The 139502-nt window shown below is 46.7% G+C and overlaps 7 protein-coding genes, 2 long non-coding RNA genes and 1 pseudogene across 17 annotated transcripts in view; 5 read left to right on the top strand and 5 right to left on the bottom strand.

Moving 5' to 3' along the window:
• LOC113254732 (uncharacterized) overlaps positions 1–1402 on the bottom strand; it is a 5599-nt gene extending 4197 nt beyond the window's left edge. For all 3 annotated transcript variants that reach the window (XR_003315937.4, XR_007190313.2, XR_008958847.1), the window contains exon 1: positions 349–1402. This is a non-coding gene — a long non-coding RNA (uncharacterized LOC113254732). The remainder of the gene's footprint in view (positions 1–348) is intronic.
• The window catches only part of TSPAN1 (tetraspanin 1), a 6077-nt gene extending 1622 nt beyond the window's left edge, over positions 1–4455 (top strand). The window contains exons 3-8 of one of the 2 annotated variants that reach the window (XM_057310680.1): positions 1471–1677; positions 1889–1963; positions 2077–2175; positions 2260–2415; positions 2496–2579; positions 2767–4455. In XM_057310680.1, coding sequence (XP_057166663.1) covers positions 1471–1677; positions 1889–1963; positions 2077–2175; positions 2260–2415; positions 2496–2579; positions 2767–2814 — 669 coding nt within the window. In that variant the 3' untranslated portion in view covers positions 2815–4455. The remainder of the gene's footprint in view (positions 1–1470; positions 1678–1888; positions 1964–2076; positions 2176–2259; positions 2416–2495; positions 2580–2766) is intronic. The other variant, XM_026498193.4, reaches the window with a different exon arrangement.
• Positions 4456–5359: 904 nt separating this feature from the next.
• Positions 5360–15004, bottom strand: POMGNT1 (protein O-linked mannose N-acetylglucosaminyltransferase 1 (beta 1,2-)). The gene is made up of 22 exons (XM_026498189.4): positions 14903–15004; positions 14248–14417; positions 13502–13616; positions 13235–13353; positions 12321–12386; positions 12116–12229; positions 11229–11346; positions 10941–11039; positions 10425–10552; positions 9994–10064; positions 9697–9772; positions 9431–9514; positions 9306–9347; positions 9034–9092; positions 8621–8693; positions 8399–8527; positions 8189–8314; positions 7121–7185; positions 6870–6914; positions 6505–6640; positions 6127–6236; positions 5360–6032 (listed from the first exon to the last, which is right to left on the bottom strand). The coding sequence occupies exons 2-22, from the start codon at positions 14365–14367 to the stop codon at positions 5945–5947; spliced, it is 1983 nt and encodes a 660-aa protein (XP_026353974.1). The 5' UTR covers positions 14368–14417; positions 14903–15004; the 3' UTR covers positions 5360–5944.
• Positions 15005–18497: 3493 nt separating this feature from the next.
• On the top strand, positions 18498–36747 carry LURAP1 (leucine rich adaptor protein 1). Of its 3 annotated transcripts, XR_008958846.1 has the most exons (4): positions 18504–18891; positions 28696–29703; positions 33077–33177; positions 33667–36747. XR_008958846.1 is itself a non-coding variant. In XM_026498188.4 (2 exons), the coding sequence occupies exons 1-2, from the start codon at positions 18688–18690 to the stop codon at positions 29212–29214; spliced, it is 723 nt and encodes a 240-aa protein (XP_026353973.1). In that variant the 5' UTR covers positions 18498–18687; the 3' UTR covers positions 29215–36747. The 3 variants fall into 3 exon arrangements, 1 of the variants encoding a protein (XP_026353973.1); XR_008958845.1 differs by having other exon boundaries at positions 33077–36747; XM_026498188.4 differs by having other exon boundaries at positions 18498–18891; positions 28696–36747.
• A 13332-nt stretch (positions 36748–50079) lies between these two features.
• RAD54L (RAD54 like) lies at positions 50080–76346 on the top strand. The gene is made up of 18 exons (XM_026498182.4): positions 50080–50761; positions 50866–50952; positions 52379–52498; positions 59155–59215; positions 59930–60065; positions 60510–60579; positions 60688–60976; positions 61204–61328; positions 66107–66257; positions 69579–69705; positions 70751–70825; positions 70965–71095; positions 71637–71747; positions 71900–72023; positions 72384–72462; positions 72765–72944; positions 75713–75876; positions 75959–76346. The coding sequence occupies exons 1-18, from the start codon at positions 50759–50761 to the stop codon at positions 76167–76169; spliced, it is 2244 nt and encodes a 747-aa protein (XP_026353967.1). The 5' UTR covers positions 50080–50758; the 3' UTR covers positions 76170–76346.
• LOC130543472 (60S ribosomal protein L38-like) lies at positions 69195–71611 on the bottom strand (annotated as a pseudogene).
• LRRC41 (leucine rich repeat containing 41) lies at positions 76289–93516 on the bottom strand. Of its 2 annotated transcripts, none has more exons than XM_026498181.4 (10): positions 93218–93516; positions 89543–89629; positions 88813–88883; positions 81944–83087; positions 78992–79252; positions 78292–78456; positions 78102–78200; positions 77391–77513; positions 77095–77170; positions 76289–77001 (listed from the first exon to the last, which is right to left on the bottom strand). In XM_026498181.4, the coding sequence occupies exons 1-10, from the start codon at positions 93414–93416 to the stop codon at positions 76782–76784; spliced, it is 2445 nt and encodes an 814-aa protein (XP_026353966.1). In that variant the 5' UTR covers positions 93417–93516; the 3' UTR covers positions 76289–76781. The 2 variants fall into 2 exon arrangements, with proteins under 2 accessions (XP_026353966.1, XP_057166660.1); XM_057310677.1 differs by lacking the exon at positions 93218–93516 and adding an exon at positions 92028–92664.
• Positions 93517–93681: 165 nt separating this feature from the next.
• LOC113254727 (cytochrome b-c1 complex subunit 6, mitochondrial) lies at positions 93682–102029 on the top strand. Of its 3 annotated transcripts, XM_026498186.4 has the most exons (4): positions 93682–93913; positions 97716–97742; positions 98502–98663; positions 101812–102029. In XM_026498186.4, exons 1-4 carry the CDS (start codon positions 93860–93862, stop codon positions 101842–101844), a joined length of 276 nt encoding a protein of 91 aa, XP_026353971.1. In that variant the 5' UTR covers positions 93682–93859; the 3' UTR covers positions 101845–102029. The 3 variants fall into 3 exon arrangements, with proteins under 3 accessions (XP_026353971.1, XP_057166661.1, XP_057166662.1); XM_057310678.1 differs by having other exon boundaries at positions 93763–93913; positions 98502–102029; XM_057310679.1 differs by lacking the exons at positions 93682–93913; positions 97716–97742 and adding an exon at positions 98194–98391.
• On the bottom strand, positions 99360–112467 carry LOC130543473 (uncharacterized). The gene is made up of 3 exons (XR_008958844.1): positions 112253–112467; positions 100575–100651; positions 99360–99818 (listed from the first exon to the last, which is right to left on the bottom strand). It is a non-coding gene; the product is annotated as an uncharacterized LOC130543473 (long non-coding RNA).
• Positions 112468–112519: 52 nt separating this feature from the next.
• NSUN4 (NOP2/Sun RNA methyltransferase 4) lies at positions 112520–130177 on the top strand. The gene is made up of 6 exons (XM_026498184.4): positions 112520–112648; positions 116718–117061; positions 121753–121907; positions 124605–124765; positions 127088–127212; positions 127802–130177. The coding sequence occupies exons 1-6, from the start codon at positions 112556–112558 to the stop codon at positions 128076–128078; spliced, it is 1155 nt and encodes a 384-aa protein (XP_026353969.2). The 5' UTR covers positions 112520–112555; the 3' UTR covers positions 128079–130177.
• Positions 130178–139502: the final 9325 nt, after the last annotated feature.

The following is a 139502-nucleotide window of genomic DNA, read 5'->3' as shown; positions in this document are numbered from 1 at the left end:
AGCTGAATGTGGATATTTGGAAGTCACATGACCACAAACGATCAGCAAAACCATGGGAGTGGGTAAAAGCACTCAGGCCGAGTGAATGCCGCAAAACACAACTTACAAGGAATATGTGGAGAAATGGCCACCAGGAAGCTGATAGAGAAAGCAACAAGAGGAAAACAAGTAGACCACGATCTCAGTGAGGTCAGGAGGGTGTGGTGCATGAAGTGTCCACCTGACTTAGCGCAGATGACGCCACTGACCTTGGAGCCACATTAGAGTGGCTTAGAGTGAGTGGAAGGTGAGGAGGTGGAGATGTGAAGTGGAGAGGGATTTGGAGAAATTGGGCTGCGGGCATCTTACCTCTCTGACTTCGATGTGGTGCATGCAGTTAGGTTTCTTTTGGCTTCGGGAAAGTAGCTTTTATCCATCTATCTGGAGAAGGCAGCAGGATCCCAGCAATATGGAGAGCAGGTGCTCTGGCCCGAGGGGGTTAAAGGCAAATCCGGTTTGGTTTCTGGCTTCTGTTGCTCAGGCTTCGCCAGGCTGGGCAAGGCAGGGCAGGTCTCAGGCTCCTTGAAATTTGACCCCGTAGGCTGGGAGCCCAGCTCTCTGTCCTTGGGCAAACATGCCTGGGATCCAGCCACAGTCGGCCATCTCACTCCTGGTTCTAGCCTCAGTTTCTGCAGCTGGGGACTGGGCATCAGGGTGGTATTGGGCTGATTCCTCCGCCGAGGCTCTGGCTCAGCAAGGCTTTGCTCTAGAGCTGTGGGATCTGGACCGTGTACCTCCTCCCCCACCTGGGCCTCTGGATTCCCTGAGGTTTGGGGTTGAGCCAGAGAGCCTCTAAAAGAAGCCTTGGCTGTACACCCCCTCTCGTGCCTCAGTTTTCCTGTTAGGCAAGGAGAGGTCTAGGTTAGATGAAGGGCAGGCCTGGAGTTTGATCCTGGAGAGGAGCCAAATGGGGCCCCAAGTTAGGTGTCCCTTCTCACCGAGTCCCTCTCCAGGGTTGGAAGCCGCTGTAAACCTCAGCCCCACCTCTGTTGCTATGGTGACTGTTGAGCCTGTTCCCGGCTTCCACCCCACTGTTTCACCTGTCCCAGGACAGAGGCGGGTCAGCTCAGCAAGGAAATGGGGTGGGGGAGGCCCCTGCTGGCCTCACCTGCTTGTCTTCACTCCCAGCTAAGCGGCAGGACCCTGACAGCAGTGAGGAAAAGTCTTGCCTTGCCCTCCCCCATCCTGTGGATATTTCTAGAACCCCCGATCCCATTTATATCTGCATTGGTGTGCAGCCTGGTGCTGGCTATGGGGAGCCCAGCTCCCATCCTTCTGGCTCTACAGAATGTTTTTCCTCCCTACAGGATGAGTTTTTAGACTCCTTAGCCAACAAAGGGAGAAATTTCTCGTTTTCCATCTTCCTGACTCAGCTGCGTGGTTAGGGGCTGCTTGCCCGCACCGTGTTAAGGCCTGCCTCTCTGTCCCCAGCTGTGTGGTGTCGCCCTGTTGGCCGTGGGCATCTGGGTGTCAATCGATGGGCCGTCCTTCCTGAAGATCTTCGGGCCGCTGTCGTCTAGCGCGATGCAGTTTGTCAACGTGGGCTACTTCCTCATCGCTGCTGGCGCTGTGCTCTTTGCGCTCGGTTTCCTGGGCTGCTACGGTGCTCAGACTGAGAACAAGTGTGCCCTCATGATGGTGTGTCACACCCGGCTCCACGGGCCCGTAACCGAGACCCAGGGTCCCCTCACCCTTGAATCCAGGCCCTGGGGATCCCCAAACCCTGCCCTGGACTCCCGGACCCTGAGCAGAGGGGGCCGCGGCCTCGTTTTACGGGGGGGTGGGTTACCACTAGTAAGGCATAAGGGACCGTCTCTCTCTCGAACTCAGACCTCTGTTCCCCCTTCAGTTCTTCTTGATTCTCCTCCTCATCTTCATCGCGGAGGTGGCAGCTGCTGTGGTCGCGCTGGTGTATACCACCATGGTGAGGAGGGGGGCGGGGAGGGGGAAAGATCGGGAAGAGCCCTGCAAGTGGGCTGTGGCCTGTGTGTGGCCACCTTCCCTACCAGGCCCTGAGCCCCGGCCTGCCCCACCCAGGCTGAGCACTTCCTGACGTTGCTGGTGGTGCCCGCCATCAAGCAAGACTACGGTTCCCAGAAGGACTTCACCCAAGTGTGGAACACCACCATGGCAGGGGTAAGGAGGGCTGGGGGAGATTTTGGAGTGGGGGAGGGGGAAGAAGCAAGGCCCCACTGACCACCCCTCCCTCCTCCTCTTCAGCTCAAGTGCTGTGGCTTCAACAACTACACGGATTTTGAGGGCTCTCCCTACTTCATGCAGAACCATACCTTTCCCCCGTCCTGTTGCTTCGACAATGGCAACGGCACAGCCACAGAACCCTGCACCGAGGAGAAGGCTAAGGACAAGATTGTAGAGGTGTGGTATGGAAGGTTGGGGGCTGCTTTAATGGCCTCGAAGCGCTGAATGACGGTGGCTGCTCTCTCCCCTCCCCCAAGGGTTGTTTCAGTCAGCTTCTGTATGATATCCGAACCAACGCAGTCACTGTGGGTGCTGTGGCAGCCGGAATTGGGGGCTTGGAGGTAAGGGGGTGAGGAGGTTGGGGCAGGACAACCCCACTGGACCAGGGTGCTTGACCCATCTCAGAGGCCTTGCTGGAGGAGACAGACTTCTAACAGAGCTTCGTGTAGGGTGTCTGGGAGGCAGGGGACTAAAGCGTAAGGGCCCCCGGATCACATCCCTCACCTCTGCCTGTTCCTTCCCCACCAGCTGGCTGCCATGATTGTGTCCATGTATCTGTACTGCAATCTGAAATAAGTCGGCTTCCGCCTCCACCACCGCTGCTGCCACCTAAGAGTGACTGGGGCGGGGACGGGATCCCACGGTGTCCAAGTGGGCTGGCCTCGCTGCTCTGGACTTGGGGCCAATAGGGGATCGCCGCCCTCAGGCTGTGCCTGACTTTTGCTTCCATGGGTGGGGTTGCGACCAGAACTTCTGAGGCAGCCAGTTCTCCTGCCCATACTTCCGGTCTGCCCCTTAAATCCTTGACACCCCCTCAGGCCCAGGGGTGCTCTTGGTGATCCCAGCAGCCCCCTGGGGGATGAGAGAAAGACACCCTATAGCGCAGGCACATGTAAAATCAGCGGGCACCGGGCGGAGATGGAGAAGGCACTTCAGAACTCATTACCCAATTAAAATGTCTCCATTCGGAACTCTTTCCGTGTATCCTTGGAGAGGCAGGCCCGCCTTGCCTCACCTGGCCTCAGATTCCTGAGGGGCTGGTGACTCACGAGGCCCCTGTAAAGGTCACAGAAGGGAAGTAGGGTGGAGGTAGGTGCCTATTTCTCCTTCACTTGGATTCCAGGCCTGGGAGGGAGCCCAACAGGGATGACCTAGAGAGCACTCGGGGCAGGACCTGGGGGCTGGGCCAGTCTGCCTTCCTGTGATGTGGGAAGACTTTGGCCTGAAACTACCCCCTCCTGGATGGGGGCAATGGACTGGAAAGCTATGAAAATAACAAGCCTGTGCCCAAGTGGGGGCGGAGAGACCAGAAATACTGCCAAGGCAATGGAAGAGGGTCACTTCTTAGGCTCTGGAAGTCCTCCAGAAGCTACCATCAGAGGATTCAAGCTGCCTACCCTTCTGACTCGGGTAAAGCCCCACACCTGTCCCTGCCTTGGGGATTTTAGAACGAACTTTGTTTATTCTTGGTCTTGGCTTGCCTCTGGGACTCTACAGATCTGATCTCTTATTTAATCTTAACCACCCCATGCTCCAGAAACTGGGCCTAGAAAGGCCAAGTGACTTGTTCCACATCCACAACCCGCCCTGAAGGGCTGAGCCTTGATTTGGGCTGCCTGACTCCAGAGCCTGGTGGGGTCCCGGCTGGCATGCAGTCAGATTTACTTGAAGGCCAGAAGATCCCATAGATCTGATTGCTGCTGAACCAGGACTGACAGCACTAAAACGAGGGAGGCTATGGCCAAATAACCCAGCCTGGCAGACCGTCCTCCCTTGCTTCCCGTTGACCCCTGATCCTTCCTCCCTGGCTTTTCTAGGGCAGCCCAGAACTATTTACCACCCCTTGCTGAGCCCAAGCAGGAACAACAACCAGGCCAGAGCCACACAAGTGCCCGAGGGCTAGTCTGAGGCCTCGATCAGGAGCCTGCTGGGGGGCCGGGCAGGGAGAGCAAGTCCCCACTAGTCCCTCTCCCCTCCTGTCACCACCTGACCATCTCTCACGCATCAGGTGCCCACACAGAGGCTGTCGGGGATGTTTGCCCAGGGCGGGTCTCCACCTCGTCATGGGCTCACTTCCCCTCAACCTGGCCCTTGCGGCACCTCAAGCACTATCTCTCTCTCCAGCAAACACTGAAGGCGTCGGGCTGGCGAGAAACGGTCAAAGCAACACACCACCTGTGCCACCTGTGCCATCGGGGAGCTGGGCTCCAGGCACCAGTGGGGGAGGGAGGGGTGGAGCTGGTGAAAGGGTGTGAGTTCTAGTCAGTTCCTGCCTCCCTGGGCAAGGCTCTATATAAGGAGCTCACCAGGCTCACCTTGAAAGGACTCTGGAGGCTGTCCCCTTCTCAGGAGGTGTGTTCTACACTCACCTTCCTGATCCTGAGTCCTGTACAGATCCCTTAAACGTCCTGCCCCCTGCCTTAGGCTTTCCCCTCCACTCCCTCCCGACAATCCCATTCATTTCCCGGTGCTTCTTCCGCTATCTAAGTTAGATCTTCCTCATCTCTTTGGATCACTGGCTGGGTGAGAAGCTGATGAAAATGATGGCTTTTCTCCAGAAAAATGCCTAGATATGGAATCTGCATACAAAGTGCCCTGAGGGCCACAGATCCTTGCTCCTATAACTCTGTCTGCAGCCCAGTCCTAGCCTCCTGAATAATGCCCGCCCGGTTCTGTCTCACCCACTTCCTTTCTGTCTCCACTAGACTCACCCGCTCTCCCATTGCCACCCCCACCCCCAAGTATCTCTTTTTGCTCTCCTGCTCCATCTTTGGGGACAGGTACCTGCCGAGACAAGCTAGGCAGGTTAACAGCTCCGTGGGGAAGGGGTTTGGGGTGGCTGCTGTAAGCTCAGCCCCATGTAGGGCGGGGCTAAGGTCAGGCTCAGTTGTCCTAAGGTGGAGCTTAGGGAAAAATCTTGGAGTTTGAGACTTGGGCATCCCCTGGTGGCCAAATGGCACCAAATGGAAGCTAAACCCTGTGGAGGACAGTAAGGAAAACTCCCTATCCATCACGACCATTATGTCTCCTACTTATCTATTTCTCTCTCTCTCTCTCTCTCACTCACACACCCGCCCACCTGACCCCCCTCACACACACACAATCATAAAACACACCCCCAGAGGTTTTCTCCTTTTTTAATCAATGACCACCTTATCCAGCTTTGGAAACCTGGACAAAGGGGAGGCTGAGAAGAGGCCTGGTTCCGTGTCTGAGGGTCTCTGAGTGAGTCTGCATCAGCGGGCGGGCCCCAGCAGGCCTGTCCATGGGTTGGGCACAGCAGGTTCCTGAGTAAGAGCCGGCCCCACCCTCAGGGCAGCACCCCAGCCAAGAAAGGAATCAAGGCCCTCCAGGCTTCAGCCTGTTCCCAAGGCCCTCAGGACAGTCAATAAATAGGTTAGATTCTGAGCCAGGCCTGGGATGAGGGAGTGTGCAAAGGGCAGGATCAGCTGCCCAGGGACCCCAGTGATTCCCAGGTACCATCCTGCCCCTTCCCAACAGGGAAGTAAATAAATAGACCTCCAACTCAGGTACAGGGGCGTTGGAGCAGGGGAAGACTCCCCTCTGAGTTAGTAATTAAGTCTCATGTTAAAAACAAGCCAGCCCCAACCCCTACCAGCGTCTACAAAATCCTACAGGATGGGGTGAAGGGCTAGCCTGCCTGGGGGTACACAGTACCCAGCCCTGCAGGGTCCTGGAGGAGGTCTCATGTCTGTTCTGCGGCTCCTGGGGCTCCCTCTTCCTTTGGGGGTGGCTCCAGGAAAATTGGGGTGATTGATGGTGGCTTCTTCACCCTGGGAATTTGAAAATGTATAGGGAAGAGGTTATAAGCTATGTCCACTAATCCCACTAGTCTCCCATTTCCCAGGGCAGAAAAGAATCACTCACGAGTAGGGGGAGGCTGGGACGCCCACCACCAGGAAGTGATTCTTCTTTCGAAACAATCTCCACAGGCCCCGGTGGTTGCCACGCACATCCAGGTCCCAGATATGGAGGCACTGGTAGATGGGGTAGGGGGGAGAGGCAGGGGTCAGAGAACTGTGGGGAGGGGGCATTGAGGACCCTTGGCCCAGACCCCACCCCTCCTCAGCAGTCTCCTTAATTTGCAAGATGTAGCATCTTCTAGAATATGGAATTGGACAAAAGGGTTGGAAGAGGGCTTCCCAGAGTACGAAGAGAAGGTTCTAAGGTAGAAGATTCCAGAAAAAAGGCTCCCTGTATCTGGTGGGGAGGAGTAAGCCTGGGGTGGGTGTGTTAGTGGGGCACCTTGGCAAGCTGGGTCCAGGTGGTGAAGTCATCATCTTTCTCCATTCGGATGAAGGCCACATAGGTGTGGCCCTCTGTGTCTGGCAGGAAAGAGTCTTCACATGGGTTCTTGCTGTGGTCCAGAACCTCAGCCTCACTGTAGCAGGGGGTAGGGGAGAAAGGCCAAGACAAAGCCTGCGTCACAGGTGTGTTACCCAAGGCCCTGTGCTTAGTTTAATGCTCTGCTATTGCTATCTTGAAATTCTTAATTTTTGAACAAGGTGCCTGATTTTCATTTTGCAGTGGGCCCCAAATTTATGGGGCCAAGACCCCCAGTATTTGCCTCCTCACGCCTTGCCATATATCCCTACTGCCAGAGGCCATACCTGAGCAGTCTGTGAATTTCCACTTCATAAGCTTCCTTCTTCAGACTGAAGGAGAAGGAAAAATAGGTCAGGGGAACGTGTCACCCTTTGGGTTCCAGGGGCAAGGCAAGGGATCACATGGGAATTGGGTGGCAGCAGGGCTGGGGTAAAAAAAAAAACAAAAAACAGGTCCCAGGGTTGGAAGGGAATACTGGGGATTGGTCACCAAGGCTCCTAGACATCCTCCCCTTTGCCCTGTCCCCAGCCCCCACCTGTCCACGTTCCTGAGCTGGACACCTGGAACCGTGTTGAACTTGTGCTTCTTGAAGTAGGCCTCCTGGAGTGGGCGTGAGGGTGGGCATCAGGTCTTCCACTGTCAGGCCCACACGGGCCCAGTGACCCACCACATATCCATAGGGACCACAGATGAAGTCCTGGACCCACAGAGGTCCCTCTAATAAGCACCCCCCCCCCAAGTCTTCCCCATTCTCTTCTTCGTAGCATCCTTGGCAGGCTCTTACTAGCTTTTGTTTGGGTTCCACTATTGCTGGAGAGCTCATGCCCACACTGGCAGCTCATGCTACCGACCCCTGAGCTAGTCCCTGTTCCCAGTGGCTGTCCTTGGGTCTGCTGTTGTAGGGCCACAGAAGCCAGAACGGGCCCTATAGGGTGAAAGGGTGAAAGGACAGGCTGCACTGAGAGGGAGGAAAGTGCTGTGACTAAGGTACTGACAGTGACCTCAGGTAAACCCTGCCCCTCTCTAGGAGATGACTGGGGTCTTGTATAAGCCAGCCTCTCAGGATCCTTCTGGCTTCTAGGAGTTTCCAAGCCACCCGTCTGTTCCTTTGGGCTGGGCTATCTCAAGGCATACTCTTGCTGTAACTGGGGAGTGGCCCTTTAGACACGGCCAGGTAAGGCATGGGGGCCTGGGGATGTCCCTGTTCACTTCAGGCGGAGGCTTGGGCGCCCACATTTGCAAGGACAGGGGAGGGCAGAGCTTGCAGGGCTATGTAAGTGCCTGGTGGCAGAAATACCCTCCCCACACCGACAGTCTGGTGCTAAGAATAGTAATAATAAAAATAATACCAGCTAACCCTTATATAATGCTTGTAGTTCAAAGCATTTTCCATATAGTAACTCATTTAAACCTCATCAGCTCAAAACCTTATGAGGTAGATGGGATTTTTATCCTCCGTTACAAATAAAGAAACTGAGGCAAAAGAGGATATGGAATTTCCCCCCCAGGTTAGCCAGTGGCAGAGCTGGACTGCTCGGGGTCCGTGTTCTTGCTCCGTCTACCATACCGTGCCCGCCTCCGCAACACCTTGCTTCCCACTCACGTGGAAGTAGCCGTTCATGTTGAGGCCAACGATGCCGAAGTGGTAGGATCGGGAAACATCAGGGATGATGCACTCTCGGCCTCGGCGTTGTTCGGGCATCCGCATCCACATGTCCCAGTCCCAGAGCTGGGGGCATGGAAGATGATGAAGGTGAAGAGGTTTGGAGCTGGTGGGGGACTCCAGCCCACTCCCCTTTCCCTGCCAGGGCACCTTTTCAGGTGTGGGCCACTTGGGCTCCAGCTCCTCCTTGTACAAGGACTTCCTGAGCACCCAGCCCAGCCCAGGCATGGTCTCCACACGGTACAGCAGCGCTGGGTCCTCAGCTGTGTGTTCATATCCCTGGGGATGGAGGGGGGCAGGGCGGGGCGTGGTAGAGGTCTTAGCTTGGTGCCGGTACCAATCCCGCAGCTGACCCCTGGCCCCTGGGCTTACCTGGTCATTCCAGGCAGAGATACAGTACAGGCTGTCATCCTCCTCCAGCAGGTGGATGGACTGGCTCAGGAAACTGAGAGAGGCAGGGTCCAAGGGTTCAGGGAAGGGCAAGGACAAATGCAGTCACACAGTGATGCTGGAAGAGCTGGAGATGGGACTCAGGAGTCACGCCTGCTTGTCCCGTCCCCCAGATCCCCAACATCTCCACCCATCCTTTCTACTCTACTCCAACCCCAACACCTGCCATCCTACCTTTCCTCAGGCTTTTCCCCCACTTTTGAGCTGACTTCTCCCACAAAGCTCTCCCAGACACCCCCTTCCCTTCTTCCCTGGAGAGCCAGTTAAGGAAAGAGGCCCAAGGCAGCGGACAGAGGCTGCATGGAGAAGCACTTATGGAGGGGCATTCCCCTCACCTGAAAAAATCCACAGCAATGTCCAGGTCCTCTTCCAGAACCACAGCAAACTTGGCTTCCTGCAGGGGAAGGGGGGACAGCATGACCCCAAGGGGGCCTTTTCCATCCTATGCCTCCTCCATCCCCATCTCACTTCTCAGGCAGCACTACCCCCATTTTCCAGATCAGGAAGCTGAGGCCCAGAGAGGAGAAGAGCTTGCTGTCTCATTAAGACCAGACTCTATACCATGTTTCCCCTCCCTAGGTCCAGGGGCTTTGTCCTTACTACTCACCGGAAACAGGTTGAAAGTGGCAGTGAGGCTGGCTTTGTAGTGCTGGGTGGGGAGTGGAAATAGGGCTCATGAGCTGGCGGACGGCAGGGTCAGCTGTGCCCCTTCCGTCCTTGCCTAGGAAGTACCTGAGACACACGGGCGTTCTTGATGCTGATGGGGGTGTGCTGGATGCCCCTCAGACCGAACAGTGCCACCACATCCATTGGCTCCTGGGGGGCATGGCTACTGGTCACCATGTGAACCACCTGCCCCCCGTCCACCCTGTAGGCTCCATCATGCCAAGCCGTTCACATTCCACAGCCTTTGCCTGGGCTGTCTCTCTTCTGATCGCTCTACTCCCCGCCCACGGCCCTGGGCTCTACTCTCCCCACATCCCCCAAACCCCACTCACCTCATAGTAGCCATCGATGAAAACTGTTATCATCTGGGGAGACACCCCCTGGGCTGACAGCAGAGAGCGCAGCATCCTGGGGAGCCCAGGGAGGGGTTAGGCCTCTCCATCCCAACTCAGGGCCCCCCTGTGCTTATAGATGGGCTCACATCCCCCCTGTTCACCCACCTAGAATGGGCCTAGAATCTGTTGCCTTTCCTCCCACCTCAAGAGTTCCTCCTGCAGGCCGATGAGCCGAGGTCCCCCGTGCTAAGCACCCACCCGTTCAGGGCTGGAACAGCCCACTCCCAGACTCACCTATACAAGTAATTGGGCCGGTTCCCTGCAATGACAGCCACAGGCACATTGAGGACCTTGTTGTCTGGGAGCTGAGGGAAAAACAGCTTTTAGCTCTTGCCTCTCTCCCTCTTGAAACCAGGATCCCCGCCTAGGGAAGAGTTCTTTGGGGAGAAGGCGACTCCAGAGTAGAGACGGAAATGGCAGAGGGTCTCCCTGTCCGGGCCCTTCCACACACTCAACCCAGCTCCAACTCTGGGCCTTTGTTCCCATGGCCTACCCTTCCCCCTATCCGCCCCCCTCCCCCTTCCCATCTTTCAGAGGTCAGGATAAATCCCCAGGTCCTGGTTCCCTCTCGGGCTGGGGTCTACAAAGCCCATCCTGGTTCTTTCCTAGATCCCCCTGCCAAGCTGAGGAGGAGTCCAAGCCTCACTGTCTGAGGCCCCACTCACTGGGTCAGGGCTGAACTCGATGGGTGTGGGGTCCTTGCAGCTGCACACACTCCCATAGCCCTCCACTTTGCTGCAGAAGCGCCGCCGGCGACGGTTCAGCTCCGTGTCTGCCCAGTGGCACTCTGCCTCTGACAGAGGGATGGGGTCAATGGGATGAGGCGTGGGGGCCGTGAGGCTAGTGTGGTTTACAGAGCCCCAGGAACCCAGTCAAGAAAATAAAGCTTAGGGTCACCTGGGTGGCTCAATCATTAAGCATCTGCCTTCGGCACAGGGCGTGATCCCGGTGTTCTGGGATCGAGCCCCACATCAGGCTCCTTTGCTGGGAGCCTGCTTCTCCCTCTCCCACTCCCCCTGCTTGTGTTCCCTCTCTCACTGCCTGTCTCTCTGTCAAATAAATTTTAAAAATCTTAAAAAAAAAAAAAAAAAAAAAGAAGATGATAAAGCTTAACAAATAGGCCCCAAATGCCCTCCTCCAGCCCAGGCACTGCCCTGAAGCCCAGCCCCCACTAACCCCACCTTCAGCTGAGCTCAGCGGCACATCTGTCTTCAGCAGGACTGGGTCGCCCCAGGAGGACAGGGCAGGTGACTTAGAGTGTTTCTCCCCAAGGACAGGACCTAGCAGGGGATAGGAATGAGGCACAATGTGGGCCCAGGCTCCAGTTTTAAAGCGTCTTCCCATCTCTCTGCCCACTTTTATCCAGCCCACCACTTCTGGCTCTTCTTTGACCCCGACCCCACTCCATTTCTTGGGGTTCTGCTCCTCCTGGCCAATACTATAGGGTGAATGGCCTATGGTGCTGGTACCTCCTTTGCGTCCCACGAAGGCCCAAGTGTCCCTCCAGCCCAGGGCAGGGCCGGCCTGGCTGCCCAGGCTCCTCAGCAGAGCCTTGGCTGTGTCCTTAAGGTGGAAGGAGCCCTCGTCCTGGGAGACCAGAGCAGACAGTCAGCCTGACCAGCATGGTTCTGGCAGACCTGGCTTCAAGGAGCACTCGCTCTGTGTCAGGCACCATGTGAAACCTTTTATTGTAACTTAGCTCATTCAACGATCAGGACGACCCTCTGAGCCTACTCTCCGTTCACAGATAAGAAAACTGAAGGCTTGGAGAGATTCTGAGAATCATCCAAGGCCACCAGGCTAATAAATCCTTCCTAGGATCCCACACAATGTGCACCTCCCTGTCCTCTTTTCCCACCCCTCCCCTCCCCTCCCCGAATCTGCTCCAGCTCCACCGGCACCCCTGCAGTTCCTCAAGCACACCAGTACCTTCCCACTTCGGGGCCTGCCCCTCGCCATTCTTAGCTAGAACTCTCTTCCTCCAGATATTCGCCTGGCCCTCGCCTTACTTCCCCAGCTTTCTGCTCGAATGTCACTTCCTGACAGAGAGCTTCCCTTTCTAAAATGCATCACCCATTACTTGGCTCCCTTGCCTTATTGTCTTAAGTTACTGTCTCCTGACATTATACAAGTATTGGGCTTTTTTGTTGTTGATCTTGCCCTGCGGAATGTAAGCTCCATAGAGGTTGCTTCCTGTTGTATCTCCAGCACCCAGAGTGGTGCCTGGCACACAGCAGGTGCTCAATAACTACTTGCTGAATACAAATGACAAGGCTAAGAACCTGTATTACCTTCCCCAGAGGCTCCTCCCACTATGCTTTATTAGGGGTAGAGAACCGAGGGCCGAGTCACTGACCTTGACAGTGCAGATGAGAACTCGGCCAGGGGCCACCATGTTGAGGAACAGCACCATGGCTTCATCCTCATGAGGTGAGTATGTGTCAAACACACGCTTCGCCATCACATGGCCCTGGCAGGGGACATACCTTTCATGAGTTAGCGTCACCAGCAAGGAGGGCTCAGCTTCAGCCCTCCAGGCCCCCCACCCCCTAGAACCTCACCGTAGCCTGGTTGAGAACGATGACATGGATGCCACGGCCCTGCTCTCGAGCCTCGTCCTCCAGCACCTACCGGGCGGCAGAGACCAAGTACAGCTCTTCACTCGGGCATTCAAGGTCTCTCTGTCTTATGGGAACTCCAAAAACCAGCTGCATGAAATCTCCCCTCCTGCCTGTGCTTCTGTGAACAGCTCTTTTCCGACCCGGCTTGAATGCCGCCTCTTCCGGAAAACCTCCTTAACTTACCCATCAAAAGAGATCAGATCTTTCTACAACCCTCCTCTCCACGGCTTTCAGGATCTTAGAGCCCTTGAACGTCTCTTCCTCATGCTGATAGATATCATAATCGACCAGATTGAGCCCCTCAAATGGAGCCAGGTCTGATTACCCCCTACATCCCCGTGCCCGAGACAAGGCTGAGGCCAAAGAAGGGACCAGAAAATAGTTATGAAATAAATCAATGAATTATCTGCCTACTACTGCTAATGATCACTTTTTAAAAAAGATTTTATTTATTTATTTGACAGAGAGAGAAAGAGAGTGCACAGACAGGGGGAGGGGCAGAGGGAGAAGCAGACTCCCCGCCGAGCAGGGAGCCCGATGCGGGGCTTGATCCCAGGACCCTGGGATCATAACCTTAGCCGAAGGCAGACACTTAACGACTGAGCCACCCAGGCGCCCTTAATGATCACTTTTGATAAGATCCCACTACATGTAACACCTTTCACATCCTTCTCACTTACTCCTGACAAGTAGAAATCATTAGTCCCAGCCTACAGAGAAGGAACCGAGGCCTCCAGAGCCACATACTCAAAGTGGCAGAGATGAGGTACCCACTCAGGCAGTGGATCCCAGAGCCAGGGGGCCACGCCCTGAGTAGAATACAGTGACACTACACCAGACACTGGCCCACTCACCGTGGTGCCATCCACGGCCACATATACTTTGCTGCGGCTTGAGTACACCTCCACATCCAGAACCCGTCGGGGACCACTGCCTCTGCGCCGTGAGGGCTCTAAGCGGCCCAGGGCCTCATCTGTGGGGGTGCGACAGGTTATGGAGATAGTCTCTCCAGCAGAGTCTCATCCGTGGATCTGCCTACTTTCTCAGCTGTGAGATCCTAGGGGACCCCCCCACCCCATCCTTCACCTCACCAGCCAATCCCATCCTCAGCCTGGCCCTACCATAGTCTTGCTCTGGCTCCGCGTCTCCATTGGCCTCGCTGATTGCTCGCCGCGTGTCCAGAATCAACTTGATGTTGACAATGACGGTCACCAGTAGGAAAAGCACTGCCCCTGTCTGAGGGGAGGGGTAGGGATGACTCAGGAGGGGTACCCCTCCAGATCACTGAGGGTCTTCCTGAAAGGAAGGCCCTGGCTGCAGTGAGGACACAGGGAGAGCCTGCGGCTTGTCTTTCCTCCCTCTATCCGCCCTGTTCTACTCCCCCAACCAGGGTCCAGTTTCAAGACCACCTCCTCCAGGGAACCACCCCTGACTCTTCTCTCTTCATCAGGCCCTCCCTACCCAGAGCTCCTGTATTCTTCCATTTGAGGCCCTGATTTCCTTGGTCCCCTCCACAATTAGTTTCCAGAGATGGAGCCAGTCCCAGAGAACAAAGCCGGGGATCAGAAGACCTGGGTCTTAGCTCTGACTGCCTGACAGGTGTGTGGCTCTGAGCAAAGTCTTCCTGATCAGGCTTCAGGTTTCTGTCAGAAGCCCAGGGGGTTGTACTTGGGTTCTGATTCCAGAACTCTGGGCCCAAGCCACCACCTCGTAGGGGCATGACACAAAGAGGTTTCCTCTCTAGGCACCTACTGCCTCTTTCCAGGGTTGGGAGCAGCCAAGGTAGGTCCCAGTGCCCACAGTCTAGGCTAGGGTAAAGCTGGGAGGGAGCCCGGCAGGGGAGGGGGGTGTTGGGACATCTCTATACCTGACAGAATCTCCGCAGGGCCCGCTGGTTGGTCAGTTTATACTTCCAGGTAAGATACCAGCTCCGCTTCTTCCGAGCCCCAAAGGGCTTGATGAGGGAGCTGGGCTTCCAGTCGTCCATGCCGGATTGGGGAGTCACCACTGTCCTGGCCAACCCATGCCTTCAGGAATCTGAGAGGACCAGAGGGTCACAGGGAGTAAGGTGTTCCTCCCAAAGTCTGATGTCTTTTGGGGAGACCAGGGAGGACCTCCCAGCAACTCTTCCCTGCAGACGTCCAGGCTGTGCGACCTGGGAAAAGTGGCTCAACTGCTCTGGAAAGGAACCCTTCAGAGGGGTCAGATCACCTGGAAACTCCCCTGGGGCTGGGCTAACTGGCAGAGCTGCCCGGGGTCCCCAGAGCAGAGGCCAAGTAATCGGCTCCCAAGGTTCAGCAGCCCCTAAAAGGACCTAGCCCCAGGCCTTCCTGGTCCTGGGGTGGGCAAAGGGCACAGATACCACCCCCCAACCGTAGCCCCCAATCCTCCACCCCCTTGCGCCCTCGCCCTCTCCTATCTGGCCCCGCTCTTCTCCTTCCTGGGCTCGGAGCCGCCTGAGGACTCGGGAGACCCGCCCCGGCCGCGCCACCCCTCCGGGACTCCCGCCCAGAAGGACTCACGGCTCAGGAGGCCCGGGCCCCGCTCGGGCCCCTCTCGGGCCCGCACTGCTCTGCCCGGCGCGCCGCGGCCTCCGCCTCCTCCATGCCGCTCGCGGCCCCGCCCCGGCCCGGCCCGGCCCGCCTCCCCGCTTCCGCCGCCGCCGCCGCGGGGTGAGAGGGCGGCGGGCGGCGCTTAGGGCGGCGGCGGCGGGGGTCGGCAGCCGCGAGTATGCGAGTACTCAGTCCCCCGGCAGCTTCGCAACCGGCGGGCGGGGTGGCTGCTGGGGGAGAGCGGCGCCCCCCCCGCCTTAGCCGTGGCCCCCAGCGTCATGGATGGCAAACCCGAGTCGAGTCGGAGTCCTAGAGCCTTGGAGGAGACCACTCGGGATGCCAGGGTCAGAGGGCCTACAGGCCTCGGACACAGCTACCCGCTTCCCTTGCTTGGGCAGGGCTGCACCCAGACCTGGGGTGTGCCTTTGGAGGCTAAGAGGAATTAAAAATCTGCTTCTACCACTACCCTAGACCTTGGGCAAGTCACTTCACTTCAAATGTCAGCCTGGATTCCCTAATCTGTGAAATGGAGGTATGCTTTCATGATGCTTAGTCGGTGCCAGTCACTCTTCCAAGCACTTTATTACACCAACTCATTTGATTCCACAACAACCCCATGAGATAGGTACTATTAGTAATGAGACCCAATGTCCCAAAGCTGGGAGAGCTAGAATTCAAACCGAGGTATCCCAGCTCCATTCCACTCTTAACCCCCCCACCCTATGCTGACGAGTGATACAGAGTTATCGTCAAAGTTCAATGAGATAATACATACAAAGCACTTAGCTTAACACAGCGGTTTGTTTTTTTTTTTTAAGATTTTATTTATTTATTTATTTATTTGACAGATGGAGACAGCCAGCGAGAGAGGGAGCACAAGCAGGGGGAGTGGGAGAGGAAGAAGCAGGCTCATAGCGGAGGAGCCTGATGTGGGGCTCGATCCCATAACGCCAGGATCACGCCCTGAGCCCAAGGCAGACGCTTAACGACTGCGCCACCTAGGCGCCCCAACGCAGTGGTTCTTAAACTTCAGTTTGCATCAGGGTCACTCGGAGGGTGTCTTAAATTACTGGGCCCCATTCTTAGAGCTTTTGATACAATAGTCTGGGGGAGAGCAGAATACTGCATTTTTAACAAGTTTCGAGATGATGGCTCTGCTTATTTGAAGTGAGTAGGTAGACAGGGAAGTTTTAAGCAGAGGAGTGATATAGTCCTATTAAAGAGAAACTTTACTGTTTCGTGGAGAATGTTTTAAAAGGAAATGGAGGAAGCCAGAAGACCAGTTAGATTTTCTTGAGCTCTCCATATTCCACCTGCTTCCTAAATGGTGGGATGGTATCACCCAAAATGTTAACATGGGTGATTTTTCCCTTTTTGGGGGGGGTGATTTTTCCTGATAGGTATGTATTACGAACAGTAGAAAACCCAACATATTTAATTAGCATTTGAAAAAGATGTCCCTCAGGGCTCCTCCCTGATCTTTTCTCTCAGTCTCTCTCTTTATGGAAGATCTTACCCACTCTCCTGACCTCTGTCACAGTCTAGATTTTTACACTCATATTTGCAGTCCTAACATTTCTCCAGAGCTCTAGGCTGACCTGTGTCCGACTGCCTGCTGGACATCTTCACAGGCCCCTCCAACTCAAAGCAACCCCTGCTGTGATCATCTCTTTCCACTCCTAGACCTGTCTTTGGGTTCCCTTCCTTTTTGAGTGGCATCAGACCAAACAGGTGAGAGTCACCCTTGAATCCTCTTCTCCAGCAACCAGTCCAGGTCTGTTTGCTCATCACTGTGTTCTCTATACCACACACACTGGCTAGCAAACAGTAGACTTTCCATAATATTTATTGGAATCGTTTGTTTTCTTGAATAAACATGAATGTTTCATGAATGACACTATAAGTAAATGAATGTAACCAGTCACCAAGTCTTATCAATCTTACCTCCGTAAGAGTTCTCCATTCTGTTCTAACTCTTTTCCCACCTCACAACCAGTCCCTGCTCCAGGCCATTTCAGTTTCTTGCCTTCCAATCAGTTTTCTTGACTCCAGATTTGTACCCCTCCAATACTTTCCCCTTGCAAAATCCAGAGTAATTTTTCAAAAAGGCGAATCTGGTTTTTTTTAGCCTCTGATAACCCTTCTGTGGACCACGAGATGCTAAGGAAAAATATTTTACTTAAGGTTACAGAGGTAACCATTAAATGAACTAAAAAGAGTGACAGAAATATATAGGGTCAATGGAAGAGGGGAAGTACGGAGTGTGAGATAAATCATATTTATCATAACAGGAAGTCAGTAGGCAATATTTAAAATTAATAAATAGTAGTGCTATATAAGTGTATGTGGGGTTATACGTATAAACACCAGAAAAAAATAGTTGAGTGCCGTTGCCTCTGGGGAGTGGGGCCATAGGTGGGAAAGAATAGAGCAGGTTAACCATCTTTACATTGTAAATCCTTCTGTGACCATGTGCTGGAATTACTTGGATTAAACAACCAAATCAAGCCAAATAAAAAAAACTTTTCATGGCTCCCCATTGCCTATAAATATAATCCAAGCACCATAGAACCAGCTTCTGTAACCTTTTTACTCAAAGTGTGGTCCCTGGCCCAGCAGCACGGCCATCACCTGGGAGCTTATTAGAAAAGAACCTCAGGGGCGCCTGGGTGGCACAGCGGTTAAGCGTCTGCCTTCGGCTCAGGGCGTGATCCCGGCGTTGTGGGATCGAGCCCCACATTAGGCTCCTCTGCTATGAGCCTGCTTCTGCCTCTCCCACTCCCCCTGCTTGTGTTCCCTCTCTCGCTGGCTGTCTCTATCTCTGTCAAATAGATAAACAAAATCTTAAAAAAAAAAAAAAAAAAAGAAAAGAATCTCAGACTCCAAACCAGATCCATGGAATCAAAATCTGCATTTTAACAAAATTTGCAGAAAATTCATATCCACAGTCAAGCTTAAGAAGCATCAGTCTACAGGATCAAGCAGGATCTGGCCCATGTGGACCTTTTCTTCTTCAATACTGGTTGCTTCTCATTGGCCGGAAGAACGTTACTTTCCACTTCTTTAATGTAAACTCAGGGGCAGGGCAGCCGGCCGGCTCAGTCAGAAGAGCATGTAACTCTTGATCTCTGGGTCTGAGTTCGAACTCCATGTTGGGTGTAGAGATTACTTTAAAATAAATGAGTAAATAAACTTAAAAAAATAAATTCAGTGGCTATGCTGAAAGTGTATGTGTGTGTGTGTGTCAGTAGCTAGCTAAATTCTAACCACTGTTGTAGACCCAGCCCCTCTACTCCAGGAAGCCTTATAAAACCCTCTGCAGCTTCTGTCACCACTGTTCCTTAAACTCTCATATCCCTAACTGAGGATGCTTAGCTTTTTCAGCACTTATTGGGCGCCTGCTGTGTGACTGGCTGGATTCAGTCAGAGTGGGGAGAACGCACCGAAAGAGCACTCCTAGTGCTCTTTCAAGTACAAATCCAAGTACAAATCGCCCAGCCCCACCCATTCCAGGGCCAGACATTGTGTGCGCAGCACTCGAATACAGACACAACACACACAGGCACACACACGAACGCTAGCACAGCTCTGGCTCTGCGCGGCTTTTCTGAGTGTTACGGCGCCCTCCGCCCGCCCCCGCGCGGCGCGGGCGGGGACCCACCGGTTCCGCTCCGCACCAGCAGCCGGGAAAGGAGGACCCCCGGGAACGAGACCCCGCCGTCCGGTCGCCCAGTCCTCTTCAGCTGTAGGCCCGCATGGAGGGGACTGCGGAGTCCCAGACGCCTGACCTGCGAGATGTGGAGGGCAAGGTGGGCAGGAAGACCCCTGAAGGGCTGCTCCGCGGGCTGCGAGGCGAATGGGAGCCGGGAACCTCCGGCGCCCTGCTGCTCCCGGGGGCACCCAGCCCGGGCCACGGCCACGGCCTGGGGGACAAGATCATGGCGCTGCGGATGGAGCTGGTGAGTGTGGGCTCCATGGGCCAGGAGGACGGAGTCCCCAGCTAGGGTTGGAAGGGACAGCCTTATGCCCCCAGAGTTGGGTTGGAGAGGAGCGAATTAAAACTCCCTACCTAACTCCTCAGGATCCCTCCCAGATCAATCCTTAAACCCTGAGGTCCATTAATTGCCCCTCCAAGGGTGAGTGGGGCGTTGGTGGGTCCTGAAGACTTGAGGTGGGAGGCACTGGCTCTTGGAAGTTTTTCCTGCCAAATAATTGGGAGAGGAGAGGTGAGGCTGGGAAGCACTAAGAACCTAGCACAGCACAAATCTCCCCCCATCCCACCCCTCCACCATGGGCCATCTATCCCCTGGCCACCATTATAGTGCAACCAGTTTCTTCTCCTGCTGTAAACTGGGCCCAGGGTTTGCTCCGTATTCATGACAGGATTCAGCACAGAAGAGATCTGGGTGAAAACCGCCTGGACTAGGGCCACTAAAAACATCCTCCCTTTCCCCAACCCCCACTTAAAGTACTTGGAAGTTCCTAGAACCTGGGCAGTCAGTGCTGCCCATCAGTGCTGGCTCCATCACCTCTGAGCCCCCCAGGTACACTGGGTTTTTGCATCTCATCTGTACCTTCTTGGGGAGAAGAGAAGGAAGTAGGCACCCTCCCCCTTCCCCATTGCTGCTGGTGTAGATTCAGAGCCAGAAGGGCATTTGGGGCTGCCTAGGCTCCTCAAGGCCCTGATTCCAGTGAGGCGGGTAATTTACACCTGCCACCACTTTGCAGCCGGTTCTGGGGAACTGAAGAATTCTCTCTGGCTCAGAACCAGGAGGTCACAGTGAGTGTGTCAGCTAATCAGTCTTTCTGGAGCCCACCATCTGCCTAGCTGGGCTGTGAGAGAGCAGAGGAGAGCATGGGGGCTCTTAGGCTGGGAGGAGAGCCTTCTGGGCAGGGCAATCAGGGAAGGCTCCATGGGGGAAGGATTTACATGCCATGTGTACTTGGCTCTGAAGGTTGAAGGTGAATGCCAAATTCTTGAGAGCGGGGCTGTGACTGCCCACTTAAGGGAGGGGCTTGACTTTGCTTCCTGGTACAAAGCGGTGCCAGGCATCATGCTGAGCACTCTACAAAATATTCGCTTAATCCTCACAGCAACCCTATTAGGCAAATGATATTTTGTAGATAAAGAAACTGAGGCACAAAGAGGTTAAGTAACTGCCCAAGGTCGTACAGAAAGTAAAAAGCAGAGCCAGGCTTTGAACTCAGATGATCTGCCTGCCCTTTACATTTTTACCATTGAGATCTGTTTTGTGCCAGACACTTTAAAGACATTTTATGTCATCGAAGTGAGAAAAGCAGTCATCTTTCCCCCGTCCCATAGATGAGGCATGCTGGCAGGGTTAAGGGGCTCACCTGGGCTCACAGAGGGAGCCAGTGGAGAAGCCATGCCTCTTCTCTGGCTTTAACTCTTTTGCCTTTGATGGAGTTTAGCTGTTTGGAAACTTTAAGGGGGTACGTTTAACTTCTGATTAGGTCTCTGCCTGACCTGGGACCCTAGGCTACCCATGAAAGGGACAAAGGAGGGAGCCTGCTGGGGGCCAGAACAGGGAAGGGCTTCCTACCCCATTCCTTTCTCTCTCCTTGGCCAAGACGTCATTGATGTCTTTGTGTACTCAGCCCTCCCCACGGTGGGGGGGGGGTGCTGGGCAGAGGGTTACCCTTGGAGCCAATGGTGGCAGAATTGGTCCAAGCTCTCTAAGCACAGTCCTTCAACTGTCCCTCTCCCAGCAATCCTGCAGGGAGGGGGCAGGGCTGTTCTTAAGGCCAAGGTTATTCCCGCCTCTAGGCTCCTTTCCTCTTGCTTCCCTCCCCCTCTCGCAGGTTGAGTGAACCAGCCAGACTCTGGGATTTGTGGGAAGGGGAAACAATGGCAACCTCTCCTACTTATCCTCCTACCCAGAGAACTGTTGCTGCGACAACCCACCCCCACAGAGCAGCTTGAAAAAAAAGCTTTAGGCAAGGAAGGGGAAGTCATGGGTTCAAGTCCTGGCTCAGCTCCTGAATCATTTCGAGATCTTGAGCAGAGCCCTGACTTTCTGTTGGCCTCGGTTTTTCTGCTTCTTGGAGGACGAGGGGCCAGGGCTTGTGGGATCAGATAGTCCTAGTAACAGTAGTCTAGAGAATCTCAATCCATGGCCAGGGAGCTGGGACTGGGATCTCCGGGCTTTACCCCAGGGTGATTTGAATTGAGCAACGAGGAAGCTGTACTTGTGAACCCGGGGCTGGGCAGAGAATCTGATGTGTATGTGTTGAGAGGGGTAGTGGGGGACCTGAATCCCCCTGGGAAGAGAACTGGGTTGGAGTGGCTTTTGAGGCTGCATCTCTCCTGAGGATTTATCCCCTTTCTGTTTCCAAAAAGATGGTATGGAATGAGTGTTTCTTTTTCTGGCAAGAAAGCCTTGCTTTTTTCTATTCTGGGGAGCGATGCTGTCACAGTCAGGGAATCCCACTGTCACAGGACTACAGACTCTGGTTCTCAGATTCATTTCCCATCGACATGGTAAAACTCAACCCCCTGAGTCCTGGGGACCACCAGAGGGGCCAAGGATAGTAAAGGCAAGAGAATCACAAAGCTGAATCTGACCTATCCAGTCTGATGCTAAGCACCATCAATGAACTGTGCAGGCCCTGCTCTAAGGGAGCTCTCAGGCTGAGCTCACAGGAGGGAGGGAGACAGATTAATAACTCTGGTACAGGAGGGTAAGTGTTATTAGGACCCAGGATGGGCTCCCTGGAAGAGTCTTTTTTTTTTTTTTTTTAAGATTTTATTTACTTATTTGACAGAGAGAGAGAGAGAGACAGCCAGCGAGAGAGGGAACACAAGCAGGGGGAGTGGGAGAGGAAGAAGCAGGCTCCCGGCAGAGCCAGGAGCCCGATGCGGGGCTCGATGCGGGGCTCGATCCCAGGACCCTGGGATCATGACCTGAGCCGAAGGCAGATGCTTAACGACTGAGCCACCCAGGCGCCACTGGAAGAGTCTTCATTAAGGAGTGACATGATCAGATTTGTACTCTGGAAAAACTACTACTTCTTTTTCTTCTTTTTTTTTTTTAAGATTTTATTTTTGGGGCTCTTGGGTGGCTCAGTCAGTTAAGTGTCTGCTTTCAGCTCAAGTCATGATCTCAGGGTCCTGGGATTGAGCCCCACTTTGGGCTCCCTGCTCATTGGGAGTCTGCTTCTCCCTCTGCCTCTGCCTGCCACTCTGCCTGCTTGTGCTCTCTCTCTCCCAAATAAATAAAATCTTAAAAAAAAAAAACCCAAAGATTTTATTTTTAAGTAGTCTCTACACCCAACGTGGGGCTCAGACCTACAATCCCTAGATCAAGAATCACACGCTCTACTGGTTGAGCAAGCCAGGTGCCCATGGTAAGGCCACTTTGAATCGGAGGGGATACACACTGTGTCCTCTGGCTGGAATGCCTCTCTCCACCGCTTACTCTGGCTAAGTCTTACTTAACCTTTATGTCTCAGCTCATGTGCCTTATTGTAGGAAGCATTTTCCTATCTGGCTTGGTTGGGTTATGGCCTTCTAGATAGCCATGGCCCTCTGGATAGCAGTTGTTTCCCCTAGCATTTGCCACACTGAATCTTAAGTGCCTGCGTCATTGTCCTATCTTACCCATAAGCTGTGAACTCTCTGAGGTTAAGAAATGGTATGTTTTCTTCCTTTGACGCAATGCAATGCCTATAAGAAACACTCAATAAATACTGTTTTATAACTGAATGGATTAATTCTATCTTAAGGAAGAGCAGGGAAGACTTCCTAGAGGAGGACTGGTATTTGAGGCTGGGGCTTGAAGGATGAATAAAGTCGGAGGGAATTCGAGGTCAAGATGGCAGATTGAACACATGCATTTACTCCATTTCTTTCTGAAACGTCACTAAAAAGCTAGTAGAAGGATTATTTTAAAAGCCATGAAACCATTATGACAACAAAAACAGGAGAGAAGATGATAGGAACAAAATTTTGGAAGCTGAAAAGCAGAAGGAAGAATGGTAACTTAGAAGACCTAAAGAAAGCTGAATTCCGAGCCAGCAGCAAGGAAAGCTGAAACGCAACACATTTTGCACTGCAGAAACCCTCAAGGTCTCAGGAGCTGGAAGCACCAGATCTTTCTGGAACTGGGGGCACAAGTGAAGCTGAAAACAAAAGGGTTTGTGAATGTTTAAGAATCGTACTCTAAGAACCCCTCCCTAACGGAGCAACCAGGTGTCCGGCCCCTTTTTATCCTAACAGAAGATTGGAGATGTAAGTTTTGGAAGAGAATAGTACAGAGGGAAGGGAGGAGGGGAAGGAGAAGAAAGGAAGGAAGGAGACTATTAATATAGCAGGAGAAGCACTTTTAGAATGAGAAGTTTTATTTAATACATTTAGTTTGGTTATGGACTAGGACTGTTGGTTTCACTGTTAATTTATTTGTCCCCACTATGAAATAATTTAAGGTAATCTCTTTTATTGTACGTCATTAAAAATCTGTATAGTCTGTGGTATTTCAGTCATTTATGTCCATATCTCCTTATTGAAACTGCAAGTTTCTATCAAGCAGGGACAGTTTCTCCATGATCTTTGTAATTATTAGACAACCCTGGTGCCAAATAATCATTTGTTTAATTGAATTAGAGTTGTGCTATTATTCCAAAATCGCAAATACTTTCAGGTACAGAATTTTGTTCTGCGCTTACGCCGTGGTGCATAAGTTGACCATAGTAATATGGAAAGCCCAATAGCTACCATGTGAACTGGTACTTGTCAGGCAGTATCTCACACATGTTAATATGTTCCTTTCGTTTTAAAAAACAAACCTTTAAATGAGATAGTACCCTCATTTTCCAATGAAGAAATGAAGGTTTAAAGGGGAAAAATTCCAATTTCCTATGATTTGTTAATGGCGTAACTGGAATTTGAATCCAGGTCTGTTTAATTCCAATGCCGGTATTACTCTCAGTGTACAAATACTTGGTTGTGTTCTGGTTTATCATTCTAGATGTAAGACAGTTCTGTCCTGAGTAATTTAATAAACATTTATCAATTGATATCTATTTTTAAAAAACTAGAACCGAAGGTCTCCAGATTGAGAGACAACAAGTAAAGTTGAGGGCAAGAGAGATTAAGTAGGGGCACCTAGGTGGCTCAATCAGTTAAGCATCCAACTCTTTTTTTTTTTTTAAGATTTTATTTATTTATTTGACAGAGAGACACCCAGGGAGAGAGGGAACACAAGCAGGGGGAGTGGGAGAGGAAGAAGCAGGCTCCCAGCGGAGGAGCCCCATGCGGGGCTCGATCCCAGGACCCCAAGATCACGCCCTGAGCCGAAGGCAGATGCTTAACAACTGAGCCACCCAGGTGCCCCAAGCATCCAACGCTTGATTTCAGCTCAGGTCATGCTCTCAGGGTGGTGAGATCGAGCCCCACGTGGGGCTCCATGCTCAGTGGGGAGTCTGCTTGAGATTCTCTCCCTCTCCCTCTTCCCCACCCCCACCTTTGCCCTCCCACCCTGCTCCCTTGCACACACACTCCATCTCTCTCTCTCTCAAATAAATAAATAAATAAATAAATAAATCTTTTAAAATAAGAGGGATTAAGTAAAAATGTACTAAACTTTATTAAATACCCTTATTTGGCGGCTTTGCTTGCATTATATTCTTGAGATGGGTGGAATATGGTGAAGATGGTGAACCCAAGAGAAAAGTACAAGAGATACTGACTTGAGGGCTAACCCAAAAAACCCAGCTGGATAATTCCCAGTGAGGCTCAGTTGGCAAGCCTCACATACGTACATAAGGTTTGCAGTCAGCTTTTTAGAGACACTCTGAATATGAGCAGCGGCTAGAGGCTGTAAGACATCTGCTGAGACCCTCTGACTCTATAGGCAGAAAGAAACAGAAAAACACCTTGGGTGAGACGGAGAGAATACCAGGAGATGAGAACTTATCAAAACCGTGGATTATATCCTTAAGAAGATAAGGGGTAACATTGCAGCCACAGCAGGAAGGTATAAAAAGGAAAACATTCAGGGGAGCCTGGGCGGCTCAGTCCATTAAACCTCTGACTCTTGAGTTTGGCTCAGATCATGATCTCAGGGTTGTGGGATTAAGCCCCATGCGGAGTCTGCTGGGAATTCGCTCTCTCCCTCTGTCCCCCCAACCTCCCCCCCCCCCGCTCGCTCCTGCACGCACTCCCTCTCTCTAGTAAATAAATAAATCTTTAAAAAATGTTTTTTAAAAAGGAAAACATTGGGGCGCCTGGGTGGCTCAGATGGTTGAGTGTCTGCCTTTGGCTCAGGTCCTGATCTCTGGGTCCTGGGATCAAGCCCACATCGGGGCTCCCGGCTCAGCGGGGAGTCTGCTTCTCCCTCTGCCTCTCCCCCTGCTCATGCTCTCTCTCTCTCTGTATGTCTCTGTCTCAAATGAATAAATAAAAAGTCTTAAAAAAAAAAAGAGGAAAACATTCAGAGAACTGGAACAACTCTTAGAAATAAAAACATGATAGGAAAAGATGGAAAACTCAATAGAAGCATTGATAATGTTGAAATATTGCAGAAACTAGAACAAATATAGAAAAAGATGGAGGGGGGGGGAAGGATCCATCCAGGACACCCTCTATTCAAATAACAGGATTTCCAGAAAAAAACAGAATAATAGTGGAAGAGAAATAATCATCAAAGAAATAAAGAAAATCTCCCAGAACTGAAGGACATGAGTCTCTAGTTTAAAAGGGCCCAACATGGGGCACCTGGGTGGCTCAGTTAGTGGCTGCCTTCACCTCAGGTCATAATCTCAGGGTCCTGAGATCGAGCCCTGCATCGGGGAGTCTGCTTCTGCCTCTGCTGCTCCCCCTGCTTGTGCTCTCTCTCTCTCAAATAAATAAATAAAATCTGTTTTTTTAATAAAATAAATAAAAGGGCCCAAAAAGGGGTGCCTGGGTGGCTTAGTTGGTTGAGCCTCCAGCTCAGGTCATGTTCTCCCCCCCACCCCACCCCAGTCCTGTGTCAGGGTCTTCGCTCAGCAGGGAGTCTCATCTTCCCCTCTCCCTCTGCCCCTTCCCGTCCCTCCAAAATAAATGACTAAATCTTTAAAAAATAAAAGGACCAACAAGTGGCCAATTCAATGGATGAAAATAGACATACCATGGCAAATTATTAGGATAATTTAGAACACTGGGACCAAAGAGAAGATCTTAGAAACTTCCAGAAAGAAAAGGAAGATGGTCCCATACAAACGACCAGGAATCATAATGGCATCAGACTTTTCAAGTGTAACACTGAAAATTAAAAGACAATGGAACAATGTCTTAAATCCTGAGGAAAAATTATTTTTAACCTAGAATTCTATACCCAACAAACTGTCAACAGTGTGAGGGGAGAAGAACAGCATTTTAAAACATGGGGAAGCTTCAACAAATGTACCTCAGACTTTCTCAGGAAGCTACTGGAGCAACTGGAGGAAAAGCACCACACACACAACGAGGGAGTAAGTCAAGGAAGAAGACACGGACCCAGGACACAAGGGATCCAACTCAGGAAAAGAGGCTGAGGGATCCCCAGGATGCTAGTGCAGGGGGATCCCCGGACGACAGTTGTGCAACGTGCTCAGATTGGGGCAGATCAGAAGGCTCCTGAAGAAGTGCCTCTAAGAACATGAAATAGATAGAATGTGATATTCTTTTTTTTTTAAGATTTTTATTTATTTATTTGACAGAGATAGAGACAGCCAGCGAGAGAGGGAACACAAGCAGGGGGAGTGGGAGAGGAAGAAGCAGGCTCCCAGCGGAGGACCCCGATGTGGGGCTCGATCCCGTAACGCCGGGATCACGCCCTGAGCCGAAGGCAGACGCTTAACCGCTGTGCCACCCAGGCGCCCCAGAATGTGATATTCTTAAATGCCTTGAGAGGAAAGTTCAGACAATTGGGAGAGGGTTTGGGGATGACTTACTGATCACTATGTAGAAAACAAAGCAAAAGACGAGGAGGAGTCATGTAGTAGCAATAATATAACAATAATGGAATAATTATATAAGGTATGATATGTATCATTTACTATTATTCTAAGGTGTAATTCTAAGGAATAATAATTACTATTTTGGGGGGCGCCTGGGTGGCTCAGTTGATTAAGCGTCTGCCTTTGGCTCAGGTTATGATCCCAGGGTCCTAGGATCAACTCCCACATCAGGCTCCTTGCTCAGTGAGGAGTCTGCTTCTCCCTCCGCCTCTGCTGCTCCCCCTGCTTGTGCTCTCTCTCGCTTTCTCTCTCTCTCTCTGACAAATAAATAAAATCTTAAAAAATAATTAAAAATTATTATAATCATTCTAAGGAAAACATGAAGTAAGAAATGAAAAGTAGTGAACTGTACAACTTAGCTGTGAGTAGCATTTCCAAATCCTTATAAGGTGGTCACCAAGTAACTCATTCTATTGCATATGTTGGGAATACAGGGAGATGGGAAGGGTGTCTGTATGGCAGAGGAGCGGGTAGTAGCATGAGTTAAATCCTTAACCTCCATCATCTGGGAAGTCAATAGAAAACACCTATAACTTAAAAGTCAGTAAATCGCATGTTATTTGGAGATTCGAAGGTAAGTACCAAAATAAACAGCTAAAAAAAAATGAATAATAGTTGTTTCTGGGGAGTGAGATTTAGGATTAGGATGGGGACCTATTACTTTTATGATAAATCTTACAGAACCGTTTTCCTCTTTAACTCATGAGCAGCCATTACTTTGATTACAAGGAAACCAAATACAACGAAATCAGAAAGTCATGTGTGACAAGACCAGGGGCTCCCGGGGCAGTAAACTAGAGGTGAAGCTGGAGAGACGTGCAAGGGTCGTATCATGAAGCTTTGGAATGCCGGCTGCTGAAGGGTTCAGATTTTCTTCTCTAAGAGCAGTGCAAACCCAGAAAGGCTCTTGAGCAGGGGAGGGACAGATTCAGACTTGTGTTTGGGGAAGATAACTTAGGCATATGAGCTGGGAGGGACCCTGGAGATTTCCTGGTCAATCAGACTTACTCCCAGTACAGAAGGGAGACAGGTGTGTGGTGAAGAGAAGCCCTGAATCCCCAGCCAAGCAGGATTCTGACCCTTTGAACGACAGCTGCTGACATCCTGAAGGGACTGGGGGGCCAGGTTAGCTACCTCTTTCTTCTCCAGCCCTTGCCTCCCTTTGGCCCTACTTCCTAATTAACACCAGGCTCCCTATCAGGCTTTTCTTTGAATATGGACTGTTTCGATAGTTAATACCGTACCTATGGAAGTTCAAAGCTCAGTACGATCAGATTTCAATACTCAGCACTTACTGAGACCTTGCTCTGTGTCAAGCACTGTGCTGAATACTTAATAAACAGCATTTCAGAATTCTCACGGCCATCCTGTGAGAAGAGTGATTAGCCCTGTTTTACAAACAAGGAAACCAAGGCTCGAAGAATAAGGAAGTTGTCCACAGTCGTCTAGCTAAACAGTGGTACAACTGAGTTGTTGTTTTTTTTTAAGTAATCTCTGCAGCCAACATGGGGCTCGAACTTACAAACCTGAGGTCGAGAGTTGCATGCTTCACTGACTGAGTCAGCCAGGCGTGCCCCAGAGCTGAGATTTTAAACAGCAATCTATCTGCTTCTAAAGCCCACACTCTAAGCCAGCCGTGCTTCCATTCCCAGGCTTCTTGAAGTCGAAGCACGGTTGGTTGGACTACAAAGTGGGGCCTCTGGAAACATTCGGGAAAGCCATGGCTCAGAACCTTGGACTGATTCCTTCTCCCACTCCCCCAGGCTTACCTGCGAGCCATCGATGTGAAGATCCTGCAGCAGCTGCTGACCTTGAATGAGGGCATCGAGGCTGTGCGCTGGCTGTTGGAGGAGAGGGGGACATTGACCAGCCGCTGCAGCAGCCTCACCAGCAGCCAGTATAGCCTGACAGGCGGGAGCCCGGGCCGCTCAAGGCGAGGCAGCTGGGACAGCCTGCCAGACACCAGCGCCGCTGACCGGCTGGACAGTCTCTCCATTGGCAGCTTCCTAGACACGGTGGCCCCCAGCGAGCTGGATGAACAGGGCCCTCCTGGGGCTCCCCGTCCTGAGATGGACTGGGCCAAGGTTATCCCCGGTGGGGACAGGGCCAGGACTGAGGTGGACCTGACAGCCAGCAGGCTAGAAAGCTTGAGGGCTGTGTGGAAGCCCCCCGGGGAGGGGCTCCAAGGAGGACCTCCTGGGCCACTAGAGGATGAAAGTGCCAAACTGGGCTTTGAGACCCACTGGTACTGGCAGTGCCAGGATGATGTGACCTTCTTATAACAACTTTCCCACCCTTTTGTATTCCTGTGGCTCTTTCTTCACTAGGCCCTGGTCTCCCTAAAATTTATTCTCCCTCATTCTGGGTCTAGGAAGAGGCTGCACTGAAATCAGTTACCATGGAAACCTGGCTGTATCATCCTTCTGGTCCCTGAGGAGGCTCTGCCTTTATCCCTTAATTATTGGGACCCTAGAGCTATTTCCACAGATACATTGACCCTAGAGGCTTGACCTGTGGCTTCCGGTACAATAGTATCTTCCCCCCTCCCCTCTGCAACTAGGTAAGGATTTGAGGGATTTAGGACACCTAAGAGATCGCTGATGAAGAGATGGTGGTGTAATTACCTCACCCAACATCTAGGAGTCTTGGCCCCCCCTCTTGGCCAAGATGGAGAACTGTGGAGGGACATGGACGGACATTCGGGGCCAACCCTCCATGGATTGGCCCTCCCAGAAGCCTTTGGGATTGGTAGAACCATCCCTTCCTGTCTGGTGAGTGAGGTCATTTCCTGCCAGGATGGATTAGCCTTTCCTCTGTACCAGTCTCTCAGGGGTGGTAGGTCAGTGTAGGGGTTGCTGAGCCCCTGCTGCTAGGTGAGGCCATACCGTTTTTTCTCCATACCCTTCCCCTTTCCTGGTAGGAAAGCTGCTCACTGTCAGAGGTTTGTGCTGCTTTTCAGAAAGATTCTTACTTTTTAAACGGGGTGCTCTCATTTTATTCTAGAGGGTCTCACTTCCTCTGTGGCCACATCCTGGTCTGATGCCAGCACTCGTATATCTGTGCTTTTAGGGAGGGAAATGCAGGGGCCTCTCTCTCAAAAGTTTGTCTGGCCTGCCCTGTTTGGTCCCCTGTCTTTCGCTGGCCCTGGGTTGCCCCCATTCTTGTGTTTTGGCTCCATATCTGTCTGCCAGGAGGTTCAGCCTTTGTGTCTCCACACCTTCTGGGTTTCCACTTCCACAGGCCTTTTATATGCAGATGAGTCCCCCATCCACCCCCCCTCTCTCCCCATTGCTGATGGAAATCAGAGGGAGGAGAAGCTTGAAGTCTGGGGGTGTATCATAATTTCCAAAGGGGGGAGGTGTCTTCTCTGATCCTGTGATTTCCCTTCCCCCATCCTGCCCCGGACCTTCCACCATTTGGTCACAAGGATGCCTGCCAGAGGCTGAGACACAAGAAATCCCTTTGTCTGGGTTACAATGGGTGGTGGTGGGGGGGTGGCAGCGAAAGACAGAGGCTCTTTGGTCCTAGGGCCCACATCCTGGGAGGGGGGGAGATTCGGGGAAGGCTTCTTTCCTTCCTGCCTTAGAGCAAGCCCTAGACTCCTGGGACCTGAGGAGAGAGCAGGAGACCGGCTCTGCACCTGGGTGCTAGGGCCCTAGTGAATTACAGCAAAGAAAGTATTCACAGAAGCTGCCAACCTAGGGCCCAAGGAGGGGACAGGTGGCGTGCACCCCCCCCCCAACTGATGTCAGAGAATGAAGTCTTGGAGATTAACCCTTTGAACCCCAGCTAACTGCCCATGTTTTGGTCCTTGTCTTTCCTGGGGCCTGAAACTAATTATTGGAAGGCAGAAAGGAGAGAAAAGGATGTCAGATGATCCTTGCCTAGTTGCTGTGCCATCTTGCGTGAAGGAGTCTTCCCCAAATCCTAGAATAACTGCTGCAATTTCCTTACTTTTCATTCTATGCTGGAGAAGGGAAGGAAGCCAAGTTCATCTCCACTTCCCCTAAATTCCTCAGGTTTTGTTCATTCCAGTCCTTCTGGGGCAATACATTCAGCCTGTGGCTCTCCCCTAAAGACTGTCTCTCCTCCCATCCCCTCAAAGTGATCAAAATCTCTGAAGTATATTCTTAGCCTCTCCTCCTTTGCTACCTACCAGACCTCTCCGTACCACCTCTCCAGGTCTTGGGGCTCCTGATTTCCCCTCAGGCTGGGAATTCAAATACCGTTTACCAGTCCCTACTCTGTTGCCATTTTGTAGTGTGCTCTTGGGTAAACTACCTCTTCACTTAGAAGCCTTGTACTCCTTTTTGAAGCTTGCTTGTTTGATTAGGCTACAAACTTCTGAGCTGAAGGGGGGTTTGCACGCCCTCTGGTGGCCATTATGTGCCATTGCCAGGAATAGCTGCATAGACCCGCCAAGCTCAAGTATAGCCTTACAGACCAGCCCCTCAGTGCACAGACAGGCTAGAGAGACAGGCCTAGAGAGGGCAGAGATTTGCCCAGTGTCACCCATTGTAGATCCACGGCAATGCCTGGGTTAGAGAACCCAGATCCATAGGGCCATCACTTGGCCAGCCTGCTTGTTCCCCCCCGCCCCACCCAGTCAACACCACTCAAACCCAAAGGACAGAAAGCAATTTTTCGGGTTTAATATTTGGGTTAGCCCTACCCTAGAGAGGCAGCTCAGTGTTTGGAGAAAGAACTATAGGCTCTGAGGAAAGAACCTTGGACTTGGATTGGGTAGAGGGTTCATGAATACGAACCGCAAATTTAAGAAAATTATCCTAGACCAACTATTTTTCCAGGAAGGGCCAGTAGGCCCAGATATGATGGAGGCAGAGAGCTCAGCATTTCAGACCTGGAGGTTAGAAGTGGGGTGGGGGATGGGGAGCTTTAAGATGGGGAAATCCAGACGGGTCCTGTGGACTTGGGGAGCTCCACAGTTCAAGGGAGTGCAGACGGTTGGATAGGCACAATTGGGTAAAGGCACAATTGGCTCGTGGCAGCCGCAGAAACAACGCCTAGGAGGGTAAAGGGTGGTGCTGACTGCATGATGGACCATCGAGGAGATGTGAGACCACGTGAGTGGGCAAGCGTAAGGGCCCGCATTTAGGATGGGATGGTAAGGTTGAGCACTGGGCGGACTGGAAGCTCAGCGGTGGCTTGGGTGAGAAATGCTCGGGGCTTGTAGCAGACAGGCTCACTGTGTGCATGGCGCCAGGCACTACTGGGTGCTCAGTAACACCTGTTGAATGAATGGAAGAACAAATGTGTGTAAACCCACAAGGAGATGTGACTTGTTTTGTTTTTTTTTTAAGTAGGTAATTAGGTAGTAGTAGGTAATTTAAAACAGTATTCTATTTAATTCTTAGCAATCCTATAAATAATGCATTATTAACAATGTATTGTTGCTTAGACATTTGCTCAAGGTCAGATAGGTAATAAAACAACTATAATATGAACCTGGGTCAGTCTGGCTGCTTGGGCTTCCAGAAAGTCTTCTCTGATCCGCCACTCCTCAGTGTCACAGACATTACTCTTCTAGAACAGGCTCGCTGCCAGGCTCTCTAGGAGAACAGTACCGCAGCAGGGCCGAGGTACTAACTTCCTACTGTTGCTGTAATGAATTACCACAATCTTCACGGCTAAAAACAGCACAGCTTTAGTACCTGACAGCTCTGGAGGTCACAAGTCCCAAATCAGTTTCACTGGGCTAAATTAAAGTCAGGGTTTGACCTGTCTGTATTCCTCCTGGAGACTCCAGGGGAGAATTCATTTCTTTGCCTTTTCCAGCTTCTAGAGGCTGCCTGCATTCCTTGATTCATGGCCCCTTCCTCCATCTTCAAGGCAGCAGATGGCATCTTCTCTCCTCTCTGATCTCTGCTCCCATCCTTTCATCTTTTTCTTTTTTTTTTTTTTAAAGATTTTATTTATTTGTTCGACAGAGATAGAGACAGCCAGCGAGAGAGGGAACACAAGCAGGGAGAGCAGGAGAGAAGGAAGCAGGCTCATAGCGGAAGAGCCTGATGTGGGGCTCGATCCCGTAACGCCAGAATCACGCCCTGAGCCGAAGGCAGACGCTTAACCGCTGTGCCACCCAGGCTCCCCCTTTCATCTTTTTCTAATTCTCCTTTCTCTTAGGCTTGTGATTCTATTGGGCCCCCTGGGATGATCTAGGATCCTCTCTCCGTGCCAGGACCCTTCATGTGACCTTCTCCTCTAAGTCCCTTTTGTCGTCAAAGGTAAAATATTCATGGGCTTTGAGGATTAGAACATGAACATCTTTGGAGGAAGGGCCATTATTCAGCCTACTAAAGGCAGAGATGGAGGGTGGGCAGATGAAGGCACGCTGGCCCAGAACGAGCCCCTGTGTTTGTCCAGCCTCCCTCAGCCCGGAGCGAAGGGTGGTGGGAAGGTGGTGGCCCAGGGGAAGGTGGCCAGGTCCAGGCCCTATGTCTGGAGAATGCATCATCACTACCAGGGACAGATGGGACTGAAGGGAGAAATTCTCAGCTTAGGGAATCTTCAGGCTTGACACCTTCCTGGTGAACATGGTGGAGGGTTCCAGCAGGTTCTGTCTTCGACACTACCTCCTCTCTAGAACCATGCTGTGTCCTCAAGGTGGAAGATAATTACCAGCAAACTAGCCTGGGCTCTCTCTGGAAAGGGTAGATTCGTTGTCACCTTTTTGTTTTTATTTTTTTTAAGATTTTATTTTATTTATTTGACAGAAAGAGCACAAGCAGGGGGAGCAGCAGGCAGAGGGAGAGGGAGAAGCAGGCTCCCGCCGAGCAGAAAGCCCGATGCAGGGCTCCATCCCAGGACCCTGGGTTTCGTGACCTGAGCTGAAGGCAGACGCTTAACTGACTGAGCCACCCAGGTGCCCCTCCTTCTCAGCTTTTTAAATTATTATTTTTTATTCCTTAGCAAGTTAAACCACGCTCCTCAGAGCATGGTGAACTCTCATCCTCAGTTGATACTAGGCCCCTTTATTGCTTTATTTTCTTCTTTGGATCCTTGAGCCCTATTCTCATTCCTCTCCCTGACCTAGGCATACCCTCTAATGTTTTAGTATGTGTTTGGATATGTTTGTATCTTTATTGATATATAATTGCATACTTATATGTTTTAATATATATAAATGGTATTCTTTTATAATAAGCTAACTTGCATAACAAATTGCCCCATATTTCAGTGTTTTAACACAATAAAGATTTATTTTTCACTTACAGGGACACACAGGTGTTCCTGCTTGGACTCCTCTCTTCCACTGTCCATGTCAGGTCCCAGGCTCCTTCTGTTTTTCAGGCGGTGATAGCCTGATTCTGCATCATAAAGTTCCTGTCAATTCTTTTGCCAAATTGTTTTGACATCCATTAATATCCATTTTATTAATTGGTTATTTCACTAGAGATTACAAAATGAGGACTTTTCTCATGCTATTATGCCCTCTTTTATTAGTTCTAACCTATACAGAAACACTTCACATCCTCTAGGAGTATTTCATTACCCTGAAATAATGTTTATACCAGAATAGCAAGATGAATGCTTAAATCTTTTCCCTTATTTATCCCTTTTGAAGTAGTAAATCGATGCCCTAGCAACTTGGTGTTTGATGATTTTGTTTTGTTTTGCTCTCTCTTTAAATTATTATTGTGAATTTGTAGTTTTTAATATATTTAATATCTTTTAATCACTTGCAGTTGTTTTGTTTTATATAAAATTTCAAGCATAGACAAAAGTAGACAAAATAGTACAGTTGACCCTTGAACGATGCCATAGGTTAGGGGCACTGACCCCCTGCCCAGTTGAAAATCCGCATGTAACTTTTGACTCTGCAAAAACTTAACCGTTAGTAGCCTAATGTTGACTGAAAGCCTCACTGATGACAGTCAATTAAACATATTTTGTGTGTTCTATGTATTATATATTTTTCTTACAATAAAGTAAGCTAGAGAAAATATCATTAAGAAAATCATAAGGAAGAGAAAATACATTTACAATACTATACTGTATAAAAACAAAATCCATGTATAAGTGGGCCTGTACAGTTCACACCCATTTTTCAAGGGTCGACTGTATAGTATACAAACCCCCCCCACACACACACGGTAAAATACCTCATGAGTATATATTAATACTTTCAATTCAAATTCAAGATTAAAGGGCTTTTACTCAATCTCTTGTCTAGCTCCTTTTTTCTGTACAAGAATCCTGGTTTTCAAGGACACAGGTGATAATAGAATTAGGATACTCCATAATTACTCATTTCTTTTATCTGATCCACAAAGCACTCTCAGAATAACAATATTAATACTACCACCAATATGATTAGTGAGAACATTAAGAAAGTATTTTGCAAATGCATTTCCCACTCTTTACCTCATTAAAAAACTTAGTAATAGATCATTGTCAGGGAATATAATCATTATATAATAGATCTCCCCTTCTTAGCCCTTCTGTAAGTTTCAGTTCTACAAGTAATCTCATAATTAACATTAATCTCTAGTCTTTACGTCATTCTACTCACTTTGGTTGTCGGAAGCTGATTTTCTGGTAGATTCCCCAGGAAGGGCACTTGCCAATACTATTCTCTGAGATCTTGCATGTTGATAAGTTTGTGCCCTTTATACGGACAAAGTCTGTTTTGCTAGGTTCACACTTTCCTTTCTTGGGTCTCTTAAATGTTACTTCATTTTCTTCTGGCATAAAGTGGTACTGTTAAAGCCTAACGAGGATTTAATTTTTCCTCTGTGCGCGCCTGTGGGGTGTGTGTGTGTTTAGATGCCCAAAAGATTTTTTCATTTTCTTTGAAGTTCAGTCATTTTAGGGGCACCTGGCTGGCTCAGTCATTGGAGCGTACGACTCTTGATCTCAGGGTTGTGAGTTCAAGCCCTTCGTTGGGTGTAGAGATTACTTAAAAATAAAATCTTTAAAATAAAATAAACTTCATCGTTTTATTAGAATTTCTTAGTGCTGGTCATTTTGGGACCACATTCTCAGCTTTGCAGTATGCTCTCTGAATACATAGTTTCAAGTTTTTCTTTATTTCAGGAAACTTTCTTGAATAGTTTTTAGTATTCTGTTCCTTTGCTCTGGTTTTCTTCTTCTGGGACTCATCTATCTAATTTTTTATCTTTTTGCCTATTTTCATTATTCGTCAACGTCTAACTCTTTATCTCTTCATATATTTTTTTAAACATTTCCTCTTTTGCTCAGATGTCACAGAGAGAAGCATCATCTCTTGTGTTCACTGTTCTTGCGTACTTTCTAGTTTAGTCTTCACTTCTGAAATGATTTTTTTCTTTCTTTTCTCATTCCATCCTGAGTACTGTTGCATCATGTCTGAATTTTTCTAATTCTGATTTATGTTGTCCCTTCATGTATCATATCCTGTTCTTAGTGTCTCTTGGCTTGTTTTGAAGTAGAAGTTACCAGTTTGGGTCTGTTTCGCGGCGTGCCTTTCTGGTGTGTTTCATTATCCGTAGTAATGTGACTTTTATGGTTCTTTTACAACTTTATATGGGATTTGACCTTGATACTTTTCTATTGCTCATCTTCTGTGAAATTAGTTTTCCGGAACTTAAAAAATGAGGTAGGGATCAGAAAAGCTTGTATCACATCACAGAGCTCTCTTTTCTGTTACTTTATCTGGCTTGCTTTCTGGGATATCCCGGCTCTGTTCCCCTCCTCTAGGCTGGTGGCCACGCGCCCCTACTTTGTGCTTCTTTATTTTATTCTTGATCAATCTTCCTAGGAGTTTACCCATTTTATTAATATTTTTAAAGAACCAGCTTTTGGCTTTGTTAATTTTCTCTATTGTTCATTTTGTAGTCATAGAATTTTAATCTTTATTTCCTTTATTCTATTTTGGGTTTAATTTGCTCATCTTTCTCTAGTTTCTTAAGTGGAAACTTATATAATTGTTTGTTATCTCTTTATCTCTGTTATCTCTATTCTATCTCTATAATATAAGCTATAAATTTCTCTTTAAGCACTGATTTACCCACATTTCATACTTTTGTTTTTTGTTTTTTTTTTTTTTTTGAGACAGAGAGAGCAAGCAGAAAGGGCAGAGGGAGAGAGAGAATCTTAAGCAGGCTCCATGCCCACCACGGAGCCCTACTCGGGGCTCAATCCCACAACCCTAAGATCATGACCTGAATAGAAATCAAGAGTCGGATGCTTAACTGACTGAGCCACCCAGGTGCACCCATCTCATACATTTTTTATATATTTTATTATTATTATTATCATACACCTAAAAATGTTTTATGATTTCCTTTGCCATTTCTTCTTTGGCCCATGAGTTAATTAGAAGCATATTGCTTACCAGGTTTTTGGGGCTTTTCAGAAAGCTTGTTATTGATTTCTAATTTAAATCCAGAAAATATATTCTGTATGATGTCTATTTTTAAAAATTTATTGAGTTTTTTTATGGTCCAGAATATGACCTTTCTGGGTGAATGTTTCATATCCCCTTGAAAAGAATGTGCACTTTGCAGTTGTTGTGTCTGATGTCACACAAATGTCAGCTAGGTCAAAGTACTTGATGGTGTTGGTTCAGTGTATCCTTGCTGAATTTTTGTCTGCTCCATGCTCAGTGGGGAGTCTGCTTGAGGATTCTTTCTCTCCCTCTCCCTTTGTCCCTCCCCTCCACTCCTGTGCACACTCTCTCTCTCTCTCTCAAATAAATAAATAAATCTTAAATAAATAAATAAATGTAAGTGGACTAAGCGTTGCAATAAAAAAAAGACTGTCAGTCTGAATAAAAAAGCAAGATCAAATTATATGCTGTCTACAAAAGATGCATTTTTAATTTATTTATTAAATATTTTTGACTTACTTACTTGAGAGAGAGAGAGCTCTCACATGCATGCAGGGAGAGGGGCAGAGGGAGACGGAGAGGGAGAGAAGCAGATTCCCCGCTAAACACAGAGCCAGACTTGGGGCTCGATCCCAAGACCCTGAGATCATGACCTGAGCCTAAATTAAGAGTCAGTTGCTTAACTGACTGAGCCACTCAGGTGCCCCAAGAAATGCATTTTATTTTAATTGTTAAAGGTTTTATTTATTCATTTGAGAGAGAGAGACAGAGACAGAGAGGATGAGCAGGGGAGGGGCAGCAGACTCCCCTCTGACGGGGGAGCCCGATGTGAGGGCTTGATCTCAGGACCCTGAAATCATGACCTGAGCCGAAGTCAGATGCTTAACTGACTGAGCCACCCAGGCCCCCAAGAGATGCATTTTATTTTTATTTTTTTAATTTATTTTTTAAAGATTTTATTTATCTATTTGACAGAGAGAGAGACAGCCAGTGAGAGAGGGAACACAAGCAGGGGGAGTGGGAGAGATAGAAGCAGGCTCCCAGCAGAGCAGGGAGCCCAATGTGGGGCTTGATCCCAGGACACTGGGATCCTGCCCTGAGCTGAAGGCAGACGCTTAATGATTGAGCGACCCAGGCCCCCAAGAGATGCATTTTAAATACAAAGATACGAATAAATTGAAAGTAAAACTTTGGGGAAAAATATACCATGCAAACACGCTGATTCAAGGAATATTGGAAATTAGTATCAGGCAAAATAAACTTTAAGACAAGAGGAATTACCAGAGAAAAAGAAAGACATCTTATAATGATAAAAGGATCAATACATACACGTAAACTATGCATGCACCTAATAAAAGAGCCTTCAAATTACATGAAGAAAAAGGTTGGTAGAACTAAAAGGAGAAAAACCAAATTCACAATCCTTTTTGGAGATTTTTTTTAAAGTTTATTTATTTATTTTTAAGTAATTCTACCCCCAACATGGGGCTCAAACTCATGACCCTGAGATCAAGAGTCACATAGCTCTTATGACTGAGCCAGCCAGGTGCCCCTATTTGAGATTTTAACACCCCTCCCTTACCAATTGACAGAGTAAGCATTGTACTACTTTACGTAAGATATAGAAATCTTGCAGCAGTGTAGTTCCACTTTCCCACTTCGGCCCAGTCTTTGAGGCTACAGATGTGTTATTAACTCCAGAATATGGCTTATAGTGTTTATTTTAACACATAACACACCTGTTAAGGAGATGGAGAGAAGAAAAAAAAGTTAAGCCAGACTTTTATTTTATTTTTTATTTTTTTTAAAGATTTTTTTAAATTTATTTATTTAACAGAGATAGAGACAGCCAGCGAGAGAGGGAACACAAGCAGGGGGAGTGGGAGAGGAAGAAGCAGGCTCATAGCAGAGGAGCCTGATGTGGGGCTCGAACCCAGAACGCTGGGATCACGCCCTGAGCCGAAGGCAGACGCTTAACCGCTGTGCCACCCAGGCACCCCTAAGCCAGACTTTTAAACTAAACCACGGTATCAGTTTCCTGTGGCTGCTGTGACAAATTACCACAGATGTAGTGGTGGGAACCAATGCAGGCAAAATACCTTACAGTTTTGGAGGCCAGAGGTGTGAATTGGGTGTGAATTGGGTCTCAGGCTAAAATCAAGGTGCCAGCAGGGCTGCATTCCTTCTGGAACCCCTAGGGGAGAAACTGTTTCCTTTCCTTTTCCAGCTTCCAGAGGCCATCTGCTCTCGGACACTGATTCCTCTGCCTCCCTCTTCCATTTGTAAGGTCACTTCTGATTTCTTTGGACCAGATAATCCAGGATGATCTCTCCATCTCCAGGTCACCTGATTAGCAACCATAATTCTCCTTTGCCAAGTAACCTATCATATTCACAGATTCTGGAGATTAAGCCAGGGACATCTTTGATGGGCCATGATTCTGCCTACCACACCCGCATATTTTTCATTTCTGGTGATCGTCATTCCTTCCTGTAGATTATTTGGTGTCATTTTCCTGTAGTCTGAAGAACTTTCCTTAACATTTTTTGTAGTATGAGTCTGACAGTGATGATTCTCTGTATTTGTTGATCTGAACCTGTATTTATTTTGCTTTCATTTTCTTTAAAAAAAATTAAATAAACTTTATTGAGGTGTAATTTACATATAGTAAAATGAACCTACTTTAAGTATACAGTTTGATGAGTTTTGACAATATATACACTCATGTAATCATTATCACAATCCATACTTAAACATTTTGTCATTTCAAAAATGTATCACATGCCCCTTTGCAGTCAGGCTGTCTGCTGCCCTGGCTCTAAGCAACCACAGATCTGCTTTGTATCAATCAAAATTAGTTTCTTCTTGATTTTAAAATTTCATATAAGTGGAATAATACAGTATGTACTTTTTTTAAAAAAAGATTTTATTTATTCATGAGAGATAGAGAGAAAGGCAGAGGGAGAAGAGGGTGCCTGACTCCACTTGGGACTTGATCCCAGGGCTCTGGGATCACGACCTGAGCCCAAGGCGGATGCTTAAACAGACTGAGCCACCCAGGCGTCCACAATATGTACTTTTTTAATATCTGGCTTTTTTTGTTCAGCGTCATGTTTTTGAGATTCATACATGTTATATGTATCAAGAGTTTGTGACTTGTATTCAATTGTATGAGTATAACACTGTTTGTTAACCCATTGACCTATTGATGGATATTTTAGTTGTGTCTAGTTTTTTGCTCTGAATTAAGATTCTGTGAGCATTCATGTACAAGCCTTTTTGTCAACTTTTTAAAAACATTTGTTTATTGAATAAATACCTGTCTTGGATAAATACCTAGGAATGGAATGGATGAGTTCTGTGGCAAGTATAATTTTAAAAGACACTGCCAACACTTTCCCAAATTGCTGGTACCATTTTTACATTCCAACAATGTGTATAAGTTCCAGTTGCTCTACATCCTCACCAACTCTTAGTATTGTCAGTCTTTTTAATTTTAGCTATTTTAATAGGTATGTAGAGATATCTAATTTGCATACATTTTCCTTTTTGTCTTTGAAACTATAAATAACAGCTGCATTAAAATTCTTGTCTGCTTATTTTAACACCTGTGTCATTTTGGGGGCGGTTTTATTTTATTTATTTTATTTATTTTAAAAGATTTTATTTATTTATTTGACAGAGAGAGAGACAGCCAGCGAGAGAGGGAACACAAGCAGGGGGAGTGGGAGAGGAAGAAGCAGGCTCCCAGCGGAGGAGCCTGACATGGGGCTCGATCTCGTAACGCCGGGATCACACACTGAGCCAAAGGCAGACGCTTAACCGCTGTGCCACCCAGGCGCCCCGATGGGGGGGGGGGGGGCGGTTTTAATTGATGACTTATGCATCACATTTCCTGTTTCATCACTTGTCTACTATTCTTTGTTGGATGCTGGACATTATGAATGATATGTTTTGGGATTCTAGATTCTGTTATGTTCTTTTGAAGAATGGTTTTTGTTTTAGCAGGAAGCTAACTTGGCTAGACTTTGACTCCAAATTCTCTCTCCAGCAGTGGGCAAAAACTGAAATCTTCACCCAGTTTTAAATGTTGGGAGAATTTAAAAAATGTGACATAGACATAAAGTGAGCAAATACTGTTGAAAAAAATGGCACTGGTAGACTTGCTTGACACAGGATTGCAAGAAACCTTCAATTTGTAAAAACAACAACAACAACACCACCCCAGTATCTGCCAAGGGCAATAAAGTGAAGCTGAATAAAATGAAGTATGCCTGTGTAGTTGGAGATTTCAACACCCTTTTCTAGGCATTTCATAGAAGGATGAGACAGAAAATGGGCACAAATATTAGAAATAATAGCACTGTCAACCAACAGGATCTAATCGACATTGTACAATACTCCACCAAGCAACAGCATGATATGCATTATTTTAGAGTGCCCACTGTTTTCTTGATACCAAGATAGACCACATCCTGGACCAGAAAACAAATTTCAATAGCAAGAAAAAAAAAAAGAATTGAAATCATATAGAGTATATCCTCCAGCCACAATGGAATCATTAGGAGTCAATAACAGAGAGATGACAAAAGTTATTAGCACTTGGAACTAAACACGTTTCTAAATAATCCATTGGCCAAAGAGGAGGTTTCAAGGGAAAAAACATATTGACCTGAATAGAAATGAAAATACAAAATATCAAAGTCTGTGGGACACGGCTACAGCAGTGTGGCGAGGGAAATTTATAGAATATGTTAGAAAAGAGGAAAAATCTCAAATCAGTAACTTAAACTTCTACCTGAAGCATCTGGAAAAAGAAGAGCAAAATAAACCCAATGAAGGCGGAACTAAGAAATAATACAGACAAGAGCAGAGACCAGCGAAGTTGAAACTAACGGGTCTTAATTTATAAAGGTGACTGATATTACAGAGAAATCAATGCCACTAAAAGAGAAGTTTAGTGTTACTGCTCATAATTCCCCTAGAAACAAGCAGCACAGCTCACCATGCAGGATCGTGGGGGAAGCGCCAGTGTCAATCAGGAGGCAGAAAGCAGCAAAGCGAAGCCATAGGCCACAATCTTTATTGGGGTTCCATGGGAAAGACAGGGCAGGGTGGGTAAACAGTTCAGGATTGGTTAATTTGGATAATTCTGGTGACCTTTGGGGCATAAGGGCGGCCTCTGGTTGTCTGGAACCTGGCCTTGGTTGATGTAGGGTAGGGCGAATATTGGCTTGATGTTTGATTAAAAAAAGGAAGTGGCTGGGAGCATAGACTTGGGATTAGCTGAAGGATTTATAACATGCTTTTCAATGCCTGTGAAAGCTGGATTTCAGGAGAGATGTAAACAACTTTGGTCATTAGTTTGGCCCTGTGCCAAATAGACAAATGCAGAAGCTAAGAAAACGCAGAAGAAAAACAGAAATAGAGAAAATCAATGAAACAAAGAGTTGGTTTTTTGAAAAGATCAATAAATTGACAAATCTCCAGCAAGACTGTTGAAGGACAAAAAGAAGACACAAATTAATAATATTGGTGGTGAAACAGGGAATATCACTACAGACCCTGTACACATCAAAAATAGGGTGTGCTACGAACAACTCTACACACACAAATTCAACAACTTAAACAAAATGGACCAATTCCTTAAAAAATACAAAGCACCACAACTTATCCAATATGAAATAGGTAATTTAATCGTCCCACAGCTATAAAGGAAATTTAATTCATAATTTAAAAATTCCCATAAAAGAAATCTCCAGTGAAACAGATGGTTTCACTTAAGAATTCCACCAAACATTTAAAGACTTAACAATTCTACACAATCTCTTCTAGAAAATAGAAAAAGAGAGAACACTTCCCAATTCATTTTATAAAGTTAGTGTCACCCTGATACCAAAACCAGACAAAAACCGTACAAAAAAGAAACTACAGACTATTAACCTTCGTGAATATAAATGCAAAAGTCGTTAAGAAAATATTAGCAAATAGAATTCAATAACATATAAAAAGAGGGGCGCCTGGGTGGCTCAGCCATTAAGCGTCTGCCTTCGGCTCAGGTCATGATCCCAGGGTCCTGGGATCGAGCCCCACATCGGGCTCCCCGCTCTGCAGGAAGCCTGCTTCTGCCTTTCACACTCCCCTTGCTTGTGTACCCTCCCTCGCTGGCTGTCTCTGTCAAACAAATAAATAAATAAAGTCTTTAAAAAAAAAGAATTCAATAACATATAAAAAGAGGGGCTCCTGGGTGGCTCAGTCGTTAAGTATCTGCCTTTGGCTCAGGGTGTGATCCCAGGATCCTGGGATCGAGCCCCATATCAGGCTCCTCCACTGGGAGCCTGCTTCTTTCCCTCCCACTCCCCCTGCTTGTGTTCCCCCTCTTGCTGGCTGTCTCTCTCTCTGTCAAATAAAGAAATAAAATCTTTAAAAAATATATATAAAAAAATTTTACACTATGATCAATAGGGTTTATTTCAGGGATGCAATGCCAGTTCAATATTTGAAAATCAATCAATGTAATCCACCATATTAACAATCTAAAGAAGAAAAGTCACATGATTGTATTAATTGATGCAGAAAAAGCATTTGACAAAATTCAACAGCCATTCAAGACAAAACCTAAAATAGGAATAGAGGGGAATTCTTCAACTTATTAAAAACCATTGACAAAAACCCTACAGTTAGGGGCACCTGGGTGGCTCAGTCATCTGCCATTAGGCTCAGGTCATGATCCCAGGGTCCTGGGATCCAGTCCTACATCAGGCTTCCTTGCTCAGCAAGGAGTCTGCTTCTCCCTCTCCCCTGCTCCTGCTCCTGCTCTCTCTCCCTCTCTCTCATGCTCTCAAATAAATAAAATCTTAAAAACAACAACAACAACCCTACAGTTAACGTTACACACGGTGGAAGACTGAATGTTTTTCCCTTAAGTTGGGAACGAGCTAAGGATGTCTTCTTTTACCACTCGAACTCAACATGGTGCTGGAAGTTCTAAACCAGTACGATAAGGCAAGAAAAGAAAATAAAAGGCATACACATTAGAAAGAGAAATAAAACTGTCCCTATGTGTAGAGGACAAGATTGTGTACATGGAATCCCAAAGAATCTACAAAAAACTTCCTAGAACAAGTGACTTCATCAACGTCACAGAATACAAAATAAATATACCAAAACCAGTTGCATTTTAGGGTGCCTAACTGGCTCAATTGGTAAAGCATGCAACTCTTGATCTTGGGGTTATGAGCTTGAGCCCCGCATTGGGTGTAGAGATTGCTTAAAAAAAAAAAAAAAAGCAATTACCACATGGCTACTGAAAATAAAAATGCAATACTGTTTACAAAAAAAAAAGAAAGAAAGAAATACTTCGGTATAAATGTGAAAAAAACATGTACAGGGTGTGTATACTGAAAACTACACAATGTTGATGAATGAAATAGAAGAAAATCTATATAAATGGAGAGATAAGGCCATGAGAGATGGCTCCGTCTTCAGGTAATGATCCTGGAGTCATGGGATTGAGTCCCACATCAGCAAGGAGCCTACTTCCCCCTGTGCCTGCTGCTCCCCCTGATTGTGCTCTCTCTCTCTGACAAACAAACAAACAACTAACTAACTAAATAAATAAATAATCTTCTTAAAAAAATCCATGGGTAACTTAAAAAAAATGGAGAGATATACTTTGTTCATGGATTGGTAGATTCAATCCAGTAAAGATGTCGGTTCTCTCCAAACTGGTATATAGATTTCATGAAATTCCTATCAAAATCACAGCAAGATTTTTTTTGTAAACATTGACAAGACTTTTTCAAATTTATATAGAAAGGCAAAGGAACTAGAATAGCTAGCACAACTTTGAAAAATATAATGGGAGGACTCAGTCTACTCAATTTCAAGACTTACATACCTACAGTAATCGAAACTGGAGGAGGGTTAGACATATAGGTCAATGGAATGGAATAAAGATCCAGAAATATACACACATGAATATGCACAGTTGATTTTTGGCAAAGGTGCTATAGCAATTCAATGGAGGTAAGACAGGCTTTTTTTTTTTTTTTTTTTAAAGATTTTATTTATTTATGTGACAGAGAGACAGCCAGCGAGAGAGGGAACACAGCAGGGGAGTGGGAGAGGAAGAAGCAGGCTCCCAGCGGAGGAGCCTGATGTGGGGCTCGATCCCAGAACGCTGGGATCACGCCTGAGCCAAAGGCAGACGCTTAACGACTGCGCTACCCAGGCGCCCCAAGACAGGCTTTTCAACAAATGTTCGTTGAAGTAAATTTCTAGGCCCAAGTTGGAGCCAATTCTATGCCATGTCAGCAAACAGAAACGTAGATAACGTTCATGTCCCTGTAAGTGTTTTGCTTGACCAGAAACACAGTATAACCACTCAGCCAGTCTCCAAACACCACGCCTACTCTGGGCTATCTACTCATTTCCCTGTTCCTTCTCACCCCAAACAAGGTTCACTGTGTGGCCCCAGCCAATCAGATATTTTCTATTTTTCTCTTCCTTGTTCTCTATCCTTGATCCTATAAAGCTTCCTACCTCCTGCCCCAGTTTGCAGTTTTCCAAATGGAGATTGTCCACTTCATGAAGTATTAAATAAAGTTTGTTTGTATTACCTAAATTGTCCTTTTTTTTCTCCTAAGATTTCATTTATTTCTTGGTCAGAGAGTGAGCACAAGCAGGGGGAGCAGCCGGCATAGGGAGAAGCAGTCTCCCTGCCCAGCAAGGAGCCGGGTGTGGGTGGGACTCCATCCCAGGACCCTGGGATCATGACCTGAGCTGAAGGCAGACGCTTAACCAACTGAGTCACCCAGGTGTCCCAAAATTATCTTCTTTAATCACTTTTTAAAAACATGGTACTGGAGCAATTGAACATTTGTAGGCAAAACAATGGAGCTCTACCTAAATGTAACACATTATAAAAAAAGTAATTCAAAGTGGATCACATATTCGAATGTAAAACATAAAACTATAAAACTTTATAGGAAACTTTTAGGAAAAAACGTAAGAGAAAATCTTTGGGATCTAGGGTTAGACAAAATATACTTTTTTTTTTTTTTAAGATTTTATTTATTTATTTAACAGAGATAGAGACAGCCAGCGAGAGAGGGAACACAAGCAGGGGGAGTGGGAGAGGAAGAAGCAGGCTCATAGCAGAGGAGCCTGATATGGGGCTCGAACCCAGAACGCTGGGATCACGCCCTGAGCCGAAGGCAGACGCTTAACCGCTGTGCCACCCAGGCGCCCCTAGACAAAATATTCTTAACACCAAAGTCATGATCCATAAAAAGGAAAAATTGATAAATTGTACTTTGTCAAAATTAAAAATGCTTGTTCTGGGGGCCTGGGTGGCTCAGTCGGTTGTGTCTGACTCTTGGTTTCAGCTGGGGTCATGATCTGGGGGCATGGGATCCAGCTCCCTGTTGGGCTCCATGCTCAGCAGGGAGTCCACTTGAGAGTTTCTCTTTCTCCCTCTACCCCAGCCCCTGTTCTCTCTCTCTCTTACATGCATGTGCATATACTCTCCCTCTCTCTCAAATAAATAAATAAATAAATAAAATCTTTTTAAAAAATTCTTGTTCTGTGAAAGACTCTGTTAAGAGGATAAAAAACCAAACTACGGAATGGGAGAAAATATTTGCAAACCACATATCTGACAAAGGGCTAGAATATATAAAACATGCTCAAAACTCAACAGTAAAAAACAATCCAACTGGAAAATGGGCAAAAGATATGAGACATTTCACTGAAGAGGCTATACAGATGACAAACCCCTGTAAAGATGTTCAATGTCATGAGCAATTAGGGAAATGCAAATTAAAACCACAATGAGATGTTACTTCACACCTATCAGAATAGCTAAAGTAAAAAATAGTAACAACATCAAATTTGTGAGGACTTGGAAAAACCAGATCACTCAAACATTGCTGGTGGGAATGTAAAATGGTACAGCCACACGGAAACATTTTGCCAGTTTTTTCTTTTTATTTATTTATTTTAAAGATGTATTTATTTATTTGAGAGAGAGGGGAGGGGCAGAGGGAGAGAATATCTCAGCAGATTTCTGCTGAGCCCAATGCGGGGGAGCTCTATCTCATGATCTCTCATGAGATCAGAACATGAGCGGAAACCAAGAGTCGGACACTTAATGGACTGAGCCACCGAGGTGCCCCTGTCAGTTTTTTAAAAAACTAAATATGCAACTACTCTAGAACCCAGCAACTGCACTCCTGGGCATGTATCCCAGAGAATGAAGACATTTCCACAAAAATCTACACACAAATGCTTATAGCAGTTTGGAAGAGCCAACACCAGAAACAACCCAGATGTAATTAAATAAACTGAGGTATATCCATCCCATAGAATACTACTTAGCAATAATAAGGAACAAATTGTTACACATAATGCAACAATGCACATGCATCTCTGGAGAATTACGCTGACTGAAAAAGCCGATTTTAAAAAGTTGCATACTATATGATTCCATTTATATAACAATCTTGAAATAACAGAACTATAAAAACGGAGAACAGATTACTGGTTACCAGGGATTAAGGAAGGGGTAGAGGTGGTAGAGAAGTGGATGTGGCTATAAACGGGCAACATGAGGGATCATTGGGTGGTGATGGAAATGTGCTGTTTCATGACTGTATTATCGATAATATCTTGGATGTGATGTATGATAGTTTGACAAGATACCATTAGGGGTGGGGAAAGGGTACATAGGATCTCACTGTATTACTTCTCACAACTGCATGTGAATCTGCAATTATCTTAAAATAAAATAATTAAAAAGATCAGTAAGTGGGGCACCTGGGTGGCTCAGTTGGCTGAGTGTCCAACTCTTGGTTTTGGCTCAGGTCATGATCTCAGGGTTGTGAGATAGAGTCAGCATCAGGCTCAGCCCTGGGCTTGGGATTCTCGCCCCCTGCCCCTCCCCCACCCCCTCTCAAAAACAAACAAATAAATAAAATCTTTAAAAAGATCAGTAAGTAAAATATTATTGCCCTCCACCACCCACATAATAATAGTTATCATCAGAGACAGATTTACCGTGAAGCTAAGGGTAAGCTTCAGGGCCCACTTGCATAGATCCTAGGAGTGCTGGAAGTTACTAGAGATTTGTAATCGGTGTTCTAACTGGGAAGAAGTCAGATTGTAACAGGAAGCATTTCTAATCAATTGCCTAGAGAAGTTTCAGAGGAAAGGGACCTAAATTTCCAAGATTCTATAACTGGGTACTCTTTTCCTCATTCTAAGCAAATATTAATATGTGTACCTAATTTTAGAGGGTCTCAACACGTACTTACAAAAGGTTCAGGCCCCACAAACCAGGCTCTGACCCTCCTTAGCAAGGTGGCTAAGAACAATGATTCTGGAGCCACGCGTAGGTGTGTGACTCTAGACAAGTTACTGGTTTCTCTGAGCCCATTTCTTCATTTATAAAATGGGGACGATAATAAACCTACCTCATAGTTGTACTAAATGAATTATTATAACTCAGAAGCTTGGAAGTCCTTGGTAGTAAATGTTATGTATACCCTTATTATTATTAGTGAGCACCTAGGTTGTGCCTGGCACTGTGTTGAGTACTTTATTTTTAAATATTTTATTTATTTTATTTTAATATATTTTTTTAAGTAGGCTCCACGCCCAAGTTGGGGATGAACTGAATCCTGAGGTCAAGAGTAGCATGTTTCACCAAATGAACCAGCCAGGCGCCCTCTGTGTTGAGTATTTCAAACATTAATTTATTTAATTCTCAGAATAACCTTGTGGGGAAGGTACTAATGGAACGCACATTTTTAAAAATATTTATTTATTTATTAAAAAGATTTTATTCATTTACTTGAGAGAGAGAGTGAGTGAGAGAGCACGATGGGGGGGGTTGGGCAGAGGGAGAGGGAGAAGCGACTCCCTGCTGAGCAGGGACCCTTATGGGGTACTCGAACCCAGAACCCTGGGATCATGACCCGAGCTGAAGACAGATGCTCAACCAACTGAGCCACCCAGGCGCCCCTATTTATTTTAGAAAGAGAGAGAGGAAAGAGAGAGAGATGGAGGTGGTGAGGGGCAGAGGAAGAGAGAGAGTCTTAAACCAGCTCCATGCTGAGCGCCGAGGAGGCTGGGCTCGAACTCAGGAGGCTGAGATCACCACCGGAGCTGAAGCCAAGAGTCAGACGCTTAACTGCGCCACCCAGGCGTCTCTAGAATGTACATTTTAGATACGAAGAAAGTGAAGTTTTGAGAGATTGAGTCATTAAGTCTGGATTCCAAGGATCACACTTCCACCAACATGATTTTGCCTAGATAAGAAAGGCAGCTTCCTTCAAGAAACCCCGGATCAAAGAATCACGTCCCCCCGAGGGCGCTATCACTGCCGAGCCGTCCTGGTGGTAGGTAGTCAGGGCAAAGACTCCTGCTACCCTCGGGGTGGGCGAGATCTGACTCCGACCCTGCATCACAGCTCCAGGCCCAGCACAGGGGAAGTGCAGACACGCGCTGTCTTTCATAATCCCCAGCCTTCCACAGACTGGTGACAACTCCACAGCCAGTCAGACGCAAATATCACTTCGGTAGCCTGCCCACCCCGCGTGCCCCGCCCACCTCGCCCAACCGCTCCCGTCACTGTTGGCCCCGCCCATTCTCCAAAGTCCCATCTCCTAGCTGGTCGGTTTAGCCTCCGCTCCGGCTCCCGGGCCCCGCGGTGACTGCAGCACTAGGCCCGCCCCCTTCCTGGGGTCGCGAGCGCCGAACGCATCGAACGCAGCCAATGGGTGGTGCGGCGGTAGCACCGCGGGAGGTTCGATTCACTGGGCCTGGCGGGTCCGGAGACTCCTGGCGGCTGTTAACGCGCGCTTTGGGAAGAGGAAGGTTGAAGCGGGAGTGCTAGGGCCCGGATTCACTTCTGCTGTTCTTTCCAGCTCTTCCTGGTATTCCCCTCCCAAGCTCGGGTCTTTTACTTGTCCTGCCTGGACCCCTGCTCGACCTCCCCCAGTCCGGGCCTGGCTTTCGCGCTCCAGACCTGGGAAAAACCCCTTCGGACTCGGCGCCTCGTCCTCCCCACGCCTTGGATTTTCACCCCGGCCCCCCTCGCCTGGCCTGTGATTTCTTCCCCACCCCCGCAACTACCCCCTGCCGTCACGTCCACCTGGGACCATTATCCCGACTCCACTCTGCCCAGTCTGGTGCTCCATCTTCCTCTCCCCCGCCCCCTCCCCCACCCCAGATCTTTACTCACCTTTGCTTGGATACTTCCTCTGTGGCCTGCTCTTCCGCCTCGACTAACTGGCGACCGACACTCTCACAGTTTTGGCCCAAACTCCAGCCCCTAGCTGGATTCCCTCCATCTATGCTCCGTCTTTAATTAGCCCATGCTTTCAATAATACAGCAGCTTGCTTTAACCGGCCATAGTTCTGCATTCTCAGCTGCTGGGTGCCTTTGATCTTTGTCTGATGGGTACTTGACGTTTTATGCTCCTGAGTCCAGGATGGTAAGTGTGGGCCTAAGGGCGACGTGGGTAGCCCTGCATCTCGGGCTAATGGGTTCAGGCTGCGGGATCTCTGGAAGTGCCCAGTTTCCATTTTCCCCTTACAGAGGAAGAGCTTAGCTCCTAGCCAGCTGGCCAAGAGAAAACCGGAAGGCGGACCTGGTGATGATGACGACTGGCAGCCTGGGACAGTGGTGAGTACCCTGCCCTCCAGGGGATAGGACAGGTAGGATGCAGGGCTGTTTGGGCAGAAAGGAGTCCTGGACTTGGTTTCTAGGGTTACATGGAATGAACCTGGTCACCTCCAGAAACTTGTTTCAGTGAACTTTTACTTAGTGCTTACTGTGTGTCAGGCACTGAACAAGATAAAAAAAAAAAAATTTGTCCCCGAGGTGTTTACTAGAAGTTAACGTGGCCTCAGTTTTTCTGGTAGAAAGGGATATTCCAAAGCAAAAGCGCAGATTGGGTTGGGCCTTATGGCTCTCCAATAGCAGCTAGCTGCCTGCTCTTTAGCTCTTTGTCCCCTGCCCAACATTACAAAACAGTAGAGTATATAAGGCCTGCCTTAGGGTTCCTGAGCTCACTTGGACCTAGATTAGAGGAGTGGTGCCCCTCTAGTGTCTGCTAATACTCAAAGTATGTTTGACTTTGGATTGGTTCTGTGCTCTGTTCCCTGCTTTTGAGGCTTTCTGGGGCTGACTGTGGGTAGGACCTATGTACACAAAAATCAATAGGATAATGCATATATTTCAGAGAGAAAGAGCAGTTCAAGACGTAAGGGCCACTGGAACTTTGAAGAAGGATTAGCTAAGAAAGGTCTAGAAGGCAATTTTGGGCAGGGGCTGTATGTGAGAGGTGAAGGGGCTGGTGTTTGTTTCAGGTGTTTCTTGTAGGATTACTGAAGCTTCAAACACCTTGGCAAGCCGCTGCAAGCTTGCCTGACGGTTCCGTGGGATCTTGCTCTGTAGTTGCACCGCTGCTGGTATGCAGGGAAGCTTCTCTACCTGTGAGGGACAAGGTTGCCTCTTGCTACTTACATGGGTCTCGGACTTGAACTTGGGGCAGCACTTGGTGCAGCTGGGTCAGAAATGGTGCTGTTTGTTCCAGAAAGCGCTTTCAGTGCTGGTGACCTCACTGCCATGGTGTGGGCTGCCTGGCTTACTTTATTCACCTCATCCAGTGCCCCCCTTCAGATTAGACAAGTTCTGTAACCTCATGAACTTCCAGTTTTCTCACCTGCTAAATAAGTATAACATTTATCATAGGATTGTTGTGAGGATGATACATGATCATATGAAGAGTTTAGCACAGTGCCTGGCATTTAATAAGCGTTTTTGTTTTTTTTTTAAAGATTTTATTTATTTATTCGACAGAGATAGAGACAGCCAGCGAGAGAGGGAACACAAGCAGGGGGAGTGGGAGAGGAAGAAGCAGGCTCGTAGCGGAGGAGCCTGATGTGGGGCTCGATCCCATAATGCTGGGATCACGCCCTGAGCCGAAGGCAGACGCTTAACCGCTGTGCCACCCAGGCGCCCCAATAAGCATTTTAAATGTTAGTTGCCATTGTGATGAACTCTGTGGTCTTCCCAGCTTGACTCACCTTCCCCAATACTCTTCTAGACTCCCAAGAAACGGAAATCCAGCAGTGGGACTCAGAGCCAGGAGTGTTTCCTGTCTCCTTTTCGGAAACCTTTGATTCAACTAACCAGTCGACCACCCTGTCTGGATAGTAGTCAACATGTAAGTCAGAATTGCAACCTGCTGGTGAATGTGTGTATCTTGTGGAGGCACCTTTCTTGTTTTGTCTAGGGAGGCTTCTACCCCTGAAGACTCTCTCAGTGGTCTTCCGAGTAGCCAGCAGATAGACTTTGGTGAAGGCTTTGGGTCTGCCTACAGCCTCAAGGGCCTGGAAGAGGCCTGGCCTCTTTCCTTCAGGATGTGTGCCTGACTTAGAGTCCCCGTTGCTTATAGTTATTTGGGCTCCAGATCTCAGGTGGCTCAGATTCCTGAGGACCTGAGGGTATAGGACAGGGAAGGCCATGCAGGGTTTTGGAACCAGGATCCTCATGCCAGCTCAGTCTCTCACTTAGCATATGGCTTTAAGAAGTCTCAGAGTCCTACAGCTTCCACGTGCTTCCTCTAGTAAAATCCAATGTCATCTTTACGATGGCATCTTTTTTAAGATGCGGAAGCTGCGTCTCTGAGGGGTTAACTAGTTTGCCCAAAATTACAGAGTAGTCATCTGCTTAGCTTCACCAAAGCTTTTTCCGCCAAACTTTTTGAGGACAGTGGTATTGAGCTCTGGAGTTCCAAAAACCTTTGGAGTTTCTTTTCTTTTCTTTCTTTCTTTTTTTTTTTTTTTAAAGATTTTAATTTTTTACTTGAGCATGAGACCGCGTGTGCCACAAGAGCTGGGGGGAGGGGCAGAGGGAGAGGCAGACTCCCTGCTGAGCAAGGAGCCCAATGCAGGGCTCATCCCAGGACCCTTGGGATGACCTGAGCTGAAGGCAGATGCTTAACAGGCTGAGCCCCCCCAGGAGCCTCTAAGATTTTACTGATAGAGTGAATCTCTGGAAGAGGGAAGCTTTGATCTTGGTGGGGAGCAGGAGTGCTCTCCCTCTTCTATCAGAAGGAAGGGATGGTATGAATTTGCAGTAACCAAATAAAGTGAGAGCATGCTCTCTCCCCTGCCTCTGCCAGTCTTATCAGACCAGATTCCCAGAGGCTGGTCATTGCAAGTCTTGTAGGCTGTGTCCTCATGTTTTTGGCCAGCGATGCTCACCTTCTCCCACACTCGTTGTACGAGGTGCAGTTCAAAGTCTTGCTTTTTAAATCTGGGTTGTCACCTGAGCAGAAGGCAGACCGCTTAACCGACTGAGCCACCCAGGTGCCCCACCTTTGGAATTTCTTAAGTGATAAAGTGGTGCAAGTGTCTTTTACTATTCATTAAAAACCCCTTTGACCACACCTGAATTTATGTTAATGAGATTCATTTGTAAGGCAACTAACCGTGGTGGCTGGTTGCCAGGGGAACCAACCTACCGGTGGCCAGTGTTTAATCAATCATGCCTATGTAATGAAGCCTCCATAAAACCCCAAAAGGTCAGGGTTTGGAGAACTTTTGAGAATTCATCCACGCACCAGGAAGTGGCACACTCCAAACTCCACAGGGACAGACTCTCCTGTGCTCAGGACTCTTCCAGACCTCGCCCTATGTATCTCTTCATCTGTCTCTACATATCTTTTCATAGCCTTTGTGATAAATGGGTAATCTAATAAGGAAACTTTTCCTGAGCTGCAAAAATTCTCTGAGCTGCTCTAGAAAATTAATTGAATCCCAGGAGGGGGTTGGGACCCTCCCATTTATAACCTATTGGTCTGAAGCACAAGGAGCAACCTCGATTTGGGATTGACGTCTGAAGTGGTGGGGGGGGGGAGGTAGTCTTGTAGGACTGAGCCCCTAACCTGTGGGTTCTGGTTCTTTCTCCAGGTAGACAATGTCAGAATTGAGTTAAATTGTAGGACACACAGGTGGTGCTGAATAATTGCTTGTGTGTGGGAACGCCACACATCTGGTGTCAAGTAAACTGTGGTAGAGTGGGGGAGACACAGGAGTCTGTTTTTACTTTACAGGGACATTTTGAAGGAAAAATGGGAATAAGACAATAGGAATATGTAATGGACATTAGTTATTTGTGCATTCAGCAGGCATTTTATTTTTCTAATGTAATTTTTTAAAAGATTTATTTATTTAACAGAGAGAGAGCACACGCACACAAGCAGGGGGAGTGGCAGGGAGAGGGAGAAGCAGGCTCAATCCCAGGATCATGACCCGAGCCGAAGGCAGACACTAAACCCACTGAGCCCCCCAGGTGCCCCTCAGCAAACATTTTAAAACATTTTAATATAATACTTAATAAATACAAAGGAATATGTATATAACATGTGAGACAGAAAACAGACTAAACACCTTTGAACCCAGCATCCTGCACTAGAACATCACCAAAGTCATAATCCCTTTCCCTTCCTGACAGGTAACCACTGTCCTGAATTATCTTCGTCATCCCTTGCTTTTGTGATCGTTGAACCATATGTATATAATTCACTAAGTAATACATTGTTTAATTGTTCACTGAGCCTTAAAAATGGTGTGTATGGGGTACCTCGGTGGCTCAGTCGGTTAAGTGACTCTCGATGTCGGTTCAGGTCATGATCTCAGGGGGGTAAGATCAGCCTCTGCGCTCAGCAAAGAGTCGGCTTGAGATTCACTCTCTCTCTCTGCCCCTCCCCTGGGTGCATGTTCTCGTGCTCTCTCTCAAATACATCTTTAAAAAAAAAAAGTGTGTAGTTCTGTGGGATTCTTTTCATTTTGGATTCATTCACGTTGTCCTGTGTAAGTGTATGACGCAAGTGCAGTGGGAGCCAACAACGGGGTCTAGCAGTCTGGAGGCTGGTGAATGACCTGAATCTGAGCAATGTGCCGAGTAGGTTGAGTCCTCGAGTATAGGAGGAGTCAGCCAGCTGAAGAGAGTAGGCAGTGTTCTAGATACAGGGGACCCTAAAGGCAAAAGTGCCTCGGGCCCATGAAAATCATATAGTACAGTTCTGGAGATGAGAGCACTTAGCCTTAAATGTGATGAGTTTGAAGTCCTGTAGGACAAGACATCAAGATTTGGGGATGGTTGCATATATGGGTAGGTGTGGAGCCTAGGAGGGAAGCCGGGACTGGGAATAGATTTGGGGTCCTTAGCATAGAGACATTTGACCCCTCCAGAGTGTATTGGAGTGTCAGTGAGTGCAGTCCGAGGAGCTGAGGTGCAGCCCTGAGCCCTGAGGAGCGCTTACTTCTAAGGGAGTTACGCAGAGACAGAAGAGCTCCTCAGGGGATTGAGCATGAGGTCCTGAAGAGGCAGAATAGTAGGAAAGTGGTGTCATCGTGGTCAAAGGCAGAGAATATTTGAGAAGAAAGAGTGGCCAGCTTTGTCTAGCCAGATAAGGATAGAAACATGTCCACTGGAGTTAAGGTCATGTAGCCCATTGGTGATCTTGGCCAGAGTCATTTCAGAGGAGGGGAAGATTAGAAAGGGGAGACAGACACTCATTCTAGAAGTTTGAAGGGGAGGAGTTAAGAGGTTAAAGGAATTTTTTAAAAAATTTATTTTAGAGAGCGAGTGTGTGTGGGGTGGGGGCAGAAAGGGAGAGAGAATCTCAAGCAGACTCCCCACTGAGCATAGACCAATACCCCCCCCCCCAGCCCACACACACGGGGCTTGATCCCAGGACCCTGAGATCATGATCTGAACTGAAATCAAGAGTCGGGTGCTTAACTGATTAAGCTACCCAGGTACCCCAAAGGAATTTTTGTTTTTATTTTTATTTTTTAAAAGATTTTATTTATTTATTTGACAGAGAGACAGCCAGCGAGAGAGGGAACACAAAGAGGGGGAGTGGGAGAGAAAGAAGCAGGCTCCCAGTGGAGGAGCCTGATGTGGGTCTTGATCCCAGAACGCCAGGACCCCGGGATCACGCCCTGAGCTGAAGGCAGATGCTTAGCGACTGAGCCACCCAGGCGCCCCGGAATTTTTGTTTTTAAAATAGAGAGTTAAGTATGTTTTAAATGCTGGTGAAAGAGAGCTAGTAGAGAGGGAGAGGTTGAGATATAGGAGAGATCAGGCAGAACTGATAGAGTGAATCTCTGGAAGAGGGAAGCTTTGATCTTGGTGGGGAGCAGGAATGCTCTCCCTCTTCTATCAGAAGGAAGGGATGGTATGAATTTGCAGTAACCAAATAAAGAAAGTGAGAGCATGCTCTCTCCCCTGCCAGTCTTATCAGACCAGATTCCCAGAGGCTGGTCATTGCAAGTCTTGTAGGCTGTGTCCTCATGTTTTTGGCCAGGGATGTTCACATTCTCCCACACGAGTTGCATAAGCTTGCAGTTCAAAGTCTTGCTTTTTAAATCTGGAGCATAAATTCTTGGCTACTCAGAGCCTCAAATCTAGCCTTTTGTATTGACAATTTTGAAAACAATAGTTCAGTTTTTGGGGGGTGCCTGGCTGGGTCAGTCAGTGAGCATAAGAATCTTGATCTCGGGGTTATAGGTTCAAGCCCCATGTTGGGTGGAGAGATTACTTTACCAAAAAAAAACCTTAAAATAATATTTCAGGTTTAGAATTGAAGCCAAATTAGAAAGGAAATTAGAATCCATCTCCTTCCTTTCCCTCTTATTTATTTACTTATTTATGAGAGGGAGAGAGCTTGTGTGGAGAGCTGGGGGGGGGGGCAGAGGGAGAGAAGCAGACTTCCTGCTGAGTGTGGAGCCCAATACGATGCTGCGGGCTTGACCCCAAGACCCTGAGATCACCACCTGAGCTGAAATCAAGAGTCAGATGTTCAACCAACAGCCACCGAGACACCCCATCATTTTCTTCTGACTTAAGGGTGGCTTTATGTTAGCATTGTTCATATGCAAGTTTCTCATTATCATTGCTATTCATAATTATAATAATCATGGTAATTAAAAATAGTACAAGATCTTATTCAGCTGCAAAGAAATATGCAAATAAAGAATTGGGCCTTTCTCCTAATGCCCCCATCATGTTATTTAGTGCGATGAAGTTCAGTTCTCCACATTCTTTTTCTTTCTTCCAGTAGATTGTCAAATATGTTCATTATATTTTTCCTATCTAACGTACACTGAGTTTCTAGAAATGTATAATCTTTATAGAAATGGGTCAAAATAAAAGTAAAAATTTCAGGGCAAGACAGGTTTGCCTTTTTCCCTGTTAAACTACCTTTTTGCTTGAGGGGAATATTTTTCATTATTTCTTTTTCCACTAATGTAGTCCCATTAAAACTACCTTTAGGGTTTCTGTTCTTGTTGTCTGGGGTTTCAGCTCTTGTTTTGTTGAGGTTCACAGGCCATTGTAATTCCCCAGAGAGCTCAGGGTTATATAGACCAGAAGACCAGAACTTTTTTGGGAGTTGTCAGAGTTAGCTCAGGGGCTGGTGCTGTGGACCCCCTGCCTGCTCTTCTGCCCCAGCCCCATCGCCCAGTGCTGGTTCCAGTCTGGGGCGCTGGCACAGAGGCTTCCTGTAGGCTCTGAGGTGCAGGCACCAAGGCTACCCTTCTCTAGGACCTATTATGTTTGCTTCTTGTCACCCTTGTCCCACTTGCTTTTTTTGGTGATTTGTTTGCCCTCTCACGTCCTCTTTCTCATGTTGTTCCCTCTCTCATGCCTTCCTGTGGCAAGAAGCTGCTGACTCTGGGCTGATCCATATGGCTGTAGTCAAACAGGTGGAATTAGGAGGCCATACTGCCCACTGGTTACAAGTAAGGATCTTGGAATGAGGAAAGTCCTGTACCTGTCATGTCCCTGTGACTTGGAAAAGTGACTTAACCACTCAGTCTCAATATGCCCATCTGTAAAATGGAGATACTGGTAATAATACATAGACCTCCTAGTGCTGGTCATGAGGATTCAGCGGCAGCCTGAGTGCAGGCGTCTTGAGTGCTTAGCACTGCATCTGGGGTACGCTGTTAGTCATCATCATTGTTGTCATTTTTGCTGTTGTTGTTAATAGTATTTACTAATACTACTGTTCCTGTTACTGCTGCTACCACTACTTTTTGAAGGTCTGGTTAGTTCCCAGGGAGGTCGACGTGGAAATTAGATCTAGTAGGCAGAATTGATATGACAAAAGAAATGTGAGGTACGATTGGGAAGATGGAGTCCTGTAGGAGAGTGGTTGGATCCAAATATTGGAGTTTGCTGTTAGTACTGAGGTTGGGTAAGTTTGTGGTGCTTTCTTCTTAAGTGCTGTACCCTAGGGAATAGTTGTCCTTGCTGGCATGGCCTTTCATGAACGAATGGGTTGAAGCCTTGTGGCTGACGACTGAGGCTGGGTACTTGCCAGTGGCACTCTGCTGTCTCTGAGTATTTGTCGAATCTTATGTAAAGCCTCAAAGTTGAAAGCTGTTGTGTAAAACTTAATAACCTAATGTGGAGCACCTCTCCTTATGTTCTAGATGCATCTGAGTGAGATGTAATCAAAATATAATGCCCTGAATGTATTATCTTTAAATAGGCATGTTATTTTAAATTTTTTTTGAGATTTATTTATTTTAGAGAGCAAGAAAGCGGGTGTGAGTGGGGGGAGGGGCAGAGGGAGCGGGAGAGAGAGAATCTCAAGCAGACTTCCTGCTGAGCATGGAGCCTGATGTGGGGCTCAATCCATGACTCCGAGACCACAACCTGACTGAAGCCAAGAGTCAGATGCTCAGCCAACTAAGCCACCCAGGTGCCCCTAAATAGGCAGTTTAGACTGCGTCTGTAAAAATATTATCCCATAGCATCTTTAATCACTCCTGAATCCCTGTTTCTTTTCTTTCTTTTTAGGAAGCCTTTATTCGAAGCATTTTGTCAAAGCCTTTTAAGATCCCCATTCCAAATTATCAAGGTAAAAGATGGAGACTTTCCTATTTTTTGAATCAGTCATGTGGGAATGTATCTGAATTATTTAAAACCTCTGCTTTTATAAATACATGCTTACCTTGGAATTGAAGATGGCAGGCCAGTGGTGACAGTGTGTGGGGTGACACTCTAGAGGCCTGCATGAAGGCTGTGTTTGATAGCTTCAGCAAGGCCTGCCATGACTAACTGCCTCTCATCTTCTTGGAGGGGATGTGCCAGTGCTCGGGAAGCTCCTGGTGGGCCTCGGGGGCTGATGGGTCCAGGCTTCATTCAATCTAAGTGAATTTAGTAGCATCTCATTTCTGAGGTTGACTCTTCTACAGAGTTTTCCCCTGTCCTATGTGGGACATAGCATTGTGCTAAAACTGGGGCTGGGGAAGAAGGAGGCCCAACTCTGAAGAGCTCTGCGTCTTGAAGGGCTCCTTTGGGTTCTAGACCTTTCTAGGATTGACTTGAGATGAGCAAGACCCGGCCCTTCAGAAGTTTATAGTTAAATGGGAGAAGTAAAATGGGAAGAGTTCTGATGGGAGGCAGACTGGGATAATGGTCAGATAGAGGCACACAGCTGGGTTTGGAGAGGTTCTGGGAGAGAAAGGGTCCTATGCAAGCTTGGGAAAGGTTATGTGAAGGATAGGCATTTGAGCTGGGCCTGCTGATCTCTTCAATGTAGAGGCTCAGGTGACAGATTGTTGGTTTCTAGGTCCTCTGGGCTCTCGGGCATTGGGCCTCAAAAGGGCTGGGGTCCGCCGGGCCCTCCACGACCCCTTGGAAGAAGGTGCCTTGGTTTTGTACGAGCCTCCCCCGCTGAGCGCCCATGACCAGCTGAAGCTTGACAAGTATGTACATTGGTGTTTCTTGAGTAGGTCTGGTCTTCCATGAAGTGCACATACCTGGAAGGGCAGAGGGCATTTTGGTGTGATTTTTCCTTGGGACTGGCATGTTTTCAGAGTACTGTCATGACCACTGCACCACCATCCAGAGAGTGGGTAGGGGGGGAAGGAGAGTGCTTGGGGAGGAGCTTGTAGGGATGTCCAGTTGCTGGAGGTTCCTCGCCCTTCCTGCCAAGCTTGCTCAGGGGAGCAGGAGGGATTGATGACATAGGGAACCCTCTCCTCACTTTCTAACTCCTGGAGCAAAATTTGCTATGGTTTGATTATCAGGCCACAAAGGCCCTCTCAGGCAGCTGCCTCTGTGGCCTCTGGATCAGCAGGACATAACTTCCTGAGGGCGTACCCTTGCACTTGTCTGAGCTCCTTGTGTTCTTTGCCGTGTTTTCTCAGGGAAAAACTCCCTGTCCATGTGGTTGTTGATCCTGTCCTCAGTAAGGTCTTGCGGCCTCATCAGAGAGAGGTAAAGGAGCTGGGGGGAGAAAGGTATGGGCTGGGACCCAGGCTGCCATCCCTGGGGCAGCAGCAGTGTGGATGCCAGAGTGGCTGAGTGCTGTTGTTCCCTCCCCAGGGAGTGAAGTTCCTGTGGGAGTGCGTCACGAGCCGGCGTGTCCCGGGCAGCCACGGCTGCATCATGGCCGACGAGATGGGCCTGGGCAAGACGCTGCAGTGCATCACGCTGATGTGGACGCTTTTGCGCCAGAGTCCAGAGTGCAGACCAGAAATTGACAAGGCAGTGGTGGTGTCACCCTCCAGCCTAGTGAAGAACTGGTACAATGAAGTTGGGAAATGGCTTGGAGGGAGGATCCAACCTCTGGCCATTGATGGAGGCTCTAAGGACGAGATAGACCAAAAGCTGGGTATGGAGCCTTAGCAGAGTTGGCTGTACGTTCCATACAACTTGCTCCTTTCTTGTGTGTGTGCTCCCTGATGGCCAGTGGGCCGAGGGCAATGAGGGGTGGAAGGGAATTCCCTTGCAAAATAGTGGAAATAGTTATTTCCAGGCTCAACTAAAGAACTGTCAAACTTTTTTTTTTTTTTCCAAGATATTCTAAGATTTGTTCCCTTGACGTGTTTTCTGTTGTAGAAGGATTCATGAACCAGCGTGGAGCCCGAGTGCCTTCTCCCATCCTCATCATTTCCTATGAGACATTCCGCCTTCATGTTGGAGTCCTCCAGAAAGGGAGTGTTGGGCTGGTCATCTGTGACGAGGTACTTGACTCTCAGCGGTCTGGGTGGTAGAAGAAAGTGTTGAAATCTCCTCACTAAGAACTGCCATCCAAGGGCTGTGTCAGTATTTTTTAATTTTTTTTAAATTTTATTCATTTGAGAGAGTGAGAGAGAGCATGAGTGAGGTGAGTTGGGGGGGAAGGCGCAGAAGGAGAGGGAGAAGCAGGCTCCCCACTGAGCAGGGAGCCTGATGTGGCCTTGATCTCAGGACTCCGAGATCATGACCTGAACCAAAGGCAGACGCTCAACCGACTGAGCCACCCAGGCGTCCCAGTCACTGGGGAATATTAAGAACAGAACTTGTTGCCGTAGAGGATGCAAGTGAGAGGGAGAGCCCTTGACACCAACCTGCCAATAGGGGTTAAGCGGTGCTTGGCACTCCAAAGAGGGTGAGGTACTGTGGACTGTTTGGTTTTGTGCCTCCAGATGGTATTTTTAGACCAAGGAAAGACGTTGGAGGATGAGAGAGATTTGGATGGGTACAGAGACACAGTACAGTGTTTAGGGGAATAGGCTCTGGAGTCAGAGAGTCTTTTGTTCAAATTCTGGCTCTTCTGCTTACTGGTAAAATGATCTTGGACAAGTTACTTAACCACCTGAGCCTCTGTTTCTGAGTCAGTAAAGTGGTGTAATCATATTTGTTTCTTGGGTTTACTGTGAGGATTCAATGAGGTGAATGAGGGAAAGCTCGTATCAGAGTGCCTGGTATGTCGTAAGACTGGTAATTGTCTTAAGATTCTTTGTTGTACGCTGGGGGGACGCGTGTGAACAGAAACACAGAGGTAGAAAAGCCCAGTGTGGATAGTCCATACACCTTAACCTGTGGTGACTCTCCGACTCTGACAAAGGGAAATGTGGTAATAGTTACTTTCTACCTTTTTCCATCACTATGCGTGAATGGTGGTAGAGATGCTACGACCTAGAAAGGAAGGAGGGTGGCTGGGAACTTCTCGGTATAAAGAATTTTCCAGGTTTTCAGGGTGCTTGGCTACGCCGAGGCTGCTACCATTGTTTGCACCTCTTGGGAAGAGTGAAGGCCACTTTGCACACCACTGGGGCTTTAGTGGAGAGATGGCTGAAAGACTTGGCCCCATTTGTCAACTGATGGGCAAGCTTGACTGTGCTCTGGGAACAACAGATTAGCTCAGTGTCTGAGGGACTTTTGGGAGGTTACAGAGAAGAAAGGCTTACTTTTGGGGTGGCAGGCCTGCTAGTTAGGATCTCTCTCCCAATTGGGCTTTTGTCCTTAATAAAGAATCCATCATTATCGGGCATGTATACCAACCTTTGACACCTCAATGGGCTGTTCTTTCTGGTAAGAGTAAAGGATTTAGCAGGTTGAGGTGGGCTCTATGTGTGATAACCCTATAAAGCTCAGGGCCCTGGCCCATCTAGATTTTCTTCTGCTCTGTAGTGTTCCTTTTCTTTTCCTTTCTGTCCTGTTTTCGGAGCTGACTCTATAGGGCAGAGGGGACCAGGCTGCTGCTTGCCACACTGCAGCATCCTGGCCTTCCTTTTTACTCATCTACCTTTTTTTGTCCGCAATTTGTCAGTTGTCAGAGACGTGAGGAAGCCTGTCCGGAAAGATAGCCTACTCTAGGAGGGGTTTGTCCGTTTGTCCCGTTCAGGCCCTGGAAAGGGAAGATGCCACCCCAGGCTTTCCTGCTCCCAGCACCCGCAGTGCTTCCTCCTAGCAGATGCTTCTCTCTGGCACACACAAGTGCTGCATGATAACGCTGTGTACAGAATCTTTGGTCCTTACGGTAATCTGAGTTAGAGCAAGTCAGAAGACTTGGGGTCAGCCGTGCTCTGCCACTCGTAAGCATACTGTGCACGTGAGGCTGCTCAGAGGCTCTGTTACTTCCGTACAGCGAATGGATGGCATAGGGTCTACCTGAAAGGGACATGGTCCACATCCAGAGAGAAGATCTATGGAAATATTTTGTAAAGTATATGAATAGGCGAGGGATTGACATTGTTGTCGTCATTTCAGTTTTGGAGGTTAGGAGAAGTGTGATGACTTGCCCAGTTTCCCCCTGCTAGGACCTAGTGAGCTGGGACTTGAATCCAGGCCTGAGATTTTAAGACCTGGCTCTTACCCTTACTGCCTTGGATGTAACCCAAAACTTGGTGTAGGAAGTGTGGCTTAGGTATGGGAGGACTGGCCCTGTATGCCTTCTCCAAACCCATATATGTTTCTTTATAAGATCTAGAGCACACAGCAAGTCAGAAAAAGCGTGCTGGGGAAATGCATAAAAAACAAGAATGCTACTCATAGGGCTCATGTTTCAGAGAGAAAAGTGGTATTTGATCGTGGTATCATTTTTTTGTTTTAAAAAAGGTAAGTGGAGAACTCTGCCAGAACAGAAATTCAGCAGCAGCTTATTAATTTATTAGAGCTCTGACAACTTTTCATCTGGCCGAACATTTGATTTGCTGAGTTCCCAGAGTTTGGCTTCTTTCTTTCTTTCTTTCTTTCTTTTCTTTTCTCTCTGATTTTAATTAATTTATTTAGAGACAGAGAGAGCACAGCAAGAAGAGGAGCAGACTCCCCCTGAGCAGGGAGCCTGATGCAGGGCTCCATCCCAGGACCCCAGGATCACGACCCGAGCCAAAGGCAGATGCCCAACTGACTGAGCCATCCAGGCACCCCTGTTTTTATTTTTTTATAAGATTTTATTTTGGGGGCACCTGGGTGGCTCAGTCAGTTGAGTATCTGACTCTTGATCTCAGCTCAGGTCTTGATCTCAGGGTTCTGAGTTTGGGCCCCACATGGGCTCTGCACTGGGTATGGAGCCTACTTAAAAAAAAAAAAGTTTTATTTTTAATCAGTCTCTACACTTAGCGTGGGGCTCGAACTCATGACCCTGAGATCAAGAGTAGCACACTCTTCTGACTGAACCAGCCAGGCACCCCAGAGTTTGGGTTTTAAATCCCCCCCCCCAAAAAAAAATTCTAGGTCTAATTCTTCTTTAATAGCAATGGTGGTTATTCATTCATTTCCTTCAACAGACATTTACTGAGCACTTCTCTGTGGGGCTCTGTCCTATGCACCAAGTTATTATATAAAGGCAAGTCTGACATGGTCTCTGCCTTAAGAAGTTCCTTTCTAGCTGAGGAGATTAAGTATAGTAGGGTATGCTTAGTACTCTAGAATATATAGCAGTAGGTGGGTGGCAGGGTAGTACAGTGCCCAGACTTTGGAATCACACAGACCTGAGTTTAAATCCCAGTTCTGCCACTTTCTACCAGTATGATTTGGGATAACTGTTCACCTCTCTGAACTTCATTTTCTCTAAAATAGGTATTACAATTCATAGTTTCCTGATTGTTTTTTTTTTTTAAGCTTTTATTTATTTATTTGACAGAGAGAGAGACAGCCAGCAAGAGAGGGAACACAAGCAGGGGGAGTGGGAGAGGAAGAAGCAGACTCCCAGTGTAGGAGCCTGACGTGGGGCTCGATCCCAGAACGCCGGGATCACACCCTGAGCCGAAGGCCGACGCTCAATGACTGAGCCACCCAGGCGCCCCCCCTACTTTTCTGATTGTTATCTGGATTACAGACAAGACTATAGGGAAGTGCTCCTTATTAGTACAGTGCCTGGCACTTTGAAAAGATTCAGTAAACAGCTCTTATGTTACAGGGTGCCACAGGAGCGTGGAAGTGGGAGAGACCAACAGCCTGGGGTCATTGCGGAAGGCTTTGCATAGGAGGTGACATTTGAGGAATTTGCCTGTGGGAGAGAATTCTGAGCAGAGGAATGGCATGGGCAAAGAGACCTAAGGAAATCCAGCATTGGGAGTGGGGAGGAGTTACGGCTTCTTGAACTAAGACAAGCTGAGGAGAGGTGTTACCTATGGAGAGGAGTTGCCTAGGGCCTTATTGAGAAGTGCTAAGCTAATGAGCTTGGACTTGATTCTAGAGACAGGAGGGTCAGTGGACGGTCTGTGTTTAATTGCATCGTACAAGCTGACCAGAGGGGGAGCGTGCTGACTTGTTTGTTCATTCTTTCCCTGGTGGTTGCATTTTGAGTGCCTTGCCCGGTACAGACCGAAATGGGGACTTCGGATAGAAGAGGCACAGGCCTGATCTTGCCCAGGTGGTTCTTCGGGAAAGAGGCAATACAATAGGGTCCTTTACAACTTTCTTGAAAAAGCCTTAAAAAAGAAGTAACAGTGGTGTGTATGAGGGGTGAGTGACAGGGAGAATAGGGATTGGGGAACAGATGCAGAGGGAGGCAGAGAGAGGCTCTTCAAGTGTTTGAGCTGTGGATTCTGCAGGGCGAGGGAAGGAACAGCCTGGGCTAAGTCCCTTTAGCTCTGACAGCCTACACATGGTTTGTAGACCAATCCAGCAGGCATCTGGCTCTGTAGGTTCTGGGTTGGTTGGGCTGATGGGGAGGGAGGATTCCCTGAAAACATGGGTCTAGAACATGGCTGAATGTCTCTGAAGAGGATAGGCAGCCTGCTAAGGCTCTGAAGTCTGGGGCAGGGAAAAGGAGGGGAGGTAATGGAATCCAGGGAATCCTTGCTTTATGAATATTGCACTGATGGTCTGGAAACTGAAGGTCTATCTCCTGAGCCTGACTGTTTTCCCTAAGCAAGCAGGTAAATTCTCACTCTTGCTGTACGCTGTCAGTTCCTGAGGCCCCAGGACCTGTAATGTTTATGATTCCTCTTTTCCTGTCCGCACAAGACTTTGTAGTCATTAGGGATGCCACATCACGCCCAGGCCTAAGTGAGAATTAATTTCCTTGCAGGGACACAGACTTAAGAACTCTGAGAATCAGACTTACCAGGCACTGGACAGCTTGAACACCAGCCGGCGGGTGCTTATCTCCGGGACCCCCATCCAGAATGATCTCCTTGAGTATTTCAGCTTGGTACATTTTGTTAATTGTGGCCTTCTGGGTAAGAAACCAGCCTTGTCTGCTACATTGGAGAGGAGCCTTGCTTTGGCCTTGGGAGTGTAACTCTAGCTGAAGAGAGAGAGGGCAGAATGCTAGTTATATGTAGGTCACTAGGCACTCTTGTAGGTGACTTCTTTTGTCAGGGAGTAGCTTAGCCATTGGGCAACTTGTTTCTACTGAGCAACTCAGCAAGGCGCACGCCAGCCATTTTTCCACCGCAGAGATAGTAGGGCTATGCACGATGTGATGTCACTGAGCTGGGGATGGAAACACTACCTCTAGGCATTTTTGCTCATCACATCCTAGCTGCCTTACGAGAGCTTTAGCCTCGGAGCAGACTGTCTTGGGCAATTTTTGTTTCTTAACTACTTTTTAGTGTACAAGTCAGTGTCATTAAATGTGCTTACATTGTTGTGCAACCATCACCACCATCCACCTCCAGAACTTATTTTATCTTGCAGATTTGAACCTCTACCCATTAAATAGTAACTCCCCCTGTCCCATTCCCCCATCCCATTCCCCGCAGCCTCTGGCAACCACAGGTGGGTAGTTCTTGCACATAAATATCTGTGGGAGGGTTTGTTAGTGCCACCCCAACTTGCCAGTGCTCAGGAAGATAACTTTAGGCAAGAGCCAGCTAAGCAGCAAGATTTTCATAAAGTGAACACATTTGTGTAACCACTATCAGATCAATTACTGCCACCATCTCTGCAGCACCTCCCCCCTTTTTTAAAGATTTTTTTAAATTTAAAGTACGAGCGGGGAGGGGCAGAGGGTGAGGGAGAGAGAGAATCCCAAGCAGACTCTGCACTGAGCATGGAGCCCAGTGGACTCAATCCCACGACCCTGAGATTGTGACCTGAGCCAAAATCAGAAGTCGATGCCCAACCAACTGAGCCACCCGGGTGCCCCTAGCAGCACCCCCTTCTAATCACTGTTCTCTCCTTTTCCCCCTGAAGTAAGCACTCTTCTGACACTCAAGATTGGTTTTTGCATATTTTGGACTTTATGTAAATGGGATAATACAATATATATTCCTTGGCATCTGGTTTCTTCTTTTTCAACATTACATTTATGGGATTCATCCATGTTGTTGCTTGGGGCAGTAGTTGGTTTCCTTGTTTGTATACAGTTCCTTTTTTTTTTTTTTTAAAGAGAGGTAGAGAGGGGAGCAGAGGGAGAGGGGGAGAGAAAATCTCAGGCTCCATGCCCAGCACGAGCCTGATAGAGGGCTCCACCCCACAACCCTGAGATCACCAGCCAAAATCAAGAGTTAGATGCTTAACCCAACCGAGCCACCCATGTGCCCCAATGCTGTTCCATTTTTATGAATATACCAGAATTTATTTATCTTTTCTGTTGATGGACAGTTGAGTTTCCAGTTTTTTATTCTTTTGAGTAATGATGCTGTGAGCGTTCTTGTATGTCTTTCCCTGAGCATAGTGTGCATTTCTCTTATGTAAATATGCATTCTTTGTCCTACAAGTCGAATTGCTGGGTCATATGTTATGCATGTGTTCAGCTCTAGTAGATAGTGGTTGTGCCAGTAGTATATGAGAATTCCAGTGTCTCTACATCAGAGGTCAGCAATTTTTTTTTTTTTAAGATTTTATTTATTTATTTGACAGAGAGAGACAGCCAGCGAGAGAGGGAACACAAGTAGGGTGAGTGGGAGAGGAAGAAGCAGGCTCCCAGCGGAGCAGGGAGCCCGATGCGGGGCTCGATCCCAGCATCCTGGGATCACGCCCTGAGCCGAAGGTAGACACTTAACGACTGAGCCACCCAGGCGCCCCAGCAGATTTTTTTCTTAAGGGGCTAGATGGCATTTTAGACTTGCAGGCCATACTGTCTCTGTTATAAGTACTCAGCTGTGCTACTGTAGCATGAAAGCAGCCATTGAATGTAAATGAATGGGCATGGTTGTGTTCTAATAAAACTTAATTTACAGAAACAGGTGCCTGGCCTATGGCTGTAGTTTACTGACCTCTGCTCTATATGATTACCAATATTTATCTTAAGGGAAATTTTTAAAACTTATAGTCATTTTGGTGCACATTTTATGATACCTCATAGCATTTGCCTAATGTTTAATCAAGTTGAACGCCTTTTAATATGTTTATTGGCCATTTGAGATCCTCTTGTGTGAGATATCTGACTTTTTTTATTGCTGGCCAAAGGAAAGCCCTATACCCATTAAGCAGTCACTCCCTATTTCTCCTTTCCCTCAAACTCTGACAGTCACCAATCTGCTTTCTGTCTCTATGGACTTGCCTATTCTGGACATTTCATATAAATGAAATCATGCAATATGTGTTATTTTTGGCTTCTTTTGTGTTTGGCTTCTTTTACTTAGTATAATGTTTTGTCCACATTGTAGCATGTGTCAGTACTTCATTACACTGATACATGCTACTTCATCTCTTGTAAGCAGTATAGAGATGGGCTTTTTTTTTTTTTTTTTTTTTAAGATTTTATTTATTTATGTGACAGAGAGACAGCCAGCAAGAGAGGGAACACAGCAGGGGAGTGGGAGAGGAAGAAGCAGGCTCCCAGCGGAGGAGCCCGATGTGGGACTCGATCCCGGAACGCCGGGATCACGCCCTGAGCCGAAGGCAGACGCTTAACGACTGCGCTACCCAGGCGCCCCTATAGATGGGCTTTTAAAAAAAATCCAGTCTGACAGTTGTATTGTCTTTTTAATTGGATTATTTGGCCCTCTTATATTTAATGTAATTAGTTATATATTTGAGTTTTAATCTGTCTGTGTGGCCTTTTAAGTCCCCACTTGCTTTGGTAGCTTTCTGGTCCATTCAAACAGAGATTGCCTGTAACTTGTCTAGCTTTGTTCTTGACAGAAAGACGGTCTGTAACAAAGTAGTCTGCCACTATTGGCAGTGGGCTAATCATTCATTTTTTAACATTTTTTTTAATTAAAAAATTTTTAATACAGTTCAAATCAGTGTGCCAGGTTCATTTCAGCTCCTTCACTGCCAAACCTGGGAGCTGGGATTGCTTTAGTTTCTCTGCCTTTTCTTTGTCTGTGACGACCAAGGTATAAAGGTACCTGCTGCATCAAAGTCTAAACTTCACATTACTCTTATGTTTCTTGATCTTGACAGATATAGTACCTTTTGCCTGGCCATGAGCAGAAAGTCCTTGATTTCTTCAATTTTGAGAAGCATGTCTATCAGGGGCCTCAGGGGAGATTGTGGCTGGCACAGCAAGTGACTAGAAGCGAGGACAGAAAAGAGTGAGACTCCCCCCCCCCCCTTTTTTTTTAACATTCTTTAGTGCTTTAATTTTCCCTTCTCTCTTGTCTTAGGAACTGCCCATGAGTTCAAGAAGCATTTTGAGTTACCAATTTTGAAGGGTCGAGATGCAGCTGCCAGTGAGGCGGACAGACAGCTAGGAGAGGAGCGGCTGCGGGAGCTCACCAGCATTGTGAATAGGTAAATGGCAGGGTGGGGGCTGGGCTAGGCAGCAGCACCTTTCTTCAGGATTTTCCCCCAAGTTAGGTCATCAGAATTGCCTCCTAAACCATCCAAGTCCAGTCCTTTGGGGCCGTGGCCTATAAGGGCTAGGATTCTAGAGACTGGGGTCTGTGCCCTGACCAGAGCCACTGAATGAATGGAGGTGTCTTGCAGGTCACGTCCCTACTGTCTTCCTGGCCTGGCCCCTGTAGTCTGGTTTTGGGCTGCTTAGTGTCCGGTTGAGGAAGCTCTTCTCTGATGTTGCCTGACTCCCTGAGCAAATATCCCTTGGAGCATTGTTAGTACCTCAGAAGTTTCCTGTCAGTTGATCTCAGAGCTAAAGCACCAGGCTTCCCTTCTCAGGCCCCATAGCCTTCTTTGACAGGTAGAAATAGATCTAAAGAATGGGTGTGGCTCCCAGACTAAGAGGGCTTTTCCATAGGGTTCACATAATCCAGGGGACAAGTACATTTGGGACTCCTCTATTGTAGGTAATACACTTGATTTATATCCTGAAGTCCTGCCCCCTCTCCCTCCCAATTTTAGATGGTAGGAAGCAGAGTCACTATGTTCTTAGGTGCTACTCCTAGTTCTTAGGAGCTACTCCTCAGGTGCCTGATCCCTGTCCTTCCTGGTGTGCCAGGAGCTATGGGCTTAATTTCATTGAACCTTGGGCCATGTGGTATTTGGGCAAGTGCAGGCAGAAACTACCCTAAGGACTTAGTGGTTTGCAGCTTGCTTTCCCTGTCTGAGCGCCAGGCTCAATGGGAGGTCTTGGCCTTCTCTTGAAGACCAGCTAAACTTTTGAAGAGGAAGCGTTGTCAATGTAAGCTAGATTGTTTGAAAGGGTTTTTGTTCCCATGACTGAGACCTGCATAAAGATATGTTTGCCATAGGGCTGATGGATCTCTGTCATTTGATACTACAGAAGATAGTCTTTTGGATTCTTTGGGTGGTAGCTTTTATTCCAGTAGTTAGCATAGCATTTGTACCAGCCTCTTGCCTTTTTATCCTGTCTCCCCAGGTGTCTGATACGGAGGACATCTGATATCCTGTCTAAATATCTGCCTGTGAAGATTGAGCAGGTGGTTTGTTGTAGGTACTGAACTCAACTGAGGGGTGTGGAGTGAGTGTGTAAAAACAAAGCTCAGCCCTTGAGGCATGGCTGGGCTCTCACGGTGTCTTTAGGGCAGAGGTGTGGTCCCCCTTTCCCGCTGATCCAGCTGCCCTTTTTTCAGGCTGACATCCCTTCAGACTGAATTATACAAGAGGTTTCTGAGACAGGCCAAGCCAGCTGAAGAGTTGCGTGAGGGCAAGATGAGTGTGTCTTCCCTTTCTTCCATCACCTTACTAAAGAAGCTTTGTAATCGTGAGTCGGGTCCATGTCCTGGGGTCCTCTGAAAGAGTGAGCAAGGGTAGGCTCCTGTGTGGTCCAGACACCTTCCAAACTTGTCTAGAGTCCTCATAAAGCCCACATGTGATTCTAGCCCTCTCTGAGCTATGAACCCTACATTGTATACTCTGTAAACCAGACCCTTTGTTTTGGAAGGTTTAGCTTATCCACTGCCCAGCCCAAGCTTGATGCTTGGGGTATATGGGACTGTGTGTGTGTGTGAGTATGTGCACGCACACATGTGCATATAAAATGTTGGACAGGAGGACAAAGAACAAACCTTGCCCTCCGTGGTATAGTTCCCTTTTTGTTGGGAGAACACACTAGTTAGCAAGATGTCCCAGATGGAGCTGATTGCATACTGGGATTTGGGGCCAAGTAAGTCTGGTGGTGAGGATGGCCTGCTGGGTAGGCTTCTAGAGGGGATTCCAATGAGCACTGAAGTGGAAACTTCCGAAAGCATTGTAGCTGGCATTTTGCATTTTGTTTGTGGGTTGTCCCCCCCCCCCCCCCCCAGATCCAGCTCTAATCTATGACAAGTGTGTGGAAGAGGAGGATGGCTTCGAAGGTGCTTTGGAAATATTCCCCCCTGGTTATAGCTCCAAGGCTTTAGAGCCCCAGCTGTCAGGTAAAGCCAGTCTTCGGGCTCCTCTGGGAGGAGGACTGGGAGATCGTCTCTTTGTGCTAGGTGTATCCTTGTTTCAAGGCGTGATATCAGGAGTAAGACTCTTGGGGCATTGGGATGGCCTGCAGGGGGCTAACAGTTGCTGATTTCTCCAGGTAAGATGCTGGTCCTTGATTACATTCTGGCAGTGACCCGAAGCCGCAGCAGTGACAAAGTAGTGCTGGTGTCCAATTACACTCAGACATTGGACCTCTTTGAGAAGCTCTGCCGGGCCCGAAGGTAGGGAATAGCCTAACCGTTCGCCAAAGCAGCGTCTCTCTGACTGTCCTGCTAGGAAGAATAGTTGTTCTGACTGGTGGATACGGGCCAAGATGTGGGTATAGGAGGGGCTTCCCAGAAAATGTCTTCTCTTATTGCTGTGATGGTCCCAGCTCCATCCCTAAGCAGAATAGCCCTTGGTCCTTCAGGTACTCCCAGAGGACAGAGTCCTGGGCTCTAGCTCGCTGCCTATCCCTTTGGGAGTTTAGGGCCTCAGGCTGTACATGAATAGCCTCAAGCATGGTTAGTTCAGTTCCTTCGGTAGCGGGGCTCCGGGGCTCTGCTTCCTTCTTTGGTTTTGATCTTTGGATTCCCCTTCAGGTACTTGTATGTCCGCTTGGATGGCACAATGTCCATTAAGAAGCGAGCCAAGGTTGTGGAGCGCTTTAACAATCCACTGGTAAATGTACAGCCCTGTTCCCACACGACCAATGCAGTAACGTCAGAGTCAAGGGGTGATAGAGAGGCTATAAGGGTGCTCTGCTTTAGGGTCTCTGATTTTTTTTTTCTTCCCCCTTTTCTGGTGGGTGTGGTGGGGTTAGGCTGGTTGGTGATAGCTGGGCTGGGAAATTGGTAGGCAGACAAATTGGTGGTCCTTATAGCATGAGAGTACAGATGTGTGCGAGAGAACAGTCTGCTGGGCTGAATAGGATTCCAGTTCAGGCTGCAAGAGGTTCTTTTTCTCCTGCTTCCTCTTTCCAGAGCCCTGACTTTGTCTTCATGCTCAGCAGCAAAGCTGGAGGCTGTGGCCTCAATCTCATTGGGGCTAACCGACTGGTCATGTTTGACCCTGACTGGAACCCAGCCAATGATGAACAAGCCATGGCCCGGGTGTGGCGTGATGGTCAGAAGAAGACCTGCTATATCTATCGCCTGCTGTCTGTAAGGACGGTGACAGTGGTCACAGTAGGGGCGGGTCATGGAACAGGACCTTCAGGACCATCTTGGGTTGTTTCTCAGTACCTCTCTTTGGTCTTCTGCCTCTAGGAGCGGCCAGGCTATGGGCTTAGCCAGAGCCCTTTATTCTTCTGTTCTTTCTTCCTCTCTCCACCCCATTCCTTTAAAACCTTACTGTGCCATCTGGATACCGGTTCAGTGGTTAACAGACTCTCCTGTGGTCGCCTTCCTTTCACAGGACACCTGCTTTCCCTCATACCTGATTTCTCCTGTGCCACTTGCCTTGTAATCGTCTTACACGCCATGTGTCCCATGGGGCTAAGAAGAGGTATTTGCATTCTCCAAGTTCTCAGTCTTCACTCAGACCATCCACCTTATAGTTCTCTTTTAAAGCTCATGTTATCTGACTTGACTACTCTCTTTTCTTTCTTGTTACAGTCCTCTATCCTATGCTATTTTCCTAATTCACTGATGACTTTGGATACCAGCCCAATCTTCATTTTTTCCCCAAATCATCTTGACTTCAAGGACCATGCAGTTCTCTAGCATTCTGGCCTTCATGTTTCCTTGACCTCCTCTTAAATGAGCTCTTCAACTTCCCCTCATTTAATTACTTCCAAGGCCACACTCCAGAACTTTAATAGTACCAAAACTATACATAGTTCCAAACTTTAATATCTGTCATTCTATTCTCACTTCCTGTCCTTCCAACTTTCTCATACCTCCTACATCTGCTTCAAACTAATGTCCCTAGTATCCCACCTCCCCCCTATCTGGCTTGACTTCTCTTTCTGTTTGGCCTGATTCTTATTCATCCTTTCGGCCACTCTTTCCGTAAAACCTTCTCCACTTGGATCATTACAACTGTTCTCAGGTTCTGCACCAGATAAAATTTGCAGGTATAGATCAGCACTAGCACAAATTCACATATTCCATTTTGGACTGGGCCATATCTTGTTTCTTTCAACAGCCACTTCAGGCCTTCACCACTTCCCTCAAGTTTGTTACCTAACCCTGTCTCTCATTCTTTTTGCAGAGACCTTGTCTTCTACTTCACAGAGAAAACGTAGGATATCAGGCTTGAATTCTCTAGCCTCTCTTTGGTAAATCTCTACACCTGGCTCTTCCCTTCCCTTCTCAGAGGAAGATCATTTCCTTCTTTTTTGAGGCTCATCATTCTAGCTTTGCCCAAGACTCTTTGCTGTCCTTTCCTTTCTTAGTTGATTAAGTTCTCCTTCATTTCCCTGGGTCTAGAAACATGCTGAAGTAGCTCTCACTTTAAAAGTTTCTTAAGCCTCTGTCCAATTGTAGCTACTACTTTGGGTTACTTTCCATTTGTTCATAGTCACATTTTTCCAAAGCCTACAAATTCACTTCACTTCATGTTCTACTCACTCATCAGACCATTTATGCCACTGAACCTGCTTTTGAATATACTGTTGGCTTCCTAATTGCCAAAACAAGAAACTCTTTATTTTTTTCTCTACATCTGACACTGTTGACCACTAATCTTTAAAATTCTGTTCTCTTTGGAAATTGCACTCTGGTTTTCCTACCTCTGTGACTACATACACTCATTATATTGACAAATCTCTGAATTTTTAGCCTGGATCTCTTAACCTGATTTCTAGACCCGTATTTCCATCACCTATTGTACATTTCCACCTGCATGTCTTATGAACACTTTGGATGCATGGTGACTAAATACATTTTCTTTCTGAATTCTGTCATTTAATGGCTCCGTTATCCAACCAACCCAAACCTGGGTATCATCCTAATGGACCATTCTCTGTCTCCTAACAAAAATTACTATTGGTTTTTACCTTCTGGAAATTTCTTTAACCTTCCTCTCTGTCCCATGCTGAGGTCACAGTCCTCTCTCACTTGGATATTGCAGGAGTTTCCTAATTCTTTACCTTTGGTCTTAACCTGTTCTTCACATACTGCTTCCTGAATGAACTTGACAAAAATTCTGATTTTGCTTTTCATCACTTGCAGGACAAGGCCAAGCTCCTTCAGCCCGGCATCCATATTTCTCCAGTATGACCTCTGCTGACTTTCTCAGTCCCAGCTCTTACTACATTCCCACCATCCTCTAGACAGGCTCAAGTTCTCAGTCCTCTGGTAGGCAAGGCTTATTCCTTTGTTCCTATGTGGGACCTAAGAGCTTTCCCTTCTCTCTTTCCTTGTAAACCATATACTCATTTTTTTTTAAGGTTCAACTCAAGGATAATCTTTCAAGCTTTCCAGCACTCCCCTCTACCGTCCTTCTTATGGGCCCTTGGGTATCCTATACAGGTTTTTATTGTACCGATTAGTTTATGTCTTTCCCACTAGACTGTGAGCTCAAGAATAGGGATCATATTTGATTCGTCTTTGTATCCTCACGCATAGGGCCTGGCCTAGGATACCCTAATGATATTGAGTGAGAGAGACCTGGCTTGGTGTGGAGCTCTGGTGAAGCTGCGGCAAACCTCAGCTCACTCTGAAGGAGTTTAGCCAGGCCATGAAACCCTCCATTTGTACCGAAAATATCCTGGGTGAGCAGACATGTACAAGTCATGTTCCCAAGAGATAGACTGGGAAAATGGGCTCAGCTGAGCAGGTGTGTGGCTGTAGGACTTTCAGTTTTATTTCCCCTTCTCTTGGATGGCTATGGTTTCAACCCCTGGGTTTTCCTGCGCCTCCCCCCCCCCCCCCCGTGTTTGGGGATGACTCAGCCATGCATCCCTTGGACTCCCCCGCCCCCCCAGGCAGGAACCATTGAGGAGAAGATCTTGCAGCGCCAGAGCCACAAGAAGGCACTGAGCAGCTGCGTGGTGGATGAGGAGCAGGAGGTGGCGCGGCACTTCTCTCTGGGCGAGCTGAAGGAGCTGTTTACCCTGCATGAGGCTAGCCTTAGTGACACACATGACAGGTGGGTGGCCATTACCTCTGAACTCCCTGCACAGCATGGAGATGGGCTCTGTAGTCACCACAGCACTGTCCTCTGCCCCCAGGTTGCGCTGCCGCCGCTGTGTCAACAACCACCAGGTCCGGCCACCCCCCGATGGTTCTGACTGTACTTCAGACCTGGCTCAGTGGAACCATAACACCGATAAGCGGGGGCTCAAGGATGAGGTACTCCAGGCTGCCTGGGATGCTGCCTCCACGGCCATCACATTCGTCTTCCACCAGCGTTCTCATGAGGAGCAGCGGGGCCTCTGCTAATAAACCAGTTGGTCTGGGTGTAGCTGTTAGAGGAAGGAGACAGGGAAAAAGGGGCTCCTTGCCCCATAGGACCCTACTAAATTTGTTCTCTGGGACAAAAATCATCAAGGAGGGCTGCATGATGTTTGCCCAAAGTTTATTTTATAAGAAAAACTTTTTTGGTTAAAAAAAAAGAAAGGAATAAAGGTATGAAAGGGACTGAGGCCTGGGAGCAGCATGGTAAGCCCAGCGGAGAAGAGGCCTGGTAGTGGACACTCCTAAACTTCTCTAAAGCCTGGATACCTGCTTGAGGAAAGAAAGCAGGAACCTCGGGCAGGGGGAGGGGAGCCGTCCTCAGTGACTGATGAGCACTGTAACTTGCCCCAGGGTTCCCAGAGTACTGGGTAAGGGGCCCAAAGGCTCTACACCCAGTTGTGGGAATGCCTTTGCTGAGCCCCATCAAGGCCTCCAGGACCTCAGTGCAAGGGAAGAAGGAAAAAAGAGAAAAAAAGGTGGCAGAAAGAGAAAGACAGAATTGGTGTTTGGGAGTTCTGGGCAGCCCATGTCACAGCCCGTGTCTCAGCCCCTGCAAGCCGATGGTACTGAGCATGGGCCTATGAAGCCTGGGCCCCATCACATGGTGCTGACATAATCTGCGAAGGCCTGGGATGAGTCCCACGAGTCGCTAACCACGTGGCAAGTGGCCCGGAGCCGCCGAATGGCTTCCCTGGCTGTGACTGCATCCTGGTCCAGCCAGTTCTGGAAGAGGCGCAGGTGACCAAAGGCTCCACGGCCCCAGCGCTCCAGCCGCTTGGCAAACTCCAGAAGGCCATCTGGCTTGATGCAGTTGGAACTGGTAGGGGTGAAATGGATTAGACACCCAGGAAACAACTAATCCCTGTAACCCTGCAGCTCCATCCCTTGTCCCTTCCTCCTCCCCATGTACCTGATGTCCAGCTGACACAGAGAGGAGGATGAATCCTCTGAGAAAACATCTGCCAGGGCCAGCAGGCCAGCATTCCCTGGGGAGAAGGGGAGAAATGTCTGTGACCACCCAAGAACAGAACAAGGGTGTCCCAACCCAGCTCTGATAGGGAGAAGCCCAGCCTCCTGAAGCTCCAGCACACAACTATATTCCAACCCCCACGTTCCCAGTGGAGAGGCCTATGCCCTCATCCACGGAGGTTCTACGTCAGGGTACTGGCTCCTTCCCCCTGTCCCTTCCCAGGGCCCTGCCCCCACCCAGGCGGTTCCCTGGCAGCCGGAGGCCCTTCAGTGTGGAGTTGCCCTTCATAGCAGCAACCATCTCAGGCAGAAATTGGGCCGGGCGCTTCTCAAACAGACGGCAGAAGGAGAAGGTAATCTCTGTCAAGAGAAATTAGAATAAATTCTGATGGCTAACATTAGGACTTAGTGCTGCCCCTCCTGTCCCAACTGGCCCTAGCAAGGGGTATGAACGTTTTTATAGAAGCCCAGAAAGAGAAGGGAATTTGCCCAAGACCCCAAGCAAGACTGGAACTAAGTCAGATTCAAACGAGAAACTGAGCCCAGATATTCACTGTTGGGAGGTTTCCTACATGTACAGTTCTCGGTTTAGTTTTTTCTCCTCTGTCCACTGACTGCCTTCTATGCAGGGGTGGGCATTAGGGGCAAGTCTATAAGGGAAGCCTGACCCAGCATATTTATCCTTACCCACCATTATCTCTGTCAGCCACTGAAAGGTAAGAAAAACTTGAGTGAGGCACTGTAAAAGTGAGTAATTTCCCCATGTTTAGTATAGGAGGAATTGAGTTTGGGACAGATTTTAGAAGGAAGATCATGCAGCTTCTATAGCCATTTTATAGTTGAGTATATAAGGCCAAGAAAAGAACAGTGGCTTGCTCATTCAGTGAGACAGTGGCAGAGCCACAGTGAAGACCCAGGAATGCCCCTGGTTCTGGATGAAGAACTCACCTTGAAGAGTCAGATTCTGTAGCAAAAAGAGCACCTCGCTCTGACAGTCAGCCAGATTCATGTCGTGGAAGCTCAGCCTCTTCAGGGCTAGGTTGTACTCTGCAGGGGGGCAGAGGCCATGGGCCTTAACGTTCCCAAAGAATGATACAAGGTCTCCTACCCTCCCTTTACCAGTCTAGCTGGGTCCTACCTTTGAGTGTCTGTAACACAAGCCCAAAATCTTGGGGAGAGGCAAAGGTGGCACTATCCAGAGACAGCTGCTGCAGAGAACCTGAGGCCTTCAGTACAGAGCAGAGCAGTGGGGCTGGTTGGGCTCCCCGTGGAAATCCCATCTCCAGCTGTTCCAGGCAGTTTTCTGGATGTGGTAAGGAGAAAAGATTCTAGTTGGTCATCTCCCTTCTAATCCCATAGCAGGTGCCATCCTGTTCTTTACAGAGATTCACTAAAAGATTTCATCTACTTGTCACTGAGTACACACAATACATTGGGTACTGTGCTAGGTTCTGGGAACAGAGCACTAAATGAGATTTAGTCCTTGCCCTTTTGGAACTTTTAGTCCAGAAAGACTAGACTACTCAGATAAGCAAACATGAGTGTGCAGAGTGGTGACTAGGAAACATACAGGATCTAAGGGAACATAAAGAAGAGGGTCCTAGATGACCTTTTTAGAGACTAATCTGCCATGGTCACTTCCTACTGGGCTTACAGTGGTCTGGGCCCTCTCCAGGCCATGGTTATCTCTGAACAGCAGGCTCTAAAGAGGGAATGAATTTCATTCCCTCTTTAAGGAATGAGTGGTGCCAGGCCTGGATTAGCGGTCTTCCCACCTTCCTCACACAAATGCACCTGCACATTTGTGTGGACACATACACACACACACAGTGCTTCACCTGGTATCTCCTCATCTCCAATTATGTGACTAGGGGGCCCTGCATTCCCTGGCACAGCAGGGTTGTCCCTCTGGCTGGGGTGGTCAACACGGATAGAGAGGACCCGCAGGAGGGGCAGGGCTCGCACAATGGCACGTGTCAGCTCCAGGATGGGCAGTGGTGAGAACAGATCACTGAGATGCAGGGCACGGAGACGGCATCCAGCCTGGCCTGACAGGGCTCGCAGACTGTCCAGCAGGCGGAAGATGTTAGAGCCCAGGCCTATAGCAGGAAAGAAGTTAGGTCAGTCATGTGGGAGTGTCAGCAGGAGTAACATTCAGAGACAACTCCAGATATTTCTGTTGTTAACTACCAAATCTCTTGAGCTTTGGATCAGGTTATTTAAAATCATTTGTCTCAACTATTTATTGTCTTGCTTTTTCCTCAGGTAACCACCAAACATGTCTACTGTACTGGGCCATGCCCTCAAGCATCAGTGAGGGCAGTTACGAGACAGGACAAGGGGTCGCGGGGGGGTGGGGGTGGCGGGGATCTTGTGCTGCCAGCTGAATGATAGGCCCAGGCCTAGAGGGCAGAAGCAGTCTCTGGACTTTTCTTATAGGTCACATGGAACATCTGAAATCTAAGTGGGGAAGTAGCAATGACCCAGTAGGGAATACTTTAAAGGATTAATTGGGTGGGAATAGAGCAAAAAAGGATAACCACATCCCACAAAAGGGAGCAGGATCCAGAAGGGTTAGAGCAGAGGCTTAATGCCACAAAGCAAATATTATCTCTCCTTGGACTGAGCAGGTTCCTGTGGACTCCTTCCTCCCACAACACCTCACCCAGCACCTAGTAAATACAGTTTTTGCTAGACAGTGGTGAGTAGCAGATCTTATTCCTGCCTATGCAGTCTGGTGAACAACAAAAATGTGTGAGGGGAGCTGGGGGAAGCAGGGTATTGGGGAAGCACAAAGGAGAGGTGCTTGGTACCCAGTCCAGCTTCTATCAGTAAAAACTTTGCAGTTGAGTCCTAAAGAACACAAAGGAGACAGGCTAAAGAGAGGGAGAGAAGTGACTGGCAGGGAGAACTCAGCATACATAAAGGCCCAAAGGAAGAAGAGTGGCAGGCTCCAAGAACTGAAAAGTATTCGAGGTGACGTGTGTGAAGTATGGGGGGGAGGGGTTGTTCAAGACACCACTGCAAAGGTAAGCAGAAGTGAGAGCACAAATGACCTGTAAGTAAATTAAGTATGATGACAGGAAACCACTGAAGGGTTTTTAAGTGAATGAATGAATGGCCTTTGCATAAAAAAAAAAAAAAAAAATTCTTGGGCTACAGTGTAGACAGTGAATTGTGAGTAGGGAGTCAGGAAGAACTGTTGATGAATCCAGGTGAGAAGTCATGGTAGTTTGAATTAAGATGTGGAGATAAATAAGTGGATTTGAGAGATCTTAAAGACAGATATGGTACAAAAGAAAGGATCCAGCTGTCTTCTGGGCAGCTGAGAGCTGTGAGCTCACTGACAGAACGGGGGGAGGATCAGCATGGAGGGAAGATGCATTCAGGTTGGGGAGCCTGTGTGGTTTCTGAAATGATGGTACCTAGTAGTCACCTGGCTAAAATGGTTCTGGAGTTTAGGAGGAAGATGTGGACTGGACCAGTGTCCTAGATTGGGGAGTCTTCAGCATAGGTGGCTTTTGAAACCAAGGGAATGCACAAAATCGTCCAGGAAGTATGTGTAAAATGGCAGACCTCTGAACATTGATAACAAGTAATGTCCAGAAAGGGAGAAGAAAAATTTTGAGGTAGTGGAAATGAGAGTATTTCATGAAGGCTGTTTCATAGCGGGAAATGCCACCAAGAATTAATAGGAGGATTGAAAAGTATGCATTGGACTTAGCAACAAGGAGGACCTTGGAGAAGGAAGGCAGCATTGAGTAGTGGTTTAAAACCTTGGGATTCTGGAATCAGGTTGCCTGGGTTTGAATCCTGGCTCTACAATTTAGTAGTGAGGTTATCCTGGGCAAGCCACTTGACCTCATATGGTTGTTGTAAGCATTCAATTAATAGAATACTTAAATTATGCCACACACACACACTAAGCAGTATATAAAAGTTATTACTAAGGCATTTGAGAAATAAGCTTTCCTAAGAAGGCAAGAGGGTATGGATCCAGAGCGCAGGTAAAAGAGTTAGCCTTAGTTAGGATGGCCATCTCTCCCATTGTGAAAGAGGAAAGATGAGTGGAGATGTAGAATTCTAGGTTGGTTAACAATAACTTGAAGTTCATGTATGATGGCTTCTATTTTCTCTGAAGTAGGAGGTGAAGTCACCTGCTGAGAAAGGAAAAGGGGGAAACATTTGGAAGCAGAGAGGAATCGGAGCTAATGTTGCAAACACAGAAGATTGATGATTGAATGTATAGTAGCACCAGTCTGCACAGTTGTGTGATTTTTCTCCCGTGCTCAGTTAGCTAGGTAGATTGGTGGATTTACCCAGAGTTGAAGTTTGGCTAGCTGGGCACAGCCCAGGTGGGTAAGAACTGAGGACTGCTTCACAGGTTGCTGGTCTGATAAAAATGTGTTCTGTACCTTCCTGTCTGTACAGCTGCTTTGACAGGAATGGGGGGACCCAACCTTAGCCCTGGCTGGGCCTTGCATGCACTATACTGTTCCCACCTGCTTGTGGATTGCCTACCATAGCTAAAATGTACCCATTCTTCAGGTCCTCACTGCCTCTCAGGAACCCCTGCTTACAACTCTAAATCAAGCCTGTAGACATCATGCTCTTCCCCAGCAATGAAAGTCTGCCCCTATTTCATGTGTGTGCTTTCTGTCCCACTATGAAGCAGGCAGGGCTTCATCTGCAGCTTCTTGATCATATTCCCTATTCCCCTCCACAGGACTGGGCACACAGCTGCTGCTGCTGTGCTTTGAGACCCATCCCTGCCCCTGCAGGGCACTCACCATTATAGGAGAGTGTGAGGCTCTCCAGAGACACCCAGGAGCTCAGCAGGTGGCACAGTGTCAGAGCCGCCTCTGTGGAGAGCGGAACTGTGAACAGCTCCAAGGTGGAAATGCTGCGGAATCGCTGGGAGGCCTCCAGTGCTGGAAGCCCCAGGCAGCTGGGATCTGATCCATCCAAAGCTCCACAAGCCACTTCCCCGATCTCCATCTCTTCCCCATCCTCCTTCTCACCAGCCACAATGAAAACAAAGTCATACAGGTCTTCAGACTCTGCACCAGACCCCTGACGGGTGCGAGGACCCTTCTTCCCTGCAGCTCGCTTAAAACGCTTTAGGGGCTTAGGCTGTGGGGCTGAGCTAGCTGGAGCCCGTTTGGATGAGGATGTGGAAGAGGAGGCAGAGGCAGAGGACGTGGTGGCTGGAGCAGAGGGTGGCCGCTTGGTGCCAGGAGCCTCATGGGAGGTTGCTGGAGGGTGCAGATCCCTCTTAGGGTCTGTCCCACCTGCTGTCAGGCTCTCCTGTGTGCTCCGGCGTGTTACCCGGGTGGCAGGTGCAGCTCTAGCTGTCTGCTTGGCTTCACTCTTCCGCCGAGAGGCCATCAGGGCTGCAGCGCATCGCTCAGCAGCATCCCTGCGAGGCCGGCGTGAGCCCAGCAGGAGGGACCCTTCATCTCGGGATGGGGCCCGGCCTCGGGAGGCCTCTCCACAGAGGCGGCAAGGTGGGCCACCAGGGCCTGGCTGCCAGAAGCCAGCACTCATGGTGAGGATAAGGATGAAAAGGGCTGACTCAGGCACGGGCCAGGAGTACAGCGACACCTGGCTGACAGCCCCATGGTGAATAAGCTGATGCAGCAGCTGCCGAAGTGACTGCTGAGCAGCCACATCAGAGAACAGCAGGTGGCGGAACTTGAGGGTGTGCAGGGAACTGGCCAGGGTCTCCAGAACCCTGCGGTTGGGCTCAGCCACCAGCTCAGTTGCACCCTGCAGCATATTGCAGATGGTGAGCTGCCGGACGTGGCGGGAGCTATGCAGGAGAGGTGAGAAGCGCTGGTCACAGAGACGCCTGTCAGAAGATACATCAATGGTCCCACGTAGAACATGGGAAAAAAAGGCCTCCATAAACTTGGCTCGCCAACAGGTCACACTCTGAAAGCAGAGAACATGCCAGACAGCTGTGATACTAAGAGGGTACCTGCTGAACCACCATCATCCCGGGTTCCTCCCTTCCAAAAGCTATTTGCTGAGCCAGGCGACATTCTAAATAATTTACACAAATTCATTTACTCTTCACATCTTTGAGGTATGTCTTACTATTAGCCCCATTCTACAGGTAGGAAAAACAAGGCACAAAGGTGGTTACTGCCTGTGGTTACACAGGTAAGTGGTAGAATCAAGACTGAACTCAGGAAATTTGGTTCCAGAGATTATTTTGCTATAGTGCCTGCCATTCAAGTGAAACAATCCTGTAACTTCTTCCATGTCTGTTTCTAGAACCTGATCTCAACTTTCCATTCTTGTCATTACCACCTTTGTTCAGACCCTTATCACCTCACACCTGACCACTTCATTAGCTTCCTGATTGCTCCCCCATCTCTTTTTCCCCTTCCCAAACTTTTGTGCTAGTCCACTGGATTCATCTTTGTAAAACATGTCTGATTACATTCTGCTTTAAACCGCCCCCCCCACCACCACCATCTATCCACTGCTGAGGGTTAATCTGAAGTTCCTCAGCCTTGCAGGGAAAGCCCTGTACACTATGGCCTCAGTCTATCTGAGAAGCTTTATCTCCCACATCTTGCTCACATGAATGCTTTGCTCTGGCCAAACTGATCACCTTACTGACCCAAACCTGCCTTCTATGCCCTTTCCTACATCTGCCAGAAATGCTCTTCATTGCCGGCTTCCCAAGAGGACCTACTAACATTTCCTCTTGTTAAGGCTGTTCATCTCAGTGTCTCTCTATGTTCCCTTCTATTCCTCTCCCTGCCTCTTGGGGGACTCCTCTGCTACTCTTAATTATTTGAGTCTTAAACATTGGTAGACCTGTCTCATGGTGTTGAGTGTCTTCGCTTGTGTACATGTTTCTTCCCAACCAGATTAGAAATTCTTGGAGATCAGGGTCCAAATCTTAGACTGGTTTTCTCCAAGGCAGTAGTTATCGGCTTTCATGCATAGGAGACTTCATCAGACTATTCCAGTACATTTAGAAGAACTATGAATGCAAGTATTTCTCCACCTTTGGTGCACATCAGAATTGACTGTGGAGCTTTTCTTTTTTGAAAATTCATATGCCAGGTATCCAGACTTGGGAATTTCTTATGTTACATCTGCAGTAAGGCCCGTGCACCTTTGTTTTTTAAACCTCCCCCAGATGATTCGGATGTATAGAAGAAGAGGTTTGCAATTACTGCTCCTTCCCCCGCCACTACCACCATCACAAAAGGACGCACAGACTTCCTTAAGTCCCCATTCTCTCCTCAGGTACAGAAGAAAGTCTGCTGACTTTGATACAGGTGTCATCTCTGCCACTATACTCAACCTCTTGAACCTCTTTCTTCATCTGTAAAATCTGGATAATATCACTTGCTTCACAGGTTTGTTGTGAGGATCAAATGAGACAGTGCAAGTGAAAGCACTTCATAAACTGTAAAATTGAAAATGTTATTTCTGTTACTGCTAATGGTAATAATTAGTCCGGATGGGCAATGTGAAACGGACTTGACGGAGGCAATGCCTGTTAAGCAGGGTGCTTATTCAGCCTGAAGAAAAAGCTAGTGGGGGCCTGAGGTTCCCCAAGACTAAGGGACACTTCTCTTTGGTACTTACCCTACCTCTATGCATTCCCTCATACCAGAGTGATCCTCAATTTCTTTCTGAAGTTCTGAGCAGGAGTTGGACCCCTATGGTTCTCAGCAAAAGTGTCATTCCCTTTGCTCTGGCTATTCCCCATGACACTGCCTGCTGCGGTAATAATTAGGAATGACTTCTTCACGTTTGAGCTAACTGCACGGCAGCAACGAGAGGAAAGGACCTCTCTCACCAGCAACAGTGTGGGGGCGTAGGGGGACCAGGAAAAAATACCTGGCAACCAAATCTCCACTTGGCCTCGAGTGGAAGCAGAGAGGGTATTCCTGAATCCTACCTCACTCTAACACTTTCCTACATATTTGCTGGCCCACACTCACAGCCTTGGAAAACACTTGCAGGTAACCTAGCAAGGCTTTAACTTCACAAGTGAGACATTCTAGCCCTAAAATATGGACAAAGATGTGAACCAAGATGTTGTGGCTATTTCTGACCATAAGGCATGTGGAATATGTAGTTTAGATAATTATTAGTAGTTTTTTTCACACATTTTATTGGTTGGTGAAGACAGTGGGAGAGAATATTTGAAACTGGAACACCCCAGACATGCGATAACTGCAGTGAGAACAGGACACAGTGATTCCAGGGCCACATTGCCTCAACTTGAATCCTGGGTCTGCCATTCACTATAACCTCAGACAAGTCACTTCTCCTTTCTGCCTGAGTTTCATCATCTGTAAAATGAGAAAATAACCTACCTACATCATAGAGTTGTAAGGATTAAATGAGTATCTAAAGTTAGTTACAACAACTATCTCAGTTATTGGTAGACCGTAGTTCATTGCAGTTTATTCCATCACCACCTTTTAGAAGAATCTCTGCTGAAACTTCAAAGCTGAAAACAGCTAAGGGATCTAGCTGAAGCAACTCATTTTGTGGACTTTGTGGACTATCACTCAGGGAGTACAAAGTGATTTAAACACATTCTTTTGGGCAAGAGTAGGGGAAATGAGGCACCACCAAAGAGGTGAAATGACATTTGCCTACCAACACAGTCCTTGACCCATCTACAGCCTGGTGGGTCAGGCACTAGTTGGGGAGGAAGTGGGTGTACAAACTAGGGAAGGCTAAATATTTTCTTGTACTAAACAGAGCCAGCAAGTGTTCACAACCTATTGTCCACTATTTTTCTGATAACAGAAATATTGTTTGTGGAAAGATAAAATCTGTAAACCCATTTTTTCGAGCGTATATGTAAATGTAAATAGCTATAGATAATTGTTTTTATAACATTGAGACAATTCTTAATAGTTTCAAATGCTGGGCTTTTAAAACATTATGCCACCGTGTCATTACATTTTTACCACGATGTATTTAAATGTTTTCAGAATATGACTTTATTAATATTTTGAAAATATGAACGTACTATAATCAAAAATTCCTGCATACTGAATAAATTATTTCTAGCTTTTTGATATTAAGTTGCTGTAATGAACATCTTGAAATCTTCATATTTCAATTTTTATATACTATAAATTCTAAGAAATATAATTTCTAGCCAAATACATATTTTATATGAGTATACATCTTATATATTTTTATACTATATATTATACTTATTTATTTTATATATATATAAGTATGTTATATATGTATACGTAATTTAAGAGTTATACACCTTCCCATTTTTTTTATTGAGATTGAATATTTTTTATTTTATTGGAGATTTTTGTATATTTGTGACTTGTCCCAATCTTTACTTATTCTACTGGGATAGTTTGTCTTATTCCCTCTATCCTCTTATTTTACAAATATTGTTGCAAACATTCTTTCTTTGTTTATGTACCTTTTAAATCATGTTGGCATTTTATATGGCCAAATATGTCCATGTTTTCTTTTTTGATTCTGCCCATTTAATAATTAACACTCTCCATCTTGAGATTAAATAACCAGTCACCTTTATTCTTTTTTTAGTGGTTCTGTGCTTTTACTTTTTACAATTTAATCTTTAATCCATGTAGAAATTATTTTGAGTATATTGTAAAATGAGGCTCTAACTTTATTTTTTCCAAATAGTTAACCAATAACCAGAGAATCCTTTATTGAATAATCCTTCTTTTCCCCATTGCTTTGTCTCCAGAATATCTATTTTATTCTACAGATGTCTTAATACACATACACTAGTACTACAGTTTGACATTCTAGTTCTTTATAAGCAATCAGGGGCTGTCTCTATCTTGTTCACCACCGTATCCCTAGAACCTAGCACGGTGCCTGAATTGAGCAGGCACTCAGTAAGTGTTTCTGAATTATGAAGTTAAGGTTACTGTCATGTAAAACTGGAAAGCAGAAGAAGGCACCCTTTGGAATGACCTCTGTCTAGGGGACTGTTAGGCCACCAATGTTCTGAAATGCTCTGAGACAAGAAAAGATAACAAACTACCAGGAAGCCTGAGACAATACTGGAGAAAAAATCTTACTATAAGTGAAAGATGTTACGATCTCCATCATCTGCTAGTCAACCATACTGCTTGGGAAACACTGGTACAAAGTGAATCTCATGCATCTTTAAGTTTCAGGAAACTTAGTGTTTTCTAATCCTGCATCCATTTTTCTTCTTCATAAGGCCTAATTCCTGTACATAGGGCCTGAGGACTTTCTTGGGTCTTAGCATTATCGCACTGAACCGCAGGAGTTGCGTCCAGATCTAGAAGTGGAAAAGCTGAAGGATATGGAGCTGAATGTTACTGAACCCAGTGCATCCCCAGAAATTAAATCTCCCGATAAGAAATTGTTCTCATCATTTGGCCTCATTCACCATTTAAAGCCCCGTTCAAATACTACTTCCCAGGAAAGACTATCATGCTCCCTTCTCCCTCAACCTCCTCGCTGTCACATCACTTATCCCACCATGCACGATGTATTTGTTTGCAGATTTCCCTGCTAACCATGAGAGATTAGGGACTGTGTCTGTGTTTCCAATAGCTAATGTAAGACCTGTAAGTTTAGTAAATGTTTATTGAACTCAATCTGTTCTGTCCCCTAGTTATGGAGCAGCAGAAGAAATTCTGCTTAAATAAGAGCAAGTTATATCTGAACCAATGAATAATAGAATCTCAGGGCTAAAAGGAGCCCTAAAGTCATCTTGTCCAATGGCTCTTAAAATGCTCAATTTCTTCTACAACACCCTTTTGTCAGGTAGTTATCTAGACTCTATTTAAATGCTTAGTGATGGGAGGCTTCTTACCTCTGGCATTAACTTGTTTCATCACCAATAAGCTCAGAGTTTAAAAATTCTACATTCAGTTTAGCAGAAATTTATTCTCCTTTAGCTTCTACCAGAACAAGTCTATTAATCCCTCTTTTATGTGAGAATCATTCAAATATTTCAAGATAGTTCATGTTCCCCAGGTCTTCTCTTTTTCAGGAAAAACATCTCCAGTCTTCCAAATGTGACTCACGTGATGTGGCCTTGACTTCTTTCTCCATACTCCGGGGTAGCCTGACCACTGCAGAGCCAGGCTGCTCTATCACCCCCGTGTCCTTCAGCTTATATTATAGTTACAGTGATTCACACATTTCAGAGTAGAGTCATTATATGAGCAGCTTTAGCACACTGTTGACTAAACCCCCTTCATCTTTTTTATACAAGTTGCTGCTAAGCCAAACCCCTCCACCTCCTACCCTGAGGTCATACAATTTGAATTTTTTAGACTTAAGTGAAAAATTGGTTTATTCTGTTAAATTTCATCTTGTCAGGTTTGACCTCTGCTCCAGCCCTGTCAAGACCTCTATGAATCTGGGTTCTGCCATCCATTGTGATCACTACCTTTTCCTGTTTTGTGTTGCCTACAAACATGGTGAGCAATCAAGTCACTGACAAATGCCAAATGGAAAGAACCTTGTGACAAGCCCTCAGAGCCAAGAACCCTGTGATAAACCATCTCCTCCCAAATTCACTCCATCCCTGTCCCTGCACTTTACCAGTATCCAGCTTGTGTTTGTAAGCTTTTCCTGCTTTCACGTGCAAAGTCAGGCCAGAGTTCTACCTGGTGACTTAACTTACTTCCAAACTAGAAGGCCTTGTCTTCATCAGCTCATCCCATAGTCGGCGCCAGATGGCCTGAGTGGAGAGGCCTGTGGGGAGAAATATCACATTTACTTGGCTGCTCTCTGGCCACCATGAGTGAAGTACGTCAGCCTTTCATGTTGTCCTGTGGGTACACAGGAGCAATACGGCAGACTAGTAAAGAGCGCTGGCTCTAAAGACAGACTGCCTGGGTTTAAATATCAGCAAACTACACTAGCTGTGTGACCTCGGACAAGATTACTTAATTTTTTTGTACCTCAGTTTCCTTATCTGTAAAACGTAGTTAATAATAGCTATTTCATAGAGTTGTTGAAAAGATTAAATGAGTTTCCCCAGGTAAAGTGCCTAGGACAGCAACTGGCACAACAGGATTAGTTAGATAAATGTTAGCTGTTGATAGATCTGTCCAATGAGGGGTTTGGAAGACAGCACAGTAAAATAGAAAAATGAAGATTCAGAAGATCTGGGTTTTAGTCTGGCTTAGCTATTAATTGTGGTGTGCCTGTGGTTTCACTTTTATTAGTATAACGGGGGTCATTTACTTGCTTTGTGTTTCACTGGGTACGATGAAAAATCACATAGGTGTGAGGGTACTTTTTGAAAAGCATGAAGTTCTATGCAGGTATCAGGTATAATATTTACCTGAAGAACATCATGGTGCCTTGCTTACGATCACTGACTGAGAAAGAGAGAGAAAGACACTTACCTTTCTTGAGGGCAGTTTCCTCAATCCTCTCCAAGTAATATATATTGAGCAGAGGTAAGATGCTTTGAAGTATTGGGCCTGGGAGGGCTACAAAAACCAAAACACAAAGTTTACTTTTTTCTCCCGGGGTTCCAAACATTATTTATCCTACTGGAAAGGAAAACAGAAAAGCAGACTTCTCATTTGGCAAATGGAAACTGTAGAAGCTAACCTAAGTCTAATTCAAACTCTAGTCTACTTATCTTCAGCCACTTAGTTGGCAGCTGGAATTTCAGGGGCATGCACATCTTCAAGGGTGAGATAATAAAGCAAGCTGTTATGCTCATTTAGGAGCTGGTCAGTTCACTTCTGCCCAGCATAATGAACCATTCTGCATTTAAAAGGTCTTATTGGAAATGTGTGATAAAAACCCATCATCATCTGGGCCCTACTAACTTCTCCAGCTCCCTACTTTGCCTCCTCTACTTCAGCGGTACGAAACTACTTTTTTCATTTACCTAACATGTTACACTGCTTTCTGCCTCTGTGCCTTTGTTGTGCTGCTCTCTACCAGGAATGTCCTTGCCATTTTCAGCATATCAACTACTCATCTTTCAAGTATCATGTCCTTTTATTAAGCCTTTCCTGAATTCCCTTCCCACTCTTCCAGGCTGGTGACTCCCATTCTTTGGGCCCCTACTATATCCTGAACTAGTACTTTCCTGTGAACAATAGAAATAATTAGACCTTAACTCTAAATTCAACATGTCATAAAAACAAAACTTGTTCTTACTGATTTCTAGATTTGAGAGGCTTTATAGTATTCTGGCTAAATGGTTTAGTCTCTAGAATTGGACAAAACTGGGTGAAATTCTGATTCTATTACTTAATTATGAATCCTTGGGCAAATTAACATCCTCAAGGCTCCGTTTCCTCAATTTTAAAATGGAGGTAGTAATAACTACCTCATAATATTGTTATAAAAATTAAAGAAAAACATGCTTGTAATCTTTTTAAGACCATGCCTGGCCGTAATAAGCTCACTAAATGTTGTCTATTATTATTCTTATCTGTCAATAGCCTCTCTGAACTGCCAAGAACAAGTCTTAGATCTTAGAGTATACCATATCTAAGGAAAATCTTCCAAAACTTCTATTCTAGGATCTCCCTTTATCTTTACTTGTAGAATAATGGAATCTTGATGTCCAAGAATCTAGTATAATTCTTTGCACACAGTACTCAATGTACCTGCTGAATGAAAGTATTAATTCCCTAAGCTATTACATTAATGTAGGCCCCTACAGCGTTCAAGATAAAGTCCAAGCTCCATATCCTGGCATTTAAGGTATAACATACCTATTCTGCTTGTTTCCTCATTGTATCCTTTCCTGCTGCGTCTATTCACTTTACCCTTCTCTCTCCCCACACAAAGCAACCCTAGTCCACTGCCTCCAGGAAGCCTTTCTTGGCTGTTAGCCCACATTGAGACCTTCCTCCAAAACAGCACTTCTTAGCAGGCCTCCTACTTGGCTCTCCTAAGAGGCCTAACTTGATTCAGCTTTTTCTCTGTGACTGTTTACCTGGGCTAGGCCCATAGGAGCTCTTTCTCCTCCGTCCCTCCAATCTGCTCTGTTCAGCCATCCCCTCTCACAGCCACTGAGGATTCTCATCCCCTATTATCCCCAAACTCCTCTCTTCCTTTCCCCATTCTTCTTAAGCCAGGCTCTTCCTTCTTTCCAGCCTACACCTTCCCAACTCCAGGCCTCCACACCCAGTCCTCTTCCCTCCTAGCCAAGTTAGCATCCTAGAAGCTCCAGGCTGGTATCTTCTCTGCCTTCTTCCAAATTTTTCTGAGGACTTTGCTGAGCCCCCTGCCCAGCTCCACTGAGACTTCTCCTATTCCCCATGGGTCAGCCTGACCCTTCTCCTTTCAGCTGTTGGCACAGGGCCTCCACAATCCCCTCCCCCCACCAGCTTGAGGACTTCTAACAGTCTCCCCCACTGCAGGAAGACACTTGGGCCTCTTCAGGATCAGTGCCCCACCCCCACCTCACCAAGGGCCTTCCCACATCCCTAGGCCTTCTTTAACCAGTCTCCACAGCCTTGGGGCTTATTCCTGGAGGCCCAAACCCCCAAACTCCAGGGTCTTTTCTTCACAGCCACCTCCTCAGACTGCAATCCCCAAAACCCCCAATCCCAGGACCTCAAGCCCTCACTCCTGACCTTACCACGGCCTTCCTCCTGGCAAAGACACTACCACCACTCCTGAGGCCTTCTCCAGAACCCCACCCCCTCACCCCCTTGAGGCCTGAGGCCTTCTCTCCTGCCACTCCCTCCCCCTTCCCTGGGCCCTAGGCCTGGCCTGGATCTCCTCACCCAACTTCAGCCCTGGCTTCTGGACCCCACCCCCTCACACCACCAGTCTGTCAGGCCTGAGGCCTCCCTCATCCCCTGGGCTGGCAGGCCTACCCCCCAGGGACTTCACTCTCCTCTCTTTTGCTCTCACCATCAGTGCTCACAAGGCCGACCCGAGTTGTTCTCATCAGCTGCCAGTCTGGGTCCGGCGGCGCCCCCTCCAAAGCCCGGCCTCCGCGTGCCCATCGGCTGCGGGCCTCCTCTCCGGCGCTACCTGGCCCGCGCCGGCCCGCCCTAATCCCAGGCCCCCCGGGCCGGCCGGTCGGTTCGTCCTCCCCGGCCCCTGCGCCCAGCGCCGCGGGCCCGCCTTTGCCGCTCAGCCTGCGCGCCCTCAGCCCAGGCCGGGCCGTCGGTCCCCGGCAGCTTTCGGGCCCGGGGCCTCCTTTCGCTCGCACTCAGCCCAAGGCCTCCTAGCGGCGACGCGCCCCCTCCCAGCCGGGATCCCGGGGCCGTCGCCCGCCTGGGGCCTCTCTGGCCCTTCCCGCCTGTCCGTCATTCGAGCCTCCCTCGATTGCGGACCAGCTCCGGCCTCCCTTCACCCGCTCCGGGCCCTTCCTCCGCTCAGGCCAATCCGAGTGGCCTCCGGCGTTCCCTGCCCTGCCCGTCAGTCCAGCGCTCAAGCAATTTGGCACCCGAGGCCCCGGTCGTCAGTGCGCTCCCTTCAACGCTGAGTCGTCGGACAGGCCTTGGCGCCCCAAGCCCTTCGGCCTCTCCCCCAGCCCCTCGCTCTCCAATCCTCTGGGCTGCCTTCGCCCATCAGCCTGGCCTCCGGAGTCTCGGCACCCGCGGTCTGTCAAGCAGACCCGGGAGGCCCCGCGCGTCAGTCAGGTTAGGTGGCCCCGGGCCTGGCCTCCTTGCCTTAGGCCGGGCCTCCCAACCTCGGCCCCCGCCCCCAAGCAGCAGGGCCATCCCTGCCCGTCGGCTCGACATCCGAGACTCCCCAGCCCGGCCCGGCCCGGGTGTCAGTTCGGTGCCCACGGCCGGCCCGTCATTCCAGCCTGTCTCCCGGGCCCTGCTAGTTTGGCCCCAGACCGGGCCTCCTGGCCTCGCCCCCCGCGCCCCCCAGCCAGGCCGCGGTGCGCGTCCACCTGCCGATTTGGTCCCCGCCTTTACTCTGTCCAGCCCGGTCAGGCACGGAATTCACGTTCCGACCCGACGGTGTGCCTTCCAGTGCCCCGGGCTGGGCCTTGCCCCAGGCCTCCCGGCCTCGCCCCCCGCGCCCCCCGGCCGCCGGGCCGCCTCCGCTCGTTGCCAGAGGTAGCCCCTCACCCCGCGACTTACCCCACACCCCGCTCTCCAGAACCCCCATATGGGCGCTCACCGCCCGCCCGCACAGCTCGAACAGGGCGGGGGGAGCGCTGGGGCCCGAGGCCGAGCTCTTCGCTGGCGCCGCCTCCCGGGACGTGGCCTCCATGGTCGTTGCCGCCGCTACCTCACAGAACCAGCAACTCCGGGCGCGCCAGGCCTCGGGCGCCGCCATCTTGGGGAGGTGCGCGAGCCCGAGAGTGGCACCCGCGGACCGCCATCTTGAAAAGGTCAGCAGTTAGGACGGTTTCATCAGCGATGTGGGGAAGACTAGTAACTGCGCTAAAGGAACATCGAATAAATCCGCATTGTTCCCAAGCCTCTTAGAAGCCAATATTTTAAATAAACACGTAGATAAACGTAGTTGGCCCTGGCACAATTAAAGGGACATTACTTAGCAAATCCTCCTTAAGAGCAAATATCAGCTCCCCCTAACCCCTGCGTTTGGACGGTAGTATATGCCAATCCGAGCGTGTGTTCGCGACTACGACGAGTCTGCCGCACTTCCGGCCAGATCGCCGGATATCCGCCCAGTGACCCTTACAAGTCCTTCTTGATCCTGAAGTGGAGTAGGTGCCGCTGTTGCTGCTGGTGTTGAATTCAGAACCGTAGCGGGACATGGGGCTGGAGGACGAGCGAAAGATGCTGACCGGGTCCGGAGATCCCAAGGAGGTAAGGGAAGGCGACCGACTCGACTCTCTTCCCTACTCTGAGGCTCAAGACCTACCCCGTCAAAACACACCCGGGGCCCTGTTGGCCCGAGAGTTTGCACGGTCGGGATTGCGGGTTCCCTCGACCCTTCCCCGGAATTTGTCTATTCATCATTTGTCTAGTCATCTCCTTGACTAGCCGTTTTCTGGGCTTGGTTTCCCCATTCTGCGAGTGCGGTGAAAGTGTAACGACGGCGAAAAATGCTGTGTAGCCTAAACTTTTGTAAAAATAGTATCTTTATTTTTAGCCAATCAGGTGATCTGAGACCCTGGTTTGACAGGTTTAGGGAGCAAGCCGACCGGCCTTAGTGCTTCTCTCTGCTCAGGTCAGGAATCCTGCCACATCTTCTATGGAGGCTCCGGAGATCTGGCTAATTTCTGTGAAGTGGTTTAAACCTTTTTCTTTGGTAGGGGTGGGGGTGGGAGGTATATTTGGGGACAGTGTAGGAATGTGTAGTATAATTCTGCGATGATGGAAGAGGGAGCTTTCCCACAGTAAGAATGCCAATATAATAATTATTAATTGTTTACTATTCCAAGTTCTTTATATGACTAATTCATTTAAGCCACACAATAGTCCTATGAGGTAAGTATTGCGTACTATTATTATGGTTATTTTACAGATGAAAAACTAGCATAGAAAGGTTAAATATCTTTTCTAAGGACCACAGCTTTAATCATGGAGCGGGGAGGTGAATCCAAGCAGCATGGTTTCAGAGCCAAGACTTAGCCCCAGTGCTACACAGCTTTACAGAAAGAAGCCAGCTAGCTTTTGGTTTTCAATCACATTTCCTATGCTTTGTTCTGTAGTCACTTCGGGGCAGCTGTTCCAGGTTTATGGGTTCCGAATAGTTGGAAACTAGTTTATCCCATAATTTTTCCTAGTCTTATTTTCAGAAAGGGGACCAAAATGAAATGGAGCCAGCCTCAGGAAGTTCAGCAGGAAGTATACCAGAAAGTTCAGCAGGGCTCAACCACAGCCAGTAGATGAAAAAAGAAGGTAGTCAATTTTAAAATTAAGAAAACTGAGGCCTTCGGGGCACCTGGGTGGCTCAGTCAATTAATCATCTGCCTTTGGCTCAGGTCATGATACGGGAGTCCTGCTTGGGCTCCCTTATCAGCGGGGAGCCTGCTTCTCCCTCTCCCTCTGCTGCTCCGCCCTGCTTGTCTTCTATCAAATAAATAAAATCTTAAAAAAAAAAAAAAAAAAAACTGAGGTCTTTTATGAAGAACCTATACTTTTTGGACATTAAATCTTTTTATTTAGTGTGACCTTGGTTTTTGTCATTGACTGGAAATTTTACATGAAGTAGTCCATATTCAGACTTAAAGTATTTGGATTTGTTTTTCCAAAACATGCCCTGATACTTTTGACACAAAATTATCAAAATGATCAATGTAGTAGCCTTGCTAATAGGGAAATGATACAAAGGTCTTGCTTCTAGGATACTAATTTCAGGTTTCTAACTGAGGCAGAATATGATATCAATTTTTTGGAAAAACTTTTTCAGTATGAATTTTTTTAAAGAGCAAGGTTAAAAAAAAGATTAAAAAAAAAAAAAAGAGTGAGGTTAAGAAACCTTAATGAAAAACTAGAATTTGACATCCCAAAAATCATCTTTGTGTTTAGAAGAGATCTTTGCTAATTGTGAGAATAAATAGCGTGGGTTATAGTTGAACCTGCCTTCGCCCTCCCAGCTCTCATGAGCTTTGGTCTCTTTCGCAAAGGGCATGGTAGAGAATGAAGCAGATCGTGTTGGAATTTTGAAAACATAATGGGGGATTGCTGAGCCAGTTCTTTTTATTTTCATATATACCTTTTCTTCCCTTCCCCCAAATGTGGATACGTGCATATGCAGGCAGGCAAACAGCTTACTTTTGATGGGTTGAAATATTGATCAGACTCTGCTGTGCCCCAGATTTTGGCCTAAAATGATGCTCCTTTTACACTGCTCTCCTTGGAAGAATGGGAACTAGGTTTGAGGTTGTGTACCTGAATCAGAAGTAAATAGGTAGGAGTTGGTGTTTCCAAGCTTGTGAATGGAATAGTCTAGACCTTTGATGCACTTAACGCTGATAGTCTACTTAAGAGTCCTGGGAGTTCAGCGAGTCAAAAAGCAGTAACTGTAACCATTTTTAGTTAAGCTTTGGCTAAAGAAAAGTTTAGGTTTGGCCATTTTCATATTCCCAGTCCAAGTTCAGAGTCTAGAAAAATGTTAGTTTTCCTCCTAACTTTGTTTGGGATGTAAGGACTAAATTGAGCTATTTCTGGTAATACCAGGGCCTACCAGAATTTCAAACAAAATACTTCAAGTGATGTAGGTTCCATGTGAACATCAGCTTGAATCTCTATCAGAATATGTCTAGGGGCGCCTGGGTGGCACAGTGGTTGAGCGTCTGCCTTCGGCTCAGGGCGTGATCCCGGCGTTGTGGGATCGAGCCCCACATCAGGCTCCTCTGCTATGAGCCTGCTTCTTCCTCTCCCACTCCCCCTGCTTGTGTTCCCTCTCTCGCTGGCTGTCTCTATCCTATCGAATAAATAAATAAAATCTTTAAAAAAAAAAAAAAAGAATATGTCTAATTGGGGCACCAGCTGGCTCAGTCAATAGAGCATATGACTCTTGATCTCACGGTGGTGAATTCAAGCTCCACGTTAGGCGTAGAGATTTTAAAAAGGGAAGGAAGGAAGGAAAGAAAAGAAAATGAAAGAAAAGAAAGAAGGGAGGGAGGAAAGAAAGAGAAGGAAGGAATTAAGGAAGGGGGAGGGAGGGAAGAGGAAAGAAAGGAAGGGAGGGAGGAAGGAAGGAAGGATGGATCTAATTAGTGTTATCTCTAAACTGGGAGCCCTTAAGGGGCTGTTGTGATTAATCAAATTACAGATTTGAAACTACTTTATAAACTTTATTTTAAAGATTTATTTGAGAGAGAAATCAAGAGAGAACGCAAGCAGGGGGGTGGGGCAGAAGGAGAGGGAGAAGCAGACTCCCCCTGAGCAGGTAGCGCCATGTGGGGCTGGACATGGGAGTGAATCCCAGGACGCTGGGATCATGAGCTGAGCCGAAGGCAGAGGCTTAACTGACTGAGCCACCCAGGAACCCCACTTTAAAAACTTCAGGGTGTCCTACACACTAGGTTGTTGCTAATGAAAGTGAGATAGTATGTCCTTGTTGAAATGTACTCAGGGTTTGTTTTAATTAGGTATGGTAAGATAATAGGCATGGAGACAACTGTTTTTGAAAGAAGAGTTAATTACTTATGAGTCCCAAGAGAAGGGGGGGAAGGCCACACCACTCAGGGCCACCTGGAGAAGGGCCTGGAGCAGCGGAAAGGGCAAGGGAAACCAGACTCTTGGTTTCTGAGGGAAAGAATGGGTGAAGCAGGATAGGCAACCTCTGGTAAGTTTAGGATTGGATTATTTGAGTAATTTCTGTGGGTTCTGGGCTATAGGGGTGGGCTCTAGCTGTTTGGTACTTGGCAGTAGGATGATTAGGGCAGGAGCAATAATTGGTTCAGTCCAGGAGATAAAGGAAGTGATTGGTAATAAGGGTTTTGGATTGGTTGGTTTACATATGAAAGATGTGTCCCCTGGGAGGGGCTTTCTCTCCAGGATTAGCAAAGCCCCTAAAATGTCAAAGCATCATAAAATACAGAAAATTTTAAAACAGTATTAATACAGTGTTTATCTTCAGTAATTACAACATCAGTATGATTGGGAATATATGTCCTAAGTTGCTGCTGACATTAATTTTGTTTTCCTTTTGTAGGAGGAAGAGGAGGAGGAGGAATTAGTGGTAAGAGCCGTCTCAGGTTTGGAACCATCTCAGTAAAAGGAAGTTTGAGCTTCGTGAAACTCTAAGGGCATTTTAAGGAGTCTTTACTTGACACCTTGGAGAGAACAGAAATGGAAATGGAAAAAGCCTTTAATACTTCCTTCCTGTGCTGTGGAGTGTTTGGGGGATGTGGGCTTGGGAAGCTGAGTCTTTTCTGGGTTTGGAGCTTCTTCAGTCATGGTGTCAGGGAGCAGAGCAGCATCTTGAGGGCCTGGTATTCAATTATCTATCTGCTGTTTGCGATTTAATAAAGGACTCTGGAAGGAACTTTCCTTATATAGTCCTTCTCCATGTCAACATTGCCTTTCTGGCTGGGCAGCTGGGGTATGTAGGCCTGGCTGTCAGATGGGGGAATTCAACTTCACAGACATTAGATATCCCAAAATGCTGTGTTAACAAGTAAGGCCTCCTGTAGATCTACTTCAAGTTTGGCTAGGTTTCCTTTACCACCTTGTTTTTCAGATAGGACTGAGGCTTTCAGTGCATACTGGCAACCTTGGAAGGCAGGAATGTGAAACTTGCCCCTACCACTTAGCATCAGAATTGAATGGGAGACCCCATTCTGCCGTTTCTGGCGGCAGTGTGGCTCTGCCAGCTGGCCTTCTGCACGGTAATTCAGAGGCAGCACCTTGGTTTGGTGGTTGTATTAATCAAAGCAGATGGTTTATGGGTCTCCTCCTAAAACCCCCATTTCGGTTCTTGTCTGTGTTTCTCCTTCAGGATCCCCTAACAACAGTGAGAGAGCAATGCGAGCAGCTGGAGAAATGTGTAAAGGCTCGGGAGCGGCTAGAGCTCTGTGACCAGCGTGTATCCTCCAGGTCACAGACAGAGGAGGATTGCACGGAGGAGCTCTTTGACTTCCTGCATGCAAGGGACCACTGCGTAAGTGAGCCTAAAATCAGGAAGGGGAAAGCTTACAGTGGCCAGGCAGAGTTGGTGCTGACAGCTTTTCCATACTAGGGGCAGATCTAGCAATAAGCACATACTTATTGGCCCGTATATGTCAGGTGCAGTGCTGAGCACTTTACATTAGTAATCTTACCTAATTCTACTACTTTTACTGGAGATAGGTCTCATTAGCCCCATTGTACAGATAAAAAACTGAGGCTTAAAGAAGAGAAATGATGTCCCAACTTGGACTGCTAAACATTGGGGAAGCTGGATTTTGTACCTTTAAATAACAGGCTATTCTTTAAAATCATTTATAGGGGCATCTGGGTGGCTCAGGTCATGATCCCAGGGTTCTGGGATTGAGCCCCATGTCAGGCTCCCTGCTCAGTGGGAAGCCTGCTTCTCCCCCTCCCCCTGCTTGTGTTCCCTCTTTCACCGTGTCTCTCCCTCTCTCTGTCAAGTAAATAAATAAAATCTTTAAAAAATAAATAAAAATAAAAAATTAAAATCATTTATATCCTCCAGTATGTCTTGTAAAAAAGTTTTTTGTTTTTTTTTTTTTTAAGATTGTATTTATTTATTTGAGAGAGACAGAGAGAGCTGGGGAAGGGGCAGAGGGCGAGGCTGACTCCTGCTGAGCAGGGAGCCCAACTCAACATAGGGCTTGACTCCAGTATCATGGACAGAGCCATCCAGGCGCCCCCCCCCTTTTTTTTTTAAGTAAATTTGTATTTGACTCTCTTACATATGACAGGTATTTTAAAGAAATTACAGAGTGGGCAAAAGTTGGATATGAATACTTATATTAAAACCATTGGGTGGCTAATAAGCACATGAAAAGGTGCTTAACGCCGTTAGCTCTCGGCGGAAATACAGATCAAAACCACAAATGAGACACCAGTTCATACCCATCCTGGTAGGCATGATAATCAAAAAAGTAGGGAGAAATGGGTGAATGGGGTCAAAAGGTAAAAAGGAAAAAGTAAATGACTTTTTCTGCCCTGAAGAAAGTTAATGATCTCCACTCAACCAACTTTCTTTATGCTTCAACAATTCCGGGGGTGCTGGCTGGCTCAGTTGGTAGAGAGCACGCATCTCTTGATCTCAGGGTCTTAAGTTCAAGCCTCATGTTGGGCGTAGAGCTTACTTAAAAAAAAATCCAGTATAGGTGGTTTAATTCTGTGATATACAGCGGAAATACACAAATGCACACACATCTCCCCCCCCCCCATTAAACACATTGTGACAGTTAAGGAAGATATTTTATAAAGATAGAAAACTCTTAACTGAACTCGTACTGCCTAAAGATAACCATGTTTTTTTGTATATACTACCAGATTTTTAAAAATAGAATCCAAATACATTTAATATAAAATATGAATAGAGGCATTATATTCAACATAATTTTAGTGGAAAGAAGGAAAATTTATATATGAAATATGCATCTGTACTTCTCCATATCATTAAAAAAAATAGACCAGTGTTGGCGATGTGGAGAAATTGGAAACCTCATACACTCTGTTGGGGCTATAGATTGGTGTAGTCCTGTAGAAAACAGTCTGGCAGTTCTTCAAAAAGTTAAACATAGAGTTAATGTATGATCCAGTGATTCTCCTAGGTATATACTCAAGAGAAATGAAGACATTATGTCTATACAAAAGCTTGTACACAAATATTCATAGAAACATTATTCATAATAGCCAGAAAGTGGAAACAACATATATGTTCACCAATTGATAAGTAGATAAATAAAATGTAATATATCCATATAATGGAATATTATTTGGCAATAAAAAGAAATGAAACACTTTACTCAAAAAATTAAACTCTGCTATATGATCCAGCAGTTCCACTTCTGGTTGTGTACCCAAAGGAATTGAGACAGTTGAGTTGAACACTTACTTGTACACGCATGTTCATAGTAGCATTCAGAATAGCTAAAAGGTGGATGCAGCCCCAATGTCCATTGTGGTATATACCTATAATGAAATATTTACCCTTAAAAAGGGAAGAACTCTGACGTTACAACCTGTATGAACCTTGAAGACATGCTAAGTAAAATAAACCAATCACAAAAAGACAAATATGTCATTCCACTTAATGAGGTACCTGCAGTAATCAAATTTGTAGACAGAAAGTGGAATGGTGGTTGCCAGGGGCTTCAGGGAGGGGGAAATAGGGAATTCGTTTCAGTTTGGGAAGATGAAAAAATTCTGGAAATTGATAATTGCTGGACAATTGGAGTTACTTAATGCCACAGAAATGTAGAGTTAAAAATAGTTAAAATGAGGGCACCTGGCAGGCTCATTCAGTGGAGCTTGCGACTCTTGATCTTGGGGTTGTGATTTTGAGCCCCATGTTTGTCATAGACTACTTACAAAAAAAAGTTAAAACGGTGAATTGTTATTTAAATACTTTATGAGCCAAGCACTGGGCTGAGATGTAGGAATGAGATAGGCATGGTCCCTTCCTTCACTTAGTTGAACCAGCATAGGAGACAAATAGAACACTTAACTCTTTTGGGTATAACCTTCTCAGGTTGGCCTTCACTAATCCTCTATTTAAAGCTGCTATGCTCCCCCACCCACCCACTTTTTATTTTCCTCAGAGCGTTTATTACTGTCAGAGGTTTACCTTATGTGTATATTACATTTCTCTTATTATAATGTCCCCCTAAGTTTCCTACAAGACAGAGATACTGCCTAGTTTACCATTGTAGTTCACTCAGCACCTAGAACAGTAGCTGGCATATAGTGGATGTTACATAAATATTTGTTACGTTAATAAACACTGATATGGGAGGTGTAAGTTTCTATGGGGAAGATAGAGGAGGGACAGATTTGTGTGGGGACAGGAGTTTGTGTGGAGAAAGCTTACAAGAAATGACATGTAAACTTAAGTTCTAAAGGAAAGATAAAAGATTTTTAAAAAGGTAGAAAAGAGAGTTGTAGGTAGAAAGGAGATGGTATTCAGGTAACCGAAGGTAGTTCACTAGGGCTCAAGAGGGGTATGGGTGTGTGGGAATGCTATGGAGAGGGAAGAGGCAGAAGAGGCAGTAGTGTTCCAGGTCATGAAGGACCTTGTAAGCTGTGACATTAAAGCTGCCAGTTGATGACATCCTTTTCTTTCCCCCATCTAGGTGGCCCACAAACTCTTTAACAGCTTGAAATAAATGTGCGTACTTCACCCCAGCCTTCATCACCCGGGCATCAGGATATTTTGTGGTTTTGACCATGCCATTTGTTTCTTATCTGTGTTAACTGTACATTCATGTGAACCTCATGGATTTTGGCTTAGGCAAGTACCTTCTATGTAATTAGCAGTGATTCCTCTTAATAAAGTCCAGTAATCTGCAGACCTGCTGCTTCCTTTCCTTTTTTTTTTAATTTGAAAATGTCAAACATATGACTAGGTCAAAATAATCAACTCCCATGTAGCTATCACCTAGCAAGTATGTATCTCTCTCTCTTTTTTTTTTTTAAGATTTATTTGAGAGAGAGTATGTGTGCGCTTGGGGAGGGGGGAGAGGGACAAGCTGACTCCCTGCTGAGCAGGGAGCCCGACATCATGACCTTAGCCAAAGTCAGACACTTAACCAATTGAGCCACCCAGGCACCTGTAAGTATGTATCTCTTAATGATAAGGACTTTTAAAAGTTTACCTTGATGCCATTATCACAGTTAAAATGAACAGTGATGGCTTAATTTCATTGGATACCCAGTCCTCATGAAAGTCTCCTACTACAGAAGTGTCTTTTGACAGTTTTTGGTCTCAGTGTCCAACAAGGTTGCTTTTTTCTTTAAAAAGATTTTATTTATTTGAGAGAGAGAGAGAGAGAGCATGAGTGGGGGGAGGGGCAGAGGGAGAAGCAGGCTCCATCCCAGGACCCTGGGATCATGATGTGAGCCGAAGGCAGATGCTTAACTGACTAGGCCACCCAGGCACCCCACAAGGTTGCTTTTTAAAAATACACATTTTTTTTTAAGATTTTATTTTTTTCAGATCTAGAGAGCACAAGCAGAGAGCAGCAGGCAGAGGGAGAAGCAGGTTCCCTGCTGAACAGGGAGCCTGATGTGGAGCTTGATCCCAGGACGACCTGAGCTGAAGGCCGATGCTTAACCAACTGAGCCACCCAGGTGTCCCAAAAATATACATATTTTAAAAAGGAGTGAGGAGGATATAGGTTTGTGAGGGGCAGGATACTGGATTCCAAGAAGGGTAAGAAAAGGGTGCCTAGGTAGGCATGCTGGCAATGGGAGATTGGTTACATACGTACAGCAGTGAGGGAGACCCCTAGTAAGTTAATATATTGAAGGTAATAAATGCTAGCAGAGAACGGAGTTACAAATAGGGAAAAGGAAAAAAAAACAGAAGGAACCTCGCTGTGGTGAGGTATTTATAAACTAAATAAATACAGATTTCAATGTAAGTAAATATAGAGGCCAGTATGTATATGTAGGGAATATATATTTCTCTAGCTCAGCCCACCAAGAGGGCTTCGTTGGCTAATAAAAGGAACCAGGGCTCCTTGGAGAAATGGATGGTTCCAAGGCTGGGAAAGTACAAGATAAGCCTGGAACATTTTGTTGTTTGTTCCAGAAAGAAGAAAATGCTCAAAGAACAATAGGGACATGTCAGAAGTGCACAAAGACCACTAATCAAATCTAGAACAATGTGAGCATCAAAACATATGGTAGTACTGGATTTAAACTCATTGAATAAAATAATTGATGAATCAATACTAATATAAATAAATGAATCAGTTGAAAGTTAGGTGAGGAAGGTGATACGTATTAATTACAAAAGGAGAATATACACACTACAGCTTAAATGAAAGGTGACATTGCCACTAAGACAATCTGAGGGATTATGTTTGCAAAAAATGGGGCAAAGGGCCACTTGAACCTAGAAGCTCTTTCAATCTATTGTCCTAGCTACAGGGATGGCCAGCATTTCCCAGCCATTTCTGATTTAGAACCCATTTCAGGGTAATGGATAATCTCACAAATACCTTTATAAATGGTGGCACTGTATTTGTTGTATGTAATCTGATTATTTTCAAACATCTCATTAAAATTTCAAACATACAGCAAAGCTGAAATTTTACAGTGAACATCCCTAAACTCATTACTCAGATTTTAGTGAATGGTTAGTAATGTGTTAATTAGTGTTACTACAGAAAGGAGAAATTACCCAGAGAAATAGCTCCAGAATTCTGCTTAGAGGATGCTTGAGTCTGTTGCCAAATATTAAGCTGCATGTGAATAGGGCAAAACTCCGTTTAGCCAGGCAATGAACTACTGGGTACCTGTAAACTGAATAATTCCCAAAGTTAACAGAAGGGTGGGAGATGTTTGAGTTTTGGCCAGCTAATGTGGGGGGTTCCTATCGAACTTGTTGAACACCTGGAGCATTGAACTTGAACTCCAGAAGAGGGCGCTTCAGCAGTAGGGCTAAAATTAGCCCTAGAAAGAGGCCACTAAGATAGGCTATACCCCATCTTAAAAAGGAAAGGATCAAGCTGATTCAAAAAATAACCTGAATGCCTGCCAGAACAAAGTCCAAGACGTTTTAAAAGAAGTCAACAAAATCCAGCATTCAACAATGTAAATTTCACAATACCAAACATTCAATAAAAAAATCGCTAGACATACAAAAAAAGCAGACAAATGTGACCAGGAGAAAAATTGTCAATAAAAACAGACACATAAGATGATAAAGTAGTAGACAAGGACTTGGAAAGCTCTATTACAAATATGCCCAAGGATTTAATGGAAATGAACATAATGAAAGAAGTAGAACATATAACACGAATCAAATAGAAATTTTGGAGCTTAAAAGTACAATTATCTGGGGGTGCCTGGGTGGTTCAGTCAGTTAAGTGTCCAACTCTTGGTTTCGGCTCAGGTCATAATCTCAAGGGTTGTGAGATTGAGCCCCAGATGGCCTCCTTGCTCAGCGCCAAGTCTTCTTAAGATTCTCTCCCTTTCCCTCTGTCCCCCTTCACCCCTGCCCCCACTCATGTGTTCTCTCTCTTTCTAAAAAAAAAAAGTATAATATCTGAAATTTAAAATTCACTTAACAAGATTGGCAAAAGATTACACACTGAAGAAAAAGAATAGGTGTACTTATATGTTCTTGAAGACACAGCAGCAGAAACTATAAAAACTTGAAGCACAAGAGAAAAAGAAACACTAAAAATAGAGGACAAGGAAAAGGTAAGCTGTGAGATAATATCAAATGGCCCAGAATAGGGGGGGGGTGGAGGGAAGGGAGAAAAAATTTTTTTTACCAAAATTAATTTTTGAAGTATACCAAATTACTTTGAGGAAATGTTACAAATGAAAGAACTTAAGTCGTTTTGGAACAGAAAAAAAAATATTTGAAACAGTAATGGTTGAAATTTTCCAAATATAATAAAAATTATAGGGGCGCCTGGGCAGTTCAGTCGGTTAAGCATCTGCCTTCAGCTCAGGTCATGATTCGCAGGGTCCTGGGATCGAGCCCCACATCCGGCTCCCTGCTCAGTGGGGAGCCTGCTTCTCTCTCTCTCCCTCTGCTGCCGCTCCCCCTGCTTGCGCACACACACTCTCTCTCTCAAATAAATAAAATAAAATCTTTTAAAAAAAAGAAAATTATAAACTCACAGTTCCTAGAAGCTCAACACACTCCAACCAGAATAAAATAAAGGAAATCACATCAAGTCACTTACCCCAAATTGCTGAAAACTAGTAATAAAAAGAAAATCTCAAAAAGATGCATTACATATAGAGGCACAACAGTAAGAATTCCTACCCACTTCTCTTAAGAAAACTCATCTTTAAAGTGCTGAACGAAGTAAATTTTGATTCCAGAATTCCATATCTAGTGAAAATATCCTTAAATGCAAACAAAATAAGGGTGTTTTAAACAAATGAAAGGTGAGAGAATTCATTGTCAGCAGACTTGGACTCTAAGAAAGATTAATGGAAGTTCTTCAGGGGAAAAAAAAAAGATACTAAATGGAAACTTTGATCTACATAACGAAATGAACAGTCCCAGAAATGGTCAATAAATGGGTAAATGGGGGAAGGAAGAAAAAAAAAAGAGAGGGAGGCAAACCATAAGAGATTCTTAATGATAGAGAACAAACTGAGGGTTGCTGGAGGGGAGGTGGGCGGGAGATGGGCTGGATGGGTGGTGGGTATTAAGGAGGGTACCTGTTGTGATGAGCACTGGGTGTTAAATATAAGTGATGAATCACTAAATTCTACTCCTGAAGCCAATATTACACCATATATATAAAAATATATAATATATATATTATATATAAATTATATATTTATATGATTTATATTATAATTTGTATATAATTATATATAAATTATAATTTATATATATATAAATAAAAACTTAAAAGTTATAAGTAAGGGGTGCCTGGGTGGCTCGGTCGGTTAACGGTCTGCCCTCAGCTCAGGTCATGATCTCAGGGTCCTGAGATCAAGCCTCCATGGGGCTCCCTGCTCAGCGGGGAGCCTGGTTCTCCCTCTCCCTCTCCCTCTGCTGTTCCCCCTTGTACTCTCTCTCTGTGTCTCTCTGTCAAATAAATAAATAAAATCTTTTTAAAAAAAACTTAAAAAGAAACAAACAAAATAAATGGGTAAATAGAATAGATATTTTATCTTATTTAGAAATTTTATTTAAAAGGTAGTTAGCAATAAAAACAACACATTAAGTAGAAAGAAATTGTAAAGAATAGAAATCTATGAAATAGAAAAGGAGAAAACCAACAAAACCACAAACTGTTTCTTTGTAAAGTTCAATAAAATAAACCTCTAGGTAGGCTGATAAAAGTACCGAAGAGAGAAGACACGAATTACCAGTATCAGTGATGAGCGAGGGGACATTACTGTAGACCCTACAAATCGGATCGGCAGCCTTTTTCTGTAAAGATTCAGATAGCAAATATTTCTGGATTGTGGGGCATATGATCTCTAGAGCAACCACTCATCTTATCGTTGTAGTAGTAACGGAACCACACTAAATGAAAGGTGTGGCTGCGTAAAAATAAAGCAGTATTGCCAAAATGGGTGGAAGGCTGAATTTGACCTGTGCTGTAGTTTGACGCCCCTTGCTAAACACACTAAAAGGAAAAAATCTGCCAACTTGCATGAAATGAACAAATTCTTTAAAAGTCTCAATTTTTTTTTAAAGATTTTATTTATTTATTTGACAGAGAGACAGGGAACACAAGGAAGGGAGGGTGAGAGGGAGAAGCAGTCTTCCCGCCGAGCAGGGAGTCCAATGAGGGGCCCGATCCCAGGACCCTGAGATCATGACCTGAGCCGAAGGCAGACATTTAACAGCTGAGCCACCCAGGTGTCCCAGTCTCAAATTGTTAAAACTGCTACAAGAAGAATTGGAAAATTCAAATAGCCCTATATCATCAGGGTTTCTCAAATTTTAGCAGTCTTGACATTTTGGGCTAGATAATTCTTTGTGTGGGGGGATAGGGTTTTCAGCAGTATCCCTGGCTTCTACCCTCTCGATGCCAGAAGCACCATCTAGTTATAATAATCCCAAATATCTCCAGAGGTTACCAAGTGTCTCCTGAGAAAGGGGCATCATCTCTGTTTGAAAATCACTGCCCTATATCAATGAAAGAAATTGAGTTCATAATTAAAAACCTTCTCTTTCTCCTCACCCTGAACTCCCCACCCCTGCAAAACAAAACCAAAACCAAAAAACACCCAAACACCCAACTCCAGGCCCAGAAGGCTACACTGCTGAATTCGCAAGAATTTAAGGAAAGGGGCTCCTGGCTGGCTCAGTCGGAAGAGCATGTGACACTTGATCCTGGGATTGCAAGTTTGAGCCCCATGTTGGGTGGAGAGATTACTTACACAAATAAAACTAAAATAATAATAATAACAATAATAATTATTATATAAGGAAGGATTAATACCAATTCTATAAAAATTCTTTCAGAAATTATAAGTGAAGGGATACTTCCTGAACTCATTTTATGAGTTCAGCATTATCCTGACATCAAAATCAAAGATATTACAGAAAGAAAAAAATTCAGGTCAATGTCCTCCATAACACAGATGCAAAAATGTAACAATATATAAAAAGAATAATACATCATGAACTTGTATGTTTTTTTTACAGGAATGCAAAATTGGTTCATCATTTGAAAATCAGTCAATATAATTCATCATATTAATGATAAAGCAGAAAAAACATAGCAACTCAATAAATGCAGGAAAAACATTTGAAGAAAGTCAACAACCATTCATGATTTTTTAAAAAATCTTAGCAAACTAGGAAAGAAGGCAACTTTCTCAATCTAGTAAAAGACACCTGTTGTAAACAAAACAAAACTATAGTTAACATCATATAATAATGAAATACTGAATGCTTTCCCCTGAAGAATGGGCGCAAGTCAGTCTACGTAGGTAAAGACTTACCTACCTCCTGTATTGAACAGTGTTCTGTAAATAAAAAACAGTAAAATAATGCAAAAGAAAAAAAAAAGGATTCATATTGGAAAGAAGTAAAAGTGTCTTTATAGAAGACATAACCCCGTACATAGAACAGGTGAAACTATTTCCCAAAAAGTTACCAAAACAGAATTTAGCTTAGCAAGGTCTCAGGATGTAAGATCAATAAACAAAAACCAATTGTATTTCAATAGCATTTTCTTGAAAAATGAACAAAGTAAGCCTGTCACTTCAAAGAAAACAATTGATAGTACTAGTTGCCAGAGATAAAAATTGAGCTTTCAAGCAAAACTAGGATTTGGAGGAGCACCTGGCTGGCACAGTCAGTGGAGTATGCAACTCATATCAAGGTTGTGGGTTTGAGCCCCACGTTGGGTGTAGACATTACTTAAAATAAATAAATAAAATAAAATAAATTAGGATTTTGAAAAACTTGCACCCATTATTGTGAGCTTAAAATCTTCCTAATATTTAAAGACTTTCCTTTTTTTTTTTTTTTAAGATTTTTATTTATTATTTCTTTGAGAGAGAAAGCACAAGCAGGGGGAGCTGCAGAGGTAGAGGGAGAAGGAGACTCCCCGCTGAGCGGGGAGTCCAACATGGGGCTTGATCCCAAGACCCTGGGATCATGACCCGAGCTGAAGGCAGATGCTTAACCAGCTGAGCCACCCAGGCACCCCATTTAAAGACTTTTCTGATGAGATCAGTAGAGATATTAACAAATGTGATTTCTGATATTGTATAGTGAATGTGAAAACATATGGAAGATATACAGGACTCAGTGAACCTGATAATTTCCAAATAACCACTGTATGATGTGACAGAATCATGCTTGGGCAAAAGATTCATTCTAACTACAAGACAGATCAATGGATCTCAATGTAATAGAATATGAAAAGTCCTTTGGTATGGTTTCAGATTCCGCACTGCCACTGACTTTTAAGAAAACTACCACTTGTCAAATTTTTTTTTAAAGATTTTATTTTATTTATTTGAGAGAGAGCGAGCGAGCACAAGCAGGGGGAGTGGAAGAGGGAGAAGCAGGCTCCCCACTGAGCAGGGAGCACGATGTGGGGCTCAATCCCAGGATCCTGGGATCATGACCTGTGCCGAAGACAGACGCTTAACCAACTGAGCCACCCGGGCACTCCATCCACTTGTCAAATTTTGACATAGCATCAAAGAATACTCAGTTATCTACATAGGCTATTAAAATATTCCTCTTGGGACGCCTGGTTGGCTCAGTGGGAAGAGTGTGCAACTCTTGATCTCAGGGTCGTGAGTCTGAGCCCCATGTTGGGTTTAAAATAATGCACTTGTAACTCTTCTGACTAAATTTCTTTTAGAAAAATATAACTATTTTTCATAAAGATATCTATATTAACATGCAATGGGTTTATTGTTATTTTTATTGAATATTAAAATTTTTTTGTTTTAATTTCTAATCCAGCAAACACTGATAGACAAATAAACAATAGCTTAATAATTCTTAAATTTTAAGAGTGTAAAGGTGGGGAGCTGGGGTGGTTCAGCTGGTTAAGCGTCTGCTTGGGCTCAGGTCATGATCCTAGGTGTTGGGATCCCTGCTCAGTGAGGAGTCTGCTTCTCCCTCTCCCTCTGCCCCTCCACCCCCACTTGTGCTCTCTCTCTCAAGCAAATAAATAAAATCTTTAAAAAAATTTTTAAAAAGAGTGTAAAGGGGTCCCAAGACCAAAAAGTTTGAGAATCATTGATCTAGTCCAACACTCTCTCTCTTGATCCCTTATTTTATAGATGGGTAAACTGAGGAGGCTTGGAGTTGGACGGGGTCCTTCATAGGGAGGTGGTGGTTGTGGTCCTGACACTCCACATTTGGTATAAACCTTTGAGAACAGGTATTCTGGGATACCTCCTATTTAGTGTATTCAATCTCTGTTTACTGGATCCTTCTCTGGATTTAAATGTCATGAGCCATTTCCTTCTTTTTCTTTCCTTTTTCCTTCCCTTTCTTCCTTTCTTCCTTCCTTTCTTTCTTTCTTTCTTTCTTTTTCTATTTCTCTATTTCTCTTTCTCTCTTTCCTCTCTCTCTCTCTCTTTCTTTCTTTGCAAAAAGGTGTTTCTATTATAGCATGGGGACAGGACCGGTGGGCAGAAAGAGCTGCCATGAACTTTTTTTAAAAAAGGCTTTTCTCTATGCACATACCGCCCTCTATCTTACAACTGCTAGGTCCCTGTAACAAACTTCTCATCTTTCACTCAATCACTTCATTCAATAAATATTTACTGAGAGCCAAATATGTATCACACACAGTTCTAGGTGCTGATAATTCAACAATGAACATACAAAATCCTTGATTTTTAAAATCTTAACTCTAGTGAGGGCAAAAAACAGTAAGAAAAATTGTCCAGAACTTGTAAAGGGGCAGAGGAGAGTTATTGGGTGCTCCTTCCCTGTAGTGCTAGGGTATACCTTTGATAGACTTTATATTGACTAGGCTACTGCAGAACTTCGTAGGGGTAAAGGTTAACTTGTAGAAAACGAATGGCAATGTAAACGATTCCTAGCCATAGTAATGCAACTGAATTTTGATCAGTAGAGATGGAATAATCCCAAGCACTACAGTTTATTACTTAATAAGATATTAACGTTTTTGCAAATATTAGCAAATTCACTTCAGTATTCCCTTGGCTGATAACCTAAATCTCTAAAACTCAAGTTCTCATTTGAACAAGTCTTACCATCTAACTGGTTCCCTCATTATTTAGGATAATAATGCAGGAGCAGTTTATTATGATAAATAAAATCTTTGGCATTTGTTCATTTTATCTTTGTATAAGAATTATGTTTCCAACCTTTTGAAAATTATAATTTAGCAGACTGTATGGAAAAAATACATGTTACAATAAAAGCAGGTTAAGAGGACAGCTATTAACTGGTGGTGTAGCATGTACTAGTTTAAACAGACGCGGCCAATCAACAAGTCCTGTAATTCTCTCTGAATTGTAAGTGCAATCAATCCTTTTCTATCTTCACTGGCACCACACTAATCCAGAACCATCTTCTCTCATCTCATCTCTCTGCCGTAATCCTATTTACTCCGATCATCAACTGTCAGACGATTTTTCTTTTTTTTAGTGAAAAACACAAGATTCTATTTGTGATATTTAAAGTTTTGGTAACTACTCCTGTAAATGTCGAAATAAAGGTGTATGTTTGTCACTGGAACTTAACAACTCACATTAAAAATAATACAGTTTGAGCAAAGGTTAAAAATTCCTTCATTCACATGTAGCTTTGACAGTTCACAATCCATAAACTACTGGAAAAGCTCATAGTGCTACAACGGTTCTTCACTACTTCTAATTTTCTGTGGTAGTGAAGAGATCGTTTGTTGTCTTAAAATTCACACTTGCTTCATCACTCCTGTAACTCCAGTAAAAATGTACCCAAATCTCCTGCCTTCTGAAAGTGACATGACTCTTTGATGGAGTTTGAAATAGTGGCTGATTACTTTCGAATACTTAAGCTCCACTGGTTGACAGCTCACATCTGTACTTCTCACTGCCCAGAGATCAGAGATCCCCACGACACCCTCCTTGGGCTCCAGTAACTTGCTGGAGCAGCTCACAGATCGCAGGAGACCCCTTTTCTCACTAGATCACTGTTTTATTATTAAAGGATATAACTCAGGACAGTCAGATGGAAGAGATGCATAGTGCAAGGTACAGATAAGGAAAGGACACGGAGCTTCCATGCTCTCTCCCAGCACTTCGGTGTATTCACCAACCTGTAAGCTCCCAGACGATCATTTTTAAAAACACCTATCTGATCATATCCTTCCTTTCTACTGGCTCCCTATGGTGGAGTCAAGTTTTGTGGCGCCTACAGCCTACACAATTCGAGGGCCCTCTTTAAGAAAAACAATACAATATTAAGGACAGGGCCTTGGAAGGGGCACTGCAAATGACAGGTTCTGAAACTTCAAGCTTCGTTAGCTTCACTATAAATCCGCCTCTGCCCACAAATCTGTCCTCGTTTTTCTACCTCCGGATCTTTCTCTCTGCAACTTCTGCTTGGAAGGCCCTTCCCGCCCCTTCTGGCCTAGCTCAGTACTCAACTGTCAGCTCCGCATCCTCTCAGTTCCCCCAACTGGGTTTGGGGCCTTTACGGAGTCTCTTCCAGTGCTCCAAGCACCCAGGCGGAGGCATCTTTCTGCGCGAGTGGTCGCTCTCTCGCAACACCCACAGAATATCCCTGGCGGGGCGGGGTTTGCACCCGGTTTGTAAAGATGGTCTGAGCCCCGGAACAGAGACAGCCGGAATTCCCGCCTATTCTCGCTCAGATTGGCGCCACTACCTCTCCGGAACCCGCTGGTCCGCCGTTGCGGTTCCGGTCGGAATTATTCGGCGGTGCACATCGATATGGCTGCGCTGGTAGTGAGAAGCGTTCGGGACGTGCTGAAGCGTGCACACTTCGCGACCATCCCGCGGAGACATCGCCATAAGAAGAAATGGGTAAGGTCCGACCGGTGGCCCAGAAGGGAAGAGCGACAGCGGCCTGTTGCCGCCGCCCCTCGGGAAACTTCTCCAACCCCGCCACTTGCCACCCCTCTTGGATAGGTTCACCGCTCCCGCCCCTCTGGAACGCCGGCGGCCTCTTGTCCCCGCCCCTCAGGCAGCGTCACTAGGGTCCTCCCTTTCACGTTTGTTACGTCTTCGCTTCTATCCTCCCTTTTATTTCGTTACAAGACTTGGGCTGTCGCTCCCGTTAGGTCTGAGTCCTCCTGACTCCGCCCCTCTAAGTTACGTCATCACCGCCGCCCTCATTCTTTCAGTTATGTCACCGCCCCTTGTTCCCCAGCTCTCGGTTACCTTCCCCTTGGCCCCCACTATCCCTTCCACTTCCCCTCCTCCCTCTCCCCCTCCCTCCCCTTCTTTTCTACCCCGTTCCCCCCCCCTTTCTCCCTCCCTCCATGACCTCTTCTCCGCCTTTCCTCCTAGAACTTTCAGCCCGGCCGCCCTCACCCCTCGAAAAATGTTTTAGCGACAACCCCTTCCTTCCTGGGTCTCCGCCTCCCTCCGGGAAAGGATTCAACCCCATCCTCACCCTCGAGCTGCCTCTGGCGCCCAGGAAAGGTTACAGCGATCACCCTGCCCACACTCCTGGCCTTTCCCCAAACCCAGGCAAAGGGTGCAGCGACTCCCCTCACTCACTGGACTCTCCCCACTTCTCCCGAGACCCTTTCTCTGGCCTCACCTATAGGCCTGGAATTTCTACCCTAACCGCCACGCCCCCCTCCCTACCCCGACCGATTCCCTCCCCGCCCCCACCGCCCCCCTCTCCACCTCCACAGCCTCCGCTGCGCCCGGGGAGATGTTCTTTTGAACCCTGTTCACCACTCCTTGGAAGGCCTTTCTGCCGCGAGCCTATCCTCTCGTGTTCGCCCCCTTCAAGCCCTTGTTTTGAGCGGTTCAGCCTTCTGGGGTCACCCCCTGTTCGTCCACGCAGCCCTTACTGCAGCTGGATCAGTCCCCCGAGAACACCGCGTCCCTGTCCCCGAAGCCCTTGCACTGACCAGCAGACTTACCTCTGTTATTGTGGTGGATACCCTTCAGTCCTGGTAACCAGCCCGGTGACTTCCCCTACTCTCCGTCAACGGCCCTTGGGAACTAGCCCGGTGACTTCTCCTATCTTCCCTCATGGGCCTTTGGAGACTGGCCCCATGATTTCATCTTCCATCACTCCTGGGTCCCAGGGAACTTGCTCCATCATTTCACCTACGCTTACTCATAGGCCCCTGGGAACTGCCCTCATTATTTCACCTCCTCTTGCTCACCGGCCCAGGGAAATTAGATCTGTAGTTTCCCCACCCCTTTCTCACAGGGTTTTAGAAACTGGGCCCGGCATCTCCCCTCTGCTCTGTCCCTGGTCCTCAGGCAGAAGTTATAATGACCCTCCACCTTGCCCAGCATCTTCCCCACGCACTGGCAGCTTTTGCCATAGCCACCTTAAGCCTCCAGACCCTTGTGAACCTAAACCACAGCTTGACCTGCTCCTTGGGAAAAATTGCTGTGGCTCCCCACTTGCTTCTCAGGCAGGCACATCTGGCTCTCCCAGCTCACCTCGGGAGGGCTCTTTTCATTATTCCCATTTTTCTCAAGAGGCCCACATACCTGCCTCTGGTAGCCCTTGTTGTGCCGTCCGCCTACCTGCTGGGAGTACTTGTTCTCCTTGCTCACCCCAGTCCCAGGCTCCCGTGAAGCCTTGCTTCGAGTCTCTTTTCACCTGGGAGACTGGTGGGAGCTCTTGCCTATTTGTAGAGCCAGGCACCACGATTTCTTGTCCCCCCCGTCCCCAGGACCCACCTCTTCCCCTGTCCTCGCACTGTCCTTATTCTGTCTTCTCCTTCCCTTCACCCCTGGGCAACCAGTGTATAGCTCCACCCCAGTCACCCCCCCACAGAAGCTATAACGAACCCCCTCTCCCTACCCCAGCTGGCCCACAAGTGAAAACCCCCAAATCTGCAGAGTTAAAACAACCACGTGCTCTCCACAGATGTCGCTCCCTGATCAACCCTCTCCAGCACACTCCTCTTGACCTGCCCAGGCCCCCTAAGGCCAGTGTCTCTCCTCCACCTCCCTCCTGCCCTTCTGGTCCTTCTTGTATGGTGACATCCATGACGACTTGCTCAAATCCCTGCCCCAAAGAACTTCCCCAAGGAAATGCCTTACCTACTGTGATCCCTAGAACCCTCAAACCTGTTCTCCCCACTTGTCTTCCCCTTCGCCTTCCTTTTTGTCCTGTCCCACCCAATAGTTATGTTCAGAGCACCTCCTGTGGACTCCCCATAGGACCCCCGTGCAGTACCCATATATATTCTGTGGTTCCCCCGACCTCTGATCCCTGCCCACTCCTTGGGCCCCCTCAGTGCCATAAACTGACCATGGTGCCCCCCTGTGGCATCTATAGCACTCCCAGGGGCCCACCCCAACCTCATCGCCAGCCTGTGCCACCTCCCTGTTCCACCCACATCTATTCTTTTATCCCTTTGCGAACACCCTTTGATCCTCAAAGTTTACCTATTGCCCCCCAAGCCCGGGGCCACCCTGTGGCCTGTGATACTGTGCCCTGTGGCCTCCATGTCTACTCTGTGGCTCCTCGAGGCTGCTGCAAAGAGCCCCCCAAGGTTCCCTATAGCTGTCCTTTGCCTTCATCCAAGACTTCCAGCTGTAGCACTAATCTCAGCTGTAGTTCAACTGTTGTTATTAGTGAATGCCAGAGTAGTGACAGCCAGAGCGAGACTATCCACCAAAGCAGAAATCGGAGCCAGAGTGAGAGTACCTACCACTCCAGCAGAAGTCGAAGTCAAAGCAAGAGTCTCCATCCTCAAAGAAGTCAGAGCGGGAACAGGAGTCCCAGTCGAAAGAGGAGTCGGAGCCGGAGCAGTAGTCCCCCCCAAACCATAAATCAGGATAAGAACGAGAGTCTTCAGCGTAACGGAAATCAGGGCCAGAGTGAGAGTTCTCAACGTAGCAAAAGTCAGGGCACGGGCAAGAGTGCCCTCCATGGCAAAAGTCGGAGCCGCAGTAAGAGTCCCCGCCACGGCAAAAGGCGGGGCAAGAGCAAGAGTCCCCACCATAGCAGGAGCCGGAGCAAGAGTCCCCGGCCTGGCAAAAGTCATGGTCAGAGCAAGAGTCCCCGACACAACAAGAAATGAGGGCCAGAGGAAGAGTTGTGACCAAACCAAAGTGCAGGCCAGAGCGAAATGAATAGACAGTAATAGGACTGCCAGCCCGAGCGAGTGTCCCAGCTGTGGCAACAAGGACTGACCCGAGGACCCCTCAGCTGACGTCTTCATTTTCCTTTTAATCTGCGTTAATGCTCTGCAAGCCTGAATCCCGTCCCTCTCTGCTACCCCCCAGAAGTCCCCATTTTGCTGTACACCACAAGGTTTCTAAGAGTTCTCCTTATCCCACCTTCCTGGGCTCTCCCCAAATGACCCTCAACCCTGTGATTCTGAGCATTGTGGTGTCAGTCACTGCATGACCTTAGGTAAGTTACCTTTATCTCTCCATCAAATATGGAAGGTTGATATCTTTTGTATCCCACCCAGCTGTCTGTCTTTTGTGGTGCTCACATAAGCTAGGAGACAAGAAAATGCTTTAGAAGACGGAAGGGCTGTTCAGAGAGAAAGCATCTTTTGTTTTTAAGGCTGAAGCTTCCCCCAGGTTCTTCATAGTTTCTTCCAGCCTGCTGTAGACTCTCCTCAGGAGTCCTATCCTGAGCTCCCATTCTCTTAAGTTCTTCTTACTCCCAGGCCTCAAGGATTGCCCCCTTTCTTGGTGACCCACACATGCCATTGTGAGAGCTACAGCTTTCTTTCTCACAACCCTGAGACAGAAAGGCCAGCTCCCCACTACTTTCTCTTTCATACTTCTTTTCTGGCTGGCAGGCAGGATGCAAAGGCAGGAGCGGGCAGTGGCTGGGTCCGTGTTTACCGCAGGGCTCTGAGGTATTGGTGAGGTCAGGTGGTAGGGGAGAGGCAAGACTGGAAGACCAGTGAGCCTGTTCTTTTCCTTTCAGGCTGCCACAGAGCCCAAATTTCCTGCCACTCAACTGGCTCTGCAGAATTTTGACATGACCTACAGTGTGCAATTTGGTGATCTTTGGCCGTCCATCCGGGTCAGTCTCCTTTCAGAGCAGAAGTATGGTGCGCTGGTCAATAACTTTGCTGCCTGGGATCATGTGAGTGGTGAGCTGGAGCAACTGAGGGCCAGGGACTTTGTGAAGGACGCCTTCTCCCATGGGGAACTGGAGCCCGAGGGTGGCCAAACTCCAGCTCCAACTCCAGCTTCCGGGGCCTACAGCCCGAACCTTCGATGCTTCACTTTTGCCAGAGGGGATGTCAGTCGGTTCCCTCCTGCCAGGTAGGATCTGGAGTTGTCCTAAGTGTCCGCTGGAAGTAGACAGAAAGAGACCCAGCTCTTAGCCTGTTTAATAAGGATCACAATATTGCTGATATTGAGTGCTTATATATGCTAGGTGTTTTTCTAAGTGTTGTGCGTGCATTATCTCCTTTTGTTCTGTCAACAGCCCTCTGACGTAGGTAATAGTACTGTTCCTCTTTTACATTTGAGGAGATAGGTGCAGAGAAGTTAAGGTACTTGCTTGCTTTAGGTCCCTGAGATAGCAGGTGGTACAGCTAGTATTTAGACCCAGGCAGTTTGACCCCAGGGCCTGTCCTGCTCTGCTGCCCTCTATGGAAGATAGCCATCTCTAACTTGCACACTTACTGTACCCTTGACAGTTAAAATGTGTATTATTTACGACTGCTTTCTCATTTTGCCACCCATCTGAGTGAATAGGACAAGTAACCTCCTGGTACCAAAGAACGAGTGAGACTTACCTAGGGACACAAAGTTAGTACCAGAGGGGTTGGTGGTGAGGGGACTTCTGGTCTTCTCATCCAGTTCTCAGATGTATAGGAAGTTGAAGCCCTCATGGAACTTAACGGTCTAGTAAGGAAGACAACAATTAAGAAACTATTTATAATTGTGATAAGTGCTACAAAGGAAAAGTATAAGATGCTATGAAGTTTTATAATTAGGAGATCTAACCCAGTCTTTTCTGAGAAAATGAAATTTAAGCTAAGACCTGAAAATGAGTAGAAATGAAAGCTAGTGTCCTGAGGGTGGGGGTGGGGTGCAAGGCGACAGAAACTGGCACAGAACAGATTTTGGTTTTCTAGGCCATATGGGATTTTGGACTTTTTCTTTTAAAAGAAAGAGGGAGCCATGAAAAGTTTTAAGGTGGGGAATGACGTGACCAGATTTGAATTTTTAAAATTCTGGCTGCTGTGTGGAAAACAGATTGGAGAGGGGCAAGGCTATGTGTGACATATGAAATGGGGATGTAAATTAGTAAGCTTTTGCAATAGTTCCAGCTGCTGGCTTGAGGGCTTAAGGCTGCATGCTTAGGAAAACTAGGGGGTGAGGCTGGAAGAGTATGTGGGGGGGCCATGTGTGGGAATCTTGAATGCCAGGAACTTACAGGTTTCAGAGAAGGGGATTTTCCTGATGGCCCAGGGTTGCTTATAAATGGCTAGACTTGCCAGGGCTGGATGGCTTCAGACCATGCACCATTTAGTCCAAAGTGCTGTAAATTGCCAAGATCTGTTCTAGAGAACCACTGGAAAGAGTTTCTGAGTAGGGAGAAGGCAATAATGCACAGTGGTTATAAGCATGGGCTTTGGAGTCAGGAAAACCTGGATTTCAATTTTGCCTTCATCACTTACTGGACATGTAGCTTTGGATAACTGACCCTTGGTTTCCTTAACTGGAAACTAATCTGGGAAAATAATGGCGCTAGTACTCTAGCTCATGTGCCAGCTGTTGTTCTAAGCACTTGACGTCTATTAATTCCTTTGATCCTCACAATAATCCTATCTGGTAGGCACTCTTATTACAGATGAGGACACTGATGCACAGGGAAGTTGAGGAATTTGCTGAGGCACACAGGTGTTGAGCAGCTGAGCTGGATTTGCGATCCCAGTCCACCTGGCTCTGGACTTTGGGTTCTCCCGCCTCACAGCGTCCTAGTGAGGACTCAGTGCGGTCATGTATCTGAGACACTAGTACAGCACCTACAATATGGCGCTCATGAACAGTATCTCTTACTGGTGGTATTCTTCTCATCAACATTCTGCTTCAGGAAGTTCATGTTAGTAAATTGGGGTGGGAGGGACATAGATTGGGGTGGGGTTGGAGATCAGGTCAGAGGCATTGGTTTTAGGTGGAACTGTGGACACAGCACCACGTGGTTTCCTAAGTTGCCTGAGGTGCTTAGCTTCTACTCAGAGAGGTTTGGGTTTCCTTCTTGTCTTGATAGGTTCCCTATAAATCAAGGGAATCCTAATCTCTCAGGAGGTCAAGGATGTGTTTAGGGAGTCCAGGAATCTCCTGAAATTGTCTGAAAATTTGTTGTGCCTTTTTTTTTTTTTTGAAAGAGGGACTGTAGCTTTCAGCTGATTTCAAAACTGTCTGTGAACCAAAAAAAGGTTGAAATGACACTTTCAAAAGGAAGGAACTGATGAGAATGGGTTTCGTAGATCTGTGCTAGTGCGATAGGAATTCTGTACTTTTCTCAAATTTCTTGTTCTCCCGCGTGAGGTGTGAGGCACACAGTTTCAGGGACAAGCTAAGTGTGATTCGACTTTGAAAATATCCCACCGTAGTCTGAGCCTACTTGGGAAGGTGTTACGACCTCAAACCTGGGGACTGTAGCTCTCGTAGCAGACCCTCAGCAGTGCCGTGTCTCATGTCTTGTCACATCTTTCTCCCAGTGCCTTCCTGTCAGGGCAGCAAGGATCAGATTTCTGTCTCCTTGAGTCTGTCCCCAGTGGCTGAGCTGGGTCTCAGGCAGGAGAATGGCCCTTGACAACTGGCCTGGGAGTGAGAAGTCCTTCTGTGACCATTAGGTTGCTGTCTGTTGTGTCTACCCACATGGTTCCTGCCTGTCTTCATGCCTTGGACTCTTACTACAGTTTTCTCACTTTCGTCTGTTTCTAATTTGTTCTTTCTAGCCTACCTAGCTTTCTAAAACTCTATTCAGGTGATCGTGTCCCTTTCTTTACAAACTTTGGTTACTGCCTGCAGGTTACAGTCCAGACTCCTTAGGATAGGGTTTAAGGCTTTTTACAACCTGGCTTCTATCTGCTTTTCAACCTCAGTCTCATCCGCCTTGTATTTCTACTACAGCAGATTTCTCATTGTTTCTGAAAGGAGCTGTGAGTTTGCCTGCTTCCATGCCTTTTTTGTTCTTTTTTCTTCTCTTGGAATGCTCGTGTTTCTTCCTCCTTTCCTCCCTTCTTCCCTTCCTTCCCTTCCTTCCCTTCCTTCCTTCCCTTCCTTCCTTCCTTCCTTCCTTCCTTCCTTCCTTCCTTCCTTCCCTTCCTTCCCTTCCTTCCCTTCCTTCCCTTCCTTCCCTTCCTTCCCTTCCTTCCCTTCCTTCCTTCCTTCCTTCCTTCCTTCCTTCCTTCCTTCCTTCCCTTCCTTCCCTTCCTTCCTTCCTTCCTTCCTTCCTTCCTTCCTTCCTTCCTTCCTTCCCTCCTTCCCTCCTTCCCTTCCTTCCCTTCCTTCCCTTCCTTCCTTCCTTCCTTCCTTCCTTCCTTCCTTCCTTCCTTCCTCCCTTCCTCCCTTCCTCCCTTCCTCCCTTCCTTCCCTTCCTTCCTTCCCTTCCTTCCTTCCTTCCCTTCCCTTCCTTCCCTTCCTTCCCTTCCTTTACCTAACGAGGGCCTATTTCTTCATCAGGCCTGACTCAGGTAACTGTGAGAGGCACAATTGATGACATTCTTCTCTAAACCCACAAAGCGTTGTGTATCTTAATATGTAATCCAATAAGATTGAGTTCCTCCTATATGCGGGGGGTGTTTCAGGTGCTGGGGTTTTTATAGTGAACAGACAAAGTCTCTGCCTTCATTCTAAAGAGGGAGGAAGAGGAGAGTAGACACACACACACACACACACACACACACACACACACCTGTACATATAAAGTGAACAATAAGTGCTTTAAAGAAAAGTAATGTAACAGAAATAGGAGGTGATGGGAGGAGGGGTGGGGTGCTATTTTTAGACAGAGTAGTCAGGGAATGCCAGTGACTCTCTGATGAGATAACTTTTGTGGAGAGAACTTTGAGGAGAGACTGAGAAAAGTGAGGAATCAAATCAGGGCTGTCCCAGGGAATAGTTTTGTGGGTAGAAAGTCAACCAGCTACAAAAGCCTTAGACTGGAGCGCACCCGGCTTAATTAAGGAAGGACAAGATGGCTAGCTTGGCTGGATTAGAGTGAATTGATCTGTGGGTTGTTTGTTTTTTTTAAGATTTTATTTTTAAGTGATCTCTGCACCCAACATGGGGCTCAAACCCACAACCCCGGAGGGACCTTGGTGGCTCAGTCAGTTCGGCCTCTGGCTCTTGGTTTCAGCTTGGGTCATGATCTCAGGGTGCTGGGATGGGGCCCCGCATCTGGCTTTGCACTTAGTCGGCTTGTCCCTCTTCCTCCTCCTCTGCTTCTCACCCCCACCCTAACGCATGCACTGTCTCTCTTTCTCTCTAATAAGTAAATAAAATCCTTAAATAAAACAACAAAAAAAACCCCACAACCCTGAGATCAAGAGTTGCAAGCTCCACTGACTAAGCCAGCCAGATACCTCTCGATCTGTTTTGTTTTTATTTTTTTAAAGATTTTATTTATTTATTAGAGAGAGAGAGCGAGGGAGAACATGAGCAGGATGAAGGGTGGAGGGAGAAGCAGACTCCCCGCTGAGCAGGGAGCTGGGTGCAGGGCTCGATCCCAGAACTCTGGGATGCTGGAATCATGACCTGAGCCGAAGGCAGATAGATGCTCAACCGACCAAACCACCCAGGCGCCCCTCGATCTGTGTTTTAAATGGGTCACTCTGGCTGCTGTGTGGAGAATGAGTGAGTGAGTGGTCTGAGAAATGCAGTTTTTGCTGAGGGGAACTCAGTAGCCCCTGAGGGCATGAACTTGGTGCCCTTGACTTCCATTGGGTCTCCTGACTTGCAGTTTGATTCTAAGGTGGTCTCTTCTGTTCTAGGCTTGGCAGCCTGGGTGTCATGGACTACTACCTGATGGATGCTGCTTCGTTGCTGCCTGTCCTGGCCCTTGGCCTGCAGCCTGGCGACACTGTGCTTGACTTGTGTGCAGCGCCCGGGGGAAAGACATTAGCACTGCTTCAGACTGGCTGTTGCCGTAAGTCAGAGGGTTGGTGTCTTGGGCAGGGAGGGCTCCCTACCTCACCCAGTCAGGGGCCTCCCGAATAGGATGGGCTCTCTGGTCCCAGGGTCACAGGGGTATAGTGCTCGCTTACTAAGGTGGTGTATTTTTGTTTGCAGTTTTCTCCTCTCTTCCTTTGTCGGTTGGCCAAGGAAGATTGCTGAGCTGAGCAAGGTCTCTGAAGGCAGATTAAACCAGGGCCCTGATCAATCTACACATGACACTTTCATTCCTCTGTATCTGTTTACTTTTGTCTCTAAGATTAAGTTAATTTCCTTGGTCCGCCAACTAAAGCAGTAAGATCTGGCTGTAGCCACCCTTTACAACTTTATGTCACTCTTCCCCAGACTGTGTGTGCTTCAGCCACGTTCTGCCACTGTCTTTTGTTTGAATCAGCCTCCATCTTTTGCTCATGTTCCATTTTCTCTCTAGAATACCCTCCACCCAATCCCAGCTAGCCGGCCTGTAGCCTTTTAGCTTTCAAGCCTCAGCTCGTGTGTGCCACCTCCTGGAAGTCTTCCCTCATGACCTCTGCTGGCCGGTTGCAAAGTGATGCCTGTCTCCTTATGCCCCATGCCATGGCTGTCACCCTTGCAACTCTTAGCACATTAGCCTTGCATCAGAGCTTTACCGGGTATGCATCTTCTCCCTCTTTAAGAATGAATTCCTTGGCGACAGGCCCAAGTCTTATTCATCTCAGTGCTGCAGCCACCAGCCTGGCCCGTGTGCACTGTAAGTGTTCACTTCGGCTATCGACTGGCTGACATCCTGCCTTTAAACAGGCAGTGTTTTTTCCATGGAGACTCGAGAAATATCCAGATGGGGGCTGTTGTTTTTCCACTCACCCTGGAGGTCAGCCAGCCTTCTCTTGCCTTATGCCCTAGCCTTTTTTTAGGGGGGCTGGCCCCTTCTCTTCCAGTTCTCGTCAGCCAGCTTGCGCAGTTTGGGTTAGCTTCCAGCCTCATGGTTGGCCCTATCGGTGATTGCAAGGTACCACATTTGATCTAACCTTCTGGAAGTGCAGAGGGAGAGGAGAAAAAGTGTTGATATGGTTTAATGAGTCCAGTGCAGGAGAGCCCAGCCTCTGTGCTTGGCTGTGCTGATCTGACTGAGTGCTGTGGGAATCCGTGAGAAAGGGGATGAGTGAGGTGGGGTTACTTGGAAGAGGAGGAACTTGAACTAAGAGGCAGGAGAAGGGTTGAGGAGAAGTCATTGAGAATTGCTCTTCTAAGGTATCCTAAATTACCCAGCGCCTTGCCCCCATCCCAGCTCCTTACCCAAGGGAGTCCTTCATCCCAGTGGAAGAAGGCAACTTTGAGTTTCCCTAGTTTAGCCCTCCTATTTTAGGGAGGGGGAAATTGAGTCCTGAAGAGATTAAATAACTTAACTTCTACCTGAGTTAGAGATAGAGCCAGAACTGGAACCCAGCTTTTCTATTCTCTGTTTATGTCCTTCTGCAAATTCCTCCTGAGCAGAGAATCTAATTTTTACTTCTTTAAGTGCCCTCAAAAATTGGGACTCTGTCTTTGTGGGAACACTAAGCTCGCTCATGGTGGTGATCACTCCCATAAGGTATAAGGTATGCACTCTCTAGTTTTTCACCATCGTTCTGCCTTTCCCTTTCACTTCTTGACCCTGAGGCTAGGTAGCTCACCATTTCTCATCAAGCTTGCAGTAATGTTTTTTCTTACAGTAGAGCCAAGAGCAAAGTGAACTATTTCTTGAACTTTGTGTCTGTCACAAAAGGGAAAGTAAAAGATAGCTGGTAAATCAGTTGGGATTAGGTTTGGTCCTATACAATAGAAAATCAATGAACTGGCCCATATAAGAGAGCTGGGATATTGGCAGTCCAGGGCTGGTATGGAGTGTCCACAATCGTCAGGGACTTGGGCCTCTTCTTTCTTTTTGCAACCTATTTTATTTCTGGCTTCCATCCTCAGGATTGCCTCCTGGTCCAAGACGGCTGCTAGAACTCCAGTTATCACATTCAAATTCAAGGCAGGAAGAAAAGATTGGGTAAAAGGGGCACATCTAATTGTGTTAGCTTCTTTTAAACATCTTCCCATAAGTCCCACACAATAATTATGCCTACAACTCATTGACCAAAACTTAGTCATAACTTAGTCATAAAAGGAGGCCGAGAAATGGGGCACATTGTTCCCCTTTCCCTCAAATAAAATTAGAGTTCTATTACTAAGGAATGAGAGGAAAATAAATTTTGGTAAATAATGTGTAGTGTCTGCCAAAGATGAAGAGAGAGACACATTTCAAAAAGTAGGAGAGAGCATACTTATATAGAAATATTCATACTTTGTCTACTTTATTTATTTACATATCCTCTCTGGCCTGCGTTTGTGGTTGCCTTTGTAACCCCTGCTCTAGAGTATTTGGTACTGTGCCTTGTACATAATAAACATTTCTTCTCCACTTGCCTCTGCCCCTGGGGTCTGCATTGATTGGCTATGCCCAAGAATTGGTCTGACTCTCCATCAGCACCATTGCTGGTGGGATGTTTCATGGGGGAATGGCCTTGAAGTTTCTTTATTCTCACAGGCATAAAATGTCCCTACTGCCCACAACCATCTGTCGATTCAGTGCAACCTCTATCAAGGTTCCAATGGTATTTTTTTTCCAGAATTAGAAAAAACAATGCTAAAATTTATATTCCCACAGGCAATCTCGCTGCCAATGATCTGTCCACTTCTCGAACAGGCAGACTACAGAGGGTCCTTCACAGCTATGTGCCTCAAGATATCAGGGATAGAAATCGAGTTCGAGTCACCTCATGGGATGGCAGGAAGTGGGGAGAACTGGAGGGGGACACCTATGACCGGGTGAGTGATTGCTGACCTGAGACATCCAGCTAGCCAAATCTGGCCTTCCCAATCCAGCTCCAGGCTTCAGCGGGTAGGATCCAGCCCTCCATATTTGAGGACGAAGGGCCATTTCTGGACCTGGCGAGCTCTCCATGGGTGATTGGGAGAACACAGCCATCCTCACAGTCATTGGTAGTATCTTCATTAGAGACAATTAGCAGGAAAGAGTTTGAACCTGACTGAGTGGGAAAAGGGTTAGTAGACTTATTTTACTTCTCAAGTCACTTGGTTGCTCAGGAACTCTGATTAAAATGGGTATGAATAAAGTAATTTATTTTTGAATATTAGTACAGCAGATGGTGCAAAATTCAGAAGGTGCAAAAGGGTATCTAGTGAGAAGTATGCTTCCCTTTTACTCCTGTCTCACAGCCATCTCCTTCCTTTCCCCACAGATGACCATTATTTATATTTTCTACTGTATCCTTAAGATCTATCCTTTGTGGATATACAAATACAAATGTGTGTGGTTTGTTTTTTTTTTCCTTTAGAGAGAGTGTGTGTGCATGTGTGTGTGTGAGCAGGGCAAGGGGCAGAGGGAGAGAGAGAATCTCAAGCAGGCTTCACACTCAGCCTGGAGCCCGATGCAGGGCTTGATCTCACGACCCTGAGATCATGACCTGAGCGGAAATCAAGAGTCGGATGCCTAACTGACTGAGCCACCCAGACGCCCCAATGTGTGTGTATTTTTGAAAAAAGGAGTGGTGGTGTATTATTCTATTTGAACTTTGTAGTCATTTCATTTAATAACGTACCCTGAGGTTCAGTCCTTTTCAGTTTTATGCTTTTTGAGTATCATTGCTGGATTTTGACAGGGGGTAGTAAATCACTCCCTGTGGAGCTTATGTCGGCTTCATTTCTACTGGTAATGCGGGAGAGTACTGTGTCCTCATATCCTGGCACCACTGGTGTAATTAAACTTTTGAGGTTTTGCCAAACTGATAGCATCTAATTTATATTCTCTTATTATGAATGATGTTGAAAGTCATTTCCTATTTTTAAGTTATTTGCATTTTCTTTTAATTGGCATGTTCTTAAAGTATTTATTAAAATGTATACTTCTAAAAATACAAATGTATCGCTATTGTCTCTCTGTTGTCATCTGACTGGTTGATCTAATCTGTCCAGTTCTCACCATTCTGCCTCAACCACTCTAAGAAACTGAAAGACCAAGGCTTATAGAATCTGGGAGAGGTTTAAGAGGCCTGCTTCTTGCCTGTGTAGGAATCCCCGATTCAGCTTTTTTGACTTGGAGACAGCAGAACAGAGTGGGTAGAGCATGACCTCTGCTGTCCACCTAACTTGTGTCTATACCACAGGGCTGCCACTTACTGACTTTTGCAAGGTACTTCCTCTTGCTGAAATTTCAGCCTCTTCATTTGTAAAGGAGGGAATGTTGCTATGTAGGATTATGCAGATGATTCGTAGAGAGTATTTGAGAAAGCATTTAGCATAGTACCTGGCCATGAAGATTCAACGCCTGGCTATCATCGTTCCTCAGCCTGTGCTTGCACGCTTCCATTATCATTAATTTACTTGGAGTTTCTGCTTAACTAAAATTCACAGATCTCTTCCATAGATGATTTCTTTGGGAACATAAATATAGGACGTTTTCTTTTGTTTTAATTTTTGTTTTTGTCTTTTGTGCCTAGCACAGAGTACAGGCTGTTAGAGAACACACGAACGATTTTATATTTCTCACTTTAAAACTTTTCCATATTGGATATGATGCTTCAGCATAAAATAACTTTGAATCCTGATCCTGTTACTCAGTGTGTTAGCTACCTTCTGGGCATTCTGTCACCCATAAATTAGATGTTTCATTCAAATAGCTAAGGACGGAGCCAAGGACAGAGCCCTAAAGCATGAAAGACTTCTTTCTAGGAGCACCTGGCTGGCTCAGTTGGTAGAACACGGGATTCTTGATCTCAGCGTTGTAGGTTCGAGCCCCACATTGGGTGTAGTGATTACTTAAAAATAAAATCTTAAAAAAAAAAAAAAAAGACTTCTTTCTAGGTCAATATCAGTTATTTAATTGTAGTTATTTGGGTATTGGCTTTGGCTTTTTGACCAGCCATGAGTATACCTAAATATACTGTTTTCTCACTCATTAGTTCACAGTTTTAACTGGTTGCTACCCAGTTAAAATGAGCAGCTTTGTCAGGCACTCTGCAATGGAAGGATGGGCAGAGGGAGCACTGTGGGGAATCTCTCAGGGCAGGGGCCTGAGGGACAGAGCCTGTAAGGAGCTCCAATACCGTACCCTTTACCACTTCTGGGCAGGTGCTGGTGGATGTACCCTGTACCACAGACCGCCACTCCCTTCATGAGGAGGAGAACAACGTCTTTCAGCGGTCGAGGAAGAAGGAGCGGCAGATGTTGCCTATGCTTCAGATGCAGCTGCTCGCGTGAGTAACAGATTTACAAATCCTCGGGCCTTTGCGCCTCAGTGCTCTGGGGGGGCTGGTCACCTGGGGGATTAGAAACTCTTGCCACAACCATTGCCCACAGAAGGGTCCTCAGACCAAGGAACTACCTGGAGGAGACAGACAAGATAGGAAGGTCCTCTGGAACATGAAAACGCTATGGTAGGACACACATAGGGTGGGCCGCCCAGATTCATTTACGTTACCTGACCTCCATGCTAGTCCCAGTTCCAGTGAGTAGCACGAGTTTGAAAGCTAGAGAAAAGTTACTGAAGTCAAGGCTCTGTAGGGCTGGTAAGGATTCAGTGCATAGCTAGCATCCGAGTTTGGATCATCACCAGAGTCAGAGTTCAGGGGATTGCTTCCGGAGGAGAGCCTGTGGAGTAAGGCCGGGTTGCTCTCTGCTTTGAGAATGCCTCTTCTGGTGGTATCTCTGTGGAAGGGACTTCAGAGGCTAACACAGCTGCCCATCCCACAGTAGACTCCACTATCCATGCTTCCAGCTCTCCTTGTTGCCCTTCTGCTCCTGGAAAGCTCAGTAGTCACTGTTTTTCTCTCTTTCTGGTTTCAGGGCTGGACTCCTTGCCACCAAACCAGGAGGGCATGTTGTCTATTCCACCTGCTCACTCTCACACTTACAGAACGAGTACGTGGTGCAAGGCACCATCGAGTTCCTGGCCAATCAATACAGCATCAAGGTTCAGGTGGAAGACCTGAGTCACTTCCGAAAGCTTTTCATGGACACATTTTCTTTCTTCCCATCCTGCCTGGTTGGGGAGCTGGTAATCCCAAACCTCTTGGCCAATTTTGGGCCTATGTACTTTTGCAAAATGTGTAGACTGACATAGCATCACCCTGTTCCCGAAGTCCTGGTGTAGGAGAGTCAAGGGTATACTCCCGTAGAGGCTCCAGAAGCTGAGACTAGTGGCAGAAATGCACTGTGGGTCCTATCTCCATCCTGTTCAAGTCTTTCAATAGACAGTTTTCAGCGTTAGAAAGTAGAGGAGTTTTTCTGTCCTGCTGTCCAATTGTGGAGCATCAGCAGGTTTCTAACTCACTTATTGTGCCCCCCTCCCCCCATTTCTAAGCCTGTGCTAAAGGTTCCTGCCCTATTAAGAGCTTAGAGGGAGAAGCCAGTGAGCAGGCCCACACTTTAAGCTGTAAACTCAGGAAGAAGCATTTAGCCAATAAAACTGTTGAAGCTCCATACAGCTGGGGCTGTAGTTGGGTCCTCCTGTCAGTCCAAGTACTGTTAGTGCCGTTTGTACCAGCTGCTAGTATTGAGCACCAGCTCCAAGGACCCCAGCTCCCAGGACCCCAACACCCAGGAACTCAGCCTGGTGGCAGACCTCTGGTTACAGAGCACCTCTCACACTCGAAGTGAGTTCTAGTGTGATCAGTCTTCAGCAGCCCATGGGCTCAAACAAGCCTCCGTAGTTCCTTCAGACAGCCCACGATCTAATTTAAGGAACAAGCAACTAACAACATTAAGCCACTCAGGATAATCTGCTTACTTGCACGGAGACAGCTCTCCCAAGCTGCATCCTTGCAGCGGTTCCTCCTGTAGTCTGCAGCACTGCTCCGCCCTGTGGCTGGGACGCTGCCACCGCAACAGGGCTGTGATCCTCTCCTGTGTGTTTCTGCCGTTGTTCATTCATGTAGCAAGTGTTCCTGGAATTCCTGTATGCCGGTAGCCAGGGAGCTGTTGGAGGTGTGCTGGCAGTTGGGACAGTGGGGGATGAGACTCCTCATCCCCCTTCGTGGCAACTCTCCTCCTTTTACTTTCTGAGCACCTAGGCATCTCCTGATCTCTTTTTCTGTTGTATTATGCTTTTTGTTTTGTTTTTCTTGTTCCTGGTCTGGCTGAGCTCTGGTTCCAATTGTGTGGCCCAGCCCCAAATCCCTCAGAGCTCTTCCCCAGCAGCACAGGGCCTCCCCTCCCTGAGGGTGTGAAGTTTGGGGCAATATTACATCATTGCAGACTACATGCTAATTATGTTGTCTTTGTAATTCTAACATAAAGAAGGTAATCCCATAATGGCAGGGATATTAAAAATTGCTTATGGTCACTTGCAAAATATTGCTTTTTTTAATTAAAAAAATTTTTTTTCTGAAAAACTGGTCCTTGTGCAGAAAAGGGAGCATAATTTTAGAATACTCGTGTTCTTGGTTCTTCCCACTTTCTTTATCCCTCCTCTTCCTGTCACTCATTTTGTTCTTTATGCCTTTCCTGCTAATCCTTGTTTTAGAGGTGTCAGCTGAGAAGGATTTTGGATAAGGTTAAGCCTTCTCTTTTCTTCAGATTTGCATTATAACTGAGGGCCCTGGAAGATTTTTCAGACTCAAAGTTGAGTGAAGCTAGGAAGATGGAGCTCCAGGGAGCAGGACTTTAATTAGCCCCCATGTGGGTATGTGGCCCCTGCCTACTGTTTACCTCAGTATTGACTGAGGCTAGGAGACCTTAGGTGCCCGAGTTTCTGCCGTTGGCCTTCTGGGTATCCAGCCTGGTGCTAACTGAATGCTAAGCAGTGCTAATCCAAGATTGGGTCTCCTGCCCCTGGGGTCCCAGTCTGACTGGGGACAGACTGACTCAGGTTGGAAAAGCAAAGAACTACTTTGGAGAAAAGTTTGATTATCTCCTGTAATTGAACATTTACTTATCCTATGGCCCAGTTATCCCAATACTAGGGATAAATCCAAGAGAAACTCATACACGTACACCAGAAGATTTGTACAAGAATGTTCATAGCAATCCCAAAGGAAATGCAAATGCCCATGAGCAGCGGAGTGGACATATAAACGAGTATTCACACAATGGAGTATTATATGGCTGTCAAATGAACCACAGTGACACAAAACAACATGGATGAATCTTTATAATAAAATATTAAATGAAAAAAGTTCAATCCCAAAAGATTAAATGTAGCATGATGCCCTTAAAAAAAAAGGAAAACTTATAAAAATTTGTTATTATTTACATACAATATAATTGATCAATTTTAAATGTACTGTTTAATGAATTTTGATAATTATATATAATAATATAATCACCATCACCATCAGAATATAGAAAATAATTCTCACTTCTAAAAAGCTTCCTTGGGGTGCCTGGGTGGCTCAATCGGTTAAGCAACTCCCTTCGGCTCAGGTCATGATCCCAGGGTCCTGGGATCGAGTCCCATATCGGGCTCCTTGCTTGTCGGGGAGCCTGCTTCTCCCTCTGCCTGCCGCTTCCCCTGCGTGTGCTCTCTCTTGTCAAATAAATAAATAAAATCTTTTAAAAAATAAAATAAAAAGCTTCCCTGTGCTCCTTTGCACTCAGTCCCCTTCCCCATCGTTGGTCCCAGGAAATCACTGCTTTCTGTCCCTATAGTTTAGCCTATTCTAGAATTTCTAATGTGCCATTCAAAGTCTGAAGCTCCCCTGATGACTCCCAGGGTCACTTTCTTTACTGTTTTACTTGTGGTAAATAAGTAAACTTACTTTACTAATGGTTTCTAACTGCCCTAACTGGTTATGTGTGTCTGGCTTAATTACATGGCCAGAGTAGCATAAAAACCCTTCCGGGAACTTCTAATTTGAGCTCTTCCAAAGCCAAGATTCCTTACACAGATCATGGTGATTCAAACAAAAGACAGAATGTTTTGTTCCACATCATTGCCAATACTTGGTATTGTAAGTTTTAAACTATATTCTAGTGGGTGTCTCTGAGTATGTCATCGTGCTTTTAATTTGTATCTCATGTTTTAGAGTTCAATACAACTAAGAATTTAAAAACATTTTTAATGAACATATATGCCGTAAAACTATGTAAAAAAAAGGAAGGGTTCTCACCGTGCAATTCAGGATAATGGTTTCCACAGGTAAGAGGAATGGGATGAAGCTGGAGGCAACGTATAGTGAGATTAGGTTATTGTCAACCAAATTAGTAAAAAGTTATGCACAAAAGTATGTTGTACGTGATAAAAATGTGTCATGAAAAAGGATTATGATTAATCCAATTTTGTGCACATGATGAACAAAAAAATAGAGGAGGGGTAGAGAGCCAGCTCACAAGGTGTGATAGTACCAAATGTGGCTTGGAACGGGCTGTGGGAGGGGCTGTATCTGGAGACCTGGAACCCTAGCAATGTTGCCTCAGTCGTCTTTATGAGTTCCCCTTTCTGTGTGACATACAATAGCCCGTCCTTGGCAGAGGACCAAGTGTTGGGGCGGCGCTGCCATGGGCCCTGCTGCCCAAGCCGGGGACCGCGGCTGCCCTCGGTGCCTCATTCCCAACAGCAGTGGGGTAATGGTTACTCCGAGTCGAGCAGACCCATGCTAGGCATTGGTTTATAGGCATCATTGTTTCTAATCCTCACGAAAACCCTGAGAGATAGGTACTCTTTTTAGTTCCATTTTATAGATAAGGAAACAAGCTTAGACCACTTAAGTAACTTTTTTTGGTCTTTTATCCTAACCAACTGAGCCACCCAGGTGCCCCGATAATTTACTCATTTTATACAAATTTTCAGTAATCCCCCTAACAAAATGTCTGCCATATTCTCTAACCCATTGTATGCTTTACTCTCTATGTGCTGATGTAAAATGGTATTATGTCTGATTGCTAATAAGTCTAGGTTTACTTTTATTTTTAAAAATTTTTTCCTTCAAAAAACCAAATTGTATGTATGTATTATTATTTTATTTTTATTTTTATTTTTCACCCAGTTACCCCAACCTCCCACCCCCAACCACTTAAGTAACTTTCAAAAAATTACACACAATCAGAAATTTCTTTCTTGATCCCTCTAAAGTAGACTAAAAGAGGTCTAGTATTCTGAAATGTGGAAGGTGATGGTTTTGGAATATGAGGTTAGAGAAGCAGGCAGAAGTCAATTGCACCAGGAGTGGGTGTTTTATCCTGAGTAATTAGAAGGCATCATAGGATTTTTAAGCCAGAAAATGATCTGATCAGATTTCCATGGGCCTCCCACTGGGAATATAATTATCAATAGTACTTGCTGAATGAGGAAATTAGATAACTGGCTGAACAAAGCATGCTTCTGAAGGTCAGTCCTCTCCTTCAGCCTACTCAGCCTTCATTTCTCTGAGTAAGTGGGAATTGCTGAATGCCAAGCTGCTCAGACCGCATTTTGAGGTGACACATTAGAGGTACACTGGGAAATAGGTAGAGCCTGAGAGAGGTTGACCAGGCTGGAGAGGAAACTGAAAGTGTGAGCCTGGGAAGAGGAGTTGAGGGAACCGAGAGTATTGAGCCAGGAGAGGGGAGCACCTGGGCAAGAGAGACGCCCTCTCTCATAGGACTGTTCTGAGGCAGGATGGGCAGCGGTGTTTTGAGTGTTCCCAGGGGGCAGGGCTGGGGCCAGTGGAAAGAGCTGTAGTGGGCCAGATTGCAGGTCACCATAAGAAATCTTTAAACGAGTGTTTTCTTTTTTTTTTTTTCCCCTAGATTTTATTTTTAAGTAATCTGTACACCCAACATGGGGCTCAAACTCACAACCCCAAGATCAAGACTTGCACACTCCACTGACTGAGCCAGCCAGGCGCCCCGAAGCTAGTGTTTTCTGAACTATGGTTTATTTTATTTTTTTAAAAGATTTTAATTATTTACTTGACAGAGAGATAGCCAGCGAGAGAGGGAACACAAGCAGGGGGAGTGGGAGAGGGAGAAGCAGGCTCCCAGCGAGGAGCCTGATGCGAGGCTCAATCCCAGAACGCCAGGATCATGCCCTGAGCCGAAGGCAGACGCTTAACGACTGCGCCACCCAGGCGCCCCTCTGAACTGTGGTTTACAACCATGATACGTCAATGGCCATGAAATCAGTTTTGTGGGTATGGAGGGCAGCAGGACTTTTCATAGATACCTAGTTACTCATCCTCGTGGGCCCTTGGTGGAGTTGCCTTCCCCGCTCCCTCTGCAGTTAGGCATGGCCATGTGACTTGCTTTATGAAATATTAGCAGAAATGGTGTTTATCTTCCACATTTCTGGATGGAAGCTTTGAACGTGAGCATCAGACTTGCCGTGTCATTTCCACCACGGGAACGTTGGTTGAGATGGAACCTGCATGAGGCACGTGGTGAGAGTGGAAAATAGCTGTGGTCGTGCGAAGCCGCTGAGAATTTGTGTTGTGGCTGAAGTAGATCTCAGTCTATCCTGACTGATGCAGCGGACATAGACCAGCTCTGCATTTTTAATGAAAGAGAATAGAATAGAAAATATCAGATGCACCCCAATGTGTAGTGACAGCAGATAAGTATTTGCCTGGGTGGGCTAGAGGGAGGATAAGATTGGGGAGCAAAGATAAAAAGAATAAATAGATACAATATTGAGGGGAGCTTGGATGGATCCATGATGATACCGTGCTGTAGACTGAGTGATGAACTCACTCATCTGTACGTGAGGGAGTGAATGAAAGATGAACAAACCGTTACTCAGTAAAGGTGCTAGTGGTGTGTGTTTCCTAGGGAGCTGAGTAGGATGGCCCCCGGGAGGCCTTTCCCCTGATCCAGAGGGCTGACTGGTCAGGAGAGGGAGTGTGACCAAGAAGTGGGCAGGTAATTTGGGACTCCTACAAGATCAATGTCCTTTTTTGCCCCCCCCCCCCCCCCTTTTCGTCTGTCCCAGCGGACCAGAGTCACTCAGCTCCTTTCTGTTCTGTTCCTTTCAAGCCCTTTAGTGGTCGCCCTTCCCAGACTGGGGCACTTTATTTCCACAGTATTTCTCCAAACTTGAACCTGGACTGTTACTTACTTTATTGAAGAGGGCAAGGATAGGCCCCCAAAGTTGCAGCAGCTCCAAGCAGTACTCTCTGTACTCCGATGACTGTCCTCATGGCCCATTCCTGCTTGAATCTTCCTCAGAGCTCCCCGGGGAAGACCTTGGCTCCCCCTGTTGACCTTGAACTGCTTCTCCTTTTCCTTCAGTTTGATATCACCTGCTTTCGATCTTCTAAGAATTTTACTTTTTTTTCTGGTTTGCCAATAAATAGCTCCTGTTTTTCTTTTAAAAATATATTCCTCTGCTATTTTATTTTTTCATGTTATTTTAATGGAGAAGGGAATTGTATGCTTTATCTGCCATCTGGAACCTGAGGCCTCTGAGTTGGGTCTCAAAGGATGAATAGAAGTTTGCCAGGCATTGCGTGTTGCAGGGTAGGGGTGGTTGGAAGAAGAGTATAGAGGAACACTGGGCACTGGAGGTCAAGGGAGTAGTGTGTTCAAAGGCACAGGACAACACTGGGGCCTAAAGTGTTTGAAGAAGGCTGAGAAGTTAGCTAGGACCTTTCTTCATACTCGTTCCAACAGCCTACCAGAACCATTAGATACTGAGTTTTAACCCTATCTGTATGTTCACCCAACTCACAGAACCAAATGTGGGCATCTGCTAGAACCATGGGCTGTCTTAAATGCCCCTGTTTGTGAAGGAAGTTCTAAGCAGATTGTTGCTCGCTAGGGAGGAAGCCAGAGGGCTTGACAGCTGCATGTCCAGACTGCCCACATGGTGACTTCAGAGTCACTGCAGACAAGAGCTCTGCCCCTGCCATTTCAAGGGGATTCACCTTGGCGGAGCCAGGAATTGCACAGGTCCTAGCCCTGGAGAGCCAAGGGCAAGAAGCCAAGTGAGAGAAGGCCTCTTGGGATTGTATTGAGGCTCATCAGCAGGCAGCCCTGGAACCTGTGGGGGGGATCCTGGAAAGAGAGAAGGACCGGAGTCCCCAGAGAGAACCCTGGGTGGCAGAATTGTTTCAGACACAAAAGAAATTCAATCCATCTCTGGTCAAAATTTTGAATGTCCCTCAAAGGGATACTGATCTGCTTTACAAAAGCCCTCTTCACTTTGCAAAATGATTCCCCAGGTGAGCTTTAATACAGATTTATGTTAGGATTTGATTTACATGCAACCTGCCAAGAATAAGCTCTCCGTGAAAGAAGAGGTAAATGTGTAATAATGGCCTACCAGTGCTTCTCAGGAAGGGAGGCATGTGGTTTCTGAACGTCTGGCTTTCAAAAACTGGTTTGCCACCCACGAGGTGTTGTCTCCCACGCCATCTTGGAGCGAGGAGCTTATGGCATATGAGCTGACTCAACGCTCATACTGATGTCACCAGATCCAAGTGAGAAATATGCAGCTTTCAGGAGCAGAATAAAAATGTTTCCCCTAGTAAGATTGCTACAGCTATGGCTCATTTCTAGTCACATTATGTTATTATTTTATTTTATACAGCTGTTGCTAGATACCAGGCATTGTTCTGAACACTTTACTAACCTTAACTCATTTAATTCTCATAACCAACGAGGTAATACAATACCCCACATTATAGTTGAGGAACCTCGGGGTGGGGGATGGTGAGGAAACTTACCCCACGGCTTCAAATACATTTAGGAGGGAGAAAGCATAGCATTGTGGGCTTGTCCAAAGAGCGCATGGGCTAAAAGGGCTTGAGGAAAACATATTTAAGGGGAGGTGTGGTTGATAGGTTTCCAAGCTAACCAGTAGGAACTTTTACTAACAATTCTAAAGTCTAGATGTCTGTGTCCACATTCCAGAGGCAGCAGCTAGTCTCAAAGATCCAGGTTTGACTAGCCCACTGGCTATGTAGCTTTGAGCGAGTGGCTGGTTGTGGGCCTCGGTTATTCGTGTGGGCAATGGGAATCGGGAGGTATATCAGTCAGCTACTGTTTTATAACAAATTCACCTCCAAATTAGCAGTTTAAACACCACTTATTATTCTCTGAGTCTGCCAGTGGGCTGGTGGCTCTGCTGAGCTAAGGTGGGCTTGACGAGGCTCGCTCACATATCTGCAGGTACGTGGCTCTGCCTGTCTTGGCTGGGCGCTCTGCCCTGTGTAAGGGCCTGAGCAGCGATAACTGGACCGAGTAGGTTCCCCCCCACACGGTCTCATCATCCTCTGGCAGTCCAGCTTGCCATGACTAGTTCTTGTGGTAGTGGCAGGGTTCCAGGAAGGGAAGGGAAAAGTCCCTCGCAGCCTAGCCTCAGAACCAGCACAGCCTTGCGTGGCAGTCTGTTAGTTAAAGCAAGCCACCAAGGTCAGCCCGGGTTTCCAAGAGTGAGGAAATAGATTCCACCTCCTGAAGGCAGGAGGTACTAAGTTATTTTGGAAAAAGCACAGATCTAGAAAGGGGTGGAGTATTGGGATCATTTATGTAATCAGCTTACCACAGGAGATAGACTCCCCTAACTCAGAGGACAATGCTGGGGTCGTGGGGGCCTTTAAGGTGGTAAGGACGCTCAGATGACTGAGGTCAAAGGCTTGACAGTGCTTTGAAAATGATAAAGCGCCCGGCAGTTAGTGCTTCTGAGTGTGGTATCCTCCCTCACCTGTGGCACTGTGAGTTCTTCGAAGCAGGGCTGTGTCCCTCTCCTGCCCACCCCTTCGGTACGGAGGCAAGTCTCACCTCTGTGAAAGGAAACGGAGAAGCAGAGCGGCTACTGGCAACAGGGGCCCACTCTGCGTTCTCACCCCCAGAACAAAGACAGACTTTAAACCTTCTGGAATCTGAGAAGCTCCCTTCCCTTCTGCAAGCTCTCCTTCCCCTTCTTGCAACCCTGCTCCCACCTCCAAGGGGACTTGGCAGGGTATCACCGGTCTTCCCAACAACTGAGGACACACAGGATGACTTGCTGAAGGTGACCAACTAATGGGGGAGGACACCCTGACCCAGCTCAGGGAACCCACCAGGACCTGCCCGAGGGATGGTCAGTGAGAGCAACTCGCCTGACTCTGTACTATCCAAGTGTAGGTACCTGCTGTTGTGGCTTCCAGAACGGTCCGGTCCGGTGTTGGTTTACAGATGCTTTTTCCATGGCACAGGTGGAGCCCTGGAAACCCACCCCCCCGGATCCTCGAATCTGCCTGCTCTTCCCTTCCATGGTCTCTGCCTCCACTCCTCCCCCACATTACCTTTCCCAAACACCAGTAGGATTGCATCACCTTCCTGCTTATTAATGAACTAACGTTTATTGAACTCTTACAGTGGGCCGGGTGATGTTCTGAGCTCTTTCCTTGATTTAACTCATTTGATCTTCCCAATTCTGTGAGGTAATCCCTAGTATTATCTCCCATTTTCCAGATAAAGAAGCCAGGGCCCAAGAGGTCAAAGTGACTTATTCAAGGTTACTTTATAAGCAAGTGGCAAACTTAAGATTTGAACTCAAGCAGTCTCGTTCCTGAGCTTGGGCTCCTCAGACCAGAAAACCCCTCTCTGTAGGTCTCTATTGTTTTAAAATACTAAATAATAACAATAATAATATAACGATTAACACGCATGGAATCCTTACTATATGTTAGGTCCTGTTCTGGCTGTGTTAGGTGCATTAACTCATCTGATTCTTATTAATAGTACTAGGGAACGGGGGGGGGGGGGGAGGGGGTGGCTACCATTATTGTCCTTTTACAGACACAGTCATACACCAGGGATGGGTTGCCAGGCACTTTAGCTTCAGAGCCAAGCTTTACACATCTGTACCATCTACTTCCCTAAGGGCTGTTCAGCCCGAGGGCCCAGCATCCAAAGGCTCTTTGGGTTTATGCAGTATGAGCTCTACATTTCCACCAAAGTATATCTTTTGTCTTTTGGTCTATGCATGTCTTTTCCTTCCCAACCAGACCTTGAGCTCCACAAGGCCAGATCTGAGGTTTGTTTCTTGCCTCAGTTTCCCGAGCTCACAGCGAGAGGCCCATCAAATGGAAGCAGGGGTCAGTGGTCATCTGTTGAATCAAACCATGGTATGTCAGCAGGTGAAGAGTTCCTCTCTCAGAGGAATGAAGTGGCCACCCACCATGACCTGTGCATTAGAATTGGTCCAGGACTTGCTGCCTTGTCTTCCAGACCCTACCCAGACCCCCAGCTCTGTTTTGTAAATTAAATCCTTTTTAATATGCCTCCAGGAAGCTACTACTGAGAGCAACCATCATCACAGCAAAAAAATACAAGTGACTGTTTTGTCAATGGTGTCCCTAAATTAACAAATTTTGGCCCAACTCACAGCAGGTTACAAATTTGGTGATTAAGCCGCAGAATGGCCATGGCGTCCCCATAACTATAATCTTAGTTTCTCTTTTTTGAGAGGGAGAGTGTGTCAGGAAGAATGTTTCTCATTTTGCAAAAGGGCAATTTGAGGGATGCCTGGGTGGCTCAGTCAGTTAAGCATCTGCCTTCGGCTCAGGTCATGATCCCAGGGTCCTGGGATTCAGTCGTGCATCAGGCTCCTTGCTCAGCGGGAAGCCTGCTTCTCTCTCTGTCTGCCACTCCCCCCCTCCCCCCGCTTGTGCTTTCTCTCTCTCTGACAAATAAATAAATAAAATCTTAAAAAAAGGGGGGGGGATTGAGTTACCCAAGTTCACCCAGAAAGCAAAGCATCGAATCAAGGGCTAGAATCCCTTTATTCTATTAGGAAATCGGGTGAGATGAACTTGCAAGACCTACTTCAGATTGGGGTTTCCATCATCCTGTATTATCAGCTCTCCTAGGCAAACTGAGCTCCAGGGAAACTTACAAAGGGCTATGAGAGCTGAGTAGGAACTTAGCAGCATTCAACTGGGATTGAAGACTTAGAAACACAAGGCTTTGGACCCCTCCAGAATATGCTCAAGAGCCTGACAGCCCGACTTAGGAGACCCTCAGGTCCATATTCTTCCGATACATGTGTGAAAACTTATAAAAGGAAACTTCATTTATTATTTTTGAAGTAAACTCTACACCCAACGTGGGGCTCAAAATCACACCCCCAAGATCAAGAGTTGTAGGCTCTAGCTACTGAGCCAGCCAGGTGCCCCAGGAAACCTCATTTAAAGTGGAATCACTAGGCTAGAAGAAAGAGCTCTCACGCTCCATCACTCCTCAACTGCAGACCCAACAGAAAGTGACACACCTTGCAAATTCATACTGTTTTACTACTCGGCTGGAGGGAAAAAAGTTTTTCTCCTCCCCCAGCAACAGCTCAGCCAATGAGAGAATGTCATCACTCAGCCAATGAAAAGCTACTTTACTCAAATTCCCAGTTTACTCCAATAGGCTTGTTGTTTCTAGTAGCCCTTCCTAGCTTCCCCCTTTCTCCAAAAAAAGAGCTGTCCTCACCTTTGTTCCCTGGACCTCCCAGTGGCTTTGGCCTGGCTCGGTTGTCAGGAGTTGCGACTGTCTCCTATTCTGGAATAAACCATGTTGCTCTTAAAATAACTGAGAGTTTTATTTATTTTTAAACATTTATTATTTATTTTAGAGAGAGAGGGAGGGGAGGAGCAGAGGG

This window comes from Ursus arctos, unplaced genomic scaffold (genome assembly GCF_023065955.2).
Source record: "Ursus arctos isolate Adak ecotype North America unplaced genomic scaffold, UrsArc2.0 scaffold_12, whole genome shotgun sequence".
NCBI lineage: Eukaryota > Metazoa > Chordata > Mammalia > Carnivora > Ursidae > Ursus > Ursus arctos.
The sequence above is the reverse complement of the archived record's forward strand: the minus strand, read 5'-3'. Positions and strand labels throughout refer to the sequence as shown.

Coding starts and splice junctions, on each gene's coding strand:
- POMGNT1 (XM_026498189.4), bottom strand. CDS start 14,367: ATGGACGACTGGAAGCCCAGCTCCCTCATCAAGCCCTTTGGGGCTCGG. Junction 12,387..13,234: donor TGGCCGTGGATGGCACCACG/GTGAGTGGGCCA, acceptor GCCGCCCGGTAG/GTGCTGGAGGACGAGGCTCG. Junction 9,515..9,696: donor TCATCGATGGCTACTATGAG/GTGAGTGGGGTT, acceptor CATGCCCCCCAG/GAGCCAATGGATGTGGTGGC.
- LURAP1 (XM_026498188.4), top strand. CDS start 18,688: ATGGAGGGGACTGCGGAGTCCCAGACGCCTGACCTGCGAGATGTGGAG. Junction 18,892..28,695: donor TGGCGCTGCGGATGGAGCTG/GTGAGTGTGGGC, acceptor CCACTCCCCCAG/GCTTACCTGCGAGCCATCGA.
- NSUN4 (XM_026498184.4), top strand. CDS start 112,556: ATGGCTGCGCTGGTAGTGAGAAGCGTTCGGGACGTGCTGAAGCGTGCA. Junction 112,649..116,717: donor ATCGCCATAAGAAGAAATGG/GTAAGGTCCGAC, acceptor TTTTCCTTTCAG/GCTGCCACAGAGCCCAAATT. Junction 124,766..127,087: donor AGGGGGACACCTATGACCGG/GTGAGTGATTGC, acceptor ACTTCTGGGCAG/GTGCTGGTGGATGTACCCTG.
- LRRC41 (XM_026498181.4), bottom strand. CDS start 93,416: ATGGCGGCGCCCGAGGCCTGGCGCGCCCGGAGTTGCTGGTTCTGTGAG. Junction 89,630..93,217: donor TCTGGAGAGCGGGGTGTGGG/GTAAGTCGCGGG, acceptor TGGTTTTTGTAG/CCCTCCCAGGCCCAATACTT. Junction 78,201..78,291: donor TGTGTTACAGACACTCAAAG/GTAGGACCCAGC, acceptor GCCCCCCTGCAG/AGTACAACCTAGCCCTGAAG.
- LOC113254727 (XM_057310678.1), top strand. CDS start 93,860: ATGGGGCTGGAGGACGAGCGAAAGATGCTGACCGGGTCCGGAGATCCC. Junction 93,914..97,715: donor GGTCCGGAGATCCCAAGGAG/GTAAGGGAAGGC, acceptor TTCCTTTTGTAG/GAGGAAGAGGAGGAGGAGGA. Junction 97,743..98,501: donor AGGAGGAGGAGGAATTAGTG/GTAAGAGCCGTC, acceptor TTTCTCCTTCAG/GATCCCCTAACAACAGTGAG.
- RAD54L (XM_026498182.4), top strand. Junction 69,706..70,750: donor CTCACCAGCATTGTGAATAG/GTAAATGGCAGG, acceptor CTGTCTCCCCAG/GTGTCTGATACGGAGGACAT. Junction 71,748..71,899: donor TTTAGAGCCCCAGCTGTCAG/GTAAAGCCAGTC, acceptor TGATTTCTCCAG/GTAAGATGCTGGTCCTTGAT.